We start from the raw sequence: 143,006 nt of genomic DNA on the forward strand, positions 1-143,006 counted from the left end.
TTTTGCTTCATTTAAGCTCTAACTAAAATGTTAAAGCTATGCTTTGATTTTGGTTGGGCGTTGTTGTTTTGTTTGTGGTTGTTGGCTTTTTGGGTTTTTTTTTTCTTTCAATCACTAATAATCTTTTACAGCTCAAGTTATGCCTACACACAGAAGTTTCTGGGCAAAGTTTCTGAAAGCACATAAGTCCCTTGGATGCTTCTAAAAACGCTCATCTCCATTGTTTTGCATTGCCAGTATTGCAGACAGCTGAACACTTAATCTGGTCCAGACATTCCTGGCTAACTGGAAGCATGATGGCAGCACATCTCTGGTGCGATTCACTTGAAAACACCAACAGGTTTTTGCACTTATTGTCATTCTTTACTAAATTTTATTCTATTACTTCTGCTCTCCAGCGTGTGCTGCTGAAGGGCAGTTATATAAAGGACTCCACAGCTCTTGCCTGATAGTTATCAGGTGGGAATTTATCCACAGTGCTTAGTTTCTTAAATAATTAGAAACAGAATGGAACAATATAAAGGACTTTAAATGCCAGGGACAAGTGCCAAAATCACTCTGGAAGTGTTCATGTTAAGATTTCCTGGGACAGTTTGGTTTTATTTATTAACTGTAGGAATTTGTTCCTCATGCCAACACTGATGTGTCATCATAATATGTAAAAATCTACTATCTAAAATTGGTAAATTTCCAGGAAGGAGTTATACAAGCTCCATGCATAGGGTGATGATGGAATCCATATTCAGTCCTGCTTTAAAAATGTTCAGCTCACACTGAATTTGGCAGGATCCATGATCACTGGAGGTTCACCCTCTGTATCCATTGCAGAATTGCAACCAGCATGGGCAGATCCACATGTTTGTTAGAGGTTTATGTTTATGCTTTCTCCATTTGTGCTCGTAGCTCAGTTTGATAAATAGCTTGGACTGGCTTTTCAGAGACCCTGAGGACTCACAACACCAAACGAAGCTGCAAACTTAGCTACAAAGAAAAAAGAGAGCTTGTGACTTCTCTTTAAAAGAAGAGCTAAGGATCCAGTAATCCAGAAGTTCCCGTTGAAAAATATAGCCTGAAAATGTGAAGCAGTGGTTAATATAATCAGTCATATGAGGGTCTTGCTTGGTGGGCTGAGCAAGGAATACAGAAAGGTCCAGAGTAGCTTTGGTGTTGCTTAGTCTCAGGAACTTGGGTCTCGATGTCACCACACACCTCCTGAATTCTACTGCTCTCCTTAGGCAGATTAAGGACACAAATAACCTACTAGATTGGAGCCAGAACGTACAGCACTGTGTAGTCAAGCCCAGAAATTTACTTTGATAATAACCTGGCTCAGCTGTGATTGGAAATAATCTCCATGTAAATGCTGTTCAGAAATGGTTTGGACACTGACCCTGCTACCTGTTTGGCACAGGTGAAACCTCTTTTTTTTTTTTTTTTTTCCCTACACAACCCCTTTCAGTGAGGCTTTGACACTTATGTCTCTCATAACCCAAATTTTGGTTTTAAATCATTTTTGCATTGCTCTCTGGGAACAAAGGAAGGTAACAAAACTCTTCCTTGTACCTGCGCTATGTTTTTGGCAGGTTTCTTCCCAACAGTGGGGTCTTGCACTGCCCCGCTCCTCTCTGTCCCCCCGCCAGGTCTGTGCATCCTGACTGACCTCAATGCGGTCTTTACATTTTGAAAATAATAATTGCTGGATCCCTGTTCTTTTTCTTTGCTTATCCCTCGGTCACTGTTCTTTCAGGATTATGCCTGGGAAGAGACAGATCTGGTGCTGTGCTTAAATATGTTTCCTTTGTATTGAGGAAGTTCACCACATTTCCAAACACTCACTAAAACTAAGATTAAACTGCTAAATAACCCCTGATAACACTCCAAAATTATTGAAGTGTGGTGGGCTCACATTTTTTAGGATTGCATAAAAATGCTTATTTGCAGATTTGAATTTAAAGTTACTAATGCTTAAATAAGGAAAAACAAAGCCCTGACAGAATAAGACGTTTCTTCATCTTTCCTCCAGATTCAATAGCCTGCACAGGGTAAAACACTGGGTGGAATTACTTCTCATCTTGACAAGCACCCCAAAAAAACTTTCAGATGCCTGATGCTATTGAATCAACATCACCAGACCTGACACTCCATCTTGGACTCTTCTATCCAATCTCTCTCCAGAATGGTGCTGAAATATTGCAGGGAACTGTAAGGTGATCAGTGGTGTGAAATGGGTAAGTATTCTTAAATGAGTATTATGAAGGCATAATGCATAAGGAGTAACTGAACTGCAAATTTATGGCACGTGAGCTGTTCTTTAGTAACACATTATTTGACATTTAACGTGTACATTGAGAAAGAGGTCCTTTTGTATTAAAATAAGTAATTTTCATGTTCAGAATTGTTTGATTTGAAATGTAAAATATTGTGTGAATAGTGTTTCTTTAATATTTTCACATTGCTCAAAGGAATATCACCAGTTTGTCCTGAACTGCTTCACTTGTCCCATTCACTGCTGTTGTGCATCTATAAATAGGACAGAGCAAATAATTTGTATGTGAAAAGGACCCACTTGTGATACTTGCCTAAAACACTGGAAAATATAATAAGACTGATGCTCTTCCAAGTTACAGTTGCTGTTTTGCACAACTACTTTAGGACTAATGTTTTCTCTGCAGAAAATGTAGTTTTCTATGTAGTGCATGTAATCTGGCGACATCTGAAAATGCTAATGTATTTAATCTAAAATGATACTAGTATCTCAGGTATGGTGAATTTCCATCAAATCCAAGGCAGGTCTTGAATTACTGCCTACTTGAATTACTGCCTACAGCGCTGGTCCACTACTCCAGGACTGAGTCTCCTCATCCTCTCCCTTCCAAACTGTTCACCTCTGTGGTAGACTTCCAGATGTGCTCCAAATCAGTGCCTCCAAAACAGACCTACCAAGTGGACTCACCCCAGCACTGTGACCTGGACTGCCCCAGGATCAGGCACCAGGTATGTGCAGGACTCCTCTGGTTCCTCAACAGGCCAAGCAGTCCCAGGACTTCACCTTGCACAACGTGGGCAGACCTGCTCTGAGCACCCCATGAGGCATCTGCTTGAGGATCTCCGCCACGGAACTGGAAGCCCGAGCCTTTTGGGTGCCCTGCTTCCAGTGAGACACAAACCTGGGCTGACTTCTCTGTAAAACTGATTCTTGTCAGTTGTGTGGGTGTTAAGAGTGAAAGACATGATGTGAAAATAGCTGCCGGTGTAATGTCTGTCGGTGTGAGTTTCCTGGCAGCCTGTGAAACTGTAAAGACCAAGTTTTTCAAATAGCTGCAGAATCCAGGGAGTACAAGTTCCGTATATACAGCTCATCTGGTGCTTTTCCTCTGTTGCTAAAACCCCAAAATTCCAGGGAAATGTTTATTTCATTGAAATCCCTTCCACATGGCACCATTTATCCAAATAATGCAGCAGTGACCTCTGCTGCATGGCTGATGCTATTTCATATTTGTTCTGCTAAACGAACCCCCCTGTTAATACTCTTTCAGATAAGTTGAAACAACAACTTTTTCAAAAGCAAGTATTCTTGCCTCAAGGTAAAAGCATTCCTCTTTAGACTAATAGGAAGGCTTCAAACCACAGAAGATTACTTTTCAAGTTACTGGCATGAATATACCACAACTACATTTCAACGCTTTCATTGGTCATCAAAACCAGTATTAGCATTAAATGAACCTTGAACTACCCTCATAAAAATGTTCCTGTTACTTTTACTGGTAAGGAAACTGAGGCACAAGCACTGGGTGACTTGCCTGCAGTCACACCCAAAAATCAATGGCAGAGGCATCAAATTCAGGATAAATAATTATTTCAAGCCCTGTTCTTTAACCTCAAGATCATCTCTCTCTTTCCTGTGCAGGATCACCAGAATATCCACCAACCGTAGAAGGCACTTGTCACCCCTGTACCTTACACTCCACACTGCCCACGTGACAAAGCAACACAAACTGGAAAAAAGACAGGACACCTGTTTTCAGTTCTTGAGTCTATTTGATCGTTTGAGAGCACAAATCCCACAAGGCAGTCATAAGCCTCTCGATTTGATCTTAACGAAATACTCAGCGACCAAAAATTCCGCTAAGTCAGCGGAAGCAACGCGTAAAACACCCCATCCTGTCCTTTCCCCTTTCCTCCCACCACTAACTCCTCTTCTCCCTCCACTCCGTTCTCCAAGGGACCAAGACCTGTCACTGTATTGTATACATGAGGAACTTGAGTCTGGACCCTGCAACAGTCCAAAATTCCTGCACCCTGCTCAGTAAAAGAAATTAAAGCTGGCAGGCAGCAAAGCTGTGTGATCCCGTGCTGCCTCTGCGTGGTGGAAGAAGGCTGGAGCAAGCAGCAGACCCAAACCCTCCAGCCAGAAGCAGAAGGCTTCGTGGCAGCATTGCAAAGTTGTTACTCATTTACTAGTGCCAGTGACATCCAATTCAGCTGATAACGAGGATAAAAAGATTTTTCAAAGTTTGAATCTCGGATGTGCAAAGGCAAAGGACAGTGCCCAAGTGTGGCGAACTGGCTTGCTGGTGGTATCAGAGAAACACTGATTCCAGCTGTGGGTTAAAATTGCACCTATGGGTTTCCTCAGGACAGCATTGGAGGGTAGGATTTACGAACTAAGAAGGCTCTGACTTCTCAGTTTAGACTACTGAGCATCCAGAACTACTACAAAGATCTCTATTTATACATCGGTATCAGGAAATTATGGAAAAAATACAAGGTTTTTAAAGAATATAAAATGAAAGCTAGTGTAATATACTGTATTGCTAACCAAATCCAGCTATTCTCAAAATACTGAACACGAATTCCAGGAGTTCTGCTAAGAACATGGCAAACTGTTCTGCCCTCAAATCAGGCTTGGGAGGAAAGGGAGGAAAGGGAGGAAAGGGAGGAAAGGGAGGACAGGGAGGAAAGGGAGGACAGGGAGGAAAGGGAGGAAAGGGAGGAAAGGGAGGAAAGGGAGGAAAGGGAGGAAAGGGAGGAAAGGGAGGAAAGGGAGGAAAGGGAGGAAGAACACAGACCTTCAAAAGAATATACTGAGTGACACACTAAAAAAGCCCAGTGTTCCTGCCCAGGGGCAAAAGGTATGTAGATGTGTCTAATCATATGGGCTTCACTACAGGCAACAGCCACAGTGATGACAATTTAAAAAGAAGCAGATGAACCGTGACCTATCCTGGTGGCTTGTTTTTGGATAATCTGGCTCTGATTTTGTTAGCACTCTATATACACACATGTCCATGCTGGTTTAGATTATAAAACCTCTCTATACCGTTCAGTTTAATCCCCTAGCTCCTATATTGCAGGTGAAAACTTTACCTGAGTAGCACACCTCTTCTAAAAGGTATCTAGTTATTGTCTAAATAAATCAAATGGCAGACACTCTACTCCTGTGCCTGTTTGGTTTTATTCCCATGGTCAATCCCACTCAGCGTTAAAAAGGTGTGCCTTCATTTCACACTGCCCATTTCTGCCTCCAGCCGCTTGTTCATTGCTACGTCCTTGCTTTTTCTGTAAAAGCTTCTCTGTCCCTTCCTCCTCCTGGAAGAACTTTAAACCTGTAAACACGTTATTTCTCAGTCTCCTTCTGATAAATGAAACAAACAACCTCAAATGTCTTACCATGAGGTGTTTTTTGCCAGCCCCCAGGTTTTCTAGCAAATAATTCTTTGCTCTTTCCAGTTTTTCAGCATTCTTTTCAGAGACATGCTGGAGCTCTGTGCAGATTTCCACCTTGCTGCTGCTCTCTACACAAACATCACCACCCTGTTTCCATCGGCCTTGCCCCCGGTTCTGGAGGTGCTGCTTTCCAGGATAAGTCTTATTGTTGAGGCTAGCTCATGTTTGTTTTGTTTTATTTTTTTCTCCATGATGCATTAGCTTCAGCCTTACCTTAATAAAAAATGCATTTTGCTGGAATGAGCCCAGCAAGCAAGCAATCTAGCTTGCTTTTTTTGATGTTCTACCATTTTTTGCATCAATCATGAAAGTTTCCCATCTTTCACATTTGCTCTCAGATTAGATTATAAGTGTATCAGGTCCTCTACAAGCCACTGTGAAGCCCAAGCAACGAGGTAAAACAAGGGAAGAAAAAGAAAACTTGTGGAAGAGGCAGCAAGAGGAAACAGCAGATACACAACACAGCCCAGCAAGAGAAACAATATCCTCAACATACAAACTATCTGTTTCAGGGCCAGAAACAAACCAATCGTTTTCCATGCTATTTTTTTAAACTGTAATATTCCTTATTTTCTGCCTTACATACGCAACAATGCTAAGCATCTTGAAATTAAACTTCCAAGCAGAACCGATAAGAAGGAAATGCAATTATGTTACCACATGCTGAAAGGGACAGTTTTCATTCTAAAGTTAATCCAAAACTAGCTCCCAGATCCTCAGAACGAAAGTGGATGTTTTGCAAGTAAAGTTGCAAAAATTTACCAGAAAACCCCACTGATGAAATAGCAGGAAAAAACTTAACCACATTTTTCCCAATACTGAAATGATAGGAGAGAAAAGTAGTGGTAACGTGGTAGCTGGACAAAATTAAATTATGTAAAGGTGCAAGAAGCTAAAATAAAAATAGATTTTCTTTAATACCTTTTTGTCCTTGTGGATACAGCACTGTGAACTTAGTGTCTTTAAAAGTAAGCTAAGTTTTTCAGTTCTCAGATTTTAATTCTCAGGCTAGCACATGTGACCTCATGAAATTAAAGCATCATTGTCTTTGTGGTTCAGCCTATACACTGAGTTTTCGAAGTGTGCATAGTATTTTATTAGAAGACAGAACAGAGCAGCAACCTTTCAAATGGAATGTAATGTGTCACAATAGCAATATAGTATATTCATGTGACAAGGGTAATTTAATTTTTACTGTCTTTATTTGCCTTTAAGTATTTCTTCCCATTTCATTATACCCATCCTGTACACGGAGTACTTATCTTCTACCACCACAAGCCAAGCAGTAGCCAGCAGACCCTTGTGAGTGGTCACTGTCTGACCGAATAAGAAGCTTCATGAACAGGATAATCCCTCTCCATCTGCCAGGCAGCTCTGAGGCCTCAAGACAGCTTTTTACAAAAGTCATATACAGTGTTTTCTAATCACTTTTGTCATTCTACATACTGACCCGACCTGCTGTCATGCACAAGAACAAAGCCTTCATCTTCTAAAGTCTCTAGCAGACAACAATGTGTTAACACCTAGTTTAGGAAGAAGCTAGCTCATATGAAGCCTATTATAAACTATTTAGAGAAACTTGGTTTATTCTGATACTTCCCTTATGGCTTTCCACTTGCTGATGAAGTTCCTCTAAACAGATCATGACTGTTTTCTCTAAGATATCACAAACATGAAACTTGCAATGTTTGCAAAACTCTGTGCTAAAAGAAATGAAACTTATTTGCCAGTCTGTCAAAACATGCTTTTCTGGGAGTATCAATAAAAAGAGAATGGAGAAGATGCTTAGAGCACTAAAATTAGAGACTTTTTCAGAAGATGTATCAATATTCAATTCTGTAGCTTTGGCTAATAGATAATCAGAACTGCATGAAAGCAGCATTATAGAATACAATACTATTAAAAATATTCTTTTAAAGATTGGTGTTAGACATTCAGTAACACATCATATCAAAACCTACTGAACAATTACAGATTCAAAATTCACCATAGCCTAATAAATCCACATTAAACCCTTTAATACAAACCCAGTACTTTCAAAGGGCCTCCCTATGACTACTGGAATTTATCTTCTGTCAGGGCCCTGAGAGCACCAAGGGTCACTGATTGTCCTCGTCAGCTTCATCTGGGACCTCCACCTGTGCATTGTCTCACATTGGCCCAGGAACTGCATTTAAGCTCAGGCCCTCGCTGGTGTTTCCTCTCTGAGCTACTTGTTGGTGTGTTTAGGCTCAGCTGGTGCCTCACTGGTAGGGATTTGCTCTCAGACCTGTGAGCAAAAGCAGCAGAATCAAGCCCACTGCCCTATGTCCATTCAGTGGGCAACATTAAGAGTCTTGCTCTATCTTCTTTACTTCAGGTGTTTATATACATCAGTAAGATTCTCTGAGCCTTATCTTGAAGCTGAGCAATCTTCATTCTCTCAGCCTCTCCTCGTATGTCATATGCTCTAATTGCTTAATTATCTAGTTATCTTCCTGACCCTTTGCTGGACTCACTCCAGTATGTGCGCATCTTTCTTATACTGGGAAGCCTAGAACTGGGGGTGCAACTCTGGGTGTGGTCTCACCAGTGCTAAGCAAGATCTCTCTTGACCTACTGACAACATTCTTCCTAATGCAGTCCAGGATGTGTCTCACCCTTCTTTGCCACAAAGGCACATTGCTGGCTCACATTCAGCTGCTTATCTATGAACGACACCCAAGTTCTCTGCAGAGCTGCTTTCCATCTGGTTGTCCCCCAGCATGTACTGGTGCCTGGGGTTATTTTTCCCAGGTGTGGAACTTGGCGTTTGTTTGCTCCTTCCTGCATTCTGTTGAGTTGCTTCTGAGTGGCAGCACAACCACTGCCTATTGATCCAGAGAGTCACTAAATCTGGTGTACACACTGCCAAATGTATGCTGTTGTATTTTGCTTTAAGAGGAAAATATATTTCTGGAGACATGCATACCATTGTGGAAATAAAATTAATGCCAGAAGCATGAACTTGAGCCTATATCTGGCACCTACGTAAGCTGGAAAGACCACGGCTTTTCCCTAAGCCTGCTGGTGTTAGGGGTCATCAGCTTCTCTTGCGCAATTTCTAAATGTTTCCTTTTTAATGTTTTCCATACAGCTGTCTGTGTTGCTACCTGCGTTCCTGTCCATGTTCTCCCATCACTTTCACAGGAGAGATGATAGTGATCTCCACGGGCTTTCCAGTACTACTGAAGCCAAGAGGAAGAGGGTGTATATGTCACTTCAGGATGTGGATAAGCCTTGGTGCTTTTTTGTTTCTCACAGTACAAAGGCGGAATTTGCAACAAGTAATTTCTTTTGGTTGTTACTTCCTGTAAAGAACACAATAGAACAAAGTCCACCCCATACAGCCTGTTTTCACTCACCCCACTGCTATTTTCAGCTTTAAAAAGCAAAATGCAAAAAGTCCTTAAGGTGATACTGTCAGAAGAACAATTTACTTTTCAGGTAAGTTCCTGTGCCTGTATTAAAATGGATAGTTCAATAATTGAGAAGTTAAAAAGTCAGAATATCAGTCCCAGAAGACTGCATTATTGAAACACTTTCTTAAACCACGTGACTATTAATTATTATGGTTTTGGCTCACACGTCTCTTCTACAGATGAAATGCCCATTTCCAAAGAAAGCTAGCGAGATCACTGGACAGGCAGCACACTAGAGCACAGAGAGCACTTGGGCTCTCCAGCCTGTTCGGATGGGCTAAGCAATTAAAAATTTACTGGAAGAGAGTGCTAAGCAAAAGCCAGAGACTGCAGTGTTGAGGAGTTTGTATGCAATGTTGCCGTCTCAAAAATGCAAAGATTCACCCTCTCAAACTAATATGTTTTCAATGAGACTATGTGTAATAAAAAACAATGTCTTGTGTTCTTTTTAGTTGTCTTCCAAACTCTTGGGTCTGTAATGAATAGAGTTTCAATTTAGCAGCCTCAAAATGAAAGCTAAACTTGTATTTAACTCCTTGATCACTGCAAGATCTGTTAGAACTATTTTACTAATAAATGTTGAGCAGGATTGAAGTTCCATAAGTAGATTTTTTGATATAAAAATACCTGCTTTCTCTCTCTCTTTTTTTTTTTTTTAGGTGCTATCCCTTCACATCACTCGTGCAATTCATGGATTCTAACTCAGCTAAAATTTGTCAGGTTGACAAAGGCTTCTTTGATCTGCAAAGGGCAATCTTGCATCATTAGAAAGACTGCTGGGAAATCAAGGTAAATTCTCCTTTTTTTACATCCCTGATGTTAGTTGGCTGCTTTCCACAGAAGAGAAGGAAGTACTCATCTCCAGCAGTGCTGGACTTAATTCCAATTTAGTGTGTTAACGATCACATTTGAAGAATATAAAAGCAATAGAAGTCAATTTTAGCTGAGCACGTTTTCACCATAAGCAGAGTGTTTTCCTAGATGACTGAAAGTCCACTGACTTTTACTACAGCAAGTCAGAATTCTTTCTCTGTGTCACTAAATGCAAGTGACCTAAAAGCAGATTTGATTACACCAACACTTAAAAGGAAGTCACTAGCAAACTGTATCTTTCAGATCGCTTTAATGTACATGTTGTTGCAACTCTGAAAAGAAAAATCCCCAAACAAACTAACCCAAACCAGCCTCACAGTGGAAAAACAATGTTGAGGTTAGCTCTTTTTTTTTTTTAATTCCTTGTTGATTATTTGTGCTTACTTGCATATTTTCATACTTCAGAATTGTCAGGTAGAGAAAACAACACTTACGGTCAAGCCAATTAAAAATCTTGTGCACTTTTCAGCAGAAAATCCAGGAGGCAGGCATGGTGATGGTAAAAATGTTAGTGCTGTGCTCTTCTATAGGATGGGCTTCTTTGGGGGATTTGATGGATATGGCTGCACTTTCTCTCTCCTTGGAACAGGTATCCTTAGCAGTGCAAGGAGAGAGTGCTCACTATGTTCCTTTGCCTAGAAGAGCTTGAGTTTTCCTTAGTGTGTGTAAAGGCTTTGAAAGCCTGCTTATATTCTCTCACATACCTATGCTATACATTCACAGCAAGGTCATACAATCTGGGCAACAGTCATTTCACCATTACCTTACTGGAACTATTTACAGCTACATAATTGATGGACCTGGAGGTTTAGCATTTCTCCGCCCTGTCTTAATATTTAGTACATCAGGTTCCAAATCAGATCGCAAACACTTGAGACGTGGACTAGGGCACTTCTTACAAACCATTTAATAGATTGAGCTATGATGCCCTAAGCTCTCTGCAGTCCAGGAGTTCATCTTATTTACACTAATGATGAATTACGCAACACTTGTTTAAAATTCCACTATTAAAACAGTTGGGTAAAGAATTAATAAATTTCTGTAGTACGATTTAATTAGCGGAGGTGCTTCACACTGCTCGTTTTACAGAAACTGCCTAAGGTCAGCAACTGTGATACTCCTGTTTAGTCATCTCATTAATGAGAAGCTGGTGAATGTTACAACTATTTTCCAAAATAGAGTGGTATGGGTGTTCGAGGAAACAATTTTCTTTTTTTAAAAAAAATAGCCATAGTTCAACTGCAAATTCATGAAATGGATACCATAATTTTGTGTCTTGAAGTATCCCATTACAGTGGGCAAGAATTGTGCCTGTTTGGAGTCCTGTCTCCTAGAGTAAGATGATTATAGCACTGGCTGCGCTCATGCACTATAGCTTAGGTTTTATAAAGGTGAAACACAGAGCATTTGAATCCCACAAATTTGAAGACTAACAACATTTTAATACTCACTTCTTGCAAGACCTCCTGACATACACAAGGTGTCAAAGAAATGGCACCTTAGAACCTACCTCTTTGGCAACAGTTGTCCTGTATAGGTGCCCAACTGGAATAACCAGATTGAGAAATTATGATGGACCTCTTCTGAAATATCTGAAGTGTAATATGTACTGAACACGCATCAGAGGCTTTGGTATTTGGGTCATGGTAATGCTTCGATCTTCTGGTACCGTGTCATTCTTTTATCACGCATACTCTATTAATGCTTTGTCTTATGCTGTGGCCCTTTAATGCTCCTTCTTGTAAAGCTCCCAATTTGTTTTAAATCTGATTGTAACTGGGTTCATTCTGTGTGGCTATTATGAGGGGGAGAGCTATAAACCACTCATGTCAAACTGTGTTATCCTTTAGGCATGACTATTATTTCTGCTTTCAGAATGTTAAGAACATGTTTGTGTTCCTCTCCATGTACTGTTTTAGCTTGTGAGTGAGCCAAAAAACCCAGTTTGGATTGAAAAAGCAAATGTTCTAGTTCTTCTTGCATTGCTATGGTTAGGTTTTAAAAGATCATCTTTGGACCCTTTGAAAAGTTTAAATATAGTGGTTTTTTACTCTTTGTTCTTTGACACTCAGAGACTCGGAGTTTTGCTTGTCTTCTGAATGAAATAAAAACTGGTCTTTGGACCTTTTAGATGCATGGCTCATCTGAAAGACTTGGGCTGTCATTTAGCATGAACGAATGTAGGTATGAGAAATAATATTCTGTCTCCGAGTTCCTCCTGCAGTTAATCAGACACTGTCTGCTGTAATTCCAACCCTGCTGTGAGGGTTGGATTCACTCACTAAATAAGGAATCCTGCAGACACTTGCATAATGGGCATTTTAAGTGCTCTTCAGATTACCTTCCTGCTCATTGTTGCTTCCCCTTGTATGTGGTCAGAAGAGCACTCCGTCATGTTTCTTTTATGATCTCAGTCTTTCCCTGTCCTTGATGACAGCACACAATCTCTAGGCATCAAGTACGTACTGGTTTTGGCAAGAGCTCTCTGTACTTCTCCAGTATCTCTGAATATAGGTATCTGTGTGGCAATGAATAAATCCTATATATAGATTAGAAAGATTCAGTGTCTGTCTTGCCCGTTATTCCTTGTAGGAAAGCTTTATTCTGTATATTTTCCATAATTAACAGGAAAATAAAACACGAAGAACCCAACAACCTATTGACAGTCAAACTAAAATTTACTTTCCTTAATTTTGTCTAATTACTGCACAGCCCTTGTGTAAGCCTATAGAGCTTTTTTTTTTGCCCGTTATCCGTAAGCTTTCATATTATGTGAGAGGCTTTAAATTTCTCTGGATAAATTATGTGTAGGTAAAATACTGATTCTTTTTAATTAACATGTTCAGTAATAATGACGTTTAATTAGTTCAGGCCTGCAATGCAAATTGGCCTGTAGGTTTCTGCTTTCTCCAAACAGGGATTAAAATTAAGCTTTATAGTTTTATACTGAGGCTTTTTAAAGCTGAAAACAATAGTCAAAAGGAGTAAAGAAATGCAGGAGATTGTTCCAGTACTCTGCCTCCCCAGCATGTGATGTTCTAAAAATACAGAATTACCTAAGGCTACTTGAAGAGTCAAAGAATTTCTGCAAAATTAAGGCCTTCAAACTATCTACAAAGCTCCCCCTGAGAAGTTTCTTTAATTAGTTGTAAGAATTTTGAACAGCTGTGATTGTGCTGCAATACAATCTGAGCCTGACAGGCTAATACATTAAACAGGGGAAAATATTTTGAAGGCACTTTTTATAGAACTGTAGACTAGGAACACAAACGAAAGCGTTGTTGATAAATCCAAGGCAAGGGGAGGAGGATCCTGTGGCCACAGCAACTTGACATGCTTCCAGCCTTCTCCAGGACTGTTACAGCCCACTGGTTTTACCTTTGCTACTTCAGCTCCCTTGTACTAATTTCACTGTTGGAGAGGGCATGGAAAGCTGATGCTGGTCAGATAGCTACAGCTGTCAGGAGTTAACACATCATACATGAAAGCGTACTCCACACTTTCTACTTGTAGTATGCTTCCTCTTGGGCCACGGAGCCCCGGCCACATGATTTTTAGACAAAAGGGACTTTCCTGTGATCATAGGAGGATTAGGTAACTGCCCTACTGCTTGTTCCCTCCCTGTTGGGGGGTTAGGATTTGATCCAAAACCAACAGCAGTCCGTGGACAGAGTCTCATTGACTGACACTGTTTTTAAAGTCAGACTCTATAAATAAAGACAGTCTTCATGGAGCGGGAAGTTTGAATAAATGAGACCAGCTGAAAAGAGTGCTTTCTCCTGAAGTCTCCATCCTACATCCAACAGTCCCATCAACCTTTAGTGTGAATGTATATGCCAGGGGTCTAGCAGGAACACAACTAGGCCTTACAAAGCTTTCACAAAATTAAAGATATTCTGGACTTTTGGCATTTTCTACCCCAGCATCCTGCTGGATCAGGTCAACCGTGGCATTGCATAGCTGAGTCTAGAAAACCTGAAAGGATGGAGACTCTGCAGCCTGGGTGGCCCATTCCAGCCCTGCATTACCCACCTGGCGAAAAAACTTTTTCTAGCATCTGGCTTGAATGTCTGAAGTAGAGATATCTGCCTGTGCCACTGGTTGTTATCTGCTACTATGGAGAAGAGTTTGGTTCCGTCTTCATTACTGACCTCTAGGAGGCCTCTAGTAGACCCCCTCAGCCTCCTTCACCTGACTAAACAAGACTGGCCCCCTCCACCTCTCCTCGGAAGGTATGTGCTTCAGGGCCCCATCTTGGTAGCTCTTTACTGCGTCCTTCCCAGTTTCTCAACATTTTCTTTGAACTGAGGGCTCCAAAGCTGACTGCAGTATTTCAGATGCAGCCCCACCAGTTCTGAGTACTGAGGCACAGTGACTTCTCTCACTTTGCTGACTGCATTTCTAACAAAGCCCAGTATGCAATTTCCCCACTCGTGACAAGAGCACACTGTTGGCTCATGATCAACTCAGCTTCCACCATAACCCAAACAACCTTTTCAGCAGAGCTACTTGCCAGCCAAGTGATCCTTAGTTTTTCTTTGCAACCTAATGTTACCCCTATGATTACCTACCCTGTAACCAGAAAAAAAAGTGGCAATTTTAATCCTGTTTTAAGATGAACTTGACCCAAAAAGTTTAAAGGGATTTTGTACTCATGTTGTTGGCTTGATCTACTGCAGAGATAAGCATCAGCTGCACGACCTGCCTGCAGCTCTACACGCTTCTGTATCTGGGCTGTATCCACTACGGTGTTTTCCACTGTTAGATAGTTTTCCCTCTTGGCACTCCTCATTGTGGAAAAGGCGGCAATCCAAACTCTTTTTCTGTAATTGCTCTCATTAATTACAGGCAGTTAACAAATGAGCCTGAAAACCCATCTGCAGTCACTAAAGAGTTACAGTTTGTATATCCGACCAGGAAATTTTAGATGTTCGCAGGCAGCCAATAAAAGGAGGGATCAACAACGCAGCTGACTCATGCAGGAAAGCTTGAGCTGTGTTTGAACGCAGCTCCAAGCCAACTCGCCCTTAGTATCTGCAGCAGTTTCACTCCACCGTTCCACGCTTTTTATGCCTGTATTTACGGAGGTAAGTTGATTTTTGTTTCCAGTTTCTTCTATTGAGACATCTGAATATTAGCACAATGTAGAATTTTGCTCATACTAAGGAAAACATCTTTGCTATGAATTACTTTTTAAAAATTACCTTTATAATTAGAAACTTGAAATAAATGCTTTTACAGCAGTCTCCCTCCTGCCCAACTAGGGGAAGATGACAAAGCTGTCTGAGACTTTTAACATCTTATTAAAACAGAATATGAAACCCCTCATTGCAAAGGTCACCTAAGAAATATTGGACTTGTGGTTTGATACTGAGTTTTTAAAAGGGTTCAGGAGAAAAAGCAGCCAAAAGAGCAGAACGATTGAAAAATGGCTTTGGTACCAAACTTGCAATCTAGGGGGTAGAGAGAGACTGTAATTCCATGATTGTCCTATATTCCATAATTAGTCCCTCTAACTGCTTCAGGAATCTGGACAGCACCCTTGATAAATAAAAGATCTCTCATTTTAGGGTAAAAATCTTGGAGATTCTCAGAAAATCACTCTAAGTCTGGGTGCAGAAAAAGATACACAAACCCAGACACAGGAGCAATGGTGCTTGGCATGTCATGGTTTGTAACAGAGGACGCTTGAAGTGGTTTTCGTTTTGTTTTTTTAAAATCTCCAGTTAAATTAGGCTTCGCAAATCCAAATAGGAGCTGACAGCTGGGGTTTTTTAAAATCTAAGTAGCCAGTCAGCAAGAGTTTAAAAAACTGTTATAGCTTTACTTGATTCAATTTCAAATAGAAATAGATAATTTCAGAAATGGTTTAGATCCTATATTTGTTGTTTGATCTTCCTTGTACTATGTTTGGAGTTGAGTAAATTATTTTGATTATATACATATAAATGATTATCTATAATAGTGTATAATAAAAATGAGACCATTTTGCCAGCCTTTTGCTTACCTCCTTTATATTTAGGATTTGTAGATCTGCGTGGTCTGTCTTTGCAACTTTAAATAGCTCATTTGGAAATTTCTTCATTCAGAGGAACCTTTCCAAATTTTATGAAATTCTTAACTTGTCTGTCAGCCTCATACCTTATTGGGTTTATTCTATAAGCAAAGCACCTAAGGCAGCTACTGCTTTCAAACTATAATAATCTAGCAAAAAGTTCAACTGTGCTTTCCTACTGGAATCAAATACTGTTGAAGCTGAACTGGTAAATCAGCTGCTGAATTTTTTTTTGCATTTTGATTGTGGTTAGATGCAAAAGCTGAGCTTAGTACTCCTCTGTGATAGTGAATGTGCCTGCATGGTACAGCTGAAATACTGAGATTAAATGAAAATAAATTGGTCATGAACGAGAAACAGATCAGCCACAAGCATAGGCTAATTCATCCTCAGGGCTTTGTTTCCATTTTACTCCTGTAGAACAAGTGACCTTCTCCAAGTCAGACGACTTTCAGACCTTCTGCATCCCAGAAGCTCTTTTTGTACAGCCCATTTTCCAGGACAGAATTCACACTAAGCAGCCCTTACTGGTTACTTCAAGTTTTGACCCTGTTACTTCAGGTCCCTCGTGTGTTTCCTTCTCCAGCCATGGTCTACTGGACTCTGAAGGGAATATTCTATATTGAGTTCTTCTGACTCACTGACCACTGATCTTGCAGTAATCCTTACCAACATTTTTATTTCATCTGTTTTCCTAGTTTGCTTGTTTTTCTGTTTCACCACTGACTTTTGGTTATCTGTAGCCTAATACAGCTTCACAGAGGTAATTAAAAATGTTACTCACGCAATAACACAGAGATGCTTTGCAGAAGTTCTCTCTAATACATGTGCTATGCAATGTGTCTGAGACATTGAGATGGTCTTAGAGAGGTGCTGCATAGAGAGACTATTGGCTGAATTAGTGGCTGCTATAAAGACACAGCTCAATTTAGTAGAGTTCTGCCAGGTTACAGCTGCAGGAAATATGCCTTTTACCTTGCTTTTGCATTGACATCTGATACTGTATTAAAGAAGATATGCAAGAGTGATGCAGAACACACTGACATGAGTTATTCAATAATTGCCTTTTTTATGGGAAGTGGGGAAACTTTGTCAACCGTGTACCTGTAAGATTAACTGGTTTGTTGTCTTTATAATTCAGTATCACTTTAAAATCACATTTTATATTTTAAATAATGGCCCAACATTTCAAAGTCAGCAGGTGGCAATAATAACAAGGAATTAATGAGCACCTTGCAGCCTCAGATGGCAAGTTACGGTCCAGACACTCCTTTGCAATTAGCACATTTTTCCTGTCTTTATAAGGAAAGTCTGACGCAGAGTGGTAAAAGGAAGCCTGTTGGATTAGAGTAATAGATATTTGAGAAGTAAGGGGTGGTGCAACCTCGCTGAGCTCTGGTAGTAGTGACAAAAAGTAGTCCTTACATTTTTTTTTTTCTGCCATTTCTCTCCCCAAGCCAGCTCTGAAGAAATGGCCAAATCATTACCTGTAGTAGCCCAGGAAGATTTGGATAGCTTTACTTTGACCAGGACAGGCTCAGGCTTTGCACTCAAAGCCTTTCATATTTCTTGGAACACCCATATCTCGGTGAAGCTGCTGACCAGCCAGGCCACTCCAGAGAGGTACGTGTCTTATTTGGCCACCTAACCCTGCAGGTGGGCAACAGAGACCTGCAGCGACGGCACCAGAATGAATCGTGACATGCCCAGGATCATCTGATCCCTACACACATCCCCATTCCTAGAAGTCCCGACTAGCCAAGGGGCAAGCTGGGGGCAAGTATGCTGAGGAATAAGCTCTATGGTCTTTTACAAATGTTTATAGAAGTAGAGCTTAATCCTGAAGTGATTGATTATCTCTACTATAATAATATCTACTAACCCTGATCAGTAGTACTCAGCATGCTGTGGTATTACAGCTTTATGGAGGCCCCTGAAGAGATCTCAGTTGAATTTAATCAAGAACAGCAGATACAGGTGAGGGAACAGAGAAGTGGAAGGAGGGAGGGACAATGGTCAGGGTTACAGGGCAGCGAGATGTGTACACGTCGTAATTATAAAAACAAGTGAGCAGGAACTGATGTGTGTCAGCCTGCTGACCACAAAATTCCAGTGTGCACTGACCTTTTTATCAAAAAAGGAGTGTCTGATGTGCATCTACAGACTAGTTACTCTTATAAACTGAGGACACTGCCATTCTGGTAGATTTTGTTAAAAGTAAAATACAAAAGCGTTCTATTCGAATACATAGTGTTTAATTTGTTCCATTATAAAGGCAGGGGAGGGAAAAACAGCATTTCATACAAATAGTTTTAAATTGACAGTTTAAATTGTCAGTAATACTTCAAAAACCAAATGCTGCCAGAATTTGGGAACAGTTAAAAACTTTAAGAGACTTTTGGTGGTTGCAGGAGGCGTTGCTTGTTTTTTAGACAATGGAAGTCCAGCAGTTTTGTAATAGGAACCAATGTTATTTGTTTGGTAGCTTACTTAAAGAAAAAAGTTTTCTCTGTCCCCTGTCTGCCTTTTGTTTTTTCTTTAAATCAAACAAATACCCAAAATAGTTGAAGTTACAGAAAACAACATTTTACTTTGCTTTGGATTTAACCTGCTATCCCGATTTGGCATCACAGGGAGTGGAAGTTGCTACTTCAAGATCTAACAGAAGTCAGACGCTATGAATCTGAACGGCTCCTGCCTCCTCTTGGGATTTACCAGTACCGTGGACTGGTGGGAATAGTGACTGAATGGATGAACAATGGACCCCTCCACTCACTCATCCATGAGGTACATAAAAGCCATCTTTTATGTGATGAAATTAATTACAAGGTCAGCCAGAAGAGAACAACCAACATGAAAATTACGGACCAGAAGTCACAGCCAATCTGTTCTTTAACTTCCATATTGTGCTTCTGTCTATTGTCAAATGAAAGTGTGAATAGGAACCATTTCACACTACCAAAACCCGTATTTTGTGTTACTTAGCATCAACTGTACCCAGAAGTTCCGGCTCCCCTACTCATAAGAATCCTGTCGGATGTGGCTGAAGGGCTCCAGCACCTCCACAGCCTCGAGCCAGCGTTCTGCCACGGCAGCCTGAGACCTTCCAATGTGCTTTTGGATACGCAGTACAGAGCCAAGGTGGGAGCTTCTACTTTTAGCCTTTCAATGTAATATCCAGTGATCATCCTATCGTTGCATATATTTATCCTAACAGCCAACATTTAATACCAAGACATGAGGCATTGTTACTAAGATTTACTTTTTCTCCCATCTCTGTAGATATCAGATTACGGTCTAACCAACTGGCGGAAACAACGACTGAGGTCAGACCTGCAGAACTGCAACCAGAGAAACTGCCAGGACCTAGTGTACCTCCCTCCTGAGATACTCGAAGGAGGCCTTCCTTCCCAGGAAGGTGACATTTACAGGTGAATGGGATTTTTAAGGGCAGATCATACCTAGTCCTTGTTACATTCTATAACTTTGCCGAAATACTTATTTTCAAAGACACTACGGTAAAAACGCCAGATCTACATAGTGCAGTGGGATAGTATTCCACATGAGACCAATTACAGCAGTGAATTAAATTTGAAATCCCCCATATTTGGTGAAAAACATACCAAGTTAAGAGCAGTTCTCAAAGTTCACCATGGGAATTATATAACAGACATAAACGTTTAAAAAGTGTAACATAGATGCCAAAATTTTTTCATGTACATTTAGAAACCTAATAACTACAACTCACATTGTTTCTAAGCATGAACTGTTGTTGGCTTTAGTTTTGGGAAGAACTGCTGATGCCCAGATGAGGCCCAGGTAAAAATAAGACCTTTCTCTCCATAGTGTCTCATTAAGGTCCTATGGAATCTCTGCTGGAATAACTTACTGAGCCACTCAAGCATTCCTACTTTTTAACTAAGGTGTTCTATACAAAGGAGGAAGATTTCCTACTAACACATGTCCTTTTTGGATATGTTACATGCTTTGTAGTTGCACCAATAAATGAGAGAACCTCAAACTGAATCTATTTTCTGTATGGACATTCATCTTTACAACCGGCATACGGAGCCTCTGGACTAACACTATAAATAACTTTTAAGCATGACCACTCTGACGCTCTCGGAGCTTTTATGGAGGCAGCAAATTTAAACTCCTACTTTACTGTCACAGAGGCAGGCTCTAAGATGAGTCAGATAATGCATACGCTTGAGAAGACCTATAAATAATGTGACTAATCTGATATTCATAAACACAAGATTTTTGCTCAGGAAGAGTGGTCATTTATTTTCAGGTGGCATAATTCATCTTCCAGCATGTCATTCTTATATAATTTTAGATGTTCAGGTGTGACTCAGTGCATGAGATAGGTGCACGTCTAGACAGTGGTGCAACAGAGAAAACAAAAGTATGTGTCATATATGAAATATTACTTAAGTACCTGTAAGTTACGTGTGTGTCCACATTTCATTAATACTTTCCTAGAGGGTACCTAAGTAAAAGCACTTTCAGATTTTATGCAGAAATAAGGCAGAAGAAGAGGTTCTTCTAAACATTGCAATTCAGTACTACATCAAGATATATGAGTAAACAGACGAGTTTATCCTAGAACTGCTTCTTCCCCTTCAATTGCTTTGCTTCCGACTCATCCTGCTTTCTCTCTTCCAGCAGCCTCCTTGCTCTGCCTCTGATTTTGCAGATTGAGCTTTTTATCAAACTTTATTTTATACCACCTGAGTTGTGGGTTATATATGCAGATCTATGGTATCACTGGAATACTTCCTAGGATGTTAGAAAAGGAAAAGGGCATTTGGAGCTCTATTAAAATTTGCTGAAGAAAATAAAGACACGGTGGGTCAGAACCAAGTTTTTAGTAGGTTAACTGATGTGCTCGTCAGCATCTGCTGAAAACTCCAGCTCTTGCAGTTGCTATTTAGCTACTTGAAAACAAAAATTACAAAGGAGAACAGAAGGTTCTGAAATTCATAAGAGCAAAGGGAGATAAGGTGGTAACCTGAAATCTAATTGATCCTATATTTTAAAAAAATTAATTCTGATTTATTGTAAAAACAGTTCATTTGAAAACTGAAGCTTAGTAATGCAGAAAAAAGGACCTCATCAAATTAGGAAAGACTTGGATGGACTTTGTATTGAAAAACTCTTTTCTCTTAAACCAATAAACTTGCTCTTGGAAAGGAGAACATAGATACAGATTCCAAATTAATGAATGGTCTTTCACTGTTTTGTTGGTTTTTTTGCCCCAGCTTTGGAATACTGTGTTGGGAGAGCCTAAGCAGACGGAAACCTTTTGAAGGTATCTATCCCTGTTGTTTGCCCTAATCTTTCTCACAAATTCCCTTCTTGTAGGGAATTATGATACAACCAGCACAGTTGTTTCAGATGCCCCTTTGCCTTCTATTCCTGCTACAGCACAGAGCTCCATGTTGCAGGATGTAAAGACTAGAATCCTTCAACAAATCCTCAGTGTTTCCAAAGAAGCAGGTGTTTCTTAGATGAAAGTGTGAGCAGTTTTAAATAACGCAAAGCGTTGTGTAATAATTGTCACAGTCTAGGAATGATACCTGTTTCATGGCCTGCAGATCAATGAAAGGCTTCTTTGCTATGGCCTTCATTCTGCATGGCAAAACAGAAGGACCGATGCATTTACAGGCTGAGGACCTTTTAGAAATACTGCATAGAATAGCATCCTAATGCTCACACAGCTTATGGCTGCCATCTTGCGGCTGCCCAAAGTAGATTTTTTTTTTTTTTTGTACAATAGGACTTATAGCAGGTGTAAGGCTTTATGTAAAACTGTGTGCTTAGAACATACTCATAAAATTACATGTATACATCAGGTATCTGTGCGCGTAGTTTACAATGCATGTACACATAGCCATTTGTGACTTATTATTTGGACAGAGTTCTTCATTCTGATCCGGCCTGTTGCAATAAGTAGCTTTGGTTATTGTTAAAGGTTAGCGCATCTGTTTTACAAGAGCGTTCATGTACTTTTTATTTTTGCTTTTAAAAGCACTATTTTTTTTAAAATACACTAAATAACTTCTGCTGAATATCATTTTAAGAGAGTTCTGAGGTATTTAATGTTTTTTCCGGTGACATTTTTCCTTTAAATTGCAGGACAGACAACCCTGCTGGAAGTTTTGACAGGAATCTGCAGCAGTTTGCGCCCTGGCATTTCAGAAAAGTTTATTCCAAGCAATCTGCCAGGGAGGAACAGACTGTTGTACCTTATCACTCTGTGCTGGCATCAGGAACCAGATTCCAGACCACGTGCTGCAGGTAACATGCAGTTTGCTTTTTTGCAGGATTTGTTATGGAGATACTCTTTCTGGGAATGTCGCTCTAGCGCTCTATATCAATGAAAGAACTGATGTGGAAGGCAAAGCAGTCTTCAGATCATCAGAGTCCTGCAGATGGTTTTTCTAACCGAAGCTTCCTACCAGAGGTGGCATACTTATCTCCAAAACTGTGTTTTGTATAAAGTAAAAGTGAGTGCAAACAAAGGAAACTATATTGTCAGCTATATACAGGCTATTTCAACAAATATCAACCTGTCTTGATTCCAATGCATAACTAGTTTCCGTCTGAAGTGTGTAATCCTTGTTCACTTTAGCAGAACTGTTAAATTTATCTTCTGTTTCTAAAAAGATAGCCAAGAAATGTTAAAATTGTGATATTTGAGGACTTTTGAGCAAATTTTCAAAGTTGCAATATGCAAGTGCTGAGGAAGTGATTTGCAGATACCTTTATTGCAATAGATTTATACAATCGTGTGTAAACCTTTTGCAAGTCAGCCCACTACATCTGTATGAACACTTAAGAATATGTGATTTTAATGTGACTGTAACTGTTCTTTAAAATCAGTTCAAAAAGAAAACTAGTAGGAGGCATGAGGTGGAAGTTCTATTAAACTAATTTTGTATAGTTCATCTAGCTACTCAACATAATAGTAAAGTTAGTTGCAATACACTGAAGCCTAAATATATAAACACTTTCATATGCAATGTATTGAAAATGCTTTATTCTCCGTACAGAATGTGTAGACCTTCTAGATGGAATTTTGACTAGTATAAATAAGGAGGCAATCTCCACTGCAATCTACGATCTGATGGATGCGAAGGTCAGTGCAAATTTAAGTTTTGGTCTCCTACAAGGACATTACCTGATTCTTTCAATTACAATCTTTGTGGTCCAAAACCAGGAAAGGTTTTGTCTTCATAGTTTTATTAGAAATGCCAGAGAGCTGGAGAGTACCCTTCAGCACTTCAGGTTCATTCAGGAATTGTAGAATAGAGGTATTGTGAGGTTCTCTAGCAACCATGTTGAATGCTACCTGTGATTACAAAAATAAGACAGCTTCTTTCTAGTCACCAGCTGTAGTCAGACTGGTAAACCCATGTGAGTGAAAACAAATAGCCTCAAGTAGATCAGATTAGGGCTAGAACCAAGGTTAATTTTTGTTGTATGTACTGATAAGAAGGTATTTATTCCAAAACCTGGACAGTGCTAGTACGTGCTGCAGCAATACTGGTATCAGAACATTTTTTCCACGCTTCACTGCTTCTAAATTGACAAGACACTGCTTGTCCTAGGGTCTAAAAGGGTTCTCCAATTCCACAAGAATAGATGAGGAATGGCCAACAATTGAGGGATACAGCTAAGTCTATATATGCCTACGTTGCCATGGGAAGTCTGGCATAAATCTGACTGCCGCAAATATATCTATATCCTTTGTAGTTAATTTAGTCATAGTGGAGAAACTAGTGACACGTCCTTCAGTCCTTGAGTAAGTATTCTGATTCCATCTGGATTTACACAGCCCATGCTGTGTTGTCAGTTTCACTGCTGTGCTTACGTGCGTTTTTTATTAATGCACAATGGATTCTTTCTACATATTGCAATCACATTCTGGGATTACAGAACAGACTTGATCAGTGTTTTAATAGGTGGCATACTTATAGTCCAAGTCATTTTTAGTATTATTGAAGTTTGGTTAGGATTTTACTGCCAAATATTCCATAAGCTAATGCTTCGGTCTCCCTTGGGCAAAGTTTTATTTTTCTATTTGCTAAATTAGCAAAGAGCACTATTTATTGTTCACACAACTGAACTGATAATATGTCCAAAATGACTGTGAAAATGCTACTAGAGGTTCTTGAAAATGGATTGGTTCAGAAGTGTTGAAGTGTATAAACCAAAGAACAGTTGAATAAATCTGCTACAGAAGTACAAAATGGAAAAAAGTTACACATATTAACACATCCTTATTGCAGAGAGTTCAGCATATTAAACACAAGACAGACCTGCTGTTTGGAAACTTAAAGTCAGAACTGGGGTTTAAAATAAACTTGAAACAGCAGAAACAGTAACAGGGTAGAGTTGTTAGATTCTACATCCACTTACATGTGTTAAAATGCAAAATTACTCTGTGCAATTCACTGTTACTATATATCAACTTACCTAAGAATATAATATAATATATATATATATATAAATTCTTGCTCCTTACAACTGTGAATTCAATAAACCACATGTATACTGACTAGAGTTACTGTGCTATTTTTTCCAGGAGACAGCACTTAATGCATGCAAAGGTTCACAAACATACACACTGCAGACGGGCATATGCAATTCAGAGGTGAGTCATGACATGAGAGTCTTACAATAGCACTTCATAAGCTGCTTGTTTCTTATATTCCTTATATTCCAAGAGAAAATTGCTTAGAAAAGGTTTTGGGACAAAAGTTTCTAAGAATTCTTCTCTATTTTGATTTTTTTCAGGTCATCTGTTCACCAAAACCCAACCATGGAATCAGCAAGAAAATTCCCTTCGTAGTGCCAAGTCTGTCAACTGTTCTATTTGATAGCAATGCAAATAATGCAGGAAGAGAAAATATTCCTGAGACGGGTCTGTCAAATACTATCGCACAGAACACAACAACAAAGAAAGGTCTCTATCTTGAAACGCATTCAGCTCCAACTTTTCTAAGAAAAGGATAAATATGACCAGTTTTTCCATATACATGTTATTTTCCATGTAAAATTGTCCCTTCTCAGACTACAGGTGTGTCCTCTACTGGTATCACCTGAAGCATGAGTTCACTGTAGAAAATCAGAGGTGCCACAGTACCATTTCATTAAGTGTATAGATCAAAAAGTATCTTCTGGTAAATTATTTTAGAAGCCTGACCTGTAATGTACAGCTGCCTTTCCCTTGCACATCAAATACTGCCTGTTGGTTTTGACTGAACAAGTCCCCAGCGGGAACCACACTGCCACCAGGAATAACTGCTTTTTTGTAATCTGCTAATAAGAAAATTAGATGTTTTAAAAAGACCGTGCTGCCAGGAACATGTGAACGATTCCTGGTAATCACCAATCTATGTAAATAACTTCCTTTGCCTTTCCAATGTGGATTTTTCCTGTCAAAGTGTTTAAATATGTCAAGTGATACATTTCCTTAAAAGCTTTTTCTGTACTCCTCATGCCTTTAGATACAAAAGTTGAGCCATAGGAAGTCAGTTCACTTATAGCAACATCTGCATTTCCATTTCAGTTCTGATTAGTAGCTTATGGACTTAGGGACAGACTTATGGACAAAATAGGATGTTCCATAAGTTCAGAAACAAATTCCTACAGACAGTTCGGAAAAGTCAGATGTGTGTATGCCAAAATCTTCCTAGGCATAATGATGTATTAGCAAGGGCCCAAAGAACAGCTAGTAATAACTAAGTGCTCTCGAGTTAGTTTTCACTTCAGTTCCAGTCCTCTGCAGTAGCTGACATATGTATAATGTTCTATTGTTGTTCAATTCAACAGTCTCATCTTAACTCAAACTTTTTCTAGATCACCCAACAAGCTCTGACAGTAGAAAATCCAATTCCTTTTGCACGATTCCTTTATCTGGTTCAACTGCAGGCAAAGACAGCAGTCAGCATAAGGACCCACCACGGGCTCTTAAGCACAGACCACAACCTACGCATCTTGAACAAGCAGTGACAGGTAAGACCCCATTTCCCATTTGAGGTGGCAATATTCTCCTTGGCCACATCTTGGTGATTGAATTGTTTAAAGTTTGGAGGACACAGATCTCTCTAAATTGTGTGCACATTTTCATGTGTTTAGTGTAATAACTCCTCCAAAGCTGATAAAAATATCGCATGAGTCTACTTGTGTGTAGCTGCTCTTATGTTCTGAGAAGTTCAGGCACTGGGCACTGAGAACATTGGCTTCATCTTTTCCAGGGTCATATTCAGGCTGAAAACAGTTCTGGAAAGGCCATAATAAAAAACAAACAGTTTTTCCTACTGAACAGAGGCCAACTTCTGATGTGTGAAGCCTGCCTCTGCCTCACAAAACTTCTTGACAGCTTTTTGCAAACTGGCCTAAGACAGTTCTTGCATCCTCCTCCATTTCAATTTACTTGTGAGTGATGATGTAATTTCTGGATAAATCAACAGACTAGTTCATGCAGGAAAAATTCATCACAGAACTCTACTGGCAACAGTCAGAGATCAGAATGACAGAGGCACATTCTCCAAAGCAACAGTGGCTTTTCGTTATTAATTTTCTCTTGGTCTATGGTATTTATTGTACGCTATAAAACCCTAATGTCACTGTTAAGTATTCTAATCAGTTTGTGAAAAGAGACAGAACCCAAAGCTCTTGATCGCTTTGCCAAGAGTACTTCTTTTGCTACTAGATTGGCTTTGACATATATACAAGTTCCCAGTTTCACAATACACGTTTCAAACAGTCCTGCTGCCCTGAACTGCCTGTTTTCTCATATGTCTCATATATGTCAAGCCAAGCTGCTTTGCATAAAGTTTTATACAGATGCTAGAACAGTGTGAGACCTGAAAATCTCCTTCCTTTACACAGTCTGATCATTTAATAATCTTCAGAAACACTTATTTTCTGTAATCTCATCTTCATGAGTTTTGAACAAAAGATGAAAGTACTTTGAGACTAGTTTTGAACACAGAATGCAAATAAACTAACTCTTCCTACTCCTTCCCTCTACCGCATTTGTATTTCTCATGTCGATGCTAACACTTGCTAACAACTTCTGGAAGAAAAGAGCACTTGTTTCATCTCATTTTGCTTCCTTTTCACTCAAGATCTTTGCTGCAAAGGAAACTGCTGTCAAATACTAGCCTGCCAGAGACAGACCATACTGAGCTGCATGACAGAAGGACGCCTCAACCACATCCTTGATGTCCTCCGCTCACAGCAAACATTGTCTCGAATGGATTACGAGACAATTACCTCCTACCCCACAGTGACTGGGCGTGCTCGGGCATTGCTGGACACTTGCCTTTGCCTCGGAGAGCGGGCAGCACAGGTTGTAGTGACTGTACTCTCGGTGACAAAATGCAGTCCTCCGGGACGAGGCAGCCATTGCCCAGACTGTCCTTCTAAGGTAAACAGGCTGTTGTTGTGACATTTTGCAATTTGTTACATGGATCGGAGCAATTTGGTAATTTGGAATGGCAGTGATTCACATTAATGCTTCATAACCTGTTGACTGAAGTCAATCCTTCCTACGGTCCACGATTTTCGTCCTCCAGTGGAAAAAGTTAGATGGATTAAAAGGTCAAGTCAACCGCTGCCTGTAGAAATTACCAAGACGGGTATAACAAATTCTAATTCGGACCTCAGAGCTGGGAAGAGTGCAATGTGTACCAGAGCAAATATAGTTCAAGTCAGATGACACCTTATTCCCTTGATTTTTCAGAAGGGAGGAAAATGGATCCTTACTTTTTGGAGGTCACACTATGGAAGAATGGCTGTTACTAAATCCTTCCAAATAAGGATAGCAAACAACAGGGTACTGGATGAGGAGAAAAAAATTACTGCCTTTCACTGAGCTCATATCTGAGCCAGCTGTTAAAATCTTAAGAGAATCAATAAATATTTTTTCAACAGGGCCTTAAGTAAGACTTGGAAATTGTATATTACGCATATAAATTATTTTAATTCACAAATGGTCCTAAGCTCTGAAAATGGGGCACTGATAGCAGTGCTTTGGAGAGGTGGGGCTTAAAGTATTTACTAAGTGGAAAAACATTAATACCTCACATCCATGCAGTTCTCTAGGTATGTCTGCACTTCAAATGTAAAATTCGACCAGGAAGAAGAAGTGCCAAGCTGATCGTTTTGAAATAGTGGTTCTGCTGAACTACAAAGGAAAGTAGTAACATTATTTTAATTCTACTGAAAGTGAAGTTATATCAGATGCTGGTTTTCTGAAGGCACAGTGGGATTCCTTCAAGCTTCATGGCACTGGATTAACATGATACTTGTAGATTGTATAACAAGCTATTTCAAATGCAAAAACCTGTGCTGTTTCTCTATGTTGCATTTCTATGTTCACTCTGCAGTTTCAAACTGCTCATTGAATTCAGTAGTTTAATACAGAATGATTTCGGTTGGAAGAGACCCTGAGGATTATCGAGTTCAACCACAACCAAACCCTAGCACTAAACCATGTCCCTAAATGGTTTGAGGCAGCCAGTTTTTTAGGCCTGGACCCAAGGAGGCATCACCAAAGTGGGTCAGGCCTGCATATTGAGCCTCCTGTTCCCTTTAGAAAGGAAAGTCTTGCAACTCCTGTTTTTTGTTTTTTGTTTTTTTTTTCCTTTTCCACTTCATGGGAGCTGCTTTTGATGGAGACTACACGGTGATTTTGTCACCTCTTAACACCTCCCTCAATGTTATAGTTTGATTCTGCTTGCAAAGCCTTGTTCCTATAGGGAACACACACTCCTCCTTCTAGGAGGGGCAGCAACGTGCTGCCGTTGCCCCCTTATATTCGTCATTCGTCTTATATGCCTCATGCCTGTCGAGCAGAGGCACCTACCGGAAGGGTGGTGGGTCACCGCAGCTGGGACTCGAACCCACAATCCCTGATTTAAGAGCCCGGTGCCTGGGGCTCCTGGGGAGACGGGGGTTCCTCTTGGGCTACTGGGGCTCCTTTGGAATGGCAGGTTGCAATTTTCAATACAGTGCATTTTCTAGGCACATCTAAGATATAACATGTTTGTTACATCATATGCTACAATGCTGCTGGAACCACAAATGTAAATTTTTTTTCACATAAATTCATTAAGAGTGCCTTGAGATAATATATTGTTACAATTAAAAGCAATGTCTATCAGAATGTGTTGAAAATAGTTTTGCCTATTAAAGGAGCTAAACATGTACTTCGCTGTTGAATTTTTTTTCAATCTACACTTTAAATAGGAACTTCAATCTACACTTTAAATAGGAACTTCCAACACACTAGATCAGTCTCCTAAAAAGGACATCTTGCTTGTAAGGAAAAGAACTGCTGCTGTGGCATTTTGTGTATTTAGAAGGCATAAAATAATCAGAGTCAAACAGATAATCATTCACCTGTGGGAAATATGTACAGACTTTTAAGAGGGGAAACTGGCAATACTGTCGAAGCTTAATTATCAATTTTCAAAAATTATTCCATTCAGCTGTTCTTGCTGGACATTGCATACTTCTGTGATTGATGTGCCAGTTGGCAGGCTATGCTGATTTTTGTCTTTCTGTTTTTGACATAGAAAGAGTTTTGGCTCTTTTCTTGGAACAGCTGCCTACTTGAGAGTATCATTTGATGCCAGAACTAAGCCCAGTCTTAATTGTAGAACTGGCATCAAACCAGTGGGAGCACAAGTTATCTGTTTTTCCAGACAGATTTTAGTTCTTTTTGTATTTAGCTTTCCAATTTAACATTTCTAATAGGATATGACATTAGAGTTGGATATATTAGTCATGCTTACTCAAATTTTTTAAAGATAACCCAATAAGACAGTTTGCAACCAATTGCAAAACAAAGGAAAACTTGCTACTTCATGTTCAAAAGAGCCTGAACAGAATTCTTTAACTATGTTGCCTAATAGTTAACTCTATCCACAATCAGATTTTTGCCACCTTGCTCAACTGTAATCAATGTATGGTTAGATTTTTTTTAATTGATACTTTGGCTAAAAGTATTGTCCTAACTAGTTATACTACTGCCAAAGCCCTGCTATAAACATACTTAAGTTGATGTAGCCACATGCATGGACCACTTCATAACTCTCTCTTGTGTAACATAAACATTTAAATATTAGGGTTTGACAGCTGCAGCTGTTGGGAATATTTAAGTGTAGTATTTGAAGGGATGCTACTAGTTTATTGAAATGAAACTGCTGTTGATATAAAAAGTTTTGATACAAAACTAGACTACAGTGACTTGAAACTAGCATCATTTCATCTTGTCTCACCAAAATTACACACTCTTAGGTTTATAACGTGTTGGCTATGTAACAAAGACATTAATGTAACGTGTTGATCACTGATGTGAAATATCAAACTGCTTAAAGCTTATGGTATTCTGCTTGTATTCAGCTAATTCTTTAGCCGAGATTTCTATCGTCCTTCTCTGTTCTGCAGCTCTCTTGCTGTCACAACGCAATTTAGAATGACACTGAGCAAGAGAAAAATAGAAGAATCAAAATGTTCTTTAGCATCTATGGGAAGAAACAAGGCTTTAATCTGAAAAACATCTAGAGCCCTAGGAAGGAAATAGAAAACATGGGTAACCCTAGAAAATAGCAAAGAAAACAATAAAAACAAGTCACTTCAGGACTGACCATACAAAGTGATCGGTAAAACTCTGTCTTGCAGTTACTTAGGAAAAAAACCCAACAAAACAAACAAACAAACCCAAACCACACAAACAACAACAAACAAACAAAAAACCAAACTAGAATTAATAGATGTTAAAAATGATAAGTTGTATTAAAAGTCCATGAAGCTATTTAGATTTATTAAAGGAACAGTAAGTGGAGTAGGCAGATAGTTATTTTTCTGTCTTGATTGTAATATGTTTTTCTTCTTGGTGCTGGTTGCAGCTAGCTTTTGCTGACTTGTAAAAAGATTACTGTCCCTTGCCCTTTTTCCTATCTATACACCTCCTTTATCTTAGCTGGGATACTTCCTGCAATGTAAGAATGTCTGCACTAGAATTTGAGGTTAATTTGTGGAAAATTAATCTGAGGTAATGGGATGAATTGTCTAAGATTAGTCCTTCCAGTAGAGAGCAAAACAAACAAAGCTATAAATACCATTCAATAGTTGTCACCAATGCCCGTTAAAACAGAGTTCCAGAGAACAGAGGAAGACAAGTATATATTCATAAAATGCTAATATGCAAAAAATTTAAAAATCGACTGCTAACGTACACAGAAGCATTTTACACCAGGTAGGTAGTCTAAAATGTACAAAAACTAAAGCACTAAACAAAACATACTAAACCTCAAGGACTTTCATCAAGTCTGAATTCTACACAACCTTGTAAACACTTCCATGCTTGCACAGCTTTAGTTACTTGAACTAATTAAGATTTCTAAGGAAGGTTCGGTGCATATATAAATACTTGTGGGACCAGTATGTTAGAGAAGGACCCGAACACCATCAGCATGGGCACAGAGTATTTATGTTTCTTTACTGCTACTTATCAATTATAGTGCTAAACAGCTATGAACTATGGTCTCCCCAACTAATATATGTTGTCTCTAAGACTGCTGGGGTTTTTATGCATCAAGAAATCTTGTCTTGTGCTGGAAATACTCCCCTTCATTCTATTCCTATCCCCTTCACAAAACATACTGGAGCTCAAAAGGCCTGAGCATAGTGCTGATTTTGTTCTTTATCAAAGGAAGTAATCCCTTGCTTGCCTTGCCGGGTACTACATTCCCTTTACTGCGTGCACGGTTGACTTGTCAGCTGGCATGTCAGCTGAGTTAAACAAAAATCCTGGATTTTGAAGGTAAGTCCACCATAAATTAAACTACCTGACAAGGTCTGCAAAGAACATATTTAATGAGTTATTTGTGTTACATTAAAGTTATCATAGCAGCAAGAAAACATTAATTGCACAGTTATATTCTGCTTGTGTTGAGGACAGGCTGCTGGTAGTTGCAGCACTGTACTTTCTTTAATCCCAACGTGACAAAAATGACAGACAAGAAGCTCAGATGTACAACTTCCAGCACTTGTGCGGATGTGACAGAAATTTGTGATCAGTATTTTGTTATTTCCTGCCTTTATTTCCCAAGTAAGAGTTAGAGAGACCCATAGCCTCAAACTGCCGTCTTTCCTGGGCTTTCAGATTGATGTTTCCTCTTCCACAGAAGTAAGAGATGCATCAGGTGAAGAAACTGTGGAATCCTTCACCCAGGCTGAATTAGATCGCGGTTAGTGATTTAGAATAGAAACTTCTTCACCCCTTGAAATGTGATAACATTCCAAAGTCTTTCAACATCTGTTTCCAAATGTTGGTTGTGAACTTTCCACATAGCAACAGCAATATCCATACGAGCAGAAAGCGCAGCAGAATTTCACCCTTTCAGAAGTAACCTGGCTGTACTCCAGAAAGTTCTGTACAATTAGTCCTTTCTTTAGGTTTCATAGGTAACAGAATAACTGCCAACATTATATTTGCTTTCTTTTGTTGGCCAAAAAGGATCAAATATTTTTTTTCAACTCAGTAGAATGTTACCTGGGGGAAAAACAAAAAAAAAGCTGAGAGAAGTGACTAAGGAATATAACGAGGGGGAGGGGAAAAGTGCCAGACTTTTGACCTTGGAATAGCTGCAAAATATGTTTTCAACAGAACTGTCTTAATGCCACTTAGATGTGTTGTGATAACATCCTGTCGCAAAAGAACAGGAAACTGGAAGGAAAACACAGAGGTGAGTGCCTGCCACGGTCTCTGTGTGCATGCAAGGTGCCGAAGGAACCGTAGTTTTCCATTCCACGCTGACAATGGTTTAGCTGGAAAAGCGTATTCGGCTCTAAGCACGGACTGAGGAGAGCCCAGAAGAGAGAGGAAGGCTGATAAGCAGTGGGAAAACCTGACAAGTAGGGACAAGTTGATAAAATCGTGTGTGTTTGGTCTAGCAAACAGGAGGCGAAGGGAAGATAGGAGTCTGGAGCAGAGGCAGCGAACATGTGGTGATGAAACAGGACCTGGTATCAACCAGTTGTCTGGTCTTGCGGCTTTATGATTCTGGAGTGGCTTTCAAGCCAGTGCTCAAGAAGATTTAAAGGCTGTTATGAAGGCAGACTCCTTTCCCACACCCAGAGCAATTAGCAATATTCATGGAACTTTTTAACCTGAGCCAGAGTGCTTTAGTTGACAAAATTAATATAAACAAGTGATTTGCTAAGACTTTTCCCTTGGCCTGTTCAGTTTATTTATGCAAAATACAAATGCTTGAAGTGATTTAAGGGAGAAATGAATGTCTTTTTGCTGGGTGTTAAATAGCATGAATATTTATAACTGCTCTGTAACTCAATCACTATTTATTTCACTAAAATCTCTCTCTGAAGTCATGCGCCTGTTAGCAAGTCAGCCAGCAGGAGGATGGAATAGAGAAAACCTGAATTAGAGAGTCCCAGGGATTGTTTCCACCTTCTACAGTGTTTCTGTGAATTCTAAAAAGAAAAGAAGGCGCTCCTACATGTTTGCTTCTCTGCAGATAACAGTTCGTCATCTTCTCTCAAATACAACGAAAATCTTTTCCATCTTTATTAAAAGGCAATCTTTATCAAGCAAGATTTCTGTCAATCCCTTAAAGGTTTGCTGAGAGAGCCACTTTGTCTATTTTTACAATGGGATTTTCTTCATGTTAATATATTTCCTCCGTCTTTTTGCATGAAACCACAGGAACATAAAAACTTAAAACATACAATGTGAAAAATACAAACAAAATCATAGAAAAAAAAGTTGAACATTATTTGTGCTGAACTGGTATGACCTCACACCAGAAATTTGGTTGTTTTTCTGATAGACTGCATGTCTCAGACAAGTTTTACTAAACCCTGTACGAGACAAAAAGATTTACAGCCAAAGAAATATTTCAACTCAGGGAAGGTTTCTGCAAAACAAGCCAATCCTCCTGTCTCCTCCCTTCTGCGCTGCGTCCTGCAGAGCTGGTTCAGATGCAGCCTGGCATCTCTGGCTAAAACCTCTTCTCTCTGCTAAAACCCACTGTATGCTGGTATTCAAAGCTGTAGATATATTTGTTTTAAAAAAATCTCTCACTTAGGTATAGAATTAATGAAAGATTCGAGAGAAGAGAGATCTGGACGCTGTCTTATATTACCATGTCTTTCAAAACCAAAACTGGATAGTCTTTGATTTCATTTTCTATAGAAGACAAATAACAGAGTTTGAACTCCTCAGCTGTTACATTTTAATGTGTTCAGTAGGAATGTTTTCTGTTATTTCATTACTAGTATATCAATATAGCAATTTAATTTGTTCTTAGCTTTTTTCTTAATCTGATAGCAACTCTCAGTTTCTTTGCCCAAACCAGCCCCCAGCACTGAAAGCTGTCACTTGTTCAGTGTTCCTTAATGTTCATCTTTGGTAGCAAGAGAAGATCCATATACTGCGGCCAGGCCTCTCCTGCTTATAACAGTGCCAATTAACTGTACCAATTACTGTGCATAGTGACAACTGCAGAGGTAAAGGAAGATTCACTACGGATTTGTTACTTTAAGGTATGCTTGAGCATGTAGAGAGGATTTTTCTTGCCTGTTTTTACAGCTGGCTATTTTATCACAGATGTTTTTTCCTGGACAAAAGAAGCCTTCTTAAAGAACAAAATAAAATTATCACGATTTCACAGCTGTAATTTTACTGCGCAGAATATACTGAATTTAACTCCAAGAGCATGCAATGCAGCTGTCTTCTGATTGTTTCAGTACAGCCATCTCATGTAAACCTGTCTTTGTTTTTTGTATTAATGAAAAAAGATTATGGATGACCATAATGTGTGTTACTCCAGCACAGAATAATTCAAAAGAACAATTTCTCCAGTGATACAACACTTCAGTAATAAAATTCGTCCTTTGCAACAAGGACAGAGTTGTTGATGCAGTGTGACGCTGGGCAACCTACATGATCACCTGATTTAAGTGTGAGGTGAGGACACTTACAGGACATTGAAATGACATTGATGACCCATCTTAACAATTAACCTGGCCATCTCCTATGGGTTCAGAATAAGCTGAGGTCTTCCAAGTTTTCCCATACTAGTGACACTGAGGTAAAAATATCTCCTTGACCTCCACAAACAGTAATATAACATTTATCACTGGGAGGTTTAGTTTCCTTTATCATACTGAGCTCTGACATAGAAGCTCAAGTGCTTGCTCTCCCTTCACTTACTCTTCCAGATTAATGTGAATATAAAGACAACAATGTCACCAATGTTGCATAAGTGATCATGTCTCATTAAATCAATGTTACTGGTATTCATAATGCTCTCAGCTTGCAGGATTTAAACTAAGAAAAATAGTACTGGGAAAAAAAAAACCAACAGCAGTGAACTTTAACAACAGTAACTACTTCCTGCTGGAACTAAACTATACCTCTAAGTCTCTGCAGCACAACTTTGTTTTCAAAAGTTTGATTTATGGCACTTCACAGTATGTGACTGGGGAGCTGAAAAGGCTTTTCATAGTTGTGGGGATCTTGCATAACTTGTGAAACTCTTCATAGCTCTTAATTAGTCCACTATGATTTGCTCTGTTGGAAACTGTATGCACCAAGTAATCAAGAGCCAAGTGTGGAACAAAGGAGCAAAGTGCAAAACACACACAAATGGACTGCTGAGAAATCATTTCCGATAATTTAGCAAAGCCAACCATAATTTTAATTTTAGGGCTGAATACCTTCTAATATTAGCAAAGAATGGATTAGAAATTGGAACAAGTGTGCTGGCAGACAAAAGACTAAATCCATTAATAGGGCTATCCTATTTACTCCAAAGGCAAACAGACTGGCAATAAATCCTGCTGTATTTCAATAAAATGCAATTTCCCAATCTTCAAGACTCTCTTAACATTAAAATATTTTACATGTCAATTTTTAAGGTGTACTTTAAATATTGAGACATTCTGAAACTCTTGCTCATGGAATACGCAGTCTTTGGCAAGTACTCGCAAAAACATCAAGGCGGTTCTGATCTCATATTTGTGAAACAACATGGTTTTGTTTATTTTACAATGAATGCCTATGCTATATAAACATTAGAATCAGAACTTGTTTAACTCTCACCATTTCCATGTTTAAATGAGTACTCATTAATCTGTTCACTCTATAGGCAAACTGTATTAATTCAGGTCAACATACATATGCATATTTGATTTGCATACATTGTGTGAGAATCTATACAGAAAGGTCTTTGGGTTTATGTTTTGGAAAACTTTAGTTTTAAAGACACCCTAAATTTGGAGCAAATACAACTACAAAATTTGGCAGAAGTCTGAAAGTTTTGGGAACAGACTCCTTATCATCTGTTTACCCAGCAATTGTTCCCACCACTGTAAAGTATTGTGCTATTATAAATAAATAAAATGGGACGGAACTCTTTTCTAAAAGGTATAAATTTATTTGTATTGTACAAACACTTCAGGGTAATTCAGTAATTGGGAGAAAAGTTAACAGGAGTGCACTAAAAGCAAAGATACATCAGTGGGGTTGTACTGTGGCACGCTGGATCCAAAGCAGCTCTGCTAAGGAACATCTGGTTGAATTTAAATTGCAAAGTTTGGACTCAGCATGATAATACAAACGAAATTGTGACATTGGCTCCAGCCTCCAGTAACTAGCTGCTTGCAAACAGGGTATCAGTGTAACTACTGCTGAGTATTATCAGAATCTTCTAAGCTTCCATACTCCTGCTTTTAAACAGAGAGAGAGGTACTGCAAGTGAGGGAGTATAGAAAGGACTGACAATAATACAGCGGAATCTGTAACAGAAAGGAACTTCACTGTTTTGAAGAACGTTTGAGCAGTCGTATTAGAAGGCTTAGAGTTGCATAACACACACAAAAAACCCCAACAGATGTCTTCAAACTGTCTTGTCCAAAAGAAATTTATCTAAATACTATGCAAGTGGGTTACAAATGCTACCACTAAGGGCTTCATCATCTGTGCATACCCACATACTAATCTGGGACCTGAAACAAGAAAAAAATTTTTATTCTTAAGAAGCTATTTTTTACAGCTAGAAATCCTCCTTAGCTTCTTTTTATACATAACCATTTTTATTACCCTTCAAAAAAGACACAGGCAAACAGCATTATCTTTAAAAATCCTTACAGCTTTTTAAGTCTTGGTGAAACAATGATTCTAACTCCTATGTTGTTTTCCAAGAAAATGAAGACAGTGACTCACCCACTCTCATTAATAAATAGCCAGGTCCTTATGAAGTTAATTAAACATAGATAAGACAATTTGGATCATCAAGGGTAGGGTCTCAAAGTTGAATGATTTAGTTGTCTAAAAAATTAAGTAAAATGCTTTATTTAAAAATATCTACAGAGGATTATTTTTTCCAAATAAACCCCTAAAATTGACTGGGAAAAACATGAGGTATTTAGAGAAGACAAGTTTTCCATAAAAGAATGCCCAATGCTAATTTTCAGAGTCTTCAATTAAGAGTGCAGTTGGACAAGACAGAGCCATCCCACAGTTTCTGGTCCTTAAAAGGGATATTTTTCCACTACCTCCTTCTCTTCCTTTTCTCTCTGCTCCTAGCTTACTCCATAGTTGTACTATTGTAATTATGATAGCAAAAAACTAACCTCCACATAAGTATTGTTTTCTGCCAGCTTAGTGAACAGAATTGGCTCAGAGGGGGCCAGGCAAGTGTCAGAGCCAGTCAAATGCTGGAGGAGGAGGAGGAGGAGGAGATACGCAGCTAGGAGCAGGGGAAGATAAATTTAGTACCCTAAATTTAGACTTTTTTTTTTAATTGCCTACTATTTTGGTGCTTGTAGTCACTCTCATTTATAAGTAATACTTACTCTGCTTAAAACACCTACAGCAGAAATCTGTATAATGGAAAGATGAAGGTAAAAAGAAGGGGCAAAGGATCAGCTAATTTGTTTTTGTAAACAAAGTCACTCAGCTTTAACCAATGAAAAGAAACAGAGGCACTTACACTCATTTTTGAGCTGTTTTTCTTGGTCTCCTGAAAGACAACAGAGTACATGCTTGACACTGTTGTTTGAGATGGTGAAGTTTGAAAACTACTAAAAAGAATCTCTGCTTTTAAGTACTTATAAAAATTGTCATGTGCTGAGATTTGGCTAAAGACACTGATTTGCTGTCCCGAATAATTTTATGATGCCTACAAATAACTCCTGTGTCCACAGGATGTCCATTTCAAAAGAAGCATGAGAGTGGTCCCAAGACTCACTCTGTGTTACAAAATTTCAAAAGTAACCAACACATGGCTGGAAGCAACATCTCCATGGCAGTTAATAGGACAAGTTCCACGTAGCAATGAGCACTACTTATATATATATGACACACCTTCAATATTGACCTTTAAGAAGCTCAGTACGTGCCCATTCTTCCATGAATTAAATACAGAGCGACACATTCTTGGGGGACTTATGCAGTAAGGACATGCTTAAATTCACCCTGCACATCAGAACTAACTTGCTAACAAGCACAAAGCCGATGATTTGGCTTCAGATTCACTTAGATTTAACAGCAATTTTTGCCTTGGCTTTGTCATGTTCTAAAACCATTTAATGAATATCCTGTGGATTTGGTTTCCCTTAGTCTGATGCAAGTTCAATTTTGTTTGCTTAAGGGTATTTAATCTGTTTATTCTTCAAGTTTTTTGAGTTGAACTACATTTTCTAAGATGTTTTTAAGTGGAAATATTAGTCAGAGAGAAAAAGCAGACAGGGCAAAACTCAGACTTACCAAAACTCAGTTTGACTTTGTTCTCAGTAGCTAAATGAGGTGTGATGTTAACTTGATTAAATTAGTATCAGATAAAATCCTAGTGGAAACAAAGTCTTTTTTAAGGTTTTCTCTGCTAGTGCTTAGAGAATGCACACTCCTGTATGAATGTAACTTACCAGTGGCCATTTCTGGAGAATCAGGGATGAGACATACAGTTTGTAGAGGTAATCTGTACCAAGAAGACAATAAATAAAGGAGTCCAGACTTACATTAGCCTTCCACAGTAAAACTGAAGAAGTAATTTAAAAAGTTATGAACCTTGCCCAAACCGACAAACATATTTATTTGGATGATTATTGCAAAGTTTGTTTCTGGTCACTTGCAAACACTTTAGAAGCATCGAGTAGCCTTACGATGATGTCTAACCTGGGTCTTTCATACCAACCTCTCCGATACTGTAAGTTCTCAGAACTCAAAGGGTAAACTTCTATTTTGAAATCCCCAAATGGGCATTTTTTCCAATAAATCTCTTTCAAGGTTCTAAAATAAAATGTCATCAGCTATACTTCCAGCATACGCCTAATAACTTGTTTCCTCTGTCTCTTCATCTCTCACCTATTTCTTGTTCCTAAAGGCAAATCTATAATCAGCTCATGAGTCCATTTTTTGGAAGAATGAGTGTTGTCTCCAGTAGATTCAATTTACGAGAGAAGTCAAAAGGCAGTCTAGCAATAACTGAAATCAACTCCGTATTTTATATTCACACTGAATCGATTTCTTGATTAAGCTGCGAGACGACCATTGCAAGTATCCATCTACCTGAAAGATGCTGTGTTAGTATTACAGAAAATAGAGCAGTATCCATATTTGTAACGATGACTAAACACTACTACCATCTAATAACTGCTTTCTGGTTCATATTATCTTTATAACAGCAGTTTCATATTGTACAAACTTGAGGTATATTCCAGGGATGTCTTGTACAGTTTTCCGTACCTAGTTATCTTCTATCGGTTCTGTATATGAGGCTTAAAAACAAAGAAGTCACATATCAGGGCTGTTAAGCTCCCAGAAGAAGGCAGACTGGTTTTGTTTGCTGCTTTGCAACACTGTCAGTTTTAGGAGGTAATATATTTAGTGTAGTTACCTCTACACGCACTTGCACAAGACCTAAACACAACAAAAGCCAAACAAAATGTTGAAACAAAGTTAATTAACGAGTTGAGATGATCAAAGTCCTTCAGATTATGACCTGCAAATGACAGTTTGTTTTGCTGTATAGTTTGGAAATTAAGTCTAATGTAGTTCTCTCCCATACGTGCACTTAAAAAGCCAACTTCTAACAAAACTTTCTTCATTCATTGTTGTCCAAACACAATGTAAGGAATATCTGGAGATGCAGAGGAAGGCAGCAGTTGCTTTGTATGCTGATTGTCTGCGGCAATGAAGTTAAAAAAAAAGCAAGCTTTGAGAAAGGAAGTAGCATGGAAATGAGAAATGTAAGCCACATGGCAATAGGACTGGACTCCACCATCGCATTTACTGGCACATTCATAGGTGAATTTTTTTTTTTTTTTTGTCCTTAAGGTTTTTTTCCCCAGTATATCCTATGGAAAACATCCACCTCTGAGTCATCTGTTTGAGACTGTAGATAATAATCATGGACTGGGGGAGGGATAATTAGATTGTTTTGAGCAAGACAAAGACTATCATGTCTCCTGAGCCCCATTGTCTTTCCAGACACTGACCTTTTCTTTGCCTAGCAGGGAACAGCTAAAAGGGCACTAAAAGAACATTAAGAGGGGGCTGTAGCCCATATTTCACTGGCTTAGACATGCTAAAATATTAACCTGGTAGATGAAGGAAAATAGGGAGACTTTCCTTACATTACCCTAGATAAGCCTGCTGAACAGCAAATTGCTTACTCACTATTATTTTCAGATACCTCTGGGCACTTTTAATCATCATTTTCAGAGATCCATTAGATGCACTTTATTGCAGCCAAACTTTGGGTGTGGCTGTGCCCCTCTCGAGGGCACGAACACGCTAAGGGTGGTATTTTAGGGGTCCCCTTTTTATTTCCAGATCCACTACGACTGGCACTTACCACCTAGCAGTCATACCCCAAAATACCATCAGAGCTAAGGGCGTCGACCCTCTAAGGCCCCTCATTTTCGAGCAAACTCATGCGCATGTAACTTCGTGCCGTGTCACCCGCCGGGTTCCGCAGGAGCTCCGTGTCCCCCGGACCCACAGGTCCCCTCGGGCCGCGGGCAGGACTGACCTCCGCCTGCGGCCGCCCCGGGGACAGGCCGCGGGCCCGCGGCTCCTCCGCTGAGGCGCCGTTTTCGTACCGTCAGCGCTAAAGCCTCTTCTCCATCTTGCGCCTGAGGAAAAAGGGAAGAAGAAGGATGGTTCCCGGTGAGAGGAGGGGGAAGCGATCGCCCATTCCGCGTGGGGGAGAGGACTCGCCACCCTCCTCACCCCCAGAGCTGAGGTAAACCCGGCGGGGCCGAGCGGGAAGCCGGGCCCGGCGGCGTCTCCCTCAGGCAGACGAGGCGAGCGGTTTCCTGTCAGGGGGAGCGGAGGCGTCGGCGCCGCGCCCGGGGCCGTGGGGCGGGGCGGAGCGGCCGCCATCACGTGTCGTGCGGCAACGAGCGAGCATCCCCGCGAGACGCAACGGCGCGGCCGGCGGGAGCGGAGGTAACGCGGGCGGCCGCGCCGGTACAGCCGGCGGGGAGATCCTGCGGGAAGCCCGGGGGGCTGGCACCGCCGCAGGGCGCGATCTCCGTCCCGCGGCGGGCAGGCTGCCGGGGCGGCGGGCAGGCTGCCGGGGCGGCGGGCAGCCCGGCTGGGCGCGGGGGGCTGCGGGCAGCGCAGCCTGAGCCGGGCGCGAAGGTTTCCGGCGCCTCCGCCTCCTCTACAGCATCCGGGGCTGCTGGTCTTGCGCCCGCTGAGGGCTGCAGGTGTGCGGGGTGGCAGTGCGACAAATACCGTGTATTTTTTAAATTTTTTTCTTTTTTCTTTTTTTTTTTTTTTAAGGGTGCCTCAGCACCAGCACCTGTGGGTACCTCAGTCCTGACAGCCCCGGGAGGGAAGCGGCTGCCCCGCGCCTCAGCCCTGAGGTGTCCGCCGCTACCCTCCCCAGGCTGTCCGGGCGGCGTGGATTATGTCTGAACATCGCTTATTTTATAAAGAGAACGGGGCAACCACCGCTTGGGGAGGGAGGAGCGGCCATCGAGGGGAGAAATAAGCCCAAATCCCCCCTCCCATGGCGGGACCCCGAGGGCCGGCGTCCTCAGGCCGTTCCCGCCGGCGACAGCCCCGTCATGTCGCGCACACCCCGACTGGAGGGTGGTTTTCTGGAGCCACGTGTTTTATTTAGTTTGGCAGCAGGCGGGTATGAGGATGGGTGCTCAGGTCGGTTCTATACCAGGATGTTTTTTTTGGTGACAGGCACGTGTAATTATACCTGCTCTGTTAATAACTGGCTTTCAGGAAGAACTGAAGTAGGTTTACTAATGCCCTCAGGGGAGCATGGCTTTGTTTACTGGCATTTGGTAGCGATTTTGATTGTTCTGTGTGGTTTTTAAGTGATACGTATTAAATGCAATCTGATTAGGTGTGACTGTAAGTTACGGCTGAAGGGTACACGTGGGTATAGATTTCTAAGTAAGCATGTGGTTTCTGACATTACTCTTCTCCGTTTTGAGAGGTTTCCAACATAAATTATTTTAACAAACTCTATCATTGTCCCTTCTGTCTTTACTGGGGGTTATTGTATACATTTCACCAGGTGTTTCTCTAATTACAGCTGCCTTGAGCACTTTGAACTTCATTTCAGTCTAAATCAAGACAGTCTACTACGAAGTCCCTAATTGTGAGCTTCTATTTTTTTCCCTTGGAAATATAAAAATAAATGAGAAGTGTGAAGGATATATTGGCATGTTATTTTTCACTTGTAGCTAGTGCAGCCCTCTAACTTTAAAGTGACTTGATTTAAAATCTAACTTAATGTTACTGAGGTGGATTTGTCTAGGATAAGTACTTTAAATTTTGAAAAGTGTCTGAAGTATTGTAACTGAATATATGTTTGTGAGCTGATTATAGGTCTTTCCCTCATTTAATGTTCATAATCTTATTCAGGATTTGTCAGAACATGTGGATATTATGTGTTATTTACTGAGTATCTCTTGTGCAGCCGTGTCACGGGTGTGTATAGTCAGGACTTACTACCAGCATTGATCGACTATCAAGTGGATAATTGATATAGTAATTCTCTTTAGTACCTTTTTACATGATAAACACACCTTGTCCTTTTTAAAAAAATGTTACAACCAGTTCTATTTGATTAAAGGCTTATGTTGTTTTTATAGGGCTAAAGATAGTGTGTTTTCCTATGTGAGCACAACAGACTTGGTTGAACAGATTAGATCTTTACATTGGGAATGGCTTTTGTTGCGAGGGCTTCCTGTCTGCTGACGGTATGTATGGCAGGGAAGTGGTTCTTCTCTCACCAGAAACAAGAAAAACACATACTAGGCCAACTCTAAGCCTTTCCCACTTAAATGTTCAGACTGTGAAGTGCCTATTTATATACATTGCAAGGAATAGGCATTTCTGGGACTTAGAACCTTTGCTCTGTTGGTGCTTAACTCTCTGAAGACTTTCATGCTGTTTGCCTGTGTAGGGCAGTCTTCACTCTTACCCGAAATGCCAGTCATTGCATTCAGAAATAGGAGTATATAGGTAAAGCAATGTTACAACAAGACCTGTTTTACGCAGGCAAGACAACTTCGAAAGATAGAGGCACTAGAAATCTTTGCTGATGAACAGGCATTGTATAAGTGTATAGCAAAACATCGTGAGCTTTTAGCAGTTTGGTATTTCGCATAGGTCATTAACCAGCTTGCAGGTTCAGCCCCAGTTGAACAAATGACGGTCAGCTGCTGTCCTGCTCAGTGGGAGAGGGGGGATCTTGGCAGATGGTTCCTCTTTCCCTTCTCTTAAAGGAGGGCCAGCCTGTAGTGTGTTAGCACTGTGCTAACTGCACATTAACCTTCATCAGTTCCATTGGTACATGGCTGAAGTGCGATAGGCCTTATCAGAATATGTATTTTTGGTGAGACAATGAAGGACTCCTACTGTCAGGTCACTCTGTCGTGCTTTCGTGTCAAAGATTTCTATATCAACAGCAGTGTCATTTCAGTAAAAAAAAAAAAATCTTGCGCTATCAGCAAAAAGATTCCTTGCAGCTGCAACGATCAGCAAAAAAAAGCTTAAGACTTTGTATTGCACAAGGGTGAACAATGAGGAAATCCACATGTTAGTTCTGTGAAGGCATAAGCCTGCGTTAGCCATAGCAGTCCTGTAGCAAGGCTTTGGCAGCATTAGAGATCATTCTAACAGTGTTTTTTGCTGCAGTATTACAGGATTGTTGTATGTTAGAAAATATATACTGTTCCTTTCTGGGTGCTCTCTTCCACACCTGTCTTCTGCTTCCGCAGAAGTGATGGTCTTGTGACAGAATAATGTATTTTAATGTATGTGTTTTTTCCTCTGTGTTCCTAATCTTGACATAGCTTCAGTTTTCTCTAGTCTCCACTCCCTATTTCTTTGTAGGTGTGTTTTGTTTTTATTTTGTTTTGTTTTCCATTTGGTCAAAGCTGCTCAGTTTAGTTCAGTTAAGATGAGGTGAAGTGCTTGTAGGAAAAAAACCTGCCAATAGTTTTGTTTCTATCATAGAAGTGGTGTAATAAGGCACACAACTCAGGCAAATATGCAATTCCTGCCCTGAAGGCTTCAAGGATATGAAACAAACAAGGTTAGAGCAGAAAATAAAATGCCAGATCTTGAGTCAGCTGTTGCACACACCTTCATGCAAATCCTAGTTGTCAGCAGATACCTGAAGTTGGGAGTAACGAAAGCAGACTCGGAGAGAAGGAAGAGTACTGGGAGACAAAACAAGCTAGGCTGAGAGAGATTGTGGTTGTTCTTTTCCTGGGTAGAGCAGGGCAAGAAACAGCCAAGGTCATCAGTAAGGAAATTGTATAGAACTGCAGTCACGTGCTGCTAATTGAGGTGAAGGCATTTGAACAGTGACAGGGTCTGTAGTTCCAAGTAATTAAATGTACCTGTGAACTTCAGACTGGTAGTGCAAAGCTGCCTGTGTGTGAACACATCAAATCAAATAATCAAAATGCTTGAGTATTCAAAGTTTATGCATCTGAACAAGCTGTACTTTCAAAGGTGTTCTAGGAAGAAATGGGATTGATGATTAGAATATATGGAGTGAGAAATCATAAAGCTATGATTTACATCTATAAGTCAATTCTTAACATGTTACTCAGTTTTATGCTTTAGTTGGAAGAGCTGAGAATGAACATGGCATATTTTCAAACTGTCAGTCAGATGTCATAATAATAGCTGTAGTATTCGTATTTTTTCCACTGACATTTGTTCAGAGTGATTTGTCTTCTGAAATACGTTTTCAACTAGTGTCCTGTCTGAGTCAAAATAGAAATGAAAAGACAATTTGAAGTTGAATATTATTTTTACAAGTCACAAGTTCTCTTTAAATCCACCTTCTTAAGGTCAAATTAGTCATGAAGACATCTGCTTTGATTATTTGTCCTGCTGTTTTACATATCTATGCTTTCTGATGAGTGTATAATATTAGCAATTGATTATTTACTTATTTACACAGTAATAACTCATCTTTCTCTTGGAAAGCAAACAAAATAATCTTACAAGCTCATAGGCCACGTTTCTTTTTGAAGACTTAGGTCTACTATACCAGTAACAGAAAGTCAGCCAGTGTGTGGTTGCAAATGAATTTGGCACAAGTTAGATGGAAGAGTAAATAACAAGGACAACCAGTAACAACTGCTGAGCTGAATTTTCTTTCATTTTCCTTTGCAGTTTTGGGCACACTCATCTGTAGAAACTGTGTGGATCCCTCTGTTCTAATTAGTCTAATTTTTTTGATATGCCTCATTATAACACTAGAGCTTTCAAGTTCTGAAATAGTAGAGTTTAGCTTCTGGAAGGTTGAAAATTTTAAATCTAATTAAAAGTGTGGAATTTAACGGCTTATGTGTGTGTGATACTAGGTAAGATGCTGACTTATGTAAATGATAAAATATTTATTTAGTAATTAACCATCTTTAAAGTGTTTCTTTGAAATATTGAGGGGAAAATAAATCAGAAGGCATCTGACTAAACAGACTGAGGATCTCATTTTGCATTATTTAAAAGAATACAGTCTCTGTTTTAATGTGGAAAAAGCTAGAAGATTCATGAGTTGGAGATGAATGAGGTAATGTGTTTCAATAAATGATTTGTACTCCATTTCACTCCGTTCCACTTTTTTAATGATGGAAAATAATCTTTTAGCATTTCCATATCTTTACAACTATTCTAGTTCAGGGATGTCAGGTTAGGTTTTCTGTACTGTAGCATACAAATGTTGGCTTTATAGTAATCTCCACCTCTCCACTAGATCAGCTCTCTTATTCTAATTGACCCACGCTTTCAAATTTTTCTATTGTAAATGGCTAACATATGCACTGAGGGTTTAATGAAGGGCAGGGAAATTGAGTGGTAGTACATTCTGGTAATTATGTAGGGCCTATTCTTGATGCAGTTGATAACCTAGTAATCAAAGGACCATTTGCAATTTAAGCTGATTTCCATACGAGACTGTTCCTTGAATAGATTATTTCTTACTTGAACTTCTATAAAACGGGTCTTATTCAGAATTAGTGCTAACTATCAGTATGTTCTTGTGCTAATAAATGTTATTAGCAGTAGTGTGCTTTTGGAAGGCATGGGAGGATTTCCTGGAGACTGGAGAAGAAGGTGGCTCTTCCAAACAGTCAGGTCTGAAGCAGAGGAAAAAAATTATTTCATTTCTGTGTTATCATGTACTGTTAAATACAGTTGCTAATGGAGGAATTCGGATGGAAACTATTTGTGGGTTTTTTCATGTACAGCCTGCAGTCTTAGATAACTCCAAGTAATGGGGCAGTGGGAACTGGGAACACTTTCAGGGAGAGAGTGAATTATAGTGTCAGTTAGAAGTTGAGAGTTGGATCAAAGGGGTTCTGGAGTAAGTGTATCTTCATATTGTCCTTAGCAAGAGCCCACACTGCACTAATAACATGTGCAACCTGTTATTGGATCATTCATAACTTACATGCGTAAGTACAATAATTACCTTATTTTTTTTAGTACTGCAGTAGATCTGTGTTCATGCATGGAACTTCCAGCTTGGTCTTACAGTGCTTGATTTTCTATATCTCCTCTCTTTGCTTCTATCTGCTCTTCCTTTTCAACATTGGAATACCTTAATTGTGACTTCCCTTAGGTTTTGGGGTTTCTGTTTGTTTGGTTTGGTTTTGTTGTTGTTTTCCTAAAGGCAGAAGTTCCTTTCTCAGCTTAAGTTATGTTGGAATTTGTCTCTTGCTCTGTGTTGTTTGGTCTTTCTGTTTATTTTAACTATGCATGAATTTACCTTTGTGTAAGAAACATATGAAGCAACAGAAGGCAATTTCTCAATTTACATTTGTAAATCATAGGGTGAAAAGGTGGAAAGAAGATTTGGCCAGAAAGTCCTGGGATAAAAAAAAATTATAATTATTTCAGCTGTCTATGTTTTGTTTTAGATTGTGATTTGGAGTCGTGGAGAATTCACAGTCTTTCCACAATGGGAGAAAGGACAGATTATACGAAGTCGCCTAGTTCACTGGCTGAATACAGCCCCGTCAATAAATCAGACAGGACAGATCCAAGCAACAGCTGTGAAATGCAGGATGGAAACCAAAATACAATGCAACTGAAGAAAGAAATATCTTTGATAAATGGGATAAGCCTTATAGTAGGCAACATGATTGGTTCAGGTATCTTTGTGTCTCCCAAAGGAGTTCTCATCTACAGCAAATCTTATGGATTGTCTCTAGTAATTTGGGCAATTGGAGGGATTTTTTCAGTGTTTGGTGCTCTCTGCTATGCTGAACTTGGAACCACTATTACAAAGTCAGGAGCCAGCTACGCATATATCTTGGAGTCATTTGGGAGCTTCATTGCTTTTATTCGTTTGTGGACCTCACTCCTAATTGTTGAGCCAACTAGTCAGGCAGTTATTGCCATCACCTTTGCTAACTACATAGTTCAACCTTTCTTCCCTTCTTGTGATCCTCCATATTTGGCTTGCCGTCTCATAGCAGCTGCCTGTGAATGTAAGTATTTCTTGAAATTTACTGTGGTATTTTTTTTACCCAGGATTAAGCTTAATTGAAACGAACCCTACGAAGTCCAGGTGTTGTTGCATACTGAATCCGCAATACTTTGAGTTACTGTGGGGAAAAGAACAATTTCCAGCACATTAATAACTTGCAGATATTCAGTCAGTGAATTACCATTTTCTCATTCAAAAGCTGAAGAAGGTATTTAACTCTTCCAAGTTTACTTACATGGGAAAAATGAGGGAAAAAGTTTTTTTTCCCTCAGAGAGGTATGTTCAATCAAACCTCAAGATATTCTTGGTGTGGTCTAAGAGTTGTTGCAGAATAGCTCTTGCACTATAAATTCTGCTGTAACTTATTTTACAGTAGCTTCTCAACGTAGACATGCCTAAGTAATTACTCTGGTAGGGTTTAGAAAGGTCATTCATTCAAGACTATTCTTTATGCTTGTGATTAACTGTGACATCAGTACAACAGTACCTGTTGTAAAGCTGTTTTGAAAAGTGGAAATTTTGTGTGCACATAAAACATCGAAATGTTTGTGATCAAATAGCCAGCTCTGTTAGTCAATATAGAGGAACAACTGTCCACATGCTTCACATCAGGACTGCTGGCCGTCCTTCATCATGCAGTGATCATCATTGTGTGCTGTAGAGTCTGCCGTCCCTATTGACCTGATGGTCTTATCATAAAACTAATACAGAACCTGGGTGTTTTTACTGCCAACAGTATGCTGCAGGGAGGAGATGTGCTGCTCCTACCTGGTTCCTTTTTGAGGCAACAGAGAGTGTGTTGAAATGGCTGTAGTGTTGTTCCTTATTACAGTTATCTATGTAGGACTAGAAGATGGCAAAGACATGGAAAGCAGTGGTGCGTGTTTCAAATATTTGGCCTCTAAAACTAACCGTGAAGATTATAGCTTCCCCTTCAATTTTTGTAAGTTAATTTGTTGGTAAAGTGCTAATGTGCTAGTGGGAAGAATAATTACAAACTTCTTGCAAAAAGCTGTCAGCTTATTCAGTTCTGTTCCCTTCATCTCCCTCCTCCTGCCAGAAAAGTGTGGCCACATGTTGTAACAACTTCAGCAAAGAAATGAAGGACCTGTAGTGTGATGTTCACATTCATTAAATTGATCCTGTTCCGAGGTATCCTGGCACAGATTCAGGAGTGTGAGGGCATCTGCTCTTCCATTTAAGATATCTCACATCTGAAGGCAGTTAGCCCTTATAAAAAACAGTTTATCAAAAAGCAAGAAATTAAGATGTAGTGATTCAATGAAAATTATTATATAGCGTATGTAGAAAGACTATGTCATGTCCTCTACACTTGCTGCTAAGAGAGATTTAGCACCTTTTTTGTTAGTGCAGATATGTGGCAGCAATATCACTCTTGTGTAGGTGGAACAACTTACTTTAATGGTCCATTTTATGGTTTAAATGCTTATCTTGCCCTGTTCTAGGCATCAGTGCTGAGACTCTCACCCTGCTCAACAACTTGAGTTGTTCCTGGTAAAGCCTACACTTCTCCCTGACCTAGCAGGGCTGATGTTCTGTGTCATGTCCTTACCTCTGGATAAGATTAACACTTTATTAGTGAAGTTGCTGGGAGTGAAAGTCTGAACACTGATTAGGTACAGATTGTATGTGAGAATGAGTGGGTTTGTTGTGGGGTTTCTTTTTGTTTGTTTTTTTCACTGTAGTAATAACAATACTAGATCTAGTGTGAATGTCAGTGTTATACAGCATTATTTCATCACTTATTTTGGAAATGAGGTGGTGTCTGGTGCTGCAGAACTAAACTTGGCAGTTCTCAGGAACTTTAAGTAGCTAAATGATAATTAAGTTAAGAAAACATCATAATTTCAGTAAGACAAAGAGGGAGGGGATGTGGCTTGTTCAGACTCTTATCTTTTTTTTTTTTCCTTTTAAGATATCAGAGACAGAGTAGCATTTAATCTGAAGTAGAGACCAAGCCCAACTCACTAAAATAAGAAATTAATAGTAATTGCTGCTAATGAAAGTTGCATTAAAAAAATAATACTGAAGAGCTGAGATGAGACCAAGCAGAGTTGTTTTTTTCCTGATGGCTCTTTGGGAGCTGCAGCAGTCCTGACCTCTGAAATTTGATACAACTGGTTTTTTCCCCTCATCTTGCCAAGCTTAGTGGAATCTGGCTCAGCTATTCCACTTGGCCAGACTGTCTAGTATACTAGTGCCGTGCTTTTGAGATCATTACCTTTCTTTTGTTAGCTTATGAAAATTATTACTTTTCTATTCAGTAACTGTGCTAAGTACATTTTTATCTTAACAGTATCATGTTATTCTTGGATTATGGGAAAGGAAATATTTTATCACATCTTTTAATTTAATTTTGATTTGCTGCTACCTTACTCCTTAAACTATCAAGTATAGTTTTTAGTTATATGCATATTTAAAACACATAGTACAAGAAAATTGTTTGGAGATAAAATGTACAGTAGAATATAACCGCTTTTTTTTTTACTAGCTAGAGGAAAAAAAAGATTTGGGTAAAATATTTAAACTTCTGGGTTAGTGTCAATAATATAATGATAATCTGGATAAGAAGAATATGCACTGAATTTTGTTCAGTAAAGAATACTGAAGATACTGAATCCTATTCGATATTCAGCATTTGAGTTCAGGCAGAGGTTGTCTGACTCTCCACTTGAGGAAAAAGTAATAAATGCAAAAGCAAAATGTTGATACCCGTGAGAACAATGTATTTCAACAATAGCTTGAAAAGTGCTTGTTGGGAAAGTTGATCATATGAGTTTAGTCACCCACTGTTACTAAAATAGTTGTGAAATCTGAAAGTCTCACTTCAGGTTCCATTACAATCTTGTGAAATAGGTCTGCTGCTGATTTATTTTGAGATAGAAGGAGGAGTATATTCAGAATGCTCATTAGTTCCTACCAGTTCTTAAAAATCCAGATTAATGTTGCATTAGCTCTAAAGCGTATGTTATTTGGTCAGAATTTAATACAACTGGAAAAGAGTATTGAATTGCCTGTGACCATATTCAGTATTGCAAATACTCCATGGATGTTGAACTCATCCTCGGACTAACAAGGAAAGGGAAAAAACTTTTTCAAACACTGCCTTAATGTGTTTGCCTAAAGGAGTTTCTAGATAATCTTTCATTTATCAGAACAATATTGATAAATTGAAATGAATAGTTTCATGTAATGGTTTCTTCAGGATAGTTGTAGAGTGCAGCTTTGAGGAGTAATGTTAGGAAAAGGGGCATATTATCAGAGAGTGGGAAAGTCTTTCCTTTCATCTTTTGAAACAGCATGTATTATGAATCTTTAGAACATCTGTTTCCTACTGTTTTGTTTAAACCAGTGTGTTTTCAGTGCCAGTGTATTTTGCTTAGTTTAACCTCAGTATTAGTATAACAAGTAAGTGCATATTAGGTTATGATCTAAAATATTTGAAAAATGAATTAAACTGAGTATTGTTCAAATAGTATTTTCACTTCTCTTTTTTTCTTTTTCTTTTCCCCTAGGTCTTCTAACATTTGTAAATTGTGCTTATGTTAAATGGGGAACACGGGTGCAGGATATATTTACTTATGCTAAGGTCACGGCTCTTATTGTCATCATCATAACCGGACTTGTTAAAATATGCCAGGGTAAGCTTTTAAAATTAAAGCAAAGGTTTGTATTCATCAGTTAAACTGAGTAACTGGTCTAAAGACGGTAAAATACCTCGATGTGTTGTCAAATGCTTCAGAACAAGCATAATATAGCTACTTTGAAAACACCAATAATACCAACCTTAGGCATTATCGTGATGTTATATCATGAGAATCTATTCTATCTCAGTTGGCTTTGAACTGGGTAAAAGAAGTTAACTGATGGCTCGGCAATGTTGTGCAATTTACAGCCTGCAGGATGGAATAATAAAGGAAATTAAAACAGCAAAATACAGAGCTAGCAAAATACAATGGGAGCAGAGAAAGCTGTAAATTTCTGTAAGGAACATACTACTTTACAATGGGATCAGTTGAATTGGTTTTTTCCAAAATGAGTTTTGTGCAAGTCCGAAAGTGACTTCAAGTAAAAATAGATTTGTAAGAATATGTAAGTAGATTTGTGGAACAGCAGCTCTTCTTTTGCTCTGATCCGGAGTTCTTTTATAGCTGTTGAGGATTAGAAAATTGCTGGGGTTTTGAATTTCTTTTTTTTTTTTTTTTTTTTTTTCTGTAGATTTGTGTGCGTGTTGGGCATTGTGCCTTCAAGTTACAGGAATTCTGAAGTTAATTTTGTTCTTATCACTTCCTTTGGGGAGAATTTATTGGTGTGTTAGCCTAAAAAAATTACCTTGCTTTCAGACCTGCCATAAAGGTCTTTCCTTGGCAATCTGGCAATTTGTGTCCTTTGCTCTAGCGGGTTATTGTTGAAAGTCCATGAGCAGGGTAATTACTGTGAATAGAAGAAGAATGTACATATGTGAGCACCATGCTGGAATGTTTAATCTTCAGCACATCTGCCCATCCCTTGTTTTGCAGATTCTGAGCTTGTTCTCTACCAACTTCCTTGACGTTGTCTCCCTTTGCTGTTTCTAATTCAGCAGTTATGCTTATGTCTTTGTCAAGGGAATAGCAATGTCTGATTTGGGTAAAAAATAGAAAGAAGTGAAGATATTTCTGTATATATATGTGTGTGTATACACACACACATACACATGCATATACACGTGTATATATATGTGTGTGTATGTATATATGTCTGTATATGTAAAATAATCTGAATATATAAAACTGCCATTGATGAGCTTGTATTGACTTGCTTAAAGTCGAAAGATGGCATGAGTTCTCACAAATACTGGTGCAAAAAAATAGGCTTTTTCTTTTACCATGGGAAAATTTTATCTCAAGTAACAGTAATATTTTATGTTCTGCTAATGGTTCTCAGATTTCTATTTTTAATAGCTAAAACTTAAACATCTATCTAGGTGTTGGGTTTTTTGTCATAGCTATCTAAAATAAACTGTAATCTTTGTTTTCTGCATAGGCTAAATGATTGAAAATTTAAAAGGACATAGGAAATAGAGTAGATTATTTTATAAATATATATATTATAAAAGGTACCCTTAGCCTGAGTGCTGTCATTGCCAGTTGTTTGTAGCTTAGTCTGAATTTAATGTTCCTGAACATGTTGTGCCATTGTGTACAAACGAGGTGTTTAATTACAGAACAGTATAATTCACAGAACATATGTTTTAGTAGTTTAAATGCCATGCTTCTTCTCATGGCTGAAGCACAGAGCAGAACTGGAAAAAGGGCTTAATAAGCAGCTTTGAAGGAATTAGGGTTTCTGAGATTTTTTTGTATTTGTGTGTCAAATTTAAAAAAATTACTTGCTGTATTTTATTATCCTGTACTTCATTGTGTCTCTTCCATATACAGGACATACATCACACTTTGAGAACTCATTTGAGGGATCCTCTTCTAATGTTGGAGATATTTCCCTCGCACTCTATTCTGCCTTGTTCTCTTACTCTGGTTGGGATACGCTCAATTTTGTAACAGAAGAAATCAAAAACCCAGAAAGGTAAATGATTTGGGCTTTCTAAACCTGGATGGTTCCCAAGTTGCTCATTTTATGGCTTTCATTAATGAGTTCTGAGCCTATACAGAAATGAGTAGAACCGCTCTATAAAACCAAATGTTCTGTGAAAAATCATCAGCAAAGATTTGCTAGTTTTAAACTACATTAAAAATGACAAAGAAAAAAAAAACCTACAACAAACTAAAAATAGTCGCATGATTGCAGAATGCTGTATTCAGTGCTTGGTAAGCTTTCAGTTCAAGAGGTTGCTGCTATTAATGACAATATGTGTTATTGCAGAGAAACAGTTACATAAGTGTAGTCTGGGCTGTGTTTATCTGTGCAATAATTCTGATTTCATATTTAAGAATGTTATATTTTCCATGAATTTATACTCTAAAAGTGTGACTGACTAAACTAATCTTGTTCAGTCGTGTGTCTGTAAGCAGACGCCTTTTATGTTACAAATAGAATCTTATTTGATCATTTTTACTTCCTGTTATAAGCAACAGCTCAGATTGCTACAACTGAAAGATAAAGAATGGAAGGGAGATTTTTTTTCAGTTCTCCCATCTGATTTTGACTTTGGCAGTTTGTTCTGTTATCCCTGAGTTCTATGCTGCGCATTTATTTAACCAGGAAAGTTATCTAATAAAAAGATAGCTATTTTTAGATTTAAAATACTTATATTTACTCAGACTGAATTTCAGGTTGAGAGTGTGTCCTTAAATTGTCTTGCAAAGATTTGTTATATGTATTCAAAAGAGATGTATGTTTTCTGTTTGCATCAGTCATTTGGTCCTTCAAATTGTTTTTATTCACTGAAAATGCTCCCCTTCCGAGTGCTGTTGCAATGCCTGTTCATCTTTTTAAAGTTAATGTATTGTTCTGTGTTATCAGTTGGATAACTCTTGAATTAGATGCATTGTTTAAAGAAAAAATTTTCTCACAGGATGTTTAGCTGATGAAAATTTCTTTAGATTCGTTTGCCATATATAGGCATCAGTGCCTAATACAAGCTTTGTTCTTGGTAACAATTATCGCTGATAAAGTGAACATCAAATTTCAGCTTTCTACATTGACAATTCTTGGGAATAATGAGATGTTTCAGTCTTCTATAAAATTACTCCAAGAATTACATATTTTTTGTATTCACTTGACTCATAGTGCTTGTCCAGTCAAAAGTTGCAAACCTCAAGTTAAATTTGAAATAGACCCTTGGCTTTAATGTTGGGTGATGCAAAGTCCTTAAAAATGCTATTTCAGCTTTTTGTTGCATTACATAACATATCCGAATTAATTTTTAAGTGATTTTCTAATTTTGTTTCTTCTCTGCACTGAGGTTCACAGATCTCCTACTCTGAGTGCACAGAGTCAGAACTCCCAGTTACTAATTTACTGATTTATATGGAGGGCATGTGGTGTTCATTTGCTTTTCTGCTTCCACAGCATCGAACAGACCCAGCTGGAGTTCTGGGCTTCAGGAAATTTTTGAGGAAACTGTTTTGTTGGGTTTTTGTTGAGTTGTTGTTGTTGGAAAATATGTACATGGCAAATGCTCATCTGTGTCACCATCTCATGTTTAATTTCAAACTGAGCAAATCTAAGAGTAACACTCTCAGTTCTGCTTTCCTTTTTGAGACATTTGAATATCCCTACAAGCTTCGGGGAAGCAAAAAGGCTGAGAAAAATCAGAGCCTAAAATTAAAAGTTTGCTTCTGCTCTGCAGAGATTCTCCCTGTGGAGCTGCAGACTCAGGGCTGTGAGTTTACCTCAGGTTTAAATTAAATCTTACCTGTTTACATGTAGAGGTTTGCAGTGTTTTCATGTTACTCAAGACTTTTTTATGACTTTCTAGCCATGTCTTTGCTAGTAAGATACAAATAAATAAGTTTACTTTGTTATTAATGGATTTTTAAATTTTTCCTGGGTTGTGGGTTTGTTTTTTCTTTTGCCTTACAGGAACTTGCCATTGGCTATTGCAGTGTCTATGCCAATTGTGACCATTATCTATATTATGACCAATATAGCTTACTATACAGTGCTGGATGCTGAAGCTGTTCTTTCTAGTGATGCTGTGGCAGTGGTAAGTTGACCACGTGGTATTTTGCTATATTATTTACCTTTCACCTTTTAGGGATGCATTTCATTTTGAGGAACAAAACATGAAAAATCCTTAGCTTATTATATTACTTTGCTGAATACAGGAGGACAGAACAACTCATCATGAATAATTTAATCTTAAATAGAAAAGTTGTTAATTAAATAACATATAGAAATAACATATTATGAGATTTATTAGAACAAGCACAGATGCAGCTTGTCCATGTAGTTTGAAAAGGCACTTATTAGACTTGTGCACTTTGAGCTGATTGTAAATTAAACTCATTAATACATAACTGTCTTCTCTGTTCCTTCGTGCTGCAGTATTTAGAAAGCTGGAGCAGTACGCAGGACAGTATTGTACCAAGCTACATTCCGTTGAGCTAATAATTGATGCAATGCATATTTGTAAATGCATGTGTTGCAGCTCAGCTATGACGAAGTTTAGCTTTGTATCTGCTTTTTAATAACTTTAATCACTGTCTTACCAATATTGCATTAATTGCAACAACTTTTAATACTTTGGAATTCATTACTTTTGTATATGGCTGGAAGGTTGAATCCAATTAAAATATATAAGCTGCTTAAAGTAAAAGATGGTCAAAACGTGGTTTAGTTTACAGCTAATCTGTCAACAAAAGTGAAGAATTTTTTATGCCCTGTAGCTAGTGAATTAATTGGATAGTTCTTGTTACTATATCCTGTAGACTTGGCACTTGGAAAAGTTAATATTATTTTTGGTTATTTAAATTGGAGGAAAAGAAGTGGCTTTCCTGCCCTTTAGATTCCCAACTGGCTTCTAAAATGTAAGTACTTAGACAATGGAGAGTTTTAAATACATCGAAATGAAGGAAATATTATTCACTCTGTTCCCGCAGAGGATTACTATGATTAAAAACCGGCTTAGCAAATCAGCAAACTCTTGTTTCAGGTATTTAGGCAGATGGTTCTGCAAAAGCACTTACTTGACTTTGCTTCAAGCTTGAGAAATATTTGTATTTAATGGGTGCATTCAAAATAGTTTATGGTAAATATGGGCTGTAACTTGTTATTTCAATGTACTTATGCAGGTGTATATCTCAAAATGTATTCAAAGTAAATAAACTTTGTTTGCCTCTTTTTAGCTGAAATATGGAAATACAAAGTTGTCATAAAACCTATCGTGAACACTTCAGAATTAAATAAAACAAGGACAGCTAATACTTATTTTGAATTAGCATATGCAAAGGGATCTCCAGGAATATTTATTTCTCTTGTAGGTTATGGTATCCCATATAGACTCACAGGATAGTTTGGGTTGGAAGGGACCTTCACAGCTCACCCAGTGCCACCCCTGCCATGAGCAGACACATCTTCACCAGCTCAGGTTGCTCAGAGCCCCGTCAAGCCTGGCCTGGGATGTCTCCAGGGATGGGGCATCCACCACCTCTCTGGGCAACCTGGGCCAGGGTCTCACCATGTGAAGTACCTTCCAGTGACTCATAACGGCATTTTTAATTCCTGTCTAGAATTAATTAGTCTAGACAAAGCTAAAAGCCAAGACACAATCCACTGTCCATCCCGACTTCTGTAAAGCAATACACTATTGGTTTTTTTCTAACAAAGACTTTTAAAATACACTCCTTTGACAGCAGTGAAATCCAGCCTATCCCCTAAGAGTGTTCTGTGCCGACTCTACTGCTCCTGGCCTTTGTCATTGCAGAGGTTTATACAGTCATTTGGTGAACGGGATCAGGAAAACTGATCCACCCTGGGAGTTTGGGGGAGTGACAGGAGTGATTCACGGTGAGCCCATCCTGTCTGTGTTGCTGTACACAGTAATTGGTAGCACTGCAGCGGTGAGTGGTGGCCACATAAAGAAGGGACAATGGATACATGAGCCTTACTACACACGTGAAACACAGGCCTAAATGTTTATGGTTTTATATACACTTCATTTATTTGTTCATTGACATTGTTCTTGACCAAAAGTGGGTATAAATTTATTTTTCTGTGTGTGTATACATTTATGTATATATACATGCTGTGCAATTTTACATGAAATTGTAATACTCAGAACTGGACAGATCGGATCTTCTTCTCTAGTACAGGATGCATCACAGGTGGAGGAGAAAGAAGGAATACTTAAGAATGATTTAAAGTGCTTAGTCAATCGAATTGCATGCAGAGATACCAGGCAACCAGGATAAGAATGAAAAACTATGTTTGCAATTTCCAGAGTTATTGGGGATTTACTTCTTGTGCTACTTTTAATGGAACTTAACAGAATGAATGACCTTGGAAATCTAGAGCTGTACTTTTTCACTAGATCTCAGGTTTGCCAGATACTTGCACTTAAAAGCTTAACTAATGTTCTGTCTAAAGGCATTTTTGCTGAGATGTCTCATCACCAGGCAAACAATGGTCTTTGGATTGCCTGTACTTTTAGAATGATTAGGTGAAAGTGCAGCTGAAGTTTAATACTTAACACATGACTCATTGAAGACTCCTTTTCGCTGCTGATATGAATTGCTCAGTTTTATGAAAACAACTTTAAGCTTGATCTACTAATATGTTAGCAAGTAGTGTGGACCTCTGGAAGGATTTCTGTAAAGTGGAACGGTTGACCCTCCTTTGGACTACCTTGAATGAGAGGTCCCATGGACCAAATGCTGATGTGGAGTTGGATCGCAGCAGCTAATGGTATGCTCTTGAAGCACATCTTCCAATTTAGCATGTTCTAAAAGAGAAGCTCCCTTTAGTTCCAATTCTAAACAATGTCACCCAAAAAGCAGTAAGGGATAATAACTGGGAGAGTTGCTTCAGAAGTGCACTTGTGGTCCAACATAAAACACTCGTAATGCACCCGTAGTTTTCTAGTGAATACGGAAAAGGAGCTAATGACTGTAATGGTCTGTATTTGAAAATCCTCCTATAATAAAGAAATGTAAAAATGTTCCTTGTGAAATTTCTCTGAGTGGTGGAAGAAAATTTTATACTCAATGGAATCTTTAAGAAGACTTAGGGCATTGTGGTCAGTGGATGAATGAAGAAAGGAGATGAGAATTAAGCCAATCCAAAAGATAATCTGATGAAAAGGAGCCACTTTGATCTGCTCACATATTCTACATGTGCTATATGATACAGATTGGTGCAGTTTCCTTATTGCCCTCTTAGCTGTAGGATGGAAATTACAATAATAACTTTTTAAAGGAACATGCTAGCAATATTGCTGCATTTTAGAGCCTTTTGTTTAGTAAAGCAGCAGTTTAAATTTAATCTTTCCTTGTTGCTATTGTGAGAAGGAATGGAGTAGCTTTCTCCTGTTCATTTCAGTCAAGAGGCTTTGAGCTGGGAAGTAGGGGGGAAAACTATTTCCAGTTTCTAAATGGTGAGAGTAAAAGTTGTAAGTAAAAGAAATACTAGTAATAGTGTATCTTTGCACGTCACCTTGTGTACTGTTTTTCTTGGTGTCTGGGGCGTGGGAGAAGTCTTAATAAAGGATGATGTGGAACAAAATGATAAAATGTCCTTCCTTCAGTATTAGTTTAATTGTGATATAGTCCCAGTGTCAGGGCTAAGAAACTCACTTTTTAAAGTTCTTTTTTGTCTAAGTAGTTTAAGTAATACTGCAACACCTAATTTTGAAGTTCTTCAAATGCTCTTCAGATGGTTGCTGATCATGTAAAAATAGCTTCCTTTTTCAATGATTCCTATCAGAGTTTCACAGTTCTTTTGTTTTACCTCCTTGTGCAAACCATCACAACCCTTACCGTTAAGTTTTATGCATATGAAGCAGTTACTCTGTAGCACGAGCACACTGAAATAAAGAAAAGCAGAAATTTAATCTCACCTTCACCTGTGACTGAAAGACGATTGTTTGCATCCGAGAGAACCATTGTGGGTTTTGTTTGTGAAGAGGGCGGCTGGCCCTACAAGCACTTTTTCGTCTGCTTCATCTTCTAACAGGAAAGAACGTACGGGCTGCTAGTGCATAGTTACCTGCTTCCTGTATTTGGTTGTCTGGGGTTTTTTGATTGACTCCATGCAATAGGTGATATTGGGCACCTTACTTTTACTTGGAAAAGCTAAAAATGATCCCTAGTTGAAGCAAACGGTTGTCCTGCATAGCTGGCTGTCATCTTTCTTGGAGCTGTACAGCTTTTGTTAGTAGATCAGGGATAAAGATGATGACTTCAGTTGCATCTTTGAATACCATTTTGTGAGTCCAGCATTGATCAATCCAGTTTACCCTGGTGTGCTCAAATTCTAGAGCATACTTGCTTTGCTTCGACATGCCATCTCCCTCAATGAACCAGGGATGTGGGAGGCCGTGTGTTTTAGCTGTTTTATTCTTCTTTCCTATATAGTTTGACAAACGATGAGTCTCTTTCTTCTAACTGAATTCATCCAGAAATTCTTAAGTTACTCTTAGACCTTTTGGGTATTACTTCTGTTCCTTCGTTTGGCCACTCACTGGCTTCTTTCCTGAAGAGGAAAATCTGCTTGTCTTTGGCTGCCAGCATCATGTCCCCCTTTTTTGCTTGCATTGGCACTTCCCAGTAAGGTTCCTTTGGATGAAATGCACATTCTGTACCTTATCGTGGAAGAACTCTTGTTATGAACAGGCAGTTGCTTTTAGAGAGAGCTGTTCAGCGAGTCATTTGCCTTTCTTGGAGCTAGCTGTAATTCTCAACTAATGCAGCACTCCTGGTGCCAGTTATGTAGAAGTTCTCTGGCTTTGGAGGCCAAGCCAAAGAGTTGATCCAGAACTTGAAAGAGTGCTATGTAAGATTTTCAACATGAGAAAGGTAAGAGACTTTGAAAAACATTGAACCCCTATCCTACAGCTAGCTATTAAAAATGCTCAGAACAGGATAAACACCTGAGAAGACATAGATCAAGTATCTTCAGCACCTCCATGAAGACAAAAACAAAACTATTTTATTGTTGGAGCTGGCACCTGTAATCTTAATGTGGGCCGTGCAGAGGAGCCATGTTACATGCAGTAGACATGCAATATATTGAGACAGTAGAGTAGTGCTGGTTTATCTTACCATAAGATTGTATTGAGTGACCTAAAGATGAAGAGGGAATTTCATGCTGAACCTTGCACTGCCCTGCTACCTTTTTCACCCAGAAGAGGCATTGTTAATAATACAAGGAGAGAATTAATGTCTGTTTGAGTAGAATCAATCAACAGAATGGTGGCTGAAACAAGAATTACAGGAAACCTGATAATATAAATTGCTTTCTGTTGCACGTTTACAGTTTTCTGACTCTCTTTTCAGTTGATGTGCACTCTCTATTGTATGTGACATTAAATCTAATTTGGTCAAACCGAACAGATATCTTATGGTATCTTGACAGGTGTAATCTATGGCAGTGGAAGAAAACTTCATCTACTCAGTAACTTTTTTGCACGTGTGGCTTCCTGATTGCCATAAATCAGAGTTTCTTTCCTGTAGGAAATAGCTCCTTAAAGGCCTGAGAAGCTGAAAATTGAGAAAAGAGACTGTAGTTCTCACTGCCAAATCATCCTGTTAATGCGGCAATGTATTTATACTCTGCCTCAAGATAAAATTCAAAGGAGAATTAATTTCACTTGCAAGATATTAGTCAGGTTGTTCATATATATTAATCTCCTTACTGTTCTATATGACTTTCAGGGTAAGAATGTTATAGAACTGAGCCTGGAACAGTTTGCACATGTGAGAGGATCTTGAAATGAGCTACATAAAGAGGCTCTGTAGATGCCTTTTAAGCCTTCCTAATAGCAACACCTTCTAACCTTTGCGTATAGTTTTGTGTAAGTTTCTCATTCACATTAGACTACATTTTCTTTGCATTTGTCCATCTGATCAATACTGCTTAGTGCTTTGCCAGCCTGGCATGTGCCTGCAGCTCCACGTGCTCTCAGTGTAGTCTGACATTTTTTGTGTGCCTCTAAGTGCACTTTTTGCGTGCAGCTAAGTGTGATGAAACGGTTCTCATCTTGTGATTCCTAACGTAAATGTGGGTCTTTCTTATCATCTGTGTGCCCAGATTACTGGATGTGAGGCGGTATCCTGTGTATTTTGTTATGGCTGCTCTTTATGTGGGGCAGTTCCTGCTGCTTTTAGTTCAACCTGTTTGTATAGAATTGTTGTTTGGGCCTCTAAAAGGACAAAAAAGGGTTCTTGCACACCATTCACAAGTTACCAGCTGATGATCATGAGATCAAACTAACCCAAGATAAAAATAAAGTGTAGTTATATCAGTCATTCATGTCTTGAAACAAAGCTGTAATTCATTTTTTGACCATTCTTCTGGGAGTAATGTAACACTTTAGTCATGATGAAATAAATGAGGGCAGTTCAGATGAGAAGTGCATGGCTGGAAGCTTCTTTCTTCATTATTATTTCCTGTTGATGGTTTGGAACAAAATAATCAGAACTAAGGGCAACAATTCCAGGTGCATGTCTGCCTACAGTGTGCGCATGTATATATATATGTATGTCTTACATGTCCAATGGATGGGAGGGCATTCAAGAACTTTATCTGTAATTGCAAGTGCTGTATCAGCCACTGAATTCTCTTACTGTTTCCTAGCTGTTAGAAACAGTTATAGTTCAAGCCTGGACTACAGGACTTGTCAGACTGTAGCAGAGATGACAATTTAATCTCTTAACCCTTCTCACTCTTTAGACTTTCTCAGAAGAAACCTGAGAAGAAATCCATCCCCATAGTGGTGGCTTTCTCCTGTTATGGTGGACTAAATGCTTCTGCTATAGCTGCCTCCAGGTAGGCTCCTCTGTCATCCTCCGCATACCCTTGCGAATGCTCCATTCTTTCCCGTTGCCAGCTCATTTGTTTTTATAAATGCACTTCACTACTCCCAGAAGTAGTGGTAGTTAAAGTGGAATCGGTCAGGTGCTCAACTCAGAGCCCAGGTCTAGCTCATTCGTGGAGGATCCATGACTGTACAATTGCGGTTTTAGCAGAAAGCAGCCACTAACTCTTGTCCCTCCCCTTTTTTTACTCTCTTGGTACAGTGCACGTGGTGGATGTGCTTGATAACTCGATTGCTTTTTGTACTTTTCTCTGCCCTTCTTCTGCAAAATGACCCTCTGACATACGCACACAGTTGAATGCTTATTGTGGCCACTTTTACTTACACTTCAGTAACAATTTCTGCAAGAAACACTGTAGAGATCTTTGGTTTTGTCATTGTTCACAAGAGAGTGTAGCTCAGCTTTGGAGAAAACACTTCTTGGCATTGTTAAAATGGGAGTGTTGAAGGATTTATGACTCTGTACTCTGAAGTATAAAAGTGTTTTTATTGTCTGAGTAGTAGTACGGAAACCTGGCTGATTTTTGTATTGGAAACGAGGGTGAACCCTGTCAGAAAATACCTGCAATAAAGGCAGGTGGGTGTAGACTTGTCATGTTAAGCAAGTTAGTATCACTAGACAGTTTAGCCAAACTTCAGGTACCTATCAACTTTATTTTGCTGAAAGATCGTTTTGCAGGCAGATCTACTTGGCAAACCAAGCTTAACCTTTTATATCATTCTCAATCAAAATACTCTCTTGCATTACCTTACTTAGGGAACAGTTAAGCTCTTGAAGTTAAGGCTCCACCCTTTGCTCTCTCAGGAATCCTGACTGCAACATTAGAAAGTACATTCAGAATGACAGTGTTTGGTAAAGGCTGTCACTAGGGTTATTCTCTCTTTTGAAGAGTCTGGCTTGGACAGAATTAGGGAAATTAATTATTTAGACTGAACTGGCTCAACAGTTGTACATCATATAGCTTGCATCCAGAATACATTGAATCTGTAATGTCTTGATCTGTGTATAATTTGTGGAAGTGATATTGTAGTTTTGCCTTAACTCTCTGTGGTTTTTACTGCTCATATGAGTGATTGTTGTTTTCCAGGATGTGTGAAACAACATTAGCATATCTTAGAAAGACTAGATCTACATTATAGGATGGAAATGGCCTTTGAGTTAGTCCCACATGTGGCATTCCACACTAGCATTCCATGCTGGCCCGTTACTAGAAGTTTCAAAAGCAAATGGGAAATGCTTGTGAAGAACAAATGCCGACCTGCCTTTTGGGGGAAAAACTTTCCCTAAATGAAATCCTAGCTAGTTTGCATCCTGCAGCATAAGATTACATTCATATGTTTTGTCTCTTTTCTTTAACTTTAGCTGTTAATATTACTTACCTAAGTGCTTATCCTTTAGGCAACCTTACTAAACATCTTAATTCTCTAACATCTTGAGTGAGTTCTGTATCTTAGCTTTGTATATTAAAACCCCCCCAAAATAAAACCGACCTCTAGCAGTTTTAAGTGTGGTGTCTAGTAATTTCACTTGCTATTTGTCTTTGGAAATCAGCAGAAAAGGTTTAAAACATCCCTTCAAAGTATCACAACAATTGCTTATTAGAATTTTCATCTTGTCCTCATGCTTGCTTGTTCTGGAGAAGTTGTCTTATTTCATTCACTGGATCATTTGGGAGACCAGGTTTCTCGGAGCTGCATTTAGATCCAATAAGGATCTGAGAGAAGCACTTTGGGTTCTACTAATTATTTATTCTTGAGCAGAAGTCTTTTATATACAATAATGTAAATTAATAGTTGCTTGTTCAGTTTCAGTTGACTGAAAATGGGTAACCCATGGCATACAGAACACATTTCTTATGGCATGATCTTTTGCTAGATTGATGTTCTGACTTCAGCATGGAATATAATCATACATGAATTAGTTCTTTTATACTTTTTTCATGTTAATTTTTGTAATTTCTGGGGGAATCTGTGTGTGTGCACTTTTCTCCTGTATTGAAGCTCCATTTCGAGAGAAACTATGCTAATATGTATAAACCAAAAGAGCTCAGGATGAGAGGTGCTTTAGTAAGAATCAGGGTGACTAACACTGTTGGTGCGTTGCCCTGGAACCTTTTGGCGGGGTTCCCATTGAAGTGATTGGACACTTTTGCATTGTCCCTTAGCAGCAGAAAATCCTATCTGCCTTTGCTGAGGCTCAACTAAATTACACAAAAGGACAGAAAAAAATTTGCTTTTTAGTGTAGATGATGGTGCACAGCTAAGCAGAGTTGGATTCTGAACCTTCACATGGATAATGTGCTGAACAAAGCACTTTGTCAACCCAGACAAATAACAGGAAACTTTAACCGGCCAAGATTTGCTTTATGTCAGTAAATTTTTCTGCATTTTATGGTTTAATGATTGACAATATATGTGGGGTTTTTGCTTCATGAAAATCAATCAATCATGTCGTGAAAAAAAATCTATATTTAGTCATTTAGGCTTTTTCGACCTACAAAAACATTCAGAAAACAGATCATAATGTGCTGCTTTTGGTGGTCTTGTTGCTGGAGTAATTAATTAAAAATTTGACCACTGTTAAGTCCAACTAACTATATGCTACAAGCAAAGGCCATTTCTGAATGTTAATCCACTTCGACTGAACTTCTTAGCTCATAAATGTTATGGTGAAAACCAATAGTTAAAATGGGAGGTCGAGGGGCGGGGGGGGGGGGGGTCAAAATACTAAAATATTAAAAACTGAAGAAATTTTTTGTAATAGAAGAGACAAACCTGCAGAAAGCTGAACTAGTATATGTGCTTTTGATGTCTAAAGATCTTGAAATTGATAGAGACAAGAAAGTGATTTAGAGAAAGGTTCATAAAAAGGTTTAGATGACTGCTACCTGCTAAGGTGTAAAAGATTCTAACAGCCACAAAATCTTTGGGGTTTATTTGAATATCTCTTATACATAAGTATGCTGTCTAATGTAGACATGATCCTTTTGCTACCATAACTGTTAGTTTGCTTCTGTAAAAGAAATTGTGGAAGTAATGTAGCTATCAGTAGGTAGAATTGGGATAGGAAGGATTCCACCCACGTCCTCTGAACACAGCATGAGCGGATTTCTGCCCAACTCCAAACATGTCGATGTTCAGACACGTACAACGCTCAGACCAAGGTGGGATTTAGAATAGCTGTCAGTCTTCATTTGTTAAATTTATTGATTTTTCAAACATTTTGTCCGATATTCTAAGTCTCTCTCCCTTTTTCCTCCATTCAGGAGGTTGAACAGGATTGGCCAGAGCAATATCTTGCAAATTATTACCCATTTTCATTATAGATCCCAGATCACTGGCACTTGATGATTCTTACCACTTGCTGTGAAACTTCAATGCTCCCAGCTTCTTGGTTTCAGAGCTCTATCATGGAAAGTCACCACAGTTGGCCTGAAGTATTGTCTAGCAACATTAACATTAACAAATGACTGCTAATTAGACACTTGCTCTGTCATTTGCCATATTGTGAGAGTAGAGCCCAGAGTCCCTGCTGGTGGAGCTGAAGGAAAAAAAAAGTTGCTTAGGAAATTGAAAAAGAAGGAAAATAAAATAGAATCCATAAAACAGTAGGTGTGATGATGGCTATGCTTATCTTCTGCAATATGCACTTCTCTTTTGGGATATGCAATAATATTTTTGTCCTTTATTCTCTGTAGTCACTATGTTATGCTTGAGTTCTGTAGTTCAGTTAGATAATAAAATGTATTATGATTGGTGAGTAAATTCTAAAAGCATTTTGTTTTCCTTTGTGAGAAGAAAATGTGAGTTCAGGTGCTTGGCTAAAGAAGTTTGGACTTCCTTAGAATCCATACAGAAATGCCATGTGCTTCTGTGTGCTGCATTATGGATTGTCCATACTATATTAGTATTTTTCCACACTTAACTTATTGCAAAAGCTTTGATGTCATTGTTTTATATATGCTTTGTTGCAGATGTTTTCATGTTTTTTCCTTTTCCTTTTCATTAGACATTTGCTGACCAGGTATTTGGTATCTTCAGCTGGACAATTCCCATTGCTGTAGCCTTTTCGTGTTTTGGTGGACTTAATGCTTCAATCCTAGCGTCATCGAGGTAGTACATATCTGTTTCTTTGACAAATGTTCATCGGTATTTTTACCTGTTACTGTTATGCTTATCTATTATGAGAGCGGCAAAAATACTTTCATAAATGAACCTATAATGAATAGCCACAATAAAATAGCAGATGTAAATAAACCTCTGTGTGTGTGCACATACAGCCTTACCACTGCCTTACTTCCCCAAAGCGTTCCTAGCTGTCTGCAGAGCACAATTAAAGATCAAATGAATGTTGTCTGTGTGGTGAGTCCTCAGGCCCTCTCATTATTTGAATTATCTTCCATTTTACTTGGTACAGTAATTCTAGCAGGTTCTTATTTTCAAATGTATTTACTTAAAACTTACTGACTTTTAATAACCTTAGTATCTTTTAAGTTTTTCTTCCAAGTAAAGTTTTTAAAGTCGCTACTGCTATTAAGCTGCAGTCAAAAAGCTTATGATGCAGTATAGAAGCTTTCCTCTGAGTACTGATTATGGATGTGACTAGTGAAAGTTACAAATAGATTTATTCAGGCATTCTAACATCTTCCTGTCCATTGAATGTATATGCAATATCTCTGTATTAAGAACAAATATGAACATAACCTGGTGAAGTCATCAATATAGAACAATTTGCAGTTGATAATAAAATTGTGTTTGTTTTTTGAGCGTGTGGTTGAGTGAGCTCTTTTTAGAGACCAGGTGATCTCTTCTGATTAACATTGAAAACTATTCTGCTATAAGCTGGGATATTTTCAGTGCTAGATTTAGAATGTTTTAAAACAATAGAGGTTTATTTATGTTACTGTAGATGCTTTCTATTTTATGTGTAGGATTGTTTTTTTTAAAATGGATGGTAACAGCATGTTTCTGAAAGCTCATATATCTTTTAATGGTTGTTGTGGCATGCATCTTTACAAGAAGGCTTGAATCTGTGTTCCAGTTTAAAGGATGGAAATCAGTGGTGTAAATAGTTATTTTGACTGGTATTGTCCTTTGATTTTCTGTAATACCTTCTGTCCTACCTGTGTCCTCATAATGTTTTCTAATTATTTTTTTCAGGCTATTTTTTGTAGGATCTCGAGAAGGTCACCTTCCCGATCTGTTGTCCATGATCCACACAGAGAGGTTCACACCTGTGCCAGCACTGCTGTTCAATGTAAGTTATTTTTGCTTTGCTTTTTGGCTGTTCAGATGTGACTATATGAATTATTTACAGGAAAACTTCTAAAAAATCACAAGAGAGAATTTTGGATTTACTATCATTGAGGTGATAGTTCTGACTGTGTGATTTTTGAGGCATAAAATCATGCCAAACACCAAGGAGTATAAGGTGTTACTTTAAGGCACAAAGCAACATAAAAAATAAGTTTCAAACTCCTGTTGTTCATCTCACTCTTGTTCTTTTCTGACAGTGTGCTATGACCCTTATTTACCTGGCTGTGGAAGATGTCTTCAAGCTTATTAATTACTTCAGTTTCAGTTACTGGTTTTTTGTTGGTCTGTCTATTGCCGGGCAATTATATCTACGTTGGAAGGAACCAGATCGACCCAGGCCTCTTAAGGTAATATTTACTTATTACAGAATTGTTTAAAATCCCTCTCTTCCACATAATCTAAAATTACTGTCTAAAATCTGGACCATACATGTTACGTCTAAAGGTTACAAGTTGATCAGGCTTCGGTATTATATTGTACCATGAAAGCTAGCATGCCTGCTAGATAAGAAGCGGTGATTGTGATCATAGCATGCGCTCATTTTTTGTTCGTTAGTTCAATCAGTGTCGCTTCTGTCAACTGGAGAATGTCTCAATAGCCTAATGTACTCGTTAGCCTTTTTTCTTGGATTAGAAATCTCTAATTAGGAATGCTTAATTAATTCTGTTAATGTGGACCACATTTATCTCTGATAGTGTTTCAGTTCAGCATCTGGTCCTTTTAGCACCTTTTAGTACTTTTAAGTTGATAGTCTGCACGAAAAAGTAATTCTTGTTTCCTGAGTTTTATTGGATTTGTCTGAAAACACTTCATGCTGTTGTACAGTTTCTTTCCACACAGCAGAGTGACCATACTTCATTACTTTTGCAATTTTTAGCAGCAGTTCTATTCAGGAATAATTCTGCAATTTGCTTATGGTTCCAGATAGCCAGATGTATAAGAGGAAGAGCAGATAATACCCTAAGTGAGGCTGGGAAGGAAAAGTCTGTAATTTTCACCAAAATGTTTGTAACCATAGACAATGAATATTTCAATAACATTCTGTTGTGTTTGTTCTGTCTCCAGCTGAGTGTGGCTTTCCCAATAATATTCTGTATATGCACAGTGTTTCTGGTAGTAGTGCCACTCTATAGCGACACCATAAATTCCTTGATTGGAATTGCTATTGCTTTATCTGGAATTCCAGTCTTTTTCTTGGGAGTCTATTTACCTGCATCGAAGAGACCTCAGTTTATCAACAAGATTTTAGGTAAGTTTCTTTGCAGGTGTAGGTGTTGTTAGGAAAGAGGAAAATTAAATAAGTGAATCTGAGTTTGTTGATGAAAAGGATTATGGTCTGCAGCCAGCAGCTAAGGACCCAGAGCTGCTTGATCATCAGCCCCTCAACAGGATGGGGAGAGAACAGGAAGAACAAAGGTGAGAAAAATTGTTGGTCAAGATAAAGACAGTTTAGTAAGTGAAGGAAATAAGCGGAAAAAAAAACCCCTACAGCTGCAAAGGCAACCACTTACCACCTCCCACAAGCAGACTGATGCGCAGCCAGTCTCCAAGCAACGACTGCTTTGGAAGACACCCAACACATGCACACGCTTCTTCCTGTACTTGTTTTTATTGCTGAGCATGACATTATATAGCATGGAATAGCCCTTTGCCTAGTTTGAGTCAGCTCTTCTATCTAAAACATAACATCATATGGGCTGCTCTGAAGAATGTTAACTGCATCCCAGCCAGGCCCAGTAAAGGAGTATACCGATATGTTTTCACCCCCAGATCTTATTTACTGTATGTTTGAAAAACAGCCACTTTCTACAGAATTTGTGCTCACTTTTTATACATTTCTCTGTAATCAAGCACATGAAAAGTAACTTTCTTAAGCAAGGCTGATGACTGTAAGAGGGCTGGGCAGTGTTTGTAATGCAAGCTGTCTTGCTTTACTGAATCGGTTGTTTGAAGATGGATAGATTTTATGTGTCACAGATGGAATTTTGCTTTCTGTTGAATTGCTGCAGTTAAATTATACATTTTTCTCCAGCAGTGCACTGTTGTTGTTGTTACTGTGTGAGAAAACCATGATGAGGGATGTGGAAAGGATGTTTTATAGCATAATCTTAGAATGCAACAGGATGTGGTGCTGCAGCAGCTAGTCAACGAGTAAATACCCAGTGATCTTGTCACTTTCCTGTGTGATATTTGAACATCTTGTTCTATTTTTTGTTCTACCAATTTTACACTCTCCATTATAGAGAAAAAAAGATTTTACTTTGGTTACTTGGTGGGGTGCCTAAGAAGAAAAACACCCTAGGATATCAACAGAAGAGTTTTAAGCATCTGTTTAAAAAAAATGCAGTGGAAGACACTTCTTGTATTAATTTTATCATTTGTTTCCCTTAAGAGAAGTGAGGCGGCGTTCTTGAAAACTAGCTTTCATTAGTCAGATGCATGTTGTGTAATTAGTATTGAGAGAGGTGGCTATTCTTCTGATTTATCTCCCATTGCCTCTGCAGATACGGTCACACGAAACATGCAGCTACTTTGTTCCTGTGTTTTAACAGAGATGGATACAACTGAAAAAAAGAAGTCAGAAATCAAATCCAACTAAAATTTCAAAGCCGCTACAAGAAACAGGAGGGAGGATAAGGCAGTTATGACAACAAAAGGGAAGAGAAGGAACTGGAAAAAACGGCAAAACTGTTTCCAGTGGTCTTTCAGAAACACTGAAAATGTACTTACTTGCAGTTGGATTCCCACATAAGTTGTGCCCCTGTGTCACCCTCCTAAACTGTGGCATATTTTCAGGGTATGGTTTTATTGGATGATGATTACATACTCATTTCAGGCACACAAGCTCTGCGTCAATACTGTTCCTTCTTCAGAACTGGTATTAAAATGGTAAGAGCTAATGGATCAAATTAGATTTCTGCAGAACCAGGCGGTGCAGTAATGCATTTTTAAGTTAGACTGAAAACCACTTTGACTCAAAAGACCAAAAGGCATTTCCAGCTTAATTCTGATGGATGTTTGCATGAAGTGATTTGCAGTGCTATCTCAGTTCTTATCCCAGAAGACAACTGGTCACAACAAACTACCTGATTTGTCATTATTAGCAGAAAAATGAATAAAGTTGTGCTATATTATTTAAAGACTGAACCAACCTTTCTCCCTTAAAGATAAGTATTTTATTCCATAGGCTGTGTGGAAATGTGGTATCTGACTGTTGCAGGGGTTTAATCAACAAAGCACCTTGGTGCTAAAGCTTTGATTAACATCTGATGATTCTTTCCGGTTAGCTTGTTAGTACATGGTCAGCTTATGACAGGTTTTATGAAACTTCCAAAATTAAAATGCTCAGTTTGAAGCTTGTAAGCGTTTATTTCTGAACTGTTTCAGTGAACACACGTTAGCAGCGTTACTTCAGCAGTCAGCAATTCCCTTTCTACATTTCAGTGTTGTTCGCTAGAAGATGACCATCCAGAAACTCACAGAATAAACCACTTTCTTGTTTTCTTCTATAGAAGTACAGGTCTATGGCAGCAGCTAGATCTTGAAAGCTAAGTAGCAGTGAGATAAAATAGGAATAAAAACAGAAATTAAAAGTAGTACTGCAATAGACTGATGCTAATTAGTAATTCCAAAGCTGTAAGCCTAACATCAGGACTCCTTGATACCAAATTTTGGTGCAGCAAAAGGTAACATGAAGCCAGCCTGTTTAGCTAGCAGAGTGAGATACACTTCAAAAACATGCCTGGAATTTTTATCTTAGTTCAGAACGTTTACCTCAGTTGACTTGAGTTTGTCCACATGTGCATCTTTGTTGAAGTAAATCTTCTAATCACAAGAATATGACTGAAGCAAATGCACACTTCAAATGGTGCACCACATTTGCATCAGCCACTTGAGTAATAGTGAGAATATTTGGAATCTTGTAGTGACTCCCTGATCATGGTTATCCTAAGAAAAAAAAAGAAACACTATAGAAAATGGCAAATGGTGAGGACTAACATAAAATGGAGTCTTGGGCTACATTTAAGATAGTTAAGTTCCAGCTGAGGAACTCTTGTGCAGAGGTGGCACGTAAACATGTAGGGTCTTTTCAGTATTTAATGAAAACTAGCATGTAGCTATTACAACACAGCTTTTTAATCTTGCATATGATTAGATTGAATTCAGTAAGTTGAGACATTTCTCCAGTGGGCAGCATAGATTTAATAGGCCAGGGTTGTGGCATGGGTAAATAATAGCCATATTAACCTTTCTGTGAAACCAAGGAAAAATATTTTGCCTTCACTACCTTGACATGACCTAAAGTCACTGCTGCAACCTACAGCTCATGACTGATGTGGATCTAAGATCCTGTTAGCTAGTTTTTACAGACTGAAGTAGGAGAGTGCTGAAATCCTTTGTGTGTCCAAACAGGTAAGATGATTAAATTGTTGTAAAGATGAATACAAGTTAAAATGCTGACATGGCTTCAGCCGTACCAACTCCTGTAATCTTTAATGAGTAAAGAAAACTTAGTCAGAAATTCTTTATTTACAATGTAAATGCACATATATTGTTCTACTCTGATAGTAAAATTACTGCAGAGAGATCCATCAATAAAACAGACAAGTCAAGGCATTTCATATGCTCAAACACTTGTAAAGAATGTAACTTGAAACTTAGGAATAAATACTGTAGAAAGCACTAGCACAGAATGCCTTCCACTTGCCATCACGGCAGACATGCTGATCTTGTGAAACCTGACACATTAGTCATGATGAAAAGGGCTGCTGCCAACAGTGCTGCCATATGTGATGTATATAAGGTGGAGGTATTGTCAGTACAGGTAAAAATGCTTGGGCATGCAGCTTAAAAACAAAACAACACAACACAAAACCTTCAGAACCTCAGCATTACAGAACAGGCAGGAAAAATCTACTTTAAAGCATATAGTATCTTTTGCTTGGAATGAGAATTTGTATTGTCAAGTGGCATATTCATACCCATCTCTTGAATATCGACCAGCTAAGCTGGCTGCTCAGATAGTAAAAGGTTTTAGCTTTTACTGGAATCCAAATCTAGTATCTAATACGCAAGCCTAGTCAGGAAGCATCAGGGTGAACCATGCTCGTCACCAACAGTTTCAGAAGGCCAGACAGGCAAAAATTTAGCTTAAAGCTCATCCATGTAAAGATTGGTTTCCTGCTGCCCTAATGAGCATAACTTTTACTGGAAAGTGGTTTTCCAGGTTTTTCTTTCGTTCAACATCCTTATGAACAGCCATCAGCAGCCGTCTGGATTTTCAGTTCTATCGCAACCGTAGAATTTCATCTTCAGTATGCATTTCACCTTCAAAAAAGGGCTGTTAGTCAGAATCCAAATCCTGCATCTCATCGTATCCAAATTCCCGTATAATATCCTCTCGGTATTTATTCCATGTTCTTCTCCTGTAACATTGGTCCTCATCACTGAAGCTCTCTTCAGAATCTAAAGGAAGAGCATCAACACTTTCAGATTATCCCTTCCTTTTATTTAAACAATTAGGTTAACCAGACTATTGTAAGCTTCTTGAGTAGCTCACATTAACAAACAAAACGTGTGAACAGCTTCTATATTAGATCAAATTTGAATTGTGCGTGGAGTGCACTGGGATGGGGAGTTAAGAAAGAAAAGACGGTGTTTCACAAGCATGTGGAAAAAGTCAAGTATTCCTTCTCAAAACAAGCAATCTTTTGCAAGTGCAGCAGCCTGAGATGGAGTTCTTAATTTTGACTTCCCAAAAACACCAGGATCCCTCGTAGTTCCAAGAAAGATGATCCTTCTCTAAGCAGGTTTAACCCACTATAAGATCAGAACACTACCCCAGCAGTGCGCAGTTAGTTGCTTTTTATAGAGATGGCATGTAAAATGGATGAGATTTATACGAATGCAAACAATATTTATGACAGGCATACCTCTTTCTCCATCACCATCTTCCTCAGGTAAGAATTCATCTTCATCAGGATAATCATTACGCCAGTTATTTTCATCATTTTCATCATCTTCATCTTCATATATTTCCCCTGGAACATGATCATCATCTACCTGGATGTTAACACAAAACATAACAGTCACTATAAATACAGACTCGTGGCATTAAGCAGTTTATCATCCACCTATACGATACCATACAGATCATGAAGAGCCAAGAGATACTTACTACCACAAGCATAAGTTATTCAACGGTTGCACACAGCACACTGTAGAAAAAATTTTGTTGTCAGTATGTTCACCACAGCACAGCAATCTGCTTTAGGTGAGAAATCAGTTAAGTCACGTTCCAGTTTGGCCTTTAAATGCCATGGCTAATGTCTAAATTAATCTTACTTCAGCAGTAGCGTAATAGATCAAGGAAAAGAAAAAGCAGCTTCAGGTTCCTGATGTGCAAGTCCATTGATCACAGTATCTATACAATGAAAGACTGATGCATACATTTAATTCCTAACTCCACAGTCACTGAAGGACAATTCTGTTACAGGAAAATCTCTCGTCGTAAGTCAAGTCCTCAAATATTGAAAAAGTTGTGTGTGCCCCCCCTCGCTCCTTTTTTTTACCCAACTGCATTTTCAACTACATTTTAATGAGACATGAATTTAAGTTTACATTTGTGTGCCAAAATTTAGCAACTTGAAGCCAGACAAATTCTTCTGACTACATGAGCACTACCTCTTCAGTTTTCAATGTCATAATTTGCTTGATTCAACAGCAACCTGGAGGAACACAGAATTGGCAGCTACAAAAAGCCCCCCCTAGAACTCACTTGAGCATACACACAGTATCTCAAAGGATCTTTCTTGTCATGGCAGCTTTTAATGATAGCACTCTGTTTATTTGTGACCTTTCTACTTAAGAAAGATCTGGTTTCCCACATCCTTACCAGTTCATATTCTTCCCTATAGGGCTGTACAGAAAGGATATTTTGGATCCAACCCGGAGTTGATGTTTCCATATAATAGATGTCATAAACGTACTCATCTTCTTTCTTAGGGTGTTCTTTTTTACCATCTTCAGAAACATTTAAACGCTCACGGATCATCTCTACTGCATTGCAAAGAATTACATCTGGATTGGTCTTCTGCTGACAAAAAAAATAAATTAAAAAATGTGTATTTCCACTGAAGCCACACACACAGAGTCTTAGTTATAGCCAATGGCTCCTTAAGGGTAACATTCTGAAACCTTAGACCAAAACACGTTCCCATTGGAACGCCGATATTTGGAACAATAGCAACCTAGAAGAGAAAGACACCAAAGAATTTTCTAATTAATGCAGTGCAGCCACTCATGCCTTGTTTCAGATAATAGGAGAAAACTTCAGGGACAAGTTCAGTAGAAACTATTGGAGGAGATGTGACTAATCCCATAGAACTGTTCACATATTTCTGATGACATGCTGGTTGAAAACACAAGTTTTAAGACAGCCTGTGCTTCCTAGAGCGTTACACTTGCCACACTGCAGGAAAGATGTGTGTATAGTAGCACAGATAACATGCAAGCAGATTACAGTATTATTTTCTCACTTCAACATTAACACAAAAGAAATTTCTCCATGCTTTCTCCTTCCTAATAAATTATTTGCAATGTATTTACTTTACTGACCTGCATTTGCAGCAAAAACCTGCCTGTGTAGACCTTCACATTTTTCTCTGCTAGAGCTTTTCAGAATATCGTGTCCAACCCACAGTGGTGTCTCCTGAACTACTTACATAATTCTGAGGAATTCTTTTTTATACAGCTACACACCACCCTTTTACTCACTTCTAAATACTTACAGACTAAAAAAGAAAGCTTACTTCTTGCCTTCAACACTTACTGCTAGCTCTAAAAGAAGAAAATTCTCATGCTACCTCAGTTTCATTTCTGTTTTTCTAATCAGCAGTGATAAATAACAGCTAATAGATCTCAAATCTCTGAGCTACTTCCTTAATAGAAAGCAAGAGTTCATACTGAAGTTTGATGCCAAAGCCCTGACATAAACCTGTAAGAAACTCTGAAGGATGACAGCTCGTTGAGCTGTTAACTCACCCGAGCATCTTCATTAACGTTAAGCATTTTAAGTTTTACCCAGAGCTGTGATGTGCTGCATAAGTAAATCATTCACATGTACTTACACACTTACACACTTCTTTTCCATATGGTTACAAGTCTCTTTAATACAAAATCTTCCTAAGACTCTGTCTGCAGGGCAATCCTGCATAGAAGGCAGAGCTTCTTAATGCTTAAAACCATCCTAGACATTGAGCAGATATTCCTCCAACTGCAAACGTAAGTTTAACTCATAATACCAAAGAAAACAGGATGTAGGGGCTTAAGCACGGACACCTGAAATTCTGCTAAAACTATACAATAAAACCATATATTGGAATTCTGAGAATGGAAGGCTCAAAAGTATCTTTAGTTAATTTTGCCTACAAGTGACATTCCAAGGCATCTGGGTGGATTGACAAATTAGATTTTTTCCTTTCTAGGTAGAGAAGTTAATCAAAAACCACAGAAAAATCTTAGAGGTCCACGTGACAGATGAATGTGAGAATTTATACATCAGAACTGGGTACAGAAAAACCAGGGTGGTACAAGCCCTTCCTGTAGCATCCAACTCCACAGGGCTGTCTGTCCCGACAACATTAGTGCACTTAAGGATCCTCATGAAAGCTGCTCCCTGTCCAATATTCCAACTTGTAAATATCTAGCTAAAGCTCCTATTAAATAGTGGAATACTTACAATGCAAAAAAAAAACTTTCACAGCAGTCAGTCTCCATGTAACAGTCAACAACAATACCAAAGTACTTTGAATACACTAAGTTCATTTGCTGACCTGTGGGTTTGCAGCAGTTACGCTGGCGTCTCCTGCCACCTCCTCTTCTTGTTCAATATCAAACAACTGGAATTTCCCACAGCAGTCCGACTCCTTATCTGCAGCACTGCTCTCCTTTTGTGAAGCATCTTCCTCAGAGTCTGACCTGTCACCATCAATCGAAGCCTCACCATTTACAACGGGTGCAGCTGTTTCAGTGCAGTTCGGTCGATGGCTGGCTACGACACGATAACGGTTTTCCTTCCTTTTCACTTGCTTGGAAGAACGAAGTTCCTGAATGATTCGCTGAGTGCTTCCTAAAGAGGGTCGCAGACTTTGAGCCGCTTTGTCTCGAGTGATCACTTCTTGAACGTATTTCTGAACTGGCTCATTCTGCGTAGAAAAAAAAAGGAGGAATATAATGGCACCATCAACATAGTAAGTCTCCTGGCCCCCCATGTGGACTCTGGGACTCGATCTAGAACTTTTCATGCAAGGTGGAACCCGCTCTAGAACTTTCGAGCGACCTAGAACCTGGTCTAGAACCCGATCTAGAACTTTCAAGCGGTCCAGAACGTGCTCTAGAACACGCTCTAGAACCACCCCGGCTGGCCAAAGTACCCAATCTGGAACCAGGCAGAGCATACTGTAGAACCATCAAGTGACTTGTCAAATGAGCTAAAACCCATTCTGGACCTTCACGTGACCCGGAATGCGCAGGCCACTAGGAAAGCTATCAAGAATCCATCCAAAGTGACCTAGCATCCCCGCTCTAGAACTTTTGAGCGACCTAGAACATGATCTAGAACTTTCAAGTGACCTAGAACATGATCTAGAACCAGCTCTAGAACCCGATCTAGACCTTTCAAGTGACCTAGAACTCGACCTAGAACACTTCCATGACGCCTGGAAACCTTATCTAGAGCCCTCAGGTGAGCTAGAACCTTATCTAGGCACACATCTGCTCCCACCAAACTGCTCCAGAATTCATACCTGCTTTACCAATGACTGCACCAACACCGCTCTAGCTCTGCAAGCAACTGACCCCCCCAAAACACCCTCTGGAATGGACTCAGACTCTGAGGCCCGCCCCCATACTGCTCAGACCCAGGAAAGGACCTTTCCTCTTCAGTCATGAAAACACTTCCAATATCGATGCAGTGTCTTCATTGGCACACTGTTTCATGTCCGGCTTCTTGCCTTGCTTTCAAGGACAGAGCGGGGGGTTTCTGTGAATGAGTTGCTGATCTTTCTGTCACCAGAGCTGCTTGCCACAGTCGAGGAGAGTCTGTCTTTTACTGCACTCTCTTCTTTGATTTGGAATTTTATTTCATTTCACTTCAGCTTTTAACCTACTTCTACAACTTTTAACACTCAGTCATTCACAACATTTTCACGCAGCTTGTTGTCGCTATTGTTAGCCTCAGGCTTTATAGTCCTCCACTTTCTTTGACATCTTGCCATGTCACTTCGCTTGACGCTTGCTCACTGGCCCTCCCACCTTGTTTCACGAGCCACAACAACTCTCTCACGACACCTGACATCGCGCTCTTACATACCACTGCTTTCAGGCTTGCTTCTACTGCAACTGGACCTACTCTTTTCACTCATGCCCTTCATCTTTCACTATTCTTCATCACCTTGGAAGGAACGAAATATTAAGCACCAGTTCAAATACAAACCAAAACCACAGCTTCTCCTCTGATTAATAATACAGTGCTTGTAGACACAAGGCAAGCTCCATTTCTCTTTACTGCTTTACACAAGATGGATACAAGCAAGTTCTTATTTTTAAGTAGCAGGTTGCTCCTGATTCTAATTCATTGTCACAAGAAATACCGTGTTTAGACAGCTGACGGCAGACAACGGGTAGGATGAGAAACCACTCACCCCGAAGGTGGACAAATAGGGCGATGCAGCTGTCCTCCTGACGCTCCCCCTTTACATATTTATAAACATTAACGAGGTCATCGAACCGCCGTTCTCCAAGCTACTGGCAACAACTTCGCACCCACAAGGGATCCCGAAAGGGATCCCGTAAACCCGGGGAAAGCTGCTGCTTCCAACAGGCCCCTCAGCACTACGACACGTCCCGGCTGCACCGAACCGCCCCCGCCCGCCTGAGGCGCGGCCTCGGCGCACACCGGCAGGGCCGCGGTACCTTGGAGGACACGGTGGCCACCAGCTTGAAGAGGCTCCTCTCCACGGGCCGGGCGCCGCCGCTGTCCGTGCGCAGCCGCTTGCAGGCCAGCAGCAGCGCCTCGGCCGGCTCGGGGCCGCCGCGCTTCCGCCTGACGCGCAGCACGGCCGCGCGCTCCATGGCGCCCGCGGCACGCCGGGAAGGGCGGGCGCGGGGGCGGCTCCGCCCCGCTCCGCCGCGCGGGGCACGCCGGGAAGCTGGCGGGCAGCGCGCTGGGGCAGGTGGGGGCGCCATGTTGGGTGCGGCGGGGGGTGCGGCCGGAGGGGCAGGTGAGGCTGCGGCTGCTCGGGGCTGCCGCGCTGCTTGCGGGCGGGGGATCGCGAAGAGCTTTCTGCCGTCGCAGCCCGTTGCTGCGGCGGGGGAAGGGCCGGGCTGAGGCAGCTCCGCTCGCGGCCGGGCCGGGCGGCGGGCGCGGGGACGCCGAGCAGGCGCTTTGCTCCGGCCTCGGGCTCCTCCGCGGCCCGGGCCCGCCGGACAGGCCGCTGCGGCCGCTGCCTGGGGTGCGCGGGGCCCTCCTCGGGGCGTGGGGACCCCGAGAGCATCGCCTGGGGACTGGGGCTTTTCCCTGAGAACTCACTGGTGATTTGATTTTGTTTTTTTTCTTTTCCTGGGCTGAGTTCCTGAGCAGGGCTGGGTGACAGGTTTGAGCCTGGAGTTGCACCAGATCGGATATTTGGGAAAATTTCTTCACGGAAAGGGTTGTCAGGCGTTGGAACAGGCTGCCCAGGGCAGTGGAGTCACCATCCCTGGAGGGGTTTAAAAGGTATTTAGATGAGGTTCTCAGGGACATGGTTTAGTGTCAGGTTATGATTGGGCTCGATGATCTTGAGGGTCTCTTCCAACCAAAATGATTCTATGATTCAAAAAGATTCTTACAGAAAAAGTACAAGGCAGTGACCAGTGCTTCTGGCTGAGGCAGATCATAGAATCACTTTGATTGGAAAAGACCCTCAAGGCCATCGAGTCTGTAATAGGGAGAGTATATATACGTATTCATAGCTGTGTAATGTCTCTAGTTTTCACTTGTGGTGTTTATTTGTTTTTTTTCATAGCCAGTATTCTGGGTATTATACTGAAGCCAAAGCAGCAAACCTACACATAACACATAAATAACACAAACTGCGATTGATCATGAAGACCTTTTGTGGAAGAGCTAATCCAACCACTGGTGCAATGGAGTGGGTAGAAGAGGATGAGAACTATGACTACCATCAGGAAATTGCAAGGTATGCTGGAAAAAATAGCTTGTTGTTCCACTAAAGCTGCAAAAAAGAGCAAGCCCAATTTGTTTTCATGACGGTTTGGGGGTTTATCTCTGTAGAAGTTCCAAGGGCATGAGATGAACAGACTGTCGGACAATCTAAATGTTACAGTGTCCTGTGTTGTACAGGGCAAAACTGCAAACGAAGAATTTTTTAAAGTATTTTCCAAGGCATTTCCTTCTAAATTTTTTAAACATTTTTTGAGGTGCTTGTCTTAATGCTGACTGTGACTGAGTTGTGGCAAAATGCATTGTCTAAATTTATTTGAAATCCCCAGCGTGACGAATAGTTGCCAATTGTCTGTTCCTGCAGTAACTTTTTAAGAGCTTAATGTAACAGCCAGAGAAATTGGGAAGATTAGATTTTGGGGTATTTTTAAGTAGTGCAACCCATGAAGAAATGGGGATCAAAGGAATTTGATAGCAAATGATAGACCAGCATTAGGCTTTCATTGCTGTGTGTCACTCTGTATGAACCTCTGTCTGTCTCAGCTGTTACCTCACAACTGTTTGTCCACAGGTCTGTGTATTGGCTCCATTGCTGAAGAGAGAATATATACCAGTGGTTAGTTAGTTCATTTATATGCTGATGACCAGATCACTGAAATTACTCTGGGAAACAGTTCAGATCCTTAAAGAGCATGCCAGTTATCTGTGCATTTGTGGACCATGGGGACCAGTTGCCTTAATAACAGAAAAGAGATTACGCAAGATCTAACAGCTTTGTAGTGCTTTGTAGTACGTGCTATTTTGACTGGATTTTTTTTTTTTAATTGTAGATCACGCTACGCAGACATGCTTCATGATAAAGACAGAGTAAGTATAGAAGCAAAAAACTTGAATGGTGAGAAAATTGTGACTGCCTTTCTCTAGAATAGCTGTCACTGCATGATTATACAGGTTTTTCTGAAAGAAGAAATGTTCAAATTTGTACCCTTTAAGGTACCAGGCGTGCTCTTACATGAACAGATGCTTTCTTACATCTGACTATAGTAGTCTAGAAAATATATTGCATTTGTAAATTATGCATGCACCGTAAATAGCTGATTGATCAATGATGAGTGAATACTGTGATAAAAATGGTTGGGCTTTAAAAGGATCCCTCCGAAAACACTTGCTTTGGTATGACTATAGCATAAAGAATGACTGCAGGCTTTCTTCTAATTATAAACTCATAGTCTGAGAATGCAAGATTTCCACACGAAAGTATAAATAGATGGAAGGTCGCTGATGTTTTTGTTTGTTTGTTTTATTTTTCCCTCCCCACAGAACACAAAGTATTACCAAGGTATTCGTGCTGCAGTAAGCAGAGTAAAAGGGAGAGGTGAGAAGGCAATCGTTCTGGACATCGGGACGGGCACAGGACTCCTGTCCATGATGGCAGCTGCAGCGGGTGCAGATTTCTGCTACGCCATTGAGGTCAGCTTGTGCTGCTGCTTGCACATACTTTTTCGTGCACGTTCATAACCTCTTTTTAGAGATTTAGTGCAGTTGTTCTGTCTGAATGATCAGTGCTGTGCATGCATTTGCTATTTTGTATTGTGGTTTCTGAAGTGCAAGTTTTGTGGCTGAGTAGAACGTTTAAAATTTTTGAGTTTAAAAACTGGATATGGATGTTAAGCCCTTTCAACACACTCTTCATTGTTCTGCTGTTTTCAGGCTATATACTTTCTCTATTCTTTGTTCTAAAAGAAATAAAAATTCTCTTCACAGTTATGCTGTTAATAAAAGCAGACTTTTTACATACTTCACCGCTTCAGTGCTGGTTGTTTTGGGTTCTTTTGTTTTATGTATCTATTTGTTTTATAGCTTGAGCACATATACATCTCTTGGGGCCTCTCTTGATGCAAATATACCTTCATTTTTAAAAATAACAAGTTTGTTTAATGTAAATGCTAAAATATTCTTAATGTCTATTCTCGTCTTACAAATGTTAATTAGAGTAGCTTTTGGAGACAGGCAATGGTTTGTAGCACTGACATTGGAGCTCTGTGCACTTCTGAAGTGAGGCTTGCTGTCTTGTTTCATGGTAAAGAACTTCAAATATAGGAAAAGATACAGATGTTAAAATTTTTGCAGGACTTTTTGAAAGCTAAGCTGGTGTGTTACACTCTTGCTGTTTACAGGTTTTCAAGCCTATGGCTAATGCTGCTGTGAAGATAGTGGAGAAAAATGGTTTTTGTGACAAAATCAAGGTGATCAACAAGCACTCCACTGAAGTCACAGTTGGCCCAGGTGAGAAAAATAGGCCAGGGTTAAAAAACTTGGCAAGTACCTCAAAACCATGAAGAATTATGTATTTTCCTAATTTTTTAATAAAAACAAGCAAATCCTTTACTCTCTAGAAAGTACATTGGCAATTTACTTCAAAAGGAAGCATTGTAATAATATTTCAGTAGTCGTTTGTATTTCACAGTAAACTTCTAAAGGAAAACATTTTGCAGTCTTCAGCAGGTTCTGTAACAGGAATAAGTTTTTTTTTAATTACTCGTGTTTTCAGGATACCATCTTCTTGAAAGACTTGCATAAAGTCTTGATATTACAATATTAAACTGTGTCTTTTAGATGGAGATATGCAATGTCGTGCAAACATCCTGGTTACAGAGTTATTTGATACAGAGCTGATAGGAGAAGGAGCCTTACCAACCTATGAGCATGCACACAAATATCTTGTACAGGTAAAAAATAAAAACTGATAGACTGTCAGATTTATCCTAGAAAAGCTCTTTTTGTCTTGTCTTGGAGTAAAATAGAGATTATACTTTATTTAGGCTTCTGTATCCTTTGTAAATGTGCCACCAGATGTGCTAATTTCTTATCTAGTGAATAATTTACTAGATTAATTCCTAGAACAAAGCTATTGGAGTACATATTTTACATCACAGGCTCTGAAATCACACTTAGTTGCTTCGTGCTGTAACCAATAACTTGTTGGTTAACAAATGCCTTTCAGAAAGGCGTGCAGTTCTGATTTGGAGCTTTCTGTAGTAGTTTGTTTCAGTGACAAATAGGTCCCAAGATGGTTTAAAAAATGAAATCGTCCTCCTAAATTTGATGGGCTTCATCTCTCCCAGTCATTGATTGTTGGTGGGTTTTTTTTCCTAAGGAGCTCTTGCTACTCTGCATGCTTTTTGCCTGTGGAAGTGCTTTCAACGCTGTAATTGAATTAATCCATTTTTTTTGGACATATAATCTGTAGGTTTTAGGGCTTTCTCTTTTACCCTTTCTGGTTTTTTCCTTTAATTAAAATGTGTATGGCAAAACTTCATGTAGGTGTCTAGGTTTCATTTCACCAGTTTTACATGCAAAAACAATAGCACTCCGTAACTTTTTACCACTCTCCATATATAACTCTAAATTGTAGTTAGTCCTTTTTTTAAGAACATTGTTATTGGACTTCACAGTTAGCTCTTAGTTCACAGTGGTTTTTTTAGAACTTACATGTTTTCTACTCTTTAAACATGGACACAAAATTGTCATTGCATAAATATTTGAGACATTATTTTTCTTACTCATTGTATCGTATGTCACAGATAGACAAAGAGAAATCACTCTGAAGTTGCAAAAATCTCTGAAATAATTTGTGCTTAAGATTCCAAAGCTCCCAGTTCAACTTTTCTTTAAATTGGTTCACATTTCAATTGATTTAATTCTTATCCATGTTAATAAGTCAAATGTGTTGAATGCGTTTACCCTTTGTTTTGAACTCTCAGGAAGGATGTGAGGCAGTGCCTCACAGGGCAACAGTCTATGTCCAGTTAGTGGAATCCAAAAGAATGTGGTCCTGGAACAAACTGTTTCCTGTTCATGTCGAAGCAGAGGATGGTGAAAAAATTATTGTCTCCCCTTCAGAAATGGAGAAGTGTCCAGGTGTTCCTTCTGTTTGTGATATCCAGCTGAACCAGATGCCTTCAAGTGACTTCACTATCCTTAGTGATGTGGTGACAATGTTCAGGTAAGGCAGGCATTGTTTTGTTCAAAACAAAAGTTATGCCTTTTATAGAAAAGTTGTATATTTAGCTTAGGAAGCTAGCGAGAATTTCTGAAGAATGCTGAACTATTTCTTTTTACCATTTTCTGCTTCTCTGCAGTGTGGATTTCAGTAAGCCAGTAAGAAGTGCTTCTACCTGCTACAGAGTGCAGCTGGAGCCTGTAAAATCTGGCAAGGCACAAATCGTACTTTCCTGGTGGGATATTGACATGGACCCCTCTGGGACGATAAATTGCACAATGGCTCCATACTGGGTAAAATCCACTTCCGCTTTACAGGTAAAAATACTGAGCCTTTGGATACTATCATCGCATAACTACCAGTAATTATCCAGAGTAAATGCCATACTGGGCGTTTCAAGCAGCTGTCCCTTAAACATGAACTTTGCTAATGTTTTATGTATTGGAAGATGCTAAGTAAGCAAATGTCAACTTCAGTATGCACCCATTTTAGGTTTTCTTTAGTATAAAACTTAGATGTAAGCTTTAATGTAAAGCTTAAAAACTGAAGCTGTCTTCCAGACTATTTTATTTTAAAGGAATAAAGATTTCCACATATTTTTCCTTAACTGATCTCTGTCCCTGGTCAAAATATTAGTCTGTGGTTTGCTTCTATGTAGTTCTTCTATTAAATTTGCAAATAAGTGACAAGTTTATGGTAATATATTTATACTCCCATAAAAAGGCTGGTGTGGGAAAACACTGGGTTGATACTGGATATTTAGAGGAACAGGAGGTCACTATTAAATTGGGTTCATGTGGTTTTCGTATGAATGTATTTACCTGTCGGATCAACTTAGTCAAAAAGAAGCAGAAAAATGATTGTTTGCACCTACTGTGTTTGAGAATAAAATTTGAAACTATCAAGCTTCAGGGCATTTGGTCAGCTTAGAATGACCGATCAGCTTGAAATATTTGCAGTGCAGAAAATAGCTTTTTGAAACACAAAATAGTCATGCTGTTGTATCAGAGTGACACTAAGTGACCTAATTTTATGCATGAGGTTGCAATCACTGGTCACCGTCAGCAATTCAGCACAGGTTTCTAACATAAGTGAACCATAGAGGCGAAACTGCGTTAATAAATGCAAAGTGTATTTTGGATTTGTTTTTCATTTGATTAAAATAAAAGCTTAGCTAGTCAGCAAGGCAGTGGTGTCAGGATTATTCCATTGTAACAAATCTATATAAAATACGTCTATTGAATATATGGTATTGTTCCTTATCTGGTTCACATCAGCAAGGCTGGATTCTTTCAACTAGTCGTATATCAAAAAGTCGTGCCCATTCTTACTACTTGATTTCCTGCTATTTGTTTACTTTCCATTTATTATTCATGGGTTAATTCCGAAGGTTTTCTTTATCAACCCTTTTCAGTGGAGAGATCACTGGATGCAGTGTGTGTATTTTCTTCCCAATGAGGAGCCCGTTCTCCAGGGTGAGCAGCTGTACCTGACTGCCTGGCGAGACGAGTACTCCGTGTGGTATCAGCTGCAGAAAGCCAGGTAACAATACACGTGTGTGAAAAAGGTCGATATTTTCTTTCAAGCTCAAGTATTTGCTGCTCTTAGAACAGCTGTTTTGTAGACGAGCAAGATAAGAACTTAATGGCTAGAAAATTATTAAAAGCCACTTTATGGGCAATGCACAGGTGAAAAAGAACAAGCTATGCATAAAAACACAGTTGAGGTTTGGACTGCGGGCTCCTGCTGTGTACCTGGTGGCATTCTGTGACACAGGAACAAAACCACTCGTGGTCGGTTCCTGGAAATCCTCAAACATAGCTCAGCCGAGCTGGCATATAGGTCGAGGAGTGAAATAATTGGAATTCTTTTTCCATTATGTGTCTTTTTTTTACTTAGGAATCCAAAGAAATAACTTTTTTCTAAAAGATCAAAGCCTAAAAATACCTAACCACAATAGTTAGTGGGGAAATTTGGGGGTTCTTGGGTTTGTCTTTTAAAAAAAGATGAAAGTTGGCCCTGGAGAACTAGTAAATTTGAACAAGTAACAGTGGAATCCATATGCATTAATGCCTACTGGCTAAAATGTGTAAAGGTACCTGTTTGTGAAAACATGTTACTGATGCTGTAGTTAATACTTTGTTGAATTTTTTTCTAGAGAAGAAGAGAATAAAGCAGATGTTCGTGTTGAGAGCCCCGTTTGTAGATGTCAGGCTCATCTGCTTTGGAATAGACCACGCTTTGGGCAATTAAATGATCAGAACCGAACGTGCCAATACGTCAAGTCTTTGATGAAAGTGAGTGCATGTTCCCTGTAGGGTTTTTAGCTTCTGTGATAAATGCGTGTGTTGTTTTATTTGCAGTAATTATTTATGGAATTTGTTTCTTCCTTGCTAAAGAACTTTGCTCACAAAATATATTTTATTTGCATCAGCAGATACAAGTTATATTTTGTCATGAAAACTTTGGTATTTTTTAAAACTTAAGCAGCTATTTTTGCATAGGAATTTCCAGCAGCACTGTGTATTTTTTAGAAGGACTGTTGGTAGTTGAATAAAGACACTCAATACATTTTTGTGCAAACTTTTTCTGACTTAAATCAAAGGAAATACATGAACATTTCTTACACTATTCTACCTGAAGTGTTTATATTAATCACTGTATCTCCCAGTCCTTATTTGATATGGAAGTCTATAAAGTGCGAAAAAAATGCCACCAAAATGTCTAGAATTTGAAAACTTTTTCATCTTGAACAGGAATAAGAATGACTTTATCTTCTGTAGGTTCTGAAAGCAGATAGTGTTTGCCTTTGTGTCAGTGATGGAAGCCTGCTGCCGGTGCTGGCTCACCACCTTGGAGCAAAGCAGGTACCCTACTCTTTCCGTTTTTCTGATCTTTGCGTTTTAGCTTAGTATTTTTAGTTTTCTGATATAGTTCAACATTTCCAGGCAATTATTTAATTATTTCCAGTGCCTCCTCAGCAACGAGTGAGAAAAAAGCTCCCATTATGTTGAAGTGGAGGGGAGGTTCATCTCTGATCAATCTGAAGTCTAGGGAGGTAATAATTATCGGTTTTGATGTTTACTAGTGTGTAGCCTTGAATGAAAATGGTGTTCCTCATTCCCCACGGATTCCCGTTTGCCATCTTGTATCTTGGTGCTTTTGGAAAAACTCTTTCTACTGACCTAAGTGCCTGGCAGTTCTTTTTCTGCATTTATTTTTCCAATTCCATAACTACATTTATTATCTAGGCTGACATGGAAGGTCTGTAGCAGCTGGATAGGAGCCGTAAGGATCCCGAGTCTGTGTGTAAATGAGAGCCGAGAGCCGCCTGGCTGCCTCGCATGTGTGTATAACTGACTCGATGTGTTCTCTCATGAGGCTCTTAACTGAAATCTATTATAGTTGGACTGAATATCTGGGAATGTGTACTCTAATATAATCCAGAGGAAGATGCTAGGCAATGCATAGAAATTAACAAACACGCTGAGTTAAACCAGCAATCCACAGCCCCTGTGTTTTTGTCTTCAATAGCGCCTGGTCCTGCTACAGATGACTGGGGCAGACACAGAGATTTCTGTAATATTTTCCTAGCCCTGTAGCACCGTATTGCTTAACTATTCACCGGTTTTGAATTTTTCTCTTACTTCAAAAGGCTGATGTGCTGCGTCGCACATCTGAGCTCTTCCCAGCCGATACAGTCAGATCATGTCGAACACAATGCTTCCAAGGAGTAAGTGCTACTGGAGGCTGGTTCAGCACAGTGGCAACATGCTTGCATTTGTTCCAGTGTAAATATAATACATGCCTAGAACAAATGCTAATATGCTATATGCATCTTAAAAACGGAAAACAAGTATTTGCATTCTATTGGGTTTTTTCTTTATGGCTGTGAAAACAGCGTTGTTTATCCTGTAGTTATTGCGGATGTTTTTGTTGTTAAAAGGTACGTGTCAGTGGGCTGTGGAATAGATGCATGGTTCTTATGAGCTGTGTTCACTAGGGCATCAAAATAGTCCCTTCATTGTTTACATTTTCTTTTAATTAAAAATTATAAAGCTGGTTGACTAACTGTTGTGTATTTTTCTTTAGGTGTTTACGTTGGAGAACTCTGCTGTGTCCTGTTCTGTCATGCAAAAAGTGAGTATTCAATTTTCTGCTAAAGCTGTAAACGAATTCATGGCATTTCTAAGGCCAGAGCTGATGCCTTTGGTTGTCCTGGCATCGGCTGCTTGGAGATTAATTCAGTTTAATGAATGTATTTGATGATACAGTTTGACAAGACTGTGGGAGGTGGGATATGTTGGATGGGGAGAGTTGTTGCTATTTTTTCCTGACAATTGTCCAGAGCTTTATGCAAATACTTGGAGGAATAGTTAGAGATGCCTCCCCTCTCAAGGATGGTTACTCATCTATTTTGGTATGGGTTTGAGTCTCAACTGTAGCTTTTGATGAAGATGGTATGCTGCTTTTTTTTTTTTTTTTAATTAGTTTTTTAAAGCAAATAATCTTGAAGATAAAATTAAAATAATAGAAGCACGTCCTGAGTTGCTGACATCTTCTCATTTGGAAGACAAAAAGGTACGTCACAGTTCTCCAATACTGAACTGCAGTGGGGTGGTGGGGAGCGGAAGGTGACCATGAATCTTGCTTTCCTACTGAGCTACTGTAACCGCCATGAATCCCATTATATCCCAGTTCAGATCAAGTTTAATGAGTAGGTGGCTCAGACCTTGTCCCACTGAAACTCAATGAGGTGTAGTCTAAAGAATGTGGGAGGGTTTTTGCTTTGTTTTCGGAAGGGTATGACTTTCCCCTCCGCATAGTCTACACCAGCTGTGAGGGCAGATAAACTGGCTCAAGTGCATGTGTTCTACTGGGCTGCAGCTTTTCTTTCTCAAGCCACGCAGAATATTGCAGTCTGTTTGGATTCAGAAGTACTAACATCCTTAAATTAAAAATTATTACATTCTATGACTCGTTACAAAGCCTTCCATCTTAAAACTGCAATATTTGCTCTCAAACTTTGTTGCAGGAAAATTACTTTTAAAATTTGCTAACTAAAAACACAAAAAGATGCCTGTTCTATAGTATATGCAATAATTAAATCCTTACAGAAAAGCAGAAGTTTTTATCTAGATGACTTCGTTTGCTCTATTGCATTTTCAACTACTGAATATGTAAACAGCTTGTCTTATTGAGTTGTTTTCTTTTTTATAATGCTTTTTATCTTTCTGTGCCAAGATCTCTGTTCTTGTGGGAGAGCCGTTTTTTACTACAAGTTTGTTGCCATGGCATAACCTGTATTTCTGGTATGCCCGGACAGCTGTGACCCATCACCTCACCAGCAATGTCACTGTCCTACCTCAGTCTGCATCTCTGCACATGATGATTGTGGAGTTTCAGGTGAGAATGTTTAGAACTATCTGTAAGATAGTTACACAAATTCACTTAAAATTGAGTACTCTTCCAGGATTTTTTAATGACAAGTTTATCTCTCTTAATACTGTCCACTTGGATATTTTTTGCACTTACACCTGAGAAAAGAGTATTTGACATCTTAAAAGATGAGTTTTGCTATTTAAGCCATCTCATCAGAAAATTAACTCAAATAGTTTTACCATTTTAAATAAAATGGCTGAGTGTTTTAAAATATTTCTTTAGATTATAGAGATATGGCTGAAGCATGTAAGAATGTGGTTATTTATAAAATTAGATATTCTGCAAAATAACAGGTTTTGAAGTGATGCTTTATGAGTATGACTCTAGGCAGAATTCATCGTTGCTTTTTTTTTTAACCACTTGAGGCTGTGCACAGTTCTAAATTTGAGTATAACAGGGGTCACATCTTAAACATGAATTCATGCTGTATCTGGCATAAATTGCAACAGCATTTATTTAAATTTACAGTGCTCTTGCTGCCATCTTATAAAGCAGGAACATTTGAGGTTGCTATACGCAACAATGAACAGGTAATAGAATTTATATATCCACAGCTAGTGAATGTTCTTGTTCTATTAAGAGACCGTTAATGCAGTTAGAGAAAAGACAAAAGCTGAACTGAATCATTGTCTGGCCACTGGATTGCTCAAGTCAATGAGGGGCACAGTGTGAATTGCCTGAAATTATTTTACTGATCTTTGGAGCACTAAAGGGAAGTTTCATAGTCCAACAGGATGTTTGATGCAGCTGGGAGCACTGACCTGTGCTGGGCAGTGGAAATGCTGGGGCTGTGGGGGTTTGATCTGGGCAAATCCGTGCTGCGCTAAAGTAAACCCTGCACAGAGGTGGTAGGAAGTGTGGCAGATTGTTTAGGGCGGTTGAGAACAGTGGCTAAAGAATTAACTGACTTGCAAAATGTTTCCCCAAAATTACACTATCTTCTGGTTCTTGTGGTTTAGGAATGTATAGGTAGTAGAGTCTTTATCTGGCTTGTTAACAAATGTCTGATCTGCAGCTAAAATTATTTAAACATATTTCCTTTAATAAAGCCAAACAAAATCCTGATTTTCTTTTTAGGACTTGTGGAGAATCCGGAGTCCCTGTGGCACCTGTGAAGGTTTTGATGTCCGGACTATGGATGATATGATTCAAGTAAGAAGACTGAAAATAGTTTCAGCACAAGTCCCAGCAAAACAGAACAAAACTCACTTTGGCTTAAAACAGTACTTAGTGACTGTTGAAAAACATGTATGTTAGGCAAACACCATTGGTTTAGTTTTTCATAAATACGGTGGCTATTTAGTTCTTGCAAAACAGTAGCTTTGGGGGCATGTGTTTTGGGTTGTTTCTTCTCATTTGTCAGGCCCTCAAGTACTTTGCACTGTTTTTAAAATACTTCATTCAAAAAGAAAAATACCATTCTCGAAATTTTATTCTAAGCTTGAAATCAGATCATCTGGGAGCTGTTCACAGATGAATCCTGCTGCCCTCACTTGGCCTTGCAGGTACTTGTGAAAGAGAAAAGGGCTTTTTGACTTCTGAGAAATGGATATGAAAGGCGAGATTTGTTTATATCAATTTCTAGAGCTGTATTGTCAATACCCATATTTGAGTTAGCCATTTAGATGCCTTTGTAGTCACTGTGGAGGAGTACAGGCAGTTCTAGAGTAGAATTCATCTCAAGGGAGAAGAAAAGTTAAATTCATTGTATTTTGAAAGTGCCTGTTTGTGTCTCACTGCTGAGGAGTGTGGTCACAGCAATTAGTTCATCCATGTAGAACGTATTTTCCCTTGTGCCTAAGTGCAGTCCTGTCCTCTTGCAGCTTTATTGCGTAAATACTCTGGGTTCAGGACACAAAATTAACTTGAAAACAAGGAATGTTTGCCTTTGGATTGTTTTCAGAAAGTTTTATTATTTTCTTTCTTCAGAATTCTCTGAATTTTAGGGAATCCAAGGAAGCAGAACCTCACCCTCTGTGGGAATATCCCTGCAAGTCACTCTCTGACCCCCAGGAAGTTTTGACATTTGACTTCAGAGAGACTGTCCCGCCCCATGGTCTCAGCACAGAGGGTTCTGTAAATCTCTTACGGTGAGTTTTCTCATTGCAATAAATATCTTGTCATTGTCCATTTCTTTACCTTATATTAAAGCTCTTTGTGTATTACAGTTAGCTAGTGAGAACATACTTCAGTGTTTCTAATAATGTGACCTGAAGTTGTGGAGGTTACTGTGACACACATTTCCTGTGCCTCTTCACAACACGATATAACAAAAAGACTAACTTCTTAGATAATATGCCTGTATTTCAAAAAGAATGTTTTTCTAGATGTTACCGTGATTTAAAACGTAAATAGATTGAGTTATAGTTTACATAAACCATTGTTTGGATGTTTTTAATATTTTTTTGTTCCCTGTTGCCGAGTTCTTCTAGAAAAGGCTCCTATTTTGCTTTCTAGATTATTCTGCTTAATAGCTTTAACATGTATACTGTTCTTCCTTTTAACTATAATTCTGGCAACCTTGATATTTGTCATGTCTTCTGAGATATTTTTCACTATAAGTACAGCTTGTACTTAATTCTGTTCAAACTTGCTGTTAAGAATTAAAAAACGGGGAAGTTATTTTTAACTATCTAGAAGTTATGTAACTCAAACACCGCTGCAATTACGTTTCTCTTTGTGAAACAAAATTGGAGGTTTCACAAAATGCAGAACCATCTGGGTGGGGTCTCTGCGCCTTCGCACCAGTTGTTGTATTTCCAGGCAACACCCGAGTGTGACCTGTGCTCCTGCTGGGGCAGCCAGACCAGCTGAGGTGGGGTGTGTGGTCAATATTTCCTCACAGTTCAGCAGCAGGAGAAGCTGGAGGGTCTCTGAAGGGAGCACTGAGCTGTGAGCGGTGCACAAAGTAACAGGTTTTGATCCTCCACCTCTCCCCAGGAAAGGCAGGAGCCACGGAGCCGTTCTGTGGATGGACTATCACCTTACTGCCGACATCTCCGTTAGTACAGGACTGACGCAAATTTCAAATGAAAAGGTATTTCTTCAATCTGATTTATTATGCCAAAGTCTATGGGATTACAGTGCTGAAGAATGGGTCTGTGTTGGCCCCACTTGGTTTATGTAGGTGCTCTTTGTTACACTGTTTGAACACTGTATAGACAGAATTAGTAGAACCATCTGTTCATATTGTTGGGGGGAACAGGAGATGCACCTTAAATGCGAGAGTCTGAATTGCATCCAAATGCTCCCATAGTTTGGAACCAAATTCAGAACTTAAATATGATGCTAACTCAAAGTAGAATTTAGTCATATATATTTTATTAGTTTAACAAAAGAAAAAATTTTGGAGGGAAGGAGTAAGTATTTTCAGTATTCTATATAAATATTCTTTGACCAAATCAGTTTTTTCCTCTACAACTTCACTGTGCAGTGTAGCACATAGTATTTCAAGTGATGTATTCCTATAGTGGAATGGATGGCAATGGACTTGACAACTATCTGATCATGGTATGCTGAACGGGGAACAAAAACTCTTACTGTATTATTACTGTCTGGCAATAATATTGTAGAGTTTTGACTGCTTTCACTTTTAACTCTCTCCTGTAGGGAAACTGTGAGTGGAATCCCCACTGCAAGCAAGCTGTCTATTTCTTCAGTTCTGTTATTGAGTCACAGACTCCGTCAGAATTCCCTACTGCTGTCAAATATGCTATAAATTTCGACACAAAGACAGGAGAGATTGCCATGGATTTTAAACTGTTGTAAAATACTTCAACTCATGTTCCTAAATTATAATAAACTTATATAGTATTTTTTTGTAGAGCAGAGGGATTTTTTTTTTCTATTGTGCTCAGAGAGCGAACTGACTATTCTGAAATGTATTGAGCTGGTCTTCTCGGAGCAGCGGGTGTGCGGTTGAAGATGCTCAGACTGGCCATCTAAGGAACGTTCCTCGGGGAATTCTGCTTCTCAGTTCATCTTTCACTCCCACATGCTCAGGTTTTTTCCTACCAGACACCAGGCAGAAAGACTGCAAGATGACCAAGGATACAACCAACACCTGGGGGAGAAAAAAAAAAGAATTAAAAAAAAAAAAAAAAAAATTTTAAAAAGGTGTTTTGAAATCAGGTGTTTCTTGAGCAGCTGTTTTGCCACTCTCAAGGGTACTGTTGTCATCTTATCTACATATTTCAATTTTTAAGGCCCAGTTTCCTTATGCAGGTTCATACTTTGCTACAGAGACAATAAATTTATTCTCATGCTGCCACCAGTCTTGACTAAGCTGGGTCCCGCTGCGGTAAATATCACAACAAACTAATCTTGAACTATCCCGCGTGCCTACCCATTGCACACCAGTCAGCTGAGACTTCGTCATCTTTCTCTTTCTACAGAGCACAATCAAATTGATGCAGTTGTATTTAAAGGTGTGGCTGCCTCAAGGGTTTTTTTCAGTTCTCAATATTGAAGCGGATGGGTGCTAAGAAAAGTAGAGCCTAAATAAAGAATTAAAGGCAAAGTCTTCAAGTGATTTACAAATCTTCACCCATATATCATTATGTAAAATTGCAGATAATGTTCTGACAGGCCACATCGCTGCCATGCTCACAGCAAAGATGAACATACAAACTCCCAATGAGAAGCACAGCTGCTCAATATTAGAGAATTTAACAGCAAGGGCAGAAAATAAACTAATGTTGAAAATTTTCTTCTTCTAAAGGCAAGAACAATATACCCAGTGCGAACAACTTACTACTTTACAAGGCTAGAAAGTGGGGTTCGGTGTAGAGGGCCACTGGAGAACATCGAAAACCTGCACATTAACTGAGCACTAGGTCTTCTCTACTAGAAAAATATACTACAATGTTGTATTCACTAAAAAAGCCCCCACTGCTGTATTCATGCCTCTCAGAGGCTCATGTACAGCACTACTGCACAACTGTGTACGAGTCAGGAGCGGCCAGTGCACTTAAAGCCCAAAAACAGCCTTAAAAAAAAAAAGGCAAGCAAACCCCATAAATAACTAGAAGTACAGTCAGTTTCTACATATCTTTTCTTTTTTTCTAACTCAGAGCATTTTAGTAATATCTGCAAGAAACTTTAAAGTTACACATTAATTTGTAAACACACTTTAATCATGTGCAACAGCAATATTGGTATTTTTTACAGAGACCACTGGATAACCACGACTATACTTACATCTATTGAAACACACAGCCACGTGTCAGCCAGAAAACAGCACCTTCTTCATTTGACCATTCCTACAACAATAGAAAACCCTGGAGTTAACAGTTATGTACTTTGCTATAGGATAAAGTGTTAAACGAACAGAAATGTAGGAATCTCTTGAGCAAAGAACACGTAAGCATGTTGAGCTTGACTGTACGAGTTACCGCGTGGCTGGGACTGGCCAGGCAGCGAGTGAGGCTGCGCACGGCCAGTCTGCTCAGACCAGTCGTAGTTTCAGGAATGAGACCCCAGGACTGAACATCAAACAAGCAGCAACCCATAAACCATGGGGAAATACAGAGACAGGTAAAGATGGAAGTTCCAAAAAGGGTTCTACGGTATTAGAGATTAATATTTTAATGATCTCTCTGTAAGTAATACATCATCTTTTGAACAAGCTAATACTTTATCAGTAAGAATCTTTAACAAAGCGTAATTAAGCTGCAGTGTTTGTGTAGCGGTGTCCCCTCATCCTGAATCTTTTAACGCTCATTGATTTCTGCCAGACACTCATTGGAAAAATTAATTTATTTATGAACTTGTCATTACAAGTATTTGGTTAAGAATTAAATCCTTAAAGATTTAATTATGCCCAAAGATGAACGATTTGCTAATTATTGTATTTTATCTAATTGAAGCTTCGTATTACAAATAAAGTCCCAAGGTTTAAGACAGTCGCCCTTTCATTTGGGCCAAGACCACTGCAGTTTTCACCCAAGTGGAGGAGATGCCAAGACTACCCGGTCACCAAACAGCACAGGCGCGCGGTTCGTTACGCTGCCCAGTGTGTGCAACTCCTGCTGCTTTTCTGTACAGAACACGACCACGGGTTCAGCTCTACGTGCTGAAGAGGAAACTGCAGGGAGCGTCACAGAGCCAACAGAATCCCATGGGTGCTTTAAGGTTGTGCCGAGTTTATTTCCAAGGGAAGGAAAAACTTAATAGCGATTTTCTCAGCAATGTTTGCCTTCTTCCTCAAAACCTAAGGGACTCATCGCCTTTGAAGCTGGAAGAGTAAAACCAAAATTCAGCAGTTGTAAAATACAACTGCTTTATCTATACAGAACACATATGTTCTCAGCATGCTCCAAAGTGTTATCTAAGGGGAATCCGACTCACCGAGGTGTTCGAGAGCAAAACACAGAACCAGGAACACCAGGAAAACTGGATTTGTGCACTGGCTATTTCCTTAGTTCTTCATCTATGAGAAACGATGTAAAATAAAATTGGCTATATAAAAGAAAGCAAGTTTTCCTCCCTTATTCTAAATGCTGATTAAATATTTTCTTTAAATGAAACAGTGGATTATCAGAAGACAGAAATAAAAGCACTTGCTAAGACCTGAAAAAAATAAATCCACGGCAATTTACTGTGAAGCATTTGTACAAAAGACAGAACTCACGAGAATGATTTGTATGTGCTCCCCTAGGAACACGCCACACTGAGCGGGGCAAATACAGTCACCTCTGTCCGAATAATAGTTCAAATTTTAAAAACCCCACATTCTCTTCAGTTCACTTAGGTACCTTTTTTGGCTCTCAAATATCCACAACACAACCGAATTTCCTCACTGGTGATGCTCACTAACACTGCTGATAACAGAGCTCATTCAGTGATCTGACCAACACAAACTCTCTGCTTCAGAGTTTCTGAACCTGCTTATCACGTAAATGATAACGAACTACCTGCAGCCTACCAGAGAAAAGTAGTATTAACAGCAAAACGTTTCACAAGAAAATAAAACTAACCAGAACTGGAACAGCACAGAAGTGTCTAGAAAAAAAAATGACATACAAAAAGGAGCGATTCCAATCAAAGGAATTTTTTTTTTTCTTTAGATATCAGCCTTGCTGACCGGCTGGTCCAGCTGCCTGCGGCTCCGCGGGGCGGTCGCCAGAGCCGGGAGCTCCTTTGTCAGCAGAGAACCCGCCTCTTGCTCCTCTCACATTCACGTACTCCCGAACGTCAGATGCTAGAAGTTTCTGCTCTGCTACATTTTTTTCCTTTTAGATTCAAAATTTGGAAAGGGTAACAGTTAAGTGTGGCTCTAAGAGTTTTAATGAATTTTCTAAGGCTAAATTCAAGTTTATTTTGATGAACTCATGGCGACCTGTGCCAGCTTCCAAATCTAAACCAAGAAATATGTCAAGATAGATTTAAAAAAAAAAAAAAAAAAAGGACTACCGAAAACTGATGTTCATTAACAACTGCTTTCTCTTTCATAGCCTCTCACCATCCATTACATGTTAACCTGATAATCCTAAATATCATAGGATCATTTTGGTTGGAAGAGACCCTCAGGATCAGAGCCCGACCACAACCCAACTCTGTCAGAGTTTAGCCCAGTGGAAACCGTTTGGCAGTTAAAAGAATTAAGGTTCTTAGAATTATCTGGAAATAGGATTTTCATTAAAGGAAAAAAAATAATCCATACTTTAGAAGTTAATTTTCATCTTTTGTAAATGTAACATACAGCTAAATCATTGGAAATTGTAACTAGCTCTCCAAGTTGAAACACCAAAAAGCTGAGTTCTGCCAACTTACTGGGCTATTAATCCAGTAAAATCCACATCCTTAAAATAACATCTTCAGAAGGATTGTGCCTATATCCATCTGTTCCAGCATTGAATATTTTATTATGCCTTACAGAAACACCAACGCATTATAGAAATGTCATCTAGTGAGGTTTTAATTCCTTTTATATCTGTCTAGCTAAAGACATCTCTGTTCCAGAGCAAGAGTTAACAGGTAAACCAACGTCCTCCTGCCATTCGACAGGTTGCTGAAAGTTCGTATTCCAAGTAGCATAAAAGAAACACTGGCAGGTTCCAGAAGCAAAAGTAGCAAAACCTGCAATACAATCTCACGAGCGATGTGGCTGCAAACTGCGTGTGACAGCAGCTGGTTACGCGGGCAGCGCTCGCAGGAGGTTTCCTTGAACCCACTGATAACGCGGCACTAGGAGTTAAGGAGATGATCGGTCACATTTTACTACATGAAAAGGAGATACCGCACAATCCACCCGGTAAATTATTGGTTCCTTACGCACATTTGCAAATCAAAGATGTTATAAGTCTTGTCAACCAGACATACTGGAGGATTAATCCTTCTCCATGGACCTGTAGTTTTTCTTGTTACACCTGAATAAGCCAGTGGGGAACATTTTAAAAAACAACACAAATAAAACAAATTAAAGCCAACACAACCTGTAAGGAGGGAATTTTATATCTTCAATTTATTTAAGCAAATAGCCAAAGCTGTTTATCTCAGCAGAACAACACTGGTGGAGTGTCTAACAGAGTCGCACCCCTTCAGAGGTGCACGTCTGGACCCAGAAAACACTTCTGAGGTCCGGAGATATCTTGGAATTTGAGTGGAGCCTCCTTCTCACTAACGAAACCGCGTTCCTTGAGGAGCTACCGCAGACACAGGCATCTAATTCCGCTCAAAAGAAATCTCATGTCCTTGCATATTAGGCCATTCCTTCTTATATGCCTCAGTTGTCATTTTAGGATTAATGGCAGACAGAACCAAGCTGGGTCTGATACTCCAACAGTGAAAAATTGTCTTATAATGGGCAGCAGCATAATTGCAGCGTAACCAAACTCAAGGATAAAACAGGTCAATAACAGGTCGATTCCCAAAGATTTACCCCTGTTATCAACTCTCTCTCTGCTCAGAAACTACCAAACCTGAGAGTAACGGTGAGAAAAGAAACTTTTTTTTTTTTTACATAAATTCTACTAAAAACATATAGAAATCAGTAGAAAATTATAAATACTTTAAACCAAGCCATAGAACTTTATGGTAAGGATATAACTTTCTGCCACATTTTATAGACATGCCCAGAAATAAAACACCAGACCTATATTGAGTTTTATAGGGGTTTTCTGTAAGAATTACAAACAGTGGTACTCAAACAATACTTGTGGATCAGTCTGCCAGCAGCCCTGAAGCTAAAACTGCATCGCATAAGCCAGGCATTGAATAATTTGGGATGATGAATAAATTCATTAAAAGTCAGTGGCTGTTTGTCAGTAATCTGTGAACAGACAAAGTGGTAAATTCATTGAATAAAATCTCCTGGCTGTGAATACTTCACCCAACTTTACTGCTTTGCCTTTAAGGGGCTGCCTGGCGGGTTTATAACTCTGCAGCATTCTTGTCAGGTAATTTGTGCAGCATTGTTTAGCAACAGTTAAATTAAAAAGCCCTTTTGGGAAAACTCAGTGAACTCAATCGAGCTGAAATCAATACCGTTCTGCAGAAATTACTCCAAAACTTTCAGGTAGATCCTCTCCGCCAGTCTCAGCCCCTTTGCAGTGCACAGTGCGGTCAAAGCAGCACCAGAGAATCCTGAGGTGGTGATCACAGCTGCAGGGACGATCTCCAGCGAAAGAACTTCGGAGACCCTTCTAGAGCTGGTTTGTAGTTCTTAGAACAACCCGAGGATGCTGATGCAGCTCAGCTAGGAACCAAATTACGCCAAGGACCTCTCCAGTAGCTCAGTGCAAGGAAAGCTTAAATGCTTTTCAACTTGGCATTTGAGACACTGTCCTTCCTCTGGAACAGGCAAGTCGCCCATAGAATTAATATGGGAATTCCATCTCAACTAGGGGACCTAATATTCTCACAGAAAAGCTGATCTTCCTGTCTACATTTGTTAAAATACTGCTTTGTGCCACTACCTTGGGCTTACACCTCCACCTAATGGGAAGCTAAATACGGAGAAGTGAATGACATGGAAAGCAGGACAGAGCCCACTCCTTCCCAGATGAACAAACGTGTCCTGAAAATCCCAAGTGAGGCCCAAGCGATGGAAGTAACCACAGGGGGTGCAGCCAACACTGACAGAGCCTCAGGAATACGGGGAGATCCTAACAAAACGCCTTTCAGGAACAAAAGCCTCACAATAAAGGTGTCTGGGGTGGCGAGAAAAACAGAAAGTTCAGAGTAACTCGAGTTCTGTCAGATAAGTAACGGACGTGAATCTCAGAACAAGTGTCTCTACCAAGAGCTCCCCTGATCCTGGCTAGCTGGGCATCCAGGAGCCGCTGGTTACAGCATCCTCCTGCCGCACACGCCGGGCAGCGTGTAGGGAGAGTCAGCGTCGTGTACATGTGACATAAAATAAATTCTGTAATTGCATTTGCTCTTCTTTAAAACCAGGAACACTGATTTTCCCAGAGTAACAGCAAATTAGAATTAAAATTTAATCTGCAAAGAATCTAAAATGCAAGGTGCCAACTTACATCAGAAAGGATGGAGTCATCCAAGTGAAATAAAGTATTAAAATGCATTTCCATGGTTTGGACTACTTTATTATTGTCTCAATGCACCTTTTACAGACAGATGTCTTACAAAGATGGTCAAGTTCTTTCTTATTCTTACAAAGGACATGGTCTATACCCCTGAGTTGAAAATAAGGCTCAGTTACAACAGAGACTGGACAGTTGGTCCCGTTCCCAGGTTATGCCCCTCTGTTTTCACACTTCTGGAGCCCAGTGTTTCCACACGAGTTAATCACAAACACAGCCCTCGCTGTCAGCAACAGCACTACTCTCAATATGATTCAGCCACCAGTGGAGTTATTCTCTAAACTCTTTCTGCTTCCGTGGGTATTTCCTACCAGGGCAGGACTGTGGAACACCAGCATATACCACACAGCATCCTCCTCTGTGACGCACAACTCTTTTTACTGTACATTCACAGCAGACCACACAAAACATCATATTAGGTCACCAGAGGCTCAGAACTACTGATACACTGACATGCCTGTTCTGACTAAATTTTACCCACCAAAATAACTGGGGTGGCAGGGGAGCCGCTGCCTTAAAACCAGAGGTGATGAGGCAGATGCGGGAGAGCAGATTCACACACCAGCCTGAAAGCCTCTGAGCGGACGGTTTAAAAGCCCAGGGAGCAATGTGCTCACAATCCAGATTTTGCTTAACTACTTCAGTACCAGTAAAGTTAGCAGAATATTAAAAAAAAACCCTAATTTTGATGAAGTTCTGCATAAGTTTTCTGCACTTAGCAAATAAAGTGCCCCTACAGCTTTTGCCTTAAAACTGAGCCAAGGTTACTACCAATTTGCTCTTGATAAAAGAAAGCCATTTTCGTGTACTTACATCTGCTCTCAGAAGGAAGAGAAAATGGTTTGTGAAGTTTCCATTAGCACACAAAAGCAGCAACATCTGCTGGGAGTTTTAAGAGGTTTATTGCTGTCACTTCACCAATACCCCAGGCTGCACTTGGCCACCCCTGCCCTCCCCAGCACTCCAGGTACGGCGACAAGAGATGAGGGGATAATTTAACCGCACAACGGTTCCTGCGAGATTTCTGTATTTATAAAAAAACATTCCACTCTTACTTAGCCGAGGAAAGCTAACCCACCTATGCGGATTCCTCTTTGCATAAACATGTAAATAGTATCGTAGCTGAAGTCGCAAATCCTTGCATACGATAAGAGCCTGAAGTGGCGTTTTAACAAGACACAAACCTCAGGGTGAGAGCACGTCCCTGTGCTGTAGCTGCACCACCATCTAGAGGCTCTGAGCTAGAAAAGCCACACACAACACGAAAAAACCCCAGGAACTGCTCTCAAATGCTGTAAAAACCAAATCTTTACACAAAAAATATATTTTGAGCAAATTTTCAATCTAACGTTTATCTACAGAGTAACTGTAAAATTGTTTCATGCATGACAACATGACATACCGGTTTTCTTAAATACTTTCTCGGTTTCTGATATTTGAGGAGGTAATTCATGGAGGCAACAGAAGAACAAATAAAACTTTATCAACAGTCAGATTGGGAAAGATCTTGATCCCATCCACTCTAAGCCACATGCTTGCTACAAGACCTTTTTCAGGTGGAGAAAGGCAGGACCTTCCCTCCAGTTTTGTTCATAACCTTCCAAGGATGACCCACTTTACCCTGTTTTACTTAATTTTTACCTTTTTAAAGAAGGTCTCTTAAAAAAAATCAATTAGGGAAAGGGAAGAGGTTTTTAATTGAATAATAGAGATTATGTTGTGGGTTTTTTTCTATTTCACACATAGGAGGTGCTGACAACAACTGATTGCTCACTGCAGAGCTATTAAAAGAGGAGGAGATGGACAGGCACAGCCCTGACCCACCTGACTATTTTTCCATCCACAGACACCCCAAACCTCATTTTGACTACTCCCCCATAACTGAGCTCTGCTACTGCCACAAAATAACACTTCTGCTCCTGAAGCCTTGTGGGGATAGCAAAGTACAATCCTTTTGGTACTTCTACGATACTCTGAGACAGCTCCTCAGAGACTGAAAACCAAGAAAATTAATTGAGAATATTCACAATGTGATTGCTCCCCAGTTTGTGGGCAATAAAGCCCAACTGTAGCTCCCATTCATTGGTTGATACATGACTGACCAGCAGCATGACTTATAGTGACACATCCGCACTGAAAATTAAAACTTTTGTACACCTGAAGGCAATTTGTATTTCTTTTTCTTTCAGTATTGTGTCAAAATAATAATGTAACACCAAATAATCGGTAATTTGTTTCAGCTGTTTGTAAGGGCTGTGTGCTAAGAATGGACTCTAAGCTTTCAGCTACTATGCCACATTATCTGCTTCTACCAAATTTCCTTGGACACTATTTGGCTAGAAATAAAAGCATAGATGAAAAAACTGAAAGAAGCAACTGCACGGTCATCAACAGCATCACTATTGGTCACGAATGAGTTAATTCCACTTTGTAGGCCAACAAAACCAAAAGCTGGAGATACCCTACAGCATGGGCAAGGGAGCTGTCATAATAGCTGGCAGACATTTACAGTTACTTGTAATCAAGATTACTGGTTATAAAAAGCAAAATTCTTCCTCAGTTGGATCGATTGATGCTATTTCGTAACGGCTGGCAGCAAATCAACAGCACTTCGGTGTAGCTCACGTCCCTCAGGGTGTCCCTCGGTGTGCTGCACTCCCTCTCTACCTCTTCCTGCATCTCCAGGTTCAAGCATCAAGGAATGAAAATCTCATGTACTCACCAGCAAAATCCTCTTCCTAGTTTCCACATGCAGAATTACATCTTCTTTCATAGCTTGGGGGAAAAAAAAATAGTTTTAAGTATTTTCCATCTTTCAGTTGATTTTTTCCCTCAATCTTGACTATAAATGCAGAAATTAGTTCAAACACCAGACTACAAGTGTAAGCACATGAAGTTTAAGCTTCTCACTTGCTACTTTTACTAGCGAATATTTAAACTTATTCACACAGATAAGCATTTGCAAGATTCCAGTCTTAGATTATGAGGAGTTTCTGGTTCTCAAGTAGTATCAGTCTGTTCCTAATACTATAATACGTTCACTACTGTATACCAAAAGAATAATTATGTTGTTTGGAATCTGGATTCTCAGTTAAATTACAAGCAACCAAGAAAATATTTTCATTTGCTGTTATGTGTCTACATCTGAGACAAAGCCTATCTGAGTGTCTGCAAAAGCCTGTATGTTTCAGTCTTTCATGCTGAGCATAAACAAGGCTTCCAAGAATAATCCTGCATCACGCTAGCTGTCATTTTGGCTCCAGTTCAGTATTTTTTGCAAAGCTGAGCTGGTATTTTTATTGGTTTTAAAAAGACACAAACACATCTTGCATCCATGAAGGAAAACAGTCTTGAAAGAAGCCTTGAAAATTAAAAAAACAGCAAAAGGGCAGCAGACTAAGTAGAAAAACTCCTCCTTTTCATTTTTCTAAATCCCTTGAATTGCCGGCCCAGTTACTGGGGGCAGGATCACCACTATTCCTTACAGTATGTTACCCTGCAGTGCGCTGACTTTATTTGGCCTGTAATCGCAAGGACCACTTCTCGGACCAGCATCGACAGTAGGACCAGGTTTATACTGTATAATCTATAAGTTTTCATTTAAGAGCATCTGCTGACTGTATTAAAGCAAAATTCCCCAGCAGATGTTCCAGTCAGATTCAATAATCACGCACCAGTGCTTCCAATTGTTAAAAAAAATTAAAAAAAAAAAAAAAATCCCTGTAAAGATACCTCATTTCCAAAAATTCAGAGCACCATACTTCTTATTGTAACGAAACTGCACGGGTGTAGCGCTGCAAATTTCACTGCTACCCAGGTGGAACAATTCACACAGCTGAGGCAGCGACTCACATGGACCAGTATCAGCTGTGGGCATGTGCTCTTGATTGCCTTCCATAGCATGGTGGGGCAACTACTAAAACAGTCGCTTTTGAAATAAATATACTGGTATTTCTGATAATTTCTCCCTTCCCTCGTAAGGCAGATTTTCAATTCAGTTATATGCGTCTGAATGCGCAACAACTTCAATGCTTTTGATTTATGCTGGCCCCTGCCAGTCTGAAACGTAATAAAAGCCTAAAATAATATTGTTGCAATAGATATGGCAATCCCACACACTGAAGTTATTTTCTCTCCAACACAGGGGCATAAACTGCATTAAATTATGTGCTGATACACTGCTGCAAGTTCCAAATACAACTGGGTCCTTAAAGAGGTGCAGATTAATAACGACTTTGTTAATTTGTTCTTAAGGCTTCTCTGGTTTTTTTTTTAAAAAAAGGGGTGGGGAGTGGTAGGGCTGCTGGCTTCCCAACACACCAAACTTTGTAAACTTGCCAGCTCTTTAGAGCAGAGCAGCTAAAAGTAACTCGAACAAGACCCCAGAAAGCGTCACAAACCAGACAGAAGGCTCGGCGAGATGAGCCTCCTCCCCTTAAAAAGGCGTGTGAGAGTCTTTTGAACATTTCGGCACAATCCAGCGTGTGCACGGAGAAAGGCGGCTCTTCAGAGGTCGTGCACGTGAAGTTTGTTCTGCTGCTTTGACAAAGGAGAGCAGAAACACACGGGTAACTTACGCACACTAGAACCTCGCGGAAGCGGCCTGCAGTGATCTGAAAAGCGTCGGAAGCTACAGCGGCGCACGTTCCGTATTATTTTTCTGCCTATACGCAGTGACGGTAGCACGGCCGGACTGAAAAGCTGCCGCCAGTGAACCATGCGCCCTGTGCACCCGCTCAGCGCCGAACACCTGTGGAAAAACCGCCCACCAGGCAACACCTACACGGGGGAAAAATACTTATTTCTAACAACCACGGCTAAACCGCTGCCTTTGGGATTTGATGAGTAACCGCCTCAGCTTTAAAAGAAACTAACAAAAAACTCCCCCTACTACAACAATTAAAGCAACTTGAGCTCATTTCACCTCACCTGCCAGTCAGAGTCCGTCACCAGGGCTCGAACCCACGACCCGCCCGGCGGCTCCGGCTCCTCAGGGGCCGCGCTCGGCCCGCGCTGCCGCTCCGCGGCGTCACTTCCGCCGCTCCATAGCAACGGCGGCGGCCCGGCCATGGTAATGGCGCCGCTCCCGCCGGCCCGGCCGCGGGAGGGGGAACGGGGAGACCGGCTGGGGCGGGGGGAGGCAGAGGGCAGAGCCCCGGGGCTGATTTGAGGAACAGCCACCCCGCGGCCTCCTCACAGGGGCCGCGCTGGCCGTTGGGTGGGAGCTGAGGGGGCTGTGGTGTCTCCTCTGGTGTCCCCCCGTGATGTCCCCGCTCTGGTGTCCTCTCTCCCCACAGGCTGAGGTGGAGGAAACCCTCAAGAGGATTCAAAGCCACAAAGGGGTTATCGCGACCATGGTTATAAACGCCGAAGGTAAAGCGTCCTCTGCTTTCTCCAAGGGACACACTTGGTAGTGGCAACGAGTGTGGTAACTCTTAAGCACAGAACTGCAGATTTTGAGGTGTTAACACAATCCGCTTATAGTGTTTTACAAAGGTGTCGTGATTTCCAAGAAATGAGTGTTTCATCTTAAGACGTGAATGTTTGCAAGTAAAGAGCCCTGACAAGTCTTCTTGACAAGAGGTTCCACTTAAATATGTGAAGAAACTTGTTCCCGGTGAGGGTGCCAGAGCCTGGCCCAGGCTGCCCAGGGGGGTTGTGGAGTCTCCTTCTCTGCAGACATTCCAACCCGCCCGGACACCTTCCTGCGTAACCTCATCTGGGTGTTCCTGCTCCGGCCGGGGGGGATTGGACTCGATGAGCTTTCGAGGTCCCTTCCAATCCCTGACATTCTGGGATTCTCTGAAGAACTTCAATAACACAAATGATCCTTTTTGAGCTTGCAGACTGACGCATCTCTCAAGGCAAAAATCACCAATACAATCTAATGGAAAAATAACCCAGTTTTCTTCTGTTCACAGTGTTGCTCAGGTTTGCCCTCCCGCTCAGCTGTGCTGCTGTAGTGTCTCTTCACCTGTGGTGGCTCCACAGTGTTGAGGGAAAGCTCACATACAGCTGTGCACAGTTAAGACAACAGCATACTTTTTAAAAGGCCGGTTTGGATTTCTTCTGTCTCAATTTTGATTTGCAAAGGAGAAAGAACATTCCACTTCCCTTTTTCACATGTTAGACTATTCACAGCAACGTATAAAGTCAGCCCCAGGTCCTGTTCAAACTTCCTCACAAACCTGTAGAACATGTGGCCAGAATGAGGCCAACAAACAAGACTACTGCAGGAATTTTGGGTTTAGTTTATCATTTAGAAATGTTTTGACACCAGATGCGAATGCAAGACAGGCTGTATTCTGTGAAGATGTATTCAAGGTACCACAAAGTTACATTCCACAAACTAAACCTCAATGTAGGTGTGTGGTTGCGAGTTTTTTTAACATCTCCAAATAGCCATAATTAGCACTGGTCAATCTAGTTACTTCAAATCTTTCTGTAGAAAATTAAATTTAATCTTGAAACATTTAAAACAAGTACACAAATTAATCGCAGTAAAAATATTCAAACCAGTGGTGCGGTAAGTGAGGTTTCTTAGGCTGTTTAGGTTCCCTAAAAAGGTGAAACCTTCTGTTCTTCACTAACATAAGCAGTTGTCTTTTACTAAGATTTTTGTAATAGCTGTAGGTACACTTAGGTGTAATAGTATGCAGGGGAAATAGCAAGTTAAAGATTCCTAATACAAACACTGCCTGTTGTTTATTTTAATGCTCAAAGCTGATTTGTTCACTGAAACACTATGCCAAGCGTACATAGTTTATTTGGAAAATCGCATAGACTGTTGCTATCCTTCACCATTGAGAAGGATCACACCACAGCATTTCTAATGAAGGATTTATTTGCCTTTCTCTAATTTGGGTGGTAGAGGCGAAGAGAATTTGTCCTAAAGTAAGCATAGCTCAACTTTAATCTAAGTATGTCACTAGTGTCAACTCATTTTCACGTTATTAGACCTTGGAGGATCATTTAACATTTACCATTTTCATTAGAAGTGCTGTATTTGTGCAAGGAATAATTTAGACACAAGGTCATACAAACTTGACATTAATTCATTGCTGCTTTTAAGTGACTTACTATTTAATGCTGTGATTATATAGATATTCTCATGCTAATGTAGTGCTTGGGAACACCTGTGTGTTCCACTAAAACATCAGTTTCAGTCTCTGTGTAATAAACATCAGACTACACATCCTACCAATGCAGAATTATTTCTCAAATGATGACACAGATTTCAAGTGATTCAAATAATGCTTTTCTAGGACAATTACGGAATAGTCTAGTATCTGAGATGGTTCTATTATTTCTTTTGCTCCTTTGCCTCTAATTCTTTACCTGGTATTCACTATTCTTACATTCTAATTCTTCTTTCATAATCAAACTCTTCAACTTAAACGTTATTACTCTACTTTTGTATTCCTATCCCGTCCATCTGGAAGACGCCATACAAATGTATGCAAAGAGAAAACTGCTTTGCCGGCTTGTAATCTATTGTCTTTGTTAGTAGGTCAAATAAATTTTTTATTAGTGAAATGAGCTTATTAAAGCAAAACACTTTTACACTTTCATGATTACTGTGAACCCTGTTTTTAGTTTCACCTGGTAGCCTATTAATATAAAAAGCATGATTTGGCAACGCATCGATAAACAATGATTCTTTAAATCATCAAAAATTGATATTTACTTATGTGTTCAAATTTTTCATAGTTGGGATCAATACACTGTGTACTACCAATTGTCAGTTTTTGCTGGTAATTGGAAGGGCTTGTTCCAGGAGTGGTTTAACTTGCCACATGCAAACATACCGCTTCTGCCCTTGGACTGCTCTCGGTATTTCACTGGCAATGTGTAATTTCTATCACTGCACGTGCCGAACGCTACAGTTAAAGTGTGGGTTGGATTCTTGCAGCCAAGATACAAACTCGGTGACAGTGTTTAAGCTGATGAGGCACCATAACTGGTTAAGTGCTACAGAATGGAATTGGATGGGTATTTAAGAGCCTTAAACAGCAGTTAGGCTCCTTCAAAAGTTTCATAAGGCAACTTGGTGTTTAATTGCCACTGATTAATATAAATTATACTTGTAAAAGTACATAGATAACCTGAAATCAATGTAACTCCTTTCTGCTACAAAACAGAAAAAAAAAAAAGCTTGTTTTTTCTCTTATGATCTGCTGTATATGAAAAATATGCAACTTAACAGAATGATTATTAGAAAATTATTTGTTTGCAGGAATTCCAGTAAGAACAACTCTTGATAACTCTACAACAGTCCAGTATGCAGGTCTTCTTCATCAGCTCACCACAAAAGCTAGGAGCGCAGTGAGAGATCTTGATCCTCAGAATGATCTCACCTTTCTTAGGATCAGATCAAAGAAACACGAAATTATGGTTGCTCCAGGTAATATTTCTATGAAAAGAACAACAGTATTGTATGTCCTTTTAAGTCTCTTTCAATTCTTCACGAATAAGGCTACGGTAGAAAATGCATTTTGAAAATAAGTATATGAAAATATAAGCATATATTCACCATGTAACCAGATGTGTTAGGATTTTAATATACAGAGTTTATAGTGTTCAAGCTTGGAGGTAACCAAACAAGTCTGATCTGATTAATGGTCTGGCTTCTGTGGGTTTTCACAAAGAAAAACTGGACAAATACATATATCAAATACTGTGTTTGTATATATAGTGTTAAAGGTAGCAAATCCATTTTAGCTTCAGACAGATGCAAAACATGGTTTGTTTCTAAAAATTATTTTTATGTGGTATGTTATCATGACTTCCTAGCCATAGGTGGGATTTGTGTCACAGATCAGTGTGCAGTATTATCACCAACGTTACCTGCCTTAAAACAACCAGGGGAATGTAGCAACCTGTTTCTCACTTATGTTAAATACAAAAATATGTTAATTTGTTAGTTGTGTCTCTAAAACAAGGCCGGATGAGCTGTGGTCACCAGTAGAAGGTGCATCAGGCAAAGTGGAAGTGACTGGCTGGGGCTGAGGTCCTGATGGGTGCGCTGGCTAACTGAGAGACTGATGGGATGCGGGATTTTGACAGAAATCAGGAAGCTTCAGGGGTGTCCTCAGCACAGCCATGGGCAGGACGTGGGCTGTGAGCTGGCAGTGACAGACAGCTGTCACCGGTGCTCCTCTGATGCTGATCTCACAGCAAACACAGCGCAGAGGTGCTCCACTGGCTGTGCGTTACCTCGCCTCGCTGGAATTATGATGCTGCTATGAAACCAGTGTGTGTGAAAGAAATCTGGCACTGTCATTACATGTTAACATTAGTCATCAGATGATACTAAGATTAAAATTTTAGTTTGGTTTCTATTTTGGAGCATAAACCTAATGCATTTTTTAAATCATGTTTTTTGCTTATTGATTTAAACAGACGCACTTGACTCTTATTTTGCATTTGCCCTTCGCTTATTTTTGACTAGTAACCATTAAAGCAGGTTGACCTGAAAATAAGTGCTATAAAATATGAAGCTCTTTTGCTAACAGGGAAGATCAGTTGTTCAAAGGCTTGATTGTATTTTAATATAATAGAAGGTGGCAAATGAACCACGTGTGATTTATATTCAGTTGCTTTTGGATTAAAGTGCCGATGCAGGAGCGCAGCTTCTTAACTGTCCAAAGCAGATACAATCCTGCTGAATTCACTGGATACTTTCAATAAATGTTTCATTTAAACCAGATAATGTTAAATAGCTATCCAACTGCATTGTTCCCAAAACTTCCTCAGGCTTTTAGAATTAGTAGGCAAAGTCTGGCATGCTTAGAATTTATTCATAGTAGAAGTCTATTCAAATATTTTCTGCTTTTTTCATGTCTAAATGGGGTTTTCAATTTTGAATAAACTAGTTAGTGAACTGAAAGAAGTTCTCTGCACCTGCAGAAGAGGCTGCAGATGTCGAAAGTTTTTTATTATAACAAATGTTAGCTTCCAGGTGCTTATCTTGTGACTTTTTTCATCTTGTTTAAACATCCTTACGGCTTCTTGAAAGCAAATCTAACTGCTTACTAAAATAGTTTTAATATGGTATAGTAAAGCTTTATGACACAGATCTTTTTTTATTTGTAATCTGAGATTTTTGTACAAAGTGCTTACACTTTCTAAATGTTTTTTATATAAATGTCATTGCTTTTGCTTATGTTTAATAAACAAAATGTTGGAGAAGAATAGATGAATAAAGAATATTTATCAGGAAATAAGAAAAGCATATTTTAACTAAACATTTTTATATCTTTTCACAGATAAAGAGTATCTCCTGATTGTTGTCCAGAACCCATGCGAATAGCCCCACTATGGCAATATTTTTAGATGGTGATACAGTTCTACTTGTTAAACTACTATTACTTGTTGATATTTAATATCAAACATAGCACTAAGTAATTTTACATAAAGTGTAACTGTCATGACTGAAATGTTGCCAATTTAAAGTTCTCAGTTGTAGCTGTATCAATTTGTGTTTGAGCAAATCCTAATGCATATATCAAAATATTGTGTGTTTATCTTGGTACTCAGAGCAATAATAAAGCAAAATACTTAAAACCCTCGCTTACGAGTGCTCAAGCTATTCTTGCAATTAAATCATTCTCTTTACGTTTCTAATGTTATGTTGGAGGATAAATCATACCTCATGGGAAGCTGTAGATCATGTGTGTACCTACAGGTATAAACATGTCCCTCTGAACTAGAGTAACCAAAGTTACATGAACCAAAGAATACAAACGGAGTTCATGTCAGTCATGATGGACTGGATACTGCCCTGTCTTTAACTCCTGGTTAAGTTTTCTAAGGGAAGACCAGTGAAAGAAAAGCAATCTTTTATTATTTCCCAATTTCTACGGATATAAACAATAGCTTCATTTAATATTTACAGTACTGGGAATTTCAAGCAAAGTTGAGCCTGCACTCTAATGTAGAGCTGCTGTTAGTTTGTTGCTAAAGTAAACAGTGGTGTAACTAAACCAAAACTTTTCATAACTATTCAAGCCTTTATATATAATATACAAGCCACCTTAGTGACATGGGACAGAGGGTGGGTTAAATTTTATCGATTAATTATTTAAACTCTAAAACTTCAGATTGTCTTCAGTTGGTCACAAGATGGGGTTTTTTTTCTAGATATAGGAAGGAAGAACAAATGTGTGGGGTGGCTATGAGGACGAAAGGAAAAATGAATCTGTTGAATACCGCGCAGGGGTCTGTAGTACATCATGTGAATTGTGGTTGAGGTTATGAAACTGATAAATCACCCTATGTCTCAGTGGATACGGAGTCAGCAATTTCCTATTAGGACTGTGTTATCTATCCCTCAAAATTTACATGCAGGAGATAATCAAACCTGGTGCTACTTTTTGCAAATTGGAGTGTTTGTTGTGACTTTGCTGAATAGCTTGGAAAGGCTGTATTTCACTGACAAACCTGGGAGGGTTGGTCCTGCTCCTGGGACATGAAGGTGTCAGAGCATTTCGATCTCCAGGGCTGGCAGACAGATCCCACACCCAAGTGGTAGGAACTACAGAAAATTTGGTGATGCTGCGTATTGAGAGGAAGGGAACCCAAAGGTACAGAAGCCCAGTGTGATGGGAATAAAGCAGAGCAATCCAGCCGGGCAGGGCTACTCAAAATATTAGGGATATATAAATCAACGGCACACTATTGGTGGCACTTGAGTGTAGTCAGTACTGTGCCAGAACTTCCTTACCATTGGGGGGGGTTTTAATGGTGAACCAATACACTGACATGTAGTAAAGCTTTAAAAAAAATGGTTTTCTTCTCTTCTTCTGTTGTGATAATTTTAAAAATCCAACTTATTTATTGCTATATATTGGAAAACATTTATTCTACTAATATCCTGGTATGTCAAATGCCTACTAATTCAAACCCCATATTTTTCACTTCAGCACCTACCCAAAAGTATTGCCGAATTCCAACTGCTATGAATGTGTATTTGGGGCTAATAGTTTTGGTTCTGTAGTTTTCTCTAAAAGCATTAAATTCCATAGAGGTTTCGCCATATACATCCAGAAAACTGCCAGAATTACAGTACCTGTTACACTTTTCTATTGTCAAAAATAATATTGGTGTTGCAATTTCTGGCATCGTTGAAAAATGTCCTTCAGCCCAAAGAACACAGTAGAGCACTGCAAAGAGAAAAGCTCAGTGTCTGGCACTGTTCTTTGATTTCTGTCTTTCTGATATCTGCGTTAGTTCCCTTTACAGACTTTAATCCAATATTTATTAAGCAGCTGACAACTGCTGTAGCTTGGTAAAGCACTCAAAAAGACACTTAAGCCAAATCATCAAAATTGAACACACTAAATAATTTTGCTGGAAAGTGGTTTTATGTGGAAAAATAGCCTTAAGCAGATGCACATAGTTCTCCAAGGGTCAAATACTGCTCACAAATTAGTTTCTTTCGCTGTTCCTATGAGAGGCACAGATGCAGATACGAGGGCAAAGTTTGGTCTGTTTATGATGATGTGCACAGTAACAAATGCTGTGCAAACACATGGGCTGAGCTGTGCTGCTGTCAGCTACTCTTACCAGGGCTGCCTTGAAAACACTGTAGTATTGTACAATTTTGGCAACGTCTTCACCAGGAAGCATAATCTGAAATCCTTCATTTCGTTCCCTGGGAATTTGTTCCTATTTTCTGTTAGCAAAAGCAAGCTGAACATGTGTAAAGCTTTCATTTAGGTCTTTCAGTAGGAAATGGAAGTGACAATAGTTACATTTCTAACGATCCAAGTGGAAAACCCTCGTCAGCACATTGATCTGGACAGAGGTGGGGCACGGAAAAGGAACAGAATCATCCAGACAAAATACAGGGAAATAAATTTTAAGTTACTTGATCACCGCAGAAGCATTGCACCAAGTCATTTAAGCTCTCATTTCTGTGAACCAGAAGAGATTTTACTAGTTAACAATTGACTGAGGGGAGGTTGAGGAAAAAAGTCGCATGAAAGCAACTAATTTCACAGATGATCATTTTGTCAAGGGAATGTTGAGAATGTCAAGAATGGCTGTTGTTCATTGAAGGGCAGCGTTTGGGTCGAACTGTAACATGCTAGTTAGGCAAACAGCCAAGGAATAAATTATGTCAGTATCTTGCATTTGGGGTCCTCAAAATAAACTAAAATAGAAAGATTCCAGAAGCCTCCCACTTCTGAAATAAAGTACCTTGGATCTTCCTTCACATATAGTTTCTCAAAATGCACGGTCCATCATGGGACAACCGCTCTGGCCAGTTGATTCAATCAAGGTAATTGTTCATTCTCCTGTATTTTGCTCATCTGCCCATTAAATGCTTTTAAATATTTCATTTAATGAACATTCAGTGCATTTGGTAGTCTGGCTTTCTATGAAGTTACTTGTATTTTTAAAAATACAATTATCATGTAATCCACATCATATAATGCATATAGAAGTATCAAATGGTGTATTTTTCAGTTCTACTTTCCGCTGACTCAAAGATCTATGTATGTTATTTGATTGCCTATAACTATGGGATACAACGAGAGTGATTCAACAACTGTGCAAGCGATAAAGCATTTGGAAGATAATGAATTTCTAACTATCTGCCACTTGTGCAGACTGGGAGGAATTTGTGTATCTGTATTTTGTCAAGTCTGGTAAGGGCCTTCTTGTGACGGGAATCTTAGAAGGGAGTGTAACGGTGAGGAAGGTGGTATTAAATGTTAAGTCAAAATGGTCTGAAGCAGACAGTGTTCATTAAGGATGTTCCCAGTTCATCTAGGAAGCACTAAGATCATATTATGAAATTCTCCTACTGCCAATGAAAGAACTATCAGACTACGTACTTTGTCATGTATTAATTGTACTTGCCAACAAAATTTCAGTGAGACCTTTCTCAGATTTACTGATGACACAAGGCTACAAATTAGACAGCATTTTGTATACAGCAGTATTATATATAAAATGGGCATATATCTATATGTATATAAAGCATGTATATATCATCACTGTTAAGCTCCTGAGAAATGTTTCGCTGGACCACACTGGATTGTATGAAGAAACTATCTGATCATAAGCGTTAGTAATAGTGAACGTAAAAAGCGCAGATTAGGGAAATATTACAATCATCTGAAAATGCAGTTAGGAAATAATATTATTTTGAGGAGTTACGCAGTTACTTTTGGAACTAAACAGGGACAGAAGGTTTTCAATACCAGAGGCTTTCCCTACAAGAGGAATCAATCCCAGCTCCGGTGCCTCAACGCCGCAGGACACAAGTTCTGGAATGGACTCTCAGAAAAAGTCACAGTTTTCCTAAATAAACTGTTGTCATCCTTTTAATTATGTTTTAATTATTAAGTTACTACCTAGAGACAGCAAGATAATTCCCCTATTGATTTTTCAAATCTCAGGCAGCTAAATTAGAGTAGCCAGGAGATTTCCAAGTTTGTGTTCCCTTTGCCTGGCACCTGAACTAATTAAATCTCTCAGTTTGCAGAAAAAATAGGTCATAACAACAAGGCTCACTGTGGGACTTCACAGGAACGACGGGAGAAAGGAAGACTGATGCTTGGAGAGAAAGCCTAAAATGTCCTAAGTTAATTAAGCATAACAGCAGAGGTACATCGTATATGTGGTCAGATCATAGCATTGATTTGAATCTCTCTGAATTTCAGGATGTTCACATTTGGGAACACAGTGGGACTAGAAACAGACCCCTGTAAAAAAATATAGCATCTAGCAGGAAAGTAAAGGCCACAGGGAGATCTGAACTGATTCCTTGAGCTTTGTGAACAATTTGAGAAAGGTTAATTGTCCTTCAGGATGCAACCAAGAAGAAAATCGGCTAGTCCAAATAGACATAATTTTCAGCTGCCTCTGCAAATTATCCTGAAATAATAACAAAAGCACTCAAGATTTATTTCTGAAGAATTTTCAATCATTACAGTGAACAGGGTACGCTATTTTTAAGAGAAACACTGATTTAAGTCAAAATTCTTCGAAGTTGATGCACAACAAGAGGGGACGAGTTGGAACTGCCCACATCCCACTGTGGACAGCTGGGGCTCCCAGCTCGGTGTCTGGTTTGGGGTCATGCTGTAGGAAGCGGTATTTGTGTTCTTTCCTAAAAATATGTAAGTCTGCCTTTGACATGAGTACCCTTTTAGTGATTTCAGTGAAATTGCTTCTATCTAAAGCAGTTAAAGTGATACACAAAAGATGCCATCACTTTGAGTCTATGCTGATTGGGTCAAAATCTTGACGTGCTTTCATTGCTTTGTTTTTAAAGATACTGAGCAAGAAGACAACTGCACTGGACCATTCTTTGGTGAAGATGGAAAGAAGTCAGCATGAGCTACCATCTGGCAGTAAGTTTACAAAGTATTGTTCAAAGGCCACAATCACAAAGAGCAAAATAGCTAAACAGAGGCTCTGGCTAAGAAACTTTTCTATAATATGGGTCGTCATTAAAAGAAAATGGCACTTAGTGGCACTTTGACTTAGTGGTTTGCAAGGTGCTTTAGGAATGCAGACAAGAAAGTTATGCTGAAGTACTTCAGATATCACAGAAGCTAAAAGGAGAATCAAAGAAACAGTTTGCTTTGGTATTTATATATATAAACCTCAGTTAGTGAAGATGACTGCAAAATATGACAGCAAGGGATATATTCATCAGCACTATTCAAACAAGATAAAGTGACTTTTCAAACATGGAAGGAAAACTCCAGAACTCAGGAAATTATTCCTTCCCTGTCTTGCCCCTTGTCCTAAGGGGAGTCTGCATGTGTCAGATGAATCCATCTCTTTGTTAAACTTGTTGCTAATTTTGCCAAAGGCTCCCTCAGAATCTGGTCTCAGGAGCAGCGTCTGCTTCTTCCCCACTAAACCACAGTGTCAACCGTGCAGCCCTTGCTGCTGAACTAAGTACTTAAAACATATTCTTCTGCTAAAATCAGCTGGAAATCTCACGGCCACCTTCTACAAGATTTCTGCGCTACGAGTGGCCTGCAGCATCTCACTACATCCAGTTCAGGTTAAAATCTGGAACAGTATAGTCAAATAAAGATAACAATTAATGACAAGACACTTAAATAAGTAATGAAGCTGCACCGTTTCTGTATGGAATTCTTACTGTCAGCTTTAAAAAGCTCACAGTTCCCTTCTATTTTACTAATTAACTGCAGTGATTTATAAGAGCGAGTGCCCATTGTTAGAGTTACCCTTTCGTCTGCAAGAAAACCATGGCTGTAAGTCTAGAGCTCAATATTGGCCAACTGTGACCTGACGGTCACGTGGGTTTGGATTGTGGAGAAGAAACTGGAAATGTTCTGATCTCTAAGCCAGTGAGAATGGAGCTAGATGGAAAACTGAGATGTGCTCCTGGTTAAGTGAAGATTTTATTTGCTGTGACATTTTGTTAAAGGAAGTTTATAGCTAAACCATAACCCAGAGTAAGAAGAGACTGACTAATCCACAATCTTTACGATTCCCGATTATTGTTAATTGTATTCCCTGGGGACCTCCCCCATGTATTATCTCAGGAGCATTCACAATATACTTGACTTTGTTGATCTCACGTGACAAAACCAACCTTGGCCCACAGGGCTAACAGTCTGCAGGACCAGTTTTCTTCTTTCTACCCATGTTTCAGCAGAATATCTTCACTGACTTAAAAGAAATCATTCTGCATTCATCCAAGCTTTACTTTCCCCTTGTGTGTTCCACTTTGGAAGAATTTCAGAAATAAAAGAAAGACTCATGGTTCAGCAAACCGCAAACAGGAGAAGTTACAGTCAAGAAAATTTAGTACCCACACAATATCACTGCATTTTTTTTAACCAGTTCTGTTCCTCCCCTTTAGGGAAACAGAGGAACTACACACAATTTCTATTTATTTACCCTACTGCAATCCATTAATAAGAGCACTGTAACTCCCCCTTGGCTACCAGCAGTATTAGTTTCCCTAATTTCTTGCAGAGGTGCCTGTGCTAACGCACGAGGACAATACGCTGAGCTGTAGGTTCTTTGTGAACGTAGGATATGAAATAGGTTGTGGTTTTCAGAAAGAGCAGCTATGAAGCCACCAACCTATTGAAAAGACTAGGCACTATTGATATACCAGTTATCTGCAAAATAGAATACATTGCAACCTCAGTGAAGTCAGCGCCACAATACGCAGCCAACTCATAGGTCTCTCTTGCAAAATGGGGATGTTTCGCTGGGTTTTAATGTATTTCACACCCACGGTATCTTACTTAAGGTAACGCATTTCACCTTCTTTGGGCTAGAACCTCAGAAGACACATTTTAAAAACATCAGATCTTGTTTTCAGCAACTCATAGATAAGCTTTTCACCCACTTTCCCTCCCCTGCTGATGTTCTCTAAGATAAGGTATGAATTTTTCCTATTGTCACAGTTTTATTACTCAGAAATTTATTTTTAAGTGTTCCGTTGATCATAATTTCCTGTTGAAGGAGGTGATGTCTATTTGCACCATTTGCATTCAAAATAAGCAGAGCTACAAGGAGAGAGGAATTTATTCACAGATGCCATTACTTCAGCCAGGTGCCATATTAGAAATCCCTCTAATTTGTAGTATTTATATTGAAAGTATCAACCCCCCAGAAAAATTCCTAAGCCCTATGGGTGTGGAAGTAGGTTCCCTGAATTTCCAGGGAAAGGTAGAGGAAAAAGGAGATCCATATTTAGGAAGAGGAGTTCCATTTTACAGTGTCTTTTTTGACTTCTGCTGTAGATCATACTCAAAGACAATATTTACTTAGTGCCTGTGGATCAGATAAGCCTGGGGAATAACGGATATACAAATATTAAATGTGCACACTAGAAAAAAAAAATCCTCACATGAAAATTTGGCAACTGAATGCTTAAATTAACATTAGCATATTCAAATCAGGGCTTTTGTGAGCAAGCTCGCTATCTTCAGCTTCTGTTTCACAAAGAATACCAAAAGTGGATATTTTCTTAGAGCAGAGGAAGGCATTTCAAATAACGTTATGAAAATAAAAGGCGTGTTTCCTAAACAAATGCACCAGCATAAGCAAGCAATGGTCTTTCCTTCACCCAGCACCCTTTACTACTTACAAGTATTAATGTTTCTCCAAGAGATAAAGGAATCTAGAAGGTGCTTCATAATTTCAGCTCTACTCAGACACCCTTAGTGACAGACGTTTCTAATATAGATAAGAAAGATGGAGCGGATATTAAAGTGGAACATCTCCCCATCTATTCTTTGTTATTTTAGCAGAGATTTACCTCGAGCACTTTCTCTGTGTGGTGGAACTGGTGTCAGTTATTGCAGATGCCACTGTGGTCTGCCCGAGAGGAAAAGGCATAGGTGTGCGTTAACACTCCTGTCACTGGGAGATTTTATATATCGCACATTGAAATATAAGAATGGGGAGGTGTGTCAGTGGAGGGGGGAACTGGAGAAAAGAAGGAAGAGCAGAGTTATTCACCTGCTTGATAAGTAAACAAGGAGGAAAACTTTAAATGTCTCAAATTATGCATTTTCATGCATATAGAAACTGATAGTTGCTTTCAGATATACAATGTTTAAAAATAATATATTGCAGGCAAGCATGGGAATGCTTTTCTAGTTTTTAGCAGTTTTCTACTGTGGCATCACACCATTTTTCAGTGGTAACATAATCCCCTGTTCAACACAAACCTGGGAGCAAAAGCTTGCATTTCTTTTTATTTTTATATATATTTAGCTGAGGAATCCCCAGTGATCCGCAGCCCACAGGCTGAAACCAGGCTGGTTTGCTCTCCTCTGGCCATTAGATGGCAGACAGCAGAACGACCACGGCTCTGCATCGTGTCCTTGAGTTTAGGAAACAGGCAGGAAAATGCCGCTGCTCTCTAAATTAGCTCGTTTCGCATCCACAAACGATAAAGTACTCGCCATCCCAAAGGCCTTCGAAGTCCCTCTCCTTTTTACTCCCAAACCCTGTGATAAAAACATGTAACAGCCATTTCTCCCTCTTTCCCTGACAGGCAGTTGCACTCAACTTTAAGCAGAAAGCATCGCCCTAACCTCCATTCTCTACCGTTTCTGCACTCATGATTAATCCCTGCAATGAAGTAATTGGTCTCATCTGAACTATGACCGATTTCCCCATGGCAGGATTTCTCAACAGTATGAGAAAAATGCCTGATGCTGCTCTCCTCCTAAAGAGCTGTTTAAGCAAGGGACGGTAAGTGCACACTCTTAGCCTCCGCTTGGAAGCAGCACTGCAGTGTTTGCAAGGGTGTTTATGTACCTGTGCCAAACAGACTTTGTTTTTCACAAGTAGGTGATAGCAACTACACACACCTGCTGACATCAGGAGCACATCTGCAATGCACAAAACCAAATACAAGCATGGAAACATGTCTTATAAGTGAAATCCGTTTCTGTTCCTTAGATATAGCCATATGAAAACCCACTTCTTGGTGTAATTGTGTTCTTAATCTCCAAAGAATGAGGAACGATTAACGGAAAAATGCTCTCCTCTTTCACATCAACAATAGGAAATCTCCATCTATTGTAATTTGAATGAGGTGCAACTGGTAGTGTGACTTTCTCACTGCTGAAAGACCTGTGAACACGTGCATCGACAGCACAAGAGATCTTCACCAATACAAGCTGTGGAAAAGGCGCTGCATATACATCTTGATTACCTATAGCCTCTGTCCTTTATAAATGGCACCAGATCAAACCAAACCAACCCATTCTGGCACATTGCATTCTCTTTCACTGAGAGTTTCTAACTGGAAGTCCTGCGTACATGAAGGTTGCTATAAGACAAAGGAGTATCAGGCTTGTGCATGCTTTTTCAGCAGTCTAACTTCATGATATGTTTGAATAATATCTGTATGAAGCACAGCCAAGTGTAAGTTAATGGGAGCCTTTATCTGTGGGATACATTTAGAGTGGGGATAATGCAAATACACATACACCTGCACACACTGCACATACTGTGTTCCCATACGTCAGCACTGAAAGCATTGCCAGCTTTAGCAAATGCGGTGAGGGTGAAGGATTACGGAAACAAACTTACAACAGGGGTAAGGGGCATTATAAAAGTCAAAGTGATTTACAGAACTACAAAAATTATATCAACAGACATCAATATAATCTGTTAGTCATTTACAAGCTGTATCCCATCCAACAATCAACTTCCAAAATAATTTCTTAAAAAGTCCAGGGACACTTTGCAATCATCCTGCATTCAGAAAAAAGAAAGGAATGCTTATGTGCTGTTACCTGAAGCATAGAGAGAGATGCTTCAAGAAACATAAAAGGCATAAACCCTGACTCTAAAATTGAAAGAGGAGAAGCCCAACATAATACTTTGCAGAAAACTCTTTCTCTAGCTATGCTTCTGCACTGTAACTTCTCATAATTCTATTATTTGAAAAGGTGTTGGACTGTAGATATCCATGTTGCTTCACCATGCCCAGGTCAGATTGTGCAAATGGAGGCTTTCCCCGTAAGGCCCCAGTATGCAGTGATAAATTGCAAAGGGGCTGAGTGTGCTAAGAAGCAAGGGGCGGGTAGACACCGTATTGCCCCACTATGAACTGGGAACACGCGTTTCACCTTCTTCCACCCACAGCAACAATCGATGGTCAATTGATATGCGAGGGTCGCTCAGCCATGCACCCTGCTCGGGTCCCAGAAAACCCAGCCCTGGAGCAAGGCTGAATGTTCAGAGAACAGACACCATCCGAGTCAACGCTACGAGGGGCTGGATTTGACGTTACGCAGCCAAGAGCCCGTCCCGCACTCAACACTGCTCCACGCATCGAATCAGCCTTCCCCACTCACACACCCCCGGCATCAACGAGCTGGGGATTCGCTCCTCTGCTGTAGAAACTGTTACTCCCGCATATTAAACTCAAGGGCTGTGTGTTACATTATCTTGATCAGAAATGAATACTTTGGCATGCTGAGGTTTGAAAATTTGCCCAAGAAACGGTGACCGCAGCTGCTAGCGCCTAGGAACGTGCTACAGGATATTTCAGGACCCGTCCACGGTTCAAAGGTTCTTGCGCCACATTCTCCAAACAGAGCACAACGTCCTCCGCGGCCATCGCTGGCTGTGCTGCCGTTATGGAATCTGTCATTAAACGTGGAGCTTATTTTTAAATTCACCTTGTGAGTAATCAATAACACTATTTTATTTCATTCATAATGTTAGATTAAGAGGTATTTTGTACCCTGTATTCCACATCCTCTGGAAATAATTTTAACAAATACTACAGCAGAGTAAGCATGTTTGCTGCACAATGGACATCATCTACTTACGCTATCCTTCAATATACAGAGGGATATTTATATGAATCCCACACGTGGGAAATTGTTAATATTATAGCACACAAGAAATCTTAGTGAATAGCCTCATAATATATTATTCATTACACATAGTGCTTGAAGACCAAGAGTTCCCATGAACACAGAACAAAACCAGTTTACTCATAGTATAAACTATGGGGTCAAACACACATCCCAACGCAGTTAGCTACCCTATATGTTACCACAGAAAGCTCAACAGCACAGGTTATTGTTCAGTGCAGAATGACAAACCGTGAGCAACACATACCGCAGGTGTGACCATCCACAGACGTCACACTTGTGTCTGTTTATCTCCTCAGGACTCCGTACCCCAGATTTCCAGACCTAACTCCTGTGCCATCAGATCCTTAGTTCTTCCTCTGTTTCCTTGGATTACAGGCAAAGATTATCTTTTAATACATCTTTGTGCAGCAGCTCTGGGAATTTTAACTGAGCTGAAATACATTCAGACGTTGCTGAATTGTACACGCTAATGCTGGTGCAGTGCTGTGTTATCCTGAAAACACTCATATTACGAGCCAGAACGAGTTTTCAAAAGTGCCTACATGACTTTAAAGCCCAAGTGTTTGAGTCAGTTTTGGCATTTTTCTCTGAGATTTTGCAAGCCCGATCAAATTTTGAACTTGCAATTTTACGGACAAAAACATTCCTGGTTTAATTCTGCAATTTAGCCCAGTTGGATGTCTTAGAATTTTTCTACAGTATTAGTAGGCATGTGGCTGTGTTATCACTCCTGTTACGAAACTGCGTACATACCACCCTTTTCTAGTGGCTCAAAAGAGCTCAGCTGGATATTCATGTATAATTATTTTCACATAGTCATCCTCTGCCTGGGAGAATTTACATTGGCCGGTCACTGGAAACAATTGCTGTAAATTATTGTTGGCTGATGTTTTACACATATAATGAACAAATACACAAAGACTACATGATGGATAAATTCAGCTAACATCTTTTCTGAACCGTTTTTCTTAGTTCTAGAGTACACATCACTGATTTAACAATGTTTCTATGATAGAGTGGGGGGTTCTCTGTAGCTTCAGCAAGAAAAATACACCTTCCTACTGCAGGGCTTGTTTCCGTCCATGTATCTGAATTATTAAATCAGCTATCACTGTTCTAAGGTAAATGCTCATGACTTCTCTTTCTACACCATTCATACTGGTGGTTGTATTTGCCTTGCTATTTTTATGCTTTTCTCAGACATCGGCTGGCTTTTCCCCTTCATTTCTGCCCTTATAACTTGACTGGTTCCTCTCATTAATACATTCATTTTTTCTTGCTACAGCATTTTGGTGCATTTAGTTCAGATTTTCCTTTCTGGCTTTTTTGTTGATACATCAACCAAATCCTTATCAACAAATTCCTTTAACACAGATCTGAAAAATAAACCCATTATTATCCATTAACTGTATAACTTCTGTGCACAGCTGGCTCTGACCCAGGGAGTCTACACCAAACACCACTTTCTGCTCCATGCGGACAGAGCTCGGAGTGTGGGACTTTTCCTCGCTGCCTCTGCACCGTAAGCTCAAACCACCAGCTGCTGGAAATGTAACCAGAACCAGAGCACCGGCACCGAGGCTGCGCCAACGCAGCCAACGCGGCAACATCCTCGGTGTTGTCCTATTGATTTTCATGGAGAAAATGTGGATAAACACCTCTGAGCATCTCTCCGGGCATCTGGTTCTCTCCCACTTCTTTCCAATGCACCAATATTTTACTCTTCAAGCACTGACAATAAAAACCAGTTTATCTTCCTAAACCCTGTGCAGCCTCCAGAATCTGCAGATGCACAGCAAAGTGAAGGTTCCCCTGGCAGTGTAATCATCCATGTGATTACAGAGTTTGCATGTCGGACGTGCATTATACAAAGCCAGGTGTGATGGGGCTCCTGTCCCGATGGCAAAGACTGTGGAAAGGCACCGTGCTCCAAATGTAACTGCTGGGACGTCCTCCTTCCCCGCAGTTGTCCAAGCCACCAAAGGCAAGCCGGTGGCTTGCTGACCATCTTCTCATTAAATTCAAAGAAAATTTGGTCGCTGACTTCATCAGGAGGTGCCTTAACGGCTTGGAAAAAAGGCTTTTAACTGCGTGCCTTTTCCTTATATAAGAATTTAAAAGCATCTCAAACACCCAAGAATTTTTATTTTGAACTAATTTGAAAAATGAAAAGGAACTTTGGGTATATTAATTAGCATTAGCACTGAGAACTTGCAAGGCAATTTCAGCTTGGTATGGCTTGAAACAGCTGCTCTATAGACCCACGAGAGATGAAGTTTCTGACACAAATAGCAAACAGTTTAAACTTACCGCTCTGCTGCAGCAAACAAACAAGAAGGACACAAAAAATGTATTTGGCTTGGTTAATTGATATTATTCTGATAACTGTTTCCATGACCACCAGCTGTATGCTTCTCTCTGGCTTCTGCTTCTCCAAGCCTTTACAGCACTAAAATCATCTCACTTCTCAGCAGTTAGAGCCCACCAAAATTCTCTTTAGAAATTATTATGCCTTAAAAAAAAAAAAAAAGCAGTTTTATTGTTATACCAATCATTATGCCTTCGGATCATCTCAATGACTAATAGCACCTATTATGACTTTTAAACTTGACAGATGTCAGCTTAGCATCATATTGAAAAGATAATCATGTGTAACTTATGCTGTAACTAAGTAAATTGCAGTAAACAAGCAGCAAAAGTCGCTGTCAGTAAACAGAGCAGACGACAATTCTAAAACAAGGTCTGTGGTTTCCAAACTATCTGCATTTCATTTTAATCCTTCAGAAGAAGTAGCACAGATAGACCTTTGTGAGTGTGTCTCATGCTTACTCTTACGGATCATTAATTATAGTTCTAAAAAATATACAATTCCGCACAGAATTGGCTGAATAATTCATTACAGTCACACTTGTCTGTGAGTGTTGTCTGCAAGTAGATCATGATCAGTAGATTAGCTGTATTCATTATTTAAAATTATTTGCCAAATACCTCCTACAGATAGTTCTTGATCTGTAGTTATTTGGGAGCTGCTAGTTGCAAATATTTAAATTTATATGCTGGGCATTCACAGCTTGATATTTGGTCAAAAATATATATCTATTCATTTGCTTATGTATGCAATTACCATGCTCGCAAAATCACTAAGGCATCCTCATATAAACATAGACCTGAATTAATAAGACTTAATACCATGAAACTTGGGCACTGACCAGCGTTTGTCCATCAGGCACAAGCCACGTGTTTCCTCCTCGAGTCAAGATCCTTCTCCTCCACAAAGATGCAAGAAGAGCAAAGATCCTCTTGCCCGGAAAAGTGTCACAGAGCAGAGACAGATGGCAGGGACAATGTGGAAACAGCATTGGGATCCTCTGCTTGCAGGGACAATTGGTTTGGAACTCATGTTCAGAGATGAAAAACAGGTGAACTCAAATGACTGAATCCCATCATCTCACGCATGAGGCAGAAAACTAAGTGACTGAGATAAAGACAAACTGTCAGCTGAAATGCCAGTCTGAATTCCCTAGGAAAGACATTTGGCCAGCTTGGCAAAGGTAGGTGTGTTCCAGATGTGGATCTTTCAAAGACTCTTTGTTTATGCTGACAACATCCAAATATTGCAGGAGTTTTAAGTATTTGATGAGCCAGAATCTGGTAGCAGATGCTCCAGTATAAACCCATCTAAACCCACTGGAATTACTCTGGATTTACTACAGCACAAGGGAGATGAGAATGTTTCTGGGTGTTAACTTCTGCTCCTTGATGATCTTTAAGAAACCAGGATTCCTTGGACATATTTCTCATAATTACTACAATTAAAACGTCTTCCATGTGCACTTCAATGCAAACCACCTATTGTGCTCTAGTTTGGTGTGAAGCTGCTTCTCAGTGCTGAAGCCAAGGTCTCAGAAGTATAATTCGAGCTGTAGATAAGTGCAGGACCAAACAAGCATCAGATATAAGCAATTTGCCATTGTCCTCTACTTCTCCTGCCCCAAAAGAAGATGGGATGGAAGGTAGTAACGGGAGCCTAAAAAGCAAAAGGATAGTGGAAAGGCAGCACTGGAAGAAACAGATTCCCTGGGCAAAAAAGGAGGCCAAATTATCTATACACACTCTGAATGTAGACTATTGTATCATAGATAGACCAGTGACTTTGGTGGGATCAATGTGTCACCCGGATAACTAGTGTAGCTGATATCTTCTACTAAACAGAGTAGTAAGCTTCTGGAAATGGGCCACAATTATTTCTAATGCTGTTACGGTTGAAAGAAACATTCCCTGTACATCGAGTCAGGAATTTACACCTTTTGTAAGAGAAGATGCACCATTTTACGTATATTCATAGGACCCTAGAGTAAACTTAAAATGAGTCCCACCAGGAAAAATATTGATCTGTACAGAATTTTCGCAAATGGTTTATTAGGTACAGACTACTAAATGGGCTGTCACCCACGTAACTGCGTGCGCACCATTTGCCAGATGTTGTTTGTGTGTCCACAGCAATGTAGTCATATCAAAATGTATGAAACTGTGATTTTTGCCGGCTGCTCGGCAATCCCGCAGCCTCCGCCGCGCGTCCTGGCCTGACGCAGGCTTCCAGCACCACGCACTTACGCAGACATTAACTGCAGATTTCACTTCTTCATTGACCTACAGTACAAGTCAATTAGTGACTTAATATTGCACAGACGTTCATTAAAGCTTGAAGTGGGCAGAATTTCATCTGTTTGATCCTTGCTGTTTAAGAGCGTCCGGGGAGAATATTTACAATTGGTGGGTTGTGACCACCTACTTTTAAAGGAAAACCACAGATTTTCTCAGCAGTGAAAAAGTATGTTACCCCTGCTCAAAATGTGTACTCAGTTAAAATAGAGAGTTACACAGTAGCTAAATTTTAGCGTGGTCTTAGAGAGGTGCTACTTCTGTTATCACCTGCCTCATTTAATGTGTTACATTTTGATGACTCCTGCCTCTTTAGCATCCCTTTCTGTTGCCTACCCCATTATCTGATGGTCCATTAGCACCACTTAGGTAAGAAAACTGTGTTTAGTGGTAAGATAATACCAGTCAATAATTATGTTTCCTTTTAATAATTAAAATAGGAAACATTTTATCCTTTGATATTAAATGCTACATGTTTACATTGACTCAGTTCTGGCCATCCACAATCACTGACATTTGTATTTCTGTAGCATATTAGAGGGACGCCTCAACACTCCCCATGTGATACGTGGCTGCAGACTCAAATTTGTCAGGATCTTAAGAGAGTTCCCATCAGGGATTAGCCTAGACACCACTTGCAACAATTATAAATCATCTTGATAGGAGAAGCCTGGGAAGTGCATTTAGGACTATGCAAGGTAAATCAGACTGGGCCAAACGCGTCCTGTCTGCTCCTAAGCTCCAACTCTCTTCTCCACACCCACCGTGGATGCTCAGCTCCTTCAGCTCCACCAACCTGGACCCTGCTGCTTCTCTCTTTGCCAGGGAGGCGGAAAGTATTGATTTTCAGAGTACATCTTAAGAAATGTATGTGGTTTTATGTGCCTGGTCGCTATGAATGCACACAGCTAATTAACTGCATAACATCTAATATGTAGCTACTGTAGCTTGTATGTACAAATGGCATCATCTGAAGTTTTTGCATGCTGACCTTTCTTCAGCTCACAACTCCAGCACAGAAGGGACCTCACTCTTTTGGTCTCTTACAGAGAAAGAAGAGAAACAGAAGGAGAAGGGCGCAAACTCTCGTATGAACATATGGGGAAGAAAGAGAAAGATCTTCTATTGAAGTCAATAGAGCTATGATGATTTATACCCACAGCAAATCAGCTCCTTAATCTACAAAAGCGGGCTGTCAAAGGGAGGCCTGGACAGCTGAGCGAATACAGCTGTTTAACAGCCCCTCTGCTCCATTTTTGCCTCGAGCATCATTTGCAAAAGCAGCCAGCAACAACTCCAGTTCTCAACCCAATATGGATTGTGGTGGTTGCTGGTGTATGAAGCAGAACACAAGTTAATTATCAGATTCCGGGTTAGGTTTGCCTGTCTGGCAGTTAGAGGAAACCTTGGCTTTATGTGTAAACTCAAAAAATATGTTAAGGAAGAGAGCTGAAGGAAAGTAAACACGGAGCGCAGAGACCGCGGCCAGCGGGTTTGCCTTCTTACACATGCAGCCCACGGTCTGCAACCTGTTCCCTGCAAACAGCTTTAACTCCACAGTTAAAACTAGCATATGGAAAAGATACTATAAAAAGCAACCGTATTGATGATTTATACGTCTCTGGCTCACTGTTACCAAGCATGGAGGGTCTTATCTTCAGGTGATTTGTTGACGGCGCTATCTTTACAGAACAGTAAAATGTATGAAATACCTGTCATGATAGCATGCAAATGTCCCAGACTGTCCCCTCTTCATAATGGATGACCGAAGTCGAATAACAGTGGGTAAGGAAAATTAATGTCTCAAGAAGAAATTAAAAAGGCACTTACACGAGCTGAGGAAATGACTGTGGATCCTTGCAGTTCTGCATGTCCCACCTAGACCTGTATCTTCCATACGTTTAGCTACATATTGAGGTTATTGCTCCACGAGCACTAATCACAGAATCATAGAAAGGTTTGGGTTGGAAGGGACCTTCGAGATCACCTGGTTCCACCCCCCTGCCCTGGCAGGGACATCTTCCCTGGACCAGGTTGCTCAGAGCCCCGTCCAGCCTGGCCTGGAACGCTCCCAGGGATGGGGCATCCACAGCTTCTCTGGGCAGCCTGTGCCAGTGTGCTGCCACCATCGCGGTGAAGAATTTCTTCCTTATATCTAAAGTAAATCTACCCTCTTTCAGTTAAAAGCCATTAACCCCTTGTCCTATCACTACGTGGCCTTATAAAAAGTCCCTCTCCAGCTTTCCTGTAGGTCCTCGTTAGATATTGGGAGGCTGCTATAAGGCTTCCCTGGAGCCTCGTCTTCTCCAGGCTGAACAACCTCAACTCTCTTGGCCTGTCTTCACAGAAAAGGTGCTCCAGCCCTCTGATCTGACTTCGGCCATGAGAATACGAAGGCTTCTTACACCAGGGGAAAGACCTGTGCAGCCCAGCTCAGTGCGGCAACAATGATCTCTAATTCTTACAATGCCTTTCCCTGATCAGGACATTTGCCCCTAAAATTTAGCTTAGCATTTCCTTTCTCAATTAACTTCCAATATCGTCCCCTCCAACATGGTTTAGCTTAATAGCTATAATACTTAGGGAAAGTGAGACGCAAACCCAAACTTCCACAAGTAAAAGAGAGACCCAAATACAAGCTCCAACAGCCGACTATGGCTCAGTCACTAGGCTATTGTTAAGGCCTCACTGTGATGCCTGTTCCCCTTTTGACAAACTTTAAAGAAAGCAACACCTATCAGTGTATTTTGGGGTGAAGATGACTCAATGAGGGTGATAGATGTGCCCTGGGAAAGTCATCCAGGTCAGGTGACATGGAGGCACCTCATTCCAGATCAGGACCAGATGCTCGGTCTCATCAACACATTTTGATGTCCTGGATCATCAAAGATTTTGGGTAGTATGCGAGAAGCATTTTTAGTGTCTTGCACAGAACTTTACACAGAAAAATGAGTTAATTTGAGAGTTAAGAGAGTTAATTCCAGAGTTACAGAGTTAATTCCAGCACAGCAGGTGCCCACTCAGGATGACAATTTTAGCCTGAACCATTCCTGAGTGGTGGAGCTAGGGGTGGGACCAGCTCCATCAATTCATCCTTTTCTTCAGCACTTTAAAGAAGGGAGAGTATATTTGCATACACTTGTCACCCCACAGCCAAGCTCTGCGCCTTCTTCTGTTACTCCGGCCGCAGCAAAACTCTCCTGAGCCATACGGCGCACACCACGAAGCAATCCTATCCGAGCTGCGTGGAAGGGGGTTGTAACAAAAACCTGTCCTCTGCCAGGCTGGAACACAAAAGGTTCCTCCGATGGCTGCCTGCGCCCACAGCCCTGCTCCCACCAATAATCCCCTCCTCCATCATTTAATAACCTTCACCGTAGTGAGGTTTGCCCTCCCCCACCACGCGATTCCCTCTCCCATTCCCCAGACAAGCTATGACAGCCGCAAAGAAGAAAGATTCCCCAGTGCATTGTTAAAGGCTGAACTCCCCAAGCCAAAGACAGGCTCAGTTAACATTAAAGCCTTTTCCCTTGTGAGCAACCTGAGCCGAGATTAAGGAATGAGCCCACACTGTCAACCTTAACCCTGATATGAAGCTGGTAACTAGGGCAACAGCATCTCACAAATAAACCCTGCCATGCTATTTTGTCTTCTTACACTGCAATACAAAATATGATAGGTAAGAGGACGGGTAAGTGAAAAACCAAACATCGCCCACTCCTCTGGCTCATATTTTAGTCCTGGAGTTTACTAAGAGCTACAACGGGTTATTTATTAATGCTGACACTAATGCAAAAAGATAATCTTTTTCATTCTGTATGCGTGGTGTGCACCAGATGATGGTGTGCTCCTTTCTCACTTGGACTCCAGTGTAATTATTTGCAGAAGGTAGCACAAAATGATCTTCCCCATATTAGACTCAAGCTGCTTGTCTGGTTTAGCTTGATCTTTATTTATAGACACTGAGTCTGGGAGCTTTTTGTATGCGGAGCAGGACACAGTGACCTACTCTGGCTCAGTTATACAATAGTTTCAAAGCAGACTTAGTGTAAATTGACCCTAATCTGATCTTGAATTGTAACACATTATAATTCCAAAAATAAATCAGCATTTATCTCGCTCTATGCAATTAATTTACTTTCACAATTGGAAATAGCCAAAGACGGATATATCTACGTGTTATTTAATAATTCCTTAAACTTTCTAAAAAGTCCCTCATTAACTATGAATATTACAACAATTGACTAATATGTTATTATATGACACAGTTCAGGAGAGCTCTGTAATACACTTAGCTCAGCTTTAGAGCCAGTTTCCAAATGCAAATACTATATTCAGAGAAAGCAAATTCAAAGACAAAATTACCATGTGGTTTTTGAAAGCATACCCTTAAAATACACCCAGCCAAATTTGCAAGGAGACAGAAATCTGTACACACATTTCAGCACACAAGTAGCACTCTTTCCCCATCAATATTTGAGCAAGCATTTTACAACTCCATCCCCACAAACACTTGAACGTGCGAGTGCCTTCCATGGGCATCTTGATTGCACTTTACAACTGTACTCATAGAAAGGGAATACAAATGAGGTACAAACGTGGCTCACAAAATTAGTTTTCAAGCCTGAATCAGTATTTGCAGATATTTTTACAACATTTGCTTAACTTGATGATGAACAGCAGCTGTATGAAAACACAGAGACATGTTTGGAGTGGTTTTTAACAACTTTGAACAATAACTCCCTGCCAAACAATCGCTGTAAAAGGGTCCTAGTATCAATGGAACACGGGTCCATTGCATTCTTCCTTTATATCAGTATTGACTAATTAATTGGCCAAACTGGTTATGCAAGCTATTCACATTTGGCCTTTCTAAAATGCCATAGCTTGGGTTCAAAGTGATTTCTTATATGGTAATAGGTATATTAATTTATAGTAATTATTTGCATGGTAAAAAAGGCTTCAGTCTCGCAGACTGGCCCGGTATGAGCAGATCATTCTTCACAGGCACTTGCCAGCTGAAGTCCTGCACAGATCAGATTGCGCAGAGGGTAACTAATTGACATTCATCTTTACTATCAGTGAGTAACACACAGACGGGTTTGGCATTGTGCAATGGCAGTAAGTGTGCCCGCTTTCAAATGCAGCTATTAAGGTCCATACTGATAGCCCTCACATTATGCAGGTTATAAAGCATTTATGGATGATTAGAAGCCACCTTCAGAGACACCTGCCCATTCCTCTATATATCAAGTTATTCATTCTCCATTTGTCGAGTAGAACACAGCCTCCTGCTGCCTACAGTGTTCAGAATATTTCACTTCGATGCGTATATGGGGGCAACAACTTTTCCTGTTGCTGCTATTTTTTCCTGGAAAACTAATTGTTCATTTTAAACTATGTTTGTCTGACACCTTTTGCAAGTGAGCATTTGCGTATTTATTGTTCGGGTGTCAGGTAGTCGATTCTTGTCAAAAAACTGTTGATGCGAGGCCCTCGGAACAAGGACAGTGCTCATTTTCTGTGCGGATTTGTATGAATTAATGATGAAACACTGCACCGTTTGGAAGGGCATTCTCCTTCAGACTTCTTGGCAGCTTGTTTCTGGGCAAAAATACCTCTCTGGACACCGGCAGTATGTTATCACATGGAGACACAGCATCTGATCCCGCTGAGATAGCCACAGCGAGCTCCAACACAGAGTTCCTCGCAGCCCTTCCAAAGCATTACCTAACTTGCATTTTCCCCAGACTCAGGGTAGGGTTTGTTTGTTTAGATAAGGTTTCAAGGACAACACACGGGCAAGAAAAAGGTCTTATTTTTGCCATTCTGGTTTTCACTGTTCCCTTCGAGTCCTCCATAGATGTCTCTTTCTTTCCCAAAGGAGGTGAGGGAAGAGACACCCGCAAGGGCAGGCCGCAGGGAAGACGACTTGTCCCAAGGGAGGTCTCGGCCACGGTGTGGGCACCAGCTTTGTCTCCGCAGCTGCTCCCCTCCCTCTGGAACAGCCTTCCAGCCGTGTCCCAAATCCCGCTCGATGCTCCAGGCACGGGGTACGGGATATCGAACACCCTTTATCTGCTGCTTCGGCCCCCCCAGGCCGCACAGGGGCTCTGGCATCTGACGGCGGTCTCGTCTTTGCCCCAGACTGAGGGGTAAGCTCAGGGTGGGGGTGAATCCTTGCTGCCTTCCTCTGTTTCTACGTGTACAATTTAGGAGCAAAACAGATAGAAGGGAGGCTCCAGGCCAAAACTTTTAAAGAATATTAAGTCTTATTCGGTTGCATTCCCATTAATGTGTTTTAATAGGCACCAGTATTTCATTTTTTCTTCAGAAATAATCCTTTTAAAGACACTTGTGTTTGCAAACAGACCTTGTTTTTGGCACACTAAACGTACCGTGGAGGAAAGACTCTATTGTATGCTGCTTTATCTGGGAGTGAATAAGGGGCAGTAGGAATGAATTGTTGTAGCTCCAGAAGAGATTGGATTACATGTGTTTGGCAAGAAGGGAAATAAAATTGAAAATGGTATTTCTTCTGAAATTTTAAAAAATAAAAATTAAAGCTTCCTTTAATTGAAGTACCTTTGCTCTGAATAAATATTTTCATTCTTTACCCATAATACAAAATACCTGATTGAATGTCTACTAATGAGCCTAAAGTAGTTAATCTTGATATTCATATAGTTTTTATTTACTATCACTATCTAGCCTTTTTAATTGAGAATTGAAGAAATTGCAAGAAAACAAGAATCAATCCCAAAATACACCTTCAAAGATATTTTTCAAATCATACAATAACAATATAAAGATAAATCCAGTGCAGAGGGGAAAAAAATCTGTGTCTGTATGTGAATCCTCAGTAAAATTCTGTCTTGATAGCATCTTTGTTTTCAGAATGGTTATGGAGCAATTATTACTCAAAGGCAGGTAACCAGGTTGCGAGAATATGGCGAAACGCTCTGAGGTAAGGAAGAGCAGTTTACTATGGCACGCCTTTACAAAGAAAACACAGAGATCAGACAACCAAGACCCCACACAAACAAATGGTAATAAACTTCAAATCCCACCAAAATAAATTAGGTCATCACAGACTGCAGGACTGCACAGATGCAGGAATGAGGCTTTCCAGCGGCACAATTTCTGAAGGTGTTTGAAATAGCATCTTTTAAAGGTCAGGTTTTAAGGCTGTCTAAAAACTGGACCCCGACTGAGTACTTACAACTCTATCTGAAATAAATTTTCTGATACAGATGGTTGGGGAGTTTCTGCACTGACTCTTCAGCTCCAGGATAAAATGAAGGCTCCAAGATTAGCAACATGCCAAGAACAACCGTACCCAACTCAAGTTGTCTGTGATATTATGACTCTCAGGTATCTGAATGTTCTGAAGACACATTCTTGACTTAAAATACACTTCTATTTCAAAACCAAAATACAGGAGGCAAAAGCTATCCTTCCTCTCTTTCTTGTTTATAAGGCTTGAAGTCCTGGCTAAGACAGCAGCCATCTGAAGTCAAGAAATCAGAACCTCTGGGGAAACCAGAAAGGCCTTAATACACCAGGCATCTCAAAACTTTTCCCTAATGACAACACCTGGGTGCAATACACTGTGCATGTCGCATTTTCTCTAGTCTTGCTAACAATGCCTGTGTCCTAAACATCTTTGGGACACAGTCTACCTCCCATCTCACAGTTTTCCACACCATTCAGGAAAAGTGCACCAGGAGCTTCTGCTTGATTAGATAGATCCCTGGGTAGTGCTATAGCTCTCACCTTTATTAAAGAAATAAATCTGAAATCAGTAGGACTACCCCCCATAGTTTTGGAGTCTTCAGGCAATATGCCTAGACCTGCTCTCCTAAAATACAGTTACATCAGTCATTAAAACAAAAAGAGAATCCACAAGAGGGCTGAACCAGGTAGCGAAACAACCTCCACTTCCAAGGGAAATCTCTTCATTTTAATTACCAGCACACTCCCAGTCTCCACTTTACCTGCTCCTTCCCAGCATGCCAGCTCCACAAAGGACTCATTTTCCCCTATACCAACCCAATAACAAGAGTATTTATATTGCAGATGCTCACTAACCACCCCAAACAGCCCTTGAAAATCAGGATAGGTAGAGAAAGAAACATAAAGCAATCAAAAGCTTTTCTAATCTATAGAGCAGATCAAAGGATGCCAAAATATTGACTGTCAATAACTGATCTTTCATTTTGTATTTTTAGTTTACCTTTCACTTCATGATCTCTCAATTTGTTGATGAAGAAAGTAATGCAAATATAATGCTTTTGAAGCATCATTTTCATTTGAGGAATTAAAGTTTTTTAAAAGAAGTTTACTTTTCACTACTGGTAGCAATCACAATCTACAAATAGCACAGACAGACAGGAAAAAAATCCTCAATAGCAGGCTCACTGGGAAGGCACCTTCAACTTATAATTTTCACCTGAAAATTACTATCTAATCTCTATCTAGACTATGAACTACTCATATTTTTTCTAAAAACTTCCCTTTCCCTGGCCAGATACCTGTGCCAAGACTAGTCGGAAAGCCGTGAGTCCAGTGCACGCTGCCCAGCCCTGCCGTAGCTGGCAGACAGCACAATAATGCACTGAACCCATGGGAAAGATTCTTCCCACCTTTCCAAGAGAATAAAGACCGCAAGTTTCACTCATCTTCACTAGGAGTTACTCCTTTAAATTACGCAGGATTTTTTAACCAAGGCTCATTGATCGCGCAGCAAAGAGCCACCACTTTAAAAGCGAACCCGTGGTTGAGGAGCGATGGGGAATGACCTGAAACCTCCCCATGCAGTTCAGATCAGAAATGCCAAATGGCTGCCCTGAAGACCCAATAAGTTGCACCTTCGGCAACTGACCGTCCACACAATTCAGAGTGTGCTGAAAGCCAAGCCGAGCAGCAGCAATCCGTTTGTGAACAACTCCAGCTTCCTCCAGCCTGCCTTCGGCACGCGTTGTGTCCCTGCAGGGCTTCCTGTGGGAGCCGATTCAGTTTCTCTGGGTAGATTTCAAATGTCATTTTCAGGGGAGAAAAATAATATGTGCTGTACATTTTTTCAAGCTCTATAAGCATTACTAGCTCGGCGTAACATTAGTCATACCCTTGCAGTCCAGCAGTGCTATAATCACTGCTTTACTATGCAAACACTATCACTCATGCTTTGACTTTAACTCTTTTCTCAATGCACTCAGCCTGTTAGAAATCTTGCTTGACAGCTCTTTGATATCTATACAGTGTATTTTCAAGCCCTCAGCAGCAAAACTGAAGCATATACAATCTCTCATTATGTTGAACCTTATCCAATTGAGGGGCTGAGTTTAGACTTTAATTATTTATGAACTATTAGTTTCCTGAGCTAATCAAATAATTTCACCTACATAGTGGAATAGCTTTTACCTTGTAAGACAGTGCAATACTTTACAATCCTTCTTGACAATCTGCTGCCATAGGCAGGGACAAATTGCTGTGCACGTGCCATTCAGATTTAAAATTGATAATGGACAAACAGAAGATAAACATCCATCTTCCAGACATGTTATACCATACAGAAAACAAGCAGTGACAAAAGTGTTTAGGCACAAGAAATGTCTGGTGGTTTCAGAAGCAGTCTAAGGCAAATACAGAAAAAGGGATGTTATTCTAAGAAAATCGTTTCTGTACAGGGAGCTATTCTAGCTATTCAAAATCACGGGACAAACTCAGAAATTGTGGGGGTGTCTCTCTTGGGCCTTGCCCCTCATTCTGCTCTTGCCATTCACGTGGGTCGGGCACTTCTCAGGCATCTCCATTCCCTTGTCTCCAGGTGGACCTTGACCTCGTCCTCCCCCGGTTTGGTTGCTGTGTCCGTTAACATCTCCACCTTCCTCTCCCTCACCCTGACTAGGAACCACAGCCGACATTGAGATTCCCAACTCACCACCACGATCAGCTTCTCCAGCTATTAAATATGGTTTGATCAGAGCACCTGGACATGACCACTGGAATGAGTGATCATATCTTGGTCTTGTTCACCTAATAATAAGATTCTGACATGAATTAGTGATTTACCAAAAAGATATATGACTAGTCTAGTTTTGTTGTGTGGTTCTAGATTATTTTTGTATCAACACTGGTCATATTTAAAGCTTTTTAATCCAGCCATAAATCTATTTTCTGAAGTAAAAGCTCAGATTTGTATTTGAAAGATGAGCTTCTACAAACATCAGTATTTCATCATTCATGATAAAAGTGTGAAAGCTAGTAGTACTGTAAAGCCAAAGACAGAAGAATCTGGCCTAATTCTAACACCACGCAGAAACGTTTTTCACATTAAACCATCGATTTTTTAAATTTATTCTTAACTTGGAGTTTTCCAAGGTTGCTTATCTGTTACCCTGAGCATGACAATTCATAGTATCTCCAATTCCTGGAAAGAATTTTTTTTTTCTTAGTAAGATATTTTCCACCCAGTTTACGCTGATAAAAGAAATATTTTCATAGACTGATAAGCTCAAATATTTACCTTGATAAAGCATTAACTGCTTTATATGGTATGAATAAGTATGGGTAATTATGACCTCACTTTCAAATATATACAGCTGGCTTTGCACAAAACTCTCTGCTGCATCTTCTGGAGCGTTTTATAGTGAATAAAAATACATATTCACAGTATTAGATTTAAAAACCACTGCAGTCAGTTGAAAACAGTCCACCAATATCATTGGATTCTGAAGTCTACTGCAAGTTTCATCTGCAAAATTCTTGTCTCTTGACATATCTCTCATATCTATCCATTCTGAGCCTGATCTGCAAAGCCCTGAGCATCTATATACTCAAGTCCTCATCCTCTGTAAGCCTAGGTGCATTCCTAAGGTCAGAAGCAGATGAAAGAGCTTTGCAAGTCAAGCTCTAGTAGATTTAGGAGCGGCAGTTTAAAACATGAGTGTTTCTAGGCTTCTACCTCATCCTTTGGCCAGAGGTTAATGTCAACCAAATGGGATGTAGTTATGCTTGATATGCCGCAGTTTATTGCCCAGGGTGTTACTCTAAACCATCATTGATGATACATGGATACTTGAAGAGCGGGGGGTTGGAAAACTGGAGTGATGGTTCTTTAAACCGCAGCAGTTAATCCACCAGAGCTGTAAATTGCATCTTTACCCGCCTCTGAAGTTGGCCATGCGATTCTAGGTCATACTGGGAAATCCAGTAAATGTAATTCATGAATGTAACTTAGTACTGGCGTTCTATTTTTATGTAATATATAATTAAATTTCAAAGTACTACATTTTTCTTCCAAGATTTTTTAGCTCTGAGTTATTGTTTCATATTACTAAACTTCAACCCAGTCCAAATGCCATTCCCCAGAATCACTGTACTCAGCATAGATGTGAAGTTCTTTAGATATTTTTCATGCCAGAATTATTGCGCTGGACTATGAAGTTATTCCATTAAAAAAAAATCCATCTTGGGAAAGCGAGCATATAAAAATGAGATGTAAAGCCTAAAAGCAAGGATTTGGGTTACATGTTGGCACTCTGCTTTGCAGAAGAATCTATTTAAATGTGCTGTGCTATGTTCACCAGGAGAATATTGGAAACACATTCACGAATTAAAGTCTGAGTCAGAACAGTCTCTTGCTCAAGTGAAAAACAAAAACAACAATGACACAGAGCCAGAGTAAAATAGCTTAATTTGTGTGCAATGTGGTTTTCCTCTAGTCTATAACTTTAAAATTAGGCATATCAAACCTTCAGCTTATGGATGATTCATTTCAGACACAGTCGTTGGCTATTTTCATATAAGTGGTGTTATACCGGGCAGGTCACCTCTTCTGAATGCTGCTGCCCTCCTGCTCCACGATGCATTGAACACAGACCTATTTGCAGGTCCCTGCTCTACAGTTGCCATCTTCATCAATACCACAGAATCACAGAATATCTCAACTTGGAAGGGACCCAAAAGGACCAAGTTTGAGGCCTCCAGTGCCAAAAAACCCCACATTTCTATAGACACCATCTTAAGATCCTTGGAGCGTCAAAACCAACAGGAGAATTTGCTAGCGCAAGGAATGCAGCCAAAAAAAAAATAAAACCCACCCTGTCCTGAGTGCATGTGGGGGCCAGAGAACCCTCCTGAGAGGTCCTTGTCATGCGGTGGCAGCCGAGGACACCCTGCACCACCACTGCACCAAAGGGCCTTCCCAAGAGCCAACTCCTGCTCCACTTCCATGGTGGTGGGGGTGACGGGTACAAACAGCCACCTGCGGCAACGCCGGCACACCTCCCACCATCACTCATCTCTCACTTGAAACAGTGACAATGTTTTACGGTTACGGCAGGAGACGTTCACTCTGCCGGGTGATAAATCCTCCACTCAGAAGCTCACTGCAGAGTCTGACGGTGATGCTGTTTGAGATTGACTGATTCCTTGTTTTTTTGGGGTGGTTTTCTTGCCCACGGTATCATATGATCTACCAAAAATGTGGGGATATGCGTGCAACACTGGAGGAGTTATAGGATATTATATTGTTATAGGATGTTGAATTAAGTCTTAGAATAGAAAGCAATATGAAAAACCATTTCTCAGTTAAAAAGATCCATGGAAATATTTTCCCTACATTGCTACTGACTTTAAACTATACCTGACCCCTATTTAACAAGAGATACGTGAATTTGTAACCAGTGACTGCAGCAGCACTAGCAGTGTCAGGAACGTGCAAGCCATGTTTTATACACGGGGACTATTTAAGCCAAAAGCATGGACATAACCACATCTGTGCAGATGCACCACGTTATATGCCCAACTTTTACAACAAATTTAAAATGATCTTCAGAGGGAGACATCCTTTTTTTATGTCCCCACACGTAGAACCACTGATCTTACCCATATTGAAGCCTGGCGGGCAGGACGCGGGCGGTTAGGCCAGCCTAGAGCTGGGTTTGGAAGGAGGCGCAGATACACAGGGAGACCGAGCTCTGCCCAAAGCCAGAGGAGACAAAAAAAGAGTTTGGCTCAGCGAGGGTTTAAACAGGAAGGCACGATCACGCTTTGGGCCAAGAAACCCAAAACTACTGAGCTGAAGGGCAAGTAGAAAGCACGATGAGAAGCCAAGTGAAGGGTCAGGAAGCCAGGGCGCATGTACGACAAGCAGGATTTGCACAAGGGATCAAAGGCAGCCAGTGAAGCCCAGGCGGGCTCGTCGGAGGAGGAATCAGAAGCAAAACAGAGACTTACAGCTTCAGCCAAGGGACACATGGAACTGCCAAGAACAGCTGGAGGTATCTCCCCATCTGACGGCCGGCTGGGGCAAACCAGCAAGAGCGCCACGAGCCGTGGCTCAGCCGGGAGGGCTCGCTGGGCTCTGCTCCCCGGGGCCCCGCTGGCCCACGGCAGAGCCGGCCCGTGCTCCGTGGGCACAGCTGCTCTGGGATCGCACACAGACGCACTGCGCAGGGGGGTTAGCCATTCTGGGAAACACCGTTCCCAAATTAAACATATCTCCGCAAGAGCATGAAGGAAACACTTCAGTGTATCAACAACACAAGGCATTTTTCTACACATGGGGTTTCCTGCTGCTTTTTTCATCTGCTGTTATCTTCTTTTTCAATTACGCAAGAGCCACTCTTTCTAGTAATTGTTTTATTGCTTATAGGCTGTCAGGGAAGATCTGCTAGTGCCCTGCAAAATTTATCCTTGGCAGAAGATATACCCAATATGTCAAATGAACCTGTCTCTCTTTCTAATGCTTTTATCATTATCCTTCTTTGGATACGGACCTACTTTCCATAAAAGGTGATATCATATACACTAAAACTAACAGTAAATAATCTTATTTTAACTTGCAGATGTTCTTATCAGCCAAGAAGATTGACTATTGCCCACATTATTGATTACAGAAAACATAACAATGCACATCGACTCTGGGTTGCCAGTGGAACCCCTTAAAACTAATGACTTTCAATTACTCAATGCACCAGTGGCAGATGTGACAATTGCTTATGCAAATATTGATTCCAAAGATCGCATGAGTGACGCTGTTTGAATTTATGGAGCACTAAACTATGCCTTTCAAATAGGAGATGCACCTTTTGATCGCTGATAGAGTTCGTTTGGTTTTTAATCTCAGTCAATAATGGGGTGTATTTCACTGTTCCGAGTGCTGATTTGTAGACATCTCCAAAGGAATCTCTCCAGGACCTATAGCTAATGGCTGACAACATATTTGTCTACAAAATAAGTAAACTATCAAAGTCCATAGTGTTGTGCAACTTCCTTAACAGGCTGATAACTGCTTATTAATTGCAAAGGGTTTGCACATCATTAAAATAAATGGTCTATAAAATACACTGATGACAAAAAACGTAGTAGCCTGCAACATTTTACTAGGCACTGAAATGTGAGGATTTTGTGGTTATTAACTACAATTGCAGCCTCCAAGAGTTTACATTTCTGTTCTCAATATCCTTTGCGTATTTTCTTCAAAGTGTGAAAAGAGGTGTGAGTAAATTGACTGAAGCATTATGTCTTCTTCTTCTTCTTCTGTTAATTTATACAGAACTTTGCATTATTTATGCTCTCAGATTTTTTTACATATTCTTGTTGTATCGTGTCATATAGAAAAGTATGTTAATGAAAGGGAAGAACTGATCTAATAAAATTATGTTATTGAACAACTCTTGCAGGTGTTCAAGAGAGATGACTACGTAACCTTGGGTATGTGTACATGTACACATGAAAACACACATTCACATACACATTCATACTGTATATAACTGACAACACTAATACGATGTACTTACTCATTTGCTTTATCCATTCCAGGCTTACAGAATAGCATGAATAGCTGCCTTTACTGTTCCAAAAGTTGCTAAACTGCAATTAAACTTGATCTAAAGCTCCACATTCACAACCAATATACGCTGGGGTTTGTTGCCATGTAATTCTGAGCTTGATATGTCATCAAGAGAATTGACCCATGCCTGCATGTGTCTCATTAAGGCTGCCCAGATATGTCATTTCCAATTTTTCATGTTGACCCTCCCATCTTCCTTGCTTAGCTAAAGTGTTCAGTCAACTCCATCCTGCCAAAAAAATTCTAAGCACACAGCTGATCCTGAACTCTTCTCTTGACCCTTTGTAATGCTTAAAATAGTAGATTCTAAGAAATTATTCAACTACACAAGGATTAAACATTCCTTTTCATAACCTCCTTTAGCGTTGCATCAAACGTTCAGTACTTCAAGATGACAATGAATGTCCTTAATGAAATAATGTTGTTTTACATATGTATGTGTGATTTGCAAATATATCTTACTTTGAAAAATGCGCCAACAACTGTGGGCTGTTCTCTAATTTGTAACTCTTAGTTACAGGATTAACACTAAATCAGCAACTCCTCTGTGTTTGAGCCTGTGCTTTGTACAGCCGAGTCCTTACACTCTCACCGTGTTCTTGCCAGGTCATACGAGACCGAGGAGATGCCAAGGACTCAGATATGGAGCCACTGCTGCTCGCTGTGTTCTGCAAGGAATGGGGCAGATCCAGAGAGAGCCCGTAAGGGGGAATGTTGCTCCTAACCTGCCGGACGAGTCAGTCCCGAGCACAGGGCAGGAGCAACCTCTCCCTGCCGGATGAGGACAAGGCTAGAGGGGTGCATGCCAGACCTAAATGTGGTTATTGCCACGGGCCTCTAGTTAGTATGGACTGCACAGATGAGAAGGGTGAGTAGCCTGTCAGCTTTGCACCTCCATACACAGTATGGAGCACATACCTATTCTTGACTGGCTGCTGCTCTTCCAAATATTGTGATTTTGGAAGCTGTTTCTGAGGGCTTCTCCAAAAAATGACATTTCAATTTAATACTATGGTATCTGTACACTACGATTTGCGGTCCAAATTCTGCTCTCATTTGTCCTTGCAATGTCTGCAGGCCAAGAACAGTGCTACAGATTATGATAATCACCTTTTCAATTAATCAGGTATAGCCTGCCAGGGCTAGTTCTTAAGGAGCCTTATGGAAAGGGAATGTCTTTCCATATGAATATAACCACCTATAATGCCTCTGCAGGACAAGACCTAAAGCTGTGACAGCGACCCAGTGAGCTGCACTGTCACATCGCCTCCAAGAAGGACCTCAGCCTGTGCCACCACTCACGCTGTTCAGTATTACAGGCCCTCGCTGCAGACAAAAGCTCTTCCTGCATACATCGGATGGCTCTTCAAGTGACAAACGAACCAGCTGTGGTGGGTTTTCCTAACTCATATTTATATGCAATAGCAAAAGCAGTTGTATGCCAACGGCCTGATGCAGTTAGGTGGAAATGCACTGGTTCAGATGCTGCAAAGCACGTACGTACCAGTGCCATCAATGTCAATGGGACTGGACGCAAATTTGCCTCCTAAGCACACGGTTAAGTGCTCTACAAGGTTACAAGACCGCTCAGCATCTTTCACTGCTTTGACTCCAGCTGAAGTTCAGATAAAAGGGAAAATCTTTTCTTTCACTACAGTGCTCAAGTGTTGCCACAGAAGTGTACTTGGGAAATAAAAACCCTTTGGCTGCCTGTGAGAAAATTCCCTCAGACAATCAGTGCGTATCATACTTTTGTTGTAAGATACACAGGATCTCCTACAAACTTCCGAGTAGGAGGCAAAGGGTAGGAGGAAAAACTACTCCTCCGAAACAAGCTGCTGAGGCAATTCATTGTGCTGCTTCACTCAGACTGAAACAGTCATCGCCTCAGTATCTGAGTGCCTAATTATTGTTCTTGAAAAGCAAAGCAAGCACGAACGACACGAGATTTGTCTGC

The 143,006-nt window shown here is 39.9% G+C and overlaps 6 protein-coding genes and 1 long non-coding RNA gene across 13 annotated transcripts; 4 read left to right on the forward strand and 3 right to left on the reverse strand.

Annotated features, from left to right (window-relative positions):
- The first annotated feature begins 15,030 nt into the window (after positions 1-15,030).
- LOC135992233 (receptor-interacting serine/threonine-protein kinase 2-like) lies at positions 15,031-29,324 on the forward strand. 2 transcript variants are annotated; one of them, XM_065641249.1, is made up of 12 exons: positions 15,031-15,127; positions 17,553-17,718; positions 18,729-18,882; positions 19,081-19,236; positions 19,378-19,526; positions 21,360-21,409; positions 22,237-22,398; positions 23,154-23,239; positions 24,689-24,757; positions 24,901-25,069; positions 25,966-26,121; positions 27,240-29,324. In XM_065641249.1, exons 2-12 carry the CDS (start codon positions 17,567-17,569, stop codon positions 27,560-27,562), a joined length of 1,626 nt encoding a protein of 541 aa, XP_065497321.1. In that variant the 5' UTR covers positions 15,031-15,127; positions 17,553-17,566; the 3' UTR covers positions 27,563-29,324. The 2 variants fall into 2 exon arrangements, with proteins under 2 accessions (XP_065497321.1, XP_065497322.1); XM_065641250.1 differs by lacking the exon at positions 17,553-17,718.
- A 7,285-nt stretch (positions 29,325-36,609) lies between these two features.
- LOC135992227 (cuticle collagen 2-like) lies at positions 36,610-41,533 on the reverse strand. The gene is made up of 6 exons (XM_065641236.1): positions 41,381-41,533; positions 41,181-41,283; positions 39,073-39,125; positions 38,139-38,168; positions 38,002-38,028; positions 36,610-37,152 (listed from the first exon to the last, which is right to left on the reverse strand). Exons 1-6 carry the CDS (start codon positions 41,531-41,533, stop codon positions 37,141-37,143), a joined length of 378 nt encoding a protein of 125 aa, XP_065497308.1. The 3' UTR covers positions 36,610-37,140.
- Positions 41,534-71,286, forward strand: SLC7A6 (solute carrier family 7 member 6). Of its 3 annotated transcripts, none has more exons than XM_065641292.1 (11): positions 41,534-41,599; positions 47,034-47,097; positions 47,563-48,135; positions 51,671-51,796; positions 53,576-53,720; positions 55,680-55,803; positions 66,641-66,744; positions 67,792-67,888; positions 68,145-68,294; positions 69,013-69,196; positions 70,452-71,286. In XM_065641292.1, the coding sequence occupies exons 2-11, from the start codon at positions 47,094-47,096 to the stop codon at positions 70,544-70,546; spliced, it is 1,602 nt and encodes a 533-aa protein (XP_065497364.1). In that variant the 5' UTR covers positions 41,534-41,599; positions 47,034-47,093; the 3' UTR covers positions 70,547-71,286. The 3 variants fall into 3 exon arrangements, with proteins under 3 accessions (XP_065497364.1, XP_065497365.1, XP_065497366.1); XM_065641294.1 differs by lacking the exon at positions 47,034-47,097 and adding an exon at positions 42,711-42,776 and having other exon boundaries at positions 41,573-41,599; XM_065641293.1 differs by lacking the exon at positions 47,034-47,097 and having other exon boundaries at positions 41,537-41,599.
- Positions 71,287-71,296: 10 nt separating this feature from the next.
- On the reverse strand, positions 71,297-79,091 carry SLC7A6OS (solute carrier family 7 member 6 opposite strand). Of its 2 annotated transcripts, XM_065641295.1 has the most exons (6): positions 78,922-79,091; positions 76,782-77,153; positions 74,843-75,043; positions 73,881-74,010; positions 73,276-73,413; positions 71,297-71,495 (listed from the first exon to the last, which is right to left on the reverse strand). In XM_065641295.1, exons 1-5 carry the CDS (start codon positions 79,078-79,080, stop codon positions 73,292-73,294), a joined length of 984 nt encoding a protein of 327 aa, XP_065497367.1. In that variant the 5' UTR covers positions 79,081-79,091; the 3' UTR covers positions 71,297-71,495; positions 73,276-73,291. The 2 variants fall into 2 exon arrangements, with proteins under 2 accessions (XP_065497367.1, XP_065497368.1); XM_065641296.1 differs by lacking the exon at positions 71,297-71,495 and having other exon boundaries at positions 71,505-73,413; positions 74,843-75,040.
- Positions 79,092-79,141: 50 nt separating this feature from the next.
- PRMT7 (protein arginine methyltransferase 7) lies at positions 79,142-94,009 on the forward strand. 3 transcript variants are annotated; one of them, XM_065641049.1, is made up of 18 exons: positions 79,142-79,181; positions 80,013-80,186; positions 81,001-81,037; positions 81,491-81,640; positions 82,348-82,456; positions 82,787-82,899; positions 83,935-84,176; positions 84,313-84,490; positions 85,588-85,715; positions 86,332-86,470; positions 86,957-87,040; positions 88,266-88,313; positions 88,665-88,754; positions 89,418-89,579; positions 90,693-90,767; positions 91,545-91,705; positions 92,556-92,652; positions 93,225-94,009. In XM_065641049.1, the coding sequence occupies exons 2-18, from the start codon at positions 80,092-80,094 to the stop codon at positions 93,381-93,383; spliced, it is 2,067 nt and encodes a 688-aa protein (XP_065497121.1). In that variant the 5' UTR covers positions 79,142-79,181; positions 80,013-80,091; the 3' UTR covers positions 93,384-94,009. The 3 variants fall into 3 exon arrangements, with proteins under 3 accessions (XP_065497121.1, XP_065497123.1, XP_065497122.1); XM_065641051.1 differs by lacking the exon at positions 79,142-79,181 and adding an exon at positions 79,195-79,229; XM_065641050.1 differs by lacking the exon at positions 79,142-79,181 and adding an exon at positions 79,499-79,723.
- On the reverse strand, positions 92,816-105,179 carry LOC135992092 (uncharacterized). The gene is made up of 4 exons (XR_010606686.1): positions 105,092-105,179; positions 102,885-102,937; positions 94,815-94,876; positions 92,816-93,678 (listed from the first exon to the last, which is right to left on the reverse strand). It is a non-coding gene; the product is annotated as an uncharacterized LOC135992092 (long non-coding RNA).
- A 21-nt stretch (positions 105,180-105,200) lies between these two features.
- Positions 105,201-110,708, forward strand: DYNLRB2 (dynein light chain roadblock-type 2). Its single transcript, XM_065641052.1, has 4 exons — positions 105,201-105,233; positions 105,460-105,535; positions 108,399-108,566; positions 110,431-110,708. Exons 1-4 carry the CDS (start codon positions 105,231-105,233, stop codon positions 110,472-110,474), a joined length of 291 nt encoding a protein of 96 aa, XP_065497124.1. The 5' UTR covers positions 105,201-105,230; the 3' UTR covers positions 110,475-110,708.
- Positions 110,709-143,006: the final 32,298 nt, after the last annotated feature.

The sequence above is a fragment of the Caloenas nicobarica genome, chromosome 9 (genome assembly GCF_036013445.1).
Source record: "Caloenas nicobarica isolate bCalNic1 chromosome 9, bCalNic1.hap1, whole genome shotgun sequence".
Classification (NCBI taxonomy): Eukaryota; Metazoa; Chordata; class Aves; order Columbiformes; family Columbidae; genus Caloenas; species Caloenas nicobarica.

What these genes read in the sequence shown, in the direction of transcription:
- DYNLRB2 (XM_065641052.1), top strand. An exon ending in CATGGTTATAAACGCCGAAG is followed by an intron (nt 105,536 to 108,398) that starts GTAAAGCGTCCT and finishes ATTTGTTTGCAG; the next exon opens with GAATTCCAGTAAGAACAACT. An exon ending in CGAAATTATGGTTGCTCCAG is followed by an intron (nt 108,567 to 110,430) that starts GTAATATTTCTA and finishes ATCTTTTCACAG; the next exon opens with ATAAAGAGTATCTCCTGATT.
- LOC135992227 (XM_065641236.1), bottom strand. Translation starts at nt 41,533, where the DNA reads ATGGCGGCCGCTCCGCCCCGCCCCACGGCCCCGGGCGCGGCGCCGACG. An exon ending in TTCTCCAGAAATGGCCACTG is followed by an intron (nt 38,169 to 39,072) that starts GTAAGTTACATT and finishes GTTGTCTTTCAG; the next exon opens with GAGACCAAGAAAAACAGCTC. An exon ending in AAAACAGCTCAAAAATGAGT is followed by an intron (nt 38,029 to 38,138) that starts GTAAGTGCCTCT and finishes TCCATTATACAG; the next exon opens with ATTTCTGCTGTAGGTGTTTT.
- SLC7A6OS (XM_065641295.1), bottom strand. Translation starts at nt 79,080, where the DNA reads ATGGAGCGCGCGGCCGTGCTGCGCGTCAGGCGGAAGCGCGGCGGCCCC. An exon ending in TAACTGCTGCAAACCCACAG is followed by an intron (nt 75,044 to 76,781) that starts GTCAGCAAATGA and finishes TTTTTTTGTCAG; the next exon opens with CAGAAGACCAATCCAGATGT. An exon ending in AGATGGTGATGGAGAAAGAG is followed by an intron (nt 73,414 to 73,880) that starts GTATGCCTGTCA and finishes CTCTTCCTTTAG; the next exon opens with ATTCTGAAGAGAGCTTCAGT.
- PRMT7 (XM_065641049.1), top strand. Translation starts at nt 80,092, where the DNA reads ATGAAGACCTTTTGTGGAAGAGCTAATCCAACCACTGGTGCAATGGAG. An exon ending in TGCTTCATGATAAAGACAGA is followed by an intron (nt 81,038 to 81,490) that starts GTAAGTATAGAA and finishes CCCTCCCCACAG; the next exon opens with AACACAAAGTATTACCAAGG. An exon ending in ATTTCTGCTACGCCATTGAG is followed by an intron (nt 81,641 to 82,347) that starts GTCAGCTTGTGC and finishes TGCTGTTTACAG; the next exon opens with GTTTTCAAGCCTATGGCTAA.
- LOC135992233 (XM_065641249.1), top strand. Translation starts at nt 17,567, where the DNA reads ATGGCCAAATCATTACCTGTAGTAGCCCAGGAAGATTTGGATAGCTTT. An exon ending in CAGGAAGGTGACATTTACAG is followed by an intron (nt 19,527 to 21,359) that starts GTGAATGGGATT and finishes TTTTTGCCCCAG; the next exon opens with CTTTGGAATACTGTGTTGGG. An exon ending in TTCCAGACCACGTGCTGCAG is followed by an intron (nt 22,399 to 23,153) that starts GTAACATGCAGT and finishes TTCTCCGTACAG; the next exon opens with AATGTGTAGACCTTCTAGAT.
- SLC7A6 (XM_065641292.1), top strand. An exon ending in CATAGCAGCTGCCTGTGAAT is followed by an intron (nt 48,136 to 51,670) that starts GTAAGTATTTCT and finishes CTTTTCCCCTAG; the next exon opens with GTCTTCTAACATTTGTAAAT. An exon ending in GAAATCAAAAACCCAGAAAG is followed by an intron (nt 53,721 to 55,679) that starts GTAAATGATTTG and finishes TTTGCCTTACAG; the next exon opens with GAACTTGCCATTGGCTATTG.